At 50.3% G+C, this 135,804-nt stretch overlaps 2 protein-coding genes and 1 pseudogene across 3 annotated transcripts; 2 read left to right on the forward strand and 1 right to left on the reverse strand.

Annotated features, from left to right (window-relative positions):
- The first annotated feature begins 1,575 nt into the window (after positions 1-1,575).
- On the forward strand, positions 1,576-99,041 carry LOXL2 (lysyl oxidase like 2). Of its 2 annotated transcripts, XM_037028655.1 has the most exons (14): positions 1,576-1,732; positions 34,108-34,546; positions 43,384-43,559; positions 58,793-59,004; positions 67,051-67,273; positions 70,108-70,291; positions 75,511-75,662; positions 80,458-80,625; positions 82,797-82,959; positions 86,822-87,065; positions 91,435-91,550; positions 92,678-92,814; positions 95,846-95,957; positions 96,672-99,041. In XM_037028655.1, the coding sequence occupies exons 2-14, from the start codon at positions 34,171-34,173 to the stop codon at positions 96,749-96,751; spliced, it is 2,343 nt and encodes a 780-aa protein (XP_036884550.1). In that variant the 5' UTR covers positions 1,576-1,732; positions 34,108-34,170; the 3' UTR covers positions 96,752-99,041. The 2 variants fall into 2 exon arrangements, with proteins under 2 accessions (XP_036884550.1, XP_036884549.1); XM_037028654.1 differs by lacking the exons at positions 1,576-1,732; positions 34,108-34,546; positions 43,384-43,559 and having other exon boundaries at positions 58,855-59,004; positions 70,111-70,291.
- Positions 24,856-25,529, forward strand: LOC118975034 (SIN3-HDAC complex-associated factor-like; annotated as a pseudogene).
- Positions 99,042-99,941: 900 nt separating the features above from the next.
- R3HCC1 (R3H domain and coiled-coil containing 1) lies at positions 99,942-108,140 on the reverse strand. Its single transcript, XM_037028656.1, is given in 9 exon segments — positions 99,942-100,249; positions 101,186-101,281; positions 102,489-102,559; positions 103,810-103,982; positions 105,705-106,302; positions 106,945-107,082; positions 107,479-107,606; positions 108,017-108,097; positions 108,099-108,140. Coding segments are annotated over 9 exon segments (1,464 nt in total). The 3' UTR covers positions 99,942-100,112.
- Positions 108,141-135,804: the final 27,664 nt, after the last annotated feature.

Consider the following 135,804-nt stretch of genomic DNA (forward strand, 5'->3'; position numbering starts at 1 on the left):
TGTACCTGTGTGTACGTGCGTGTGTTAAGTTCTCTATAACTTTATCACCTGTGCAGGTTCTTTACCACCTGTGCACCCCCACCGCAGCTAAGACATTGAACAGTCCCAACTCCACAGGAACCTTCACAGACCCACCCACCCCCCTCCTGCCTGCCCCTCTACTGCCCACTGGTCCAGGGGATCGACTCAGTGAGCTGGCTACGCAGGGGGGCCCTGAGAAGACCCCATTTCTAGCTGGCAGACTTCACAGGCATTGGGGTGGGCTGTGAATTAGGTGCCACGTGTGGGGCTTGCTAGGTTAGCTGTGGCCATGAGAATGTCCAGAGGGCCAAGATGGTCCCAGTGGGTCTGCAAATCTAGGGTGAGGAGAAGTCTGAGCTGAGACCGTGATCGGAAATCCCAGGTGTGTGGGTTTGCTAGGGAGGGAGTGGAGTGAGGGCAGCGGGCTGAGGAAGGAGCGAGGGGAGGGTCCAGACCAAGCTGCTGACGGTCCACTTCTGGGTTCTGTCTGCACAGAGGCTCACAGCCTGGAGCCTTGCTTTAGAGCTGTCTCTCCCCCAAACAACCTCCACCACCAGTGGCTCTGACTGGTCCCAGGGATTGTGCCTCATTGGTCACTGTGGAGCCGGAGGGCAACTCCTGTTCTTCCCCTAAGCCACCCCAGGTAAGGAGGGAGGGAGGCTCAGACTCGGGTTCCCGCCCGTTGCCCTCTTCCTCTCATGCCTCCCTGGGCCTGGCAGAGGCAGTGGCCAGCTTCCTGAAACCAAAGCCTTTAACTCACAAAGGAGAGAGTGGGTCCTGGGGAGAGAGAGACTCGGCAAAGGCCAGAGATGTGACCTGCACGAAGGGAGGCTGCTGTTTCACGTTCGGAACCCACTTTCCCCCTTGAGGAGAAACCCAGGAGAGATGGATGAAAGTTTCTGAACTCCTTCATTTTACCAGTTTCTTAAAAGATTTTATTTATTTATTTTTAGAGACAGGGAAAGGGAGGGAGAAAGAGAGGGAAAGAAACATTGATTGGTTGCTTCTTGCACACCGACTCCCCCACCCCTACACACACACCACAAACACACACACAAAACCCAGGCATATGCCCCTACTGGGAAAAGAACCCACAACCTTTTGGGTTCAAGTGGGCATTCAATCCACCCAGCCTCACCTGCCAAGATCATTTATCCGTTTTTAATGAGTGTCTACTATGTGCCAGGCAGTGCTTGACTCTCTTGTCAGGATTAGTCTCCACCTTAATGTTGGTGAGAAGAACATCACAGGCTAAAATTCAGCAGCATGGAGGAGGTGAGGAGTAAAGGAATCTTCTAGAGAAAAGACCCGCCCCCCGCTCCTCACCGCCCACTCCCGCCTCCCCTGCCCAAACTTCTCAAGCTTCCGAAACCAGAGCGGGAAGAGCCTCCAGGCGCCGCACCACTAGCGCGCAGTCTCGGGACACAGCCTTCACCCGGAGTCACCGCTCTCGGATTACAACAGGCCCGGCCAATGCAGCGGCCGAGCTCGGGGAGGGGGTGTGCCCGGGGCGGGATTTGCTGTCCGACTCCAGTTAAAAGTACCGGGAAGAGAGTGAAGGAGGTACTGAAGCTCGCGGCTCCCAGATCTCCAACTTCGCTCTCTCCAACCGCCGCTCTGCTCGGGAAAGGGGCTCGGCGGCGTGGGCGCGGACAGGGGCCACCGTGCAAAACCTGGCCCCAGCCAAGCCAGGGCGGACCCCTTCTACCAAGTAAGAGCGATGCTCCCTGTTGCCTCCAGGGAGGGCAGCGGTTCGAGGGGAAGCTAGAGCGTCCTCGCGGGGTCTGCAGACTCCACTCCCCGCGAGGTAGTCTCTTCACCGTGCTTGGGGTTCCCGGGCCGGGACGGCGGCACACGCAGTGAAGGCTTTTCGCTCTGAGAGTTTCGGGGCATGCAGGCCCGCTGATGCCGCTTCCCACTCCGGCGGACCCACCCAGCCCCACCTCTCTGGAGCAGGGTCAGACGATGCCGATGGCGCACCCCAAGGAGTGGGGCGCTAGGTTCCTTGTCTGCCTGGGGCGCCTGCAACCAGGCAGGACAGTGCCAGTCCAGGCTTAGTGTGCAATAGGTGCCCAGGGGAGGCAGCGACGGGCCAGGGACACTGGGGCTGTGCTTGTGCCCGGAGCTCTGGCTCCGAGGGATGTAGAGACGGGGCTCGCACTGAGCCACAGGTCTGGAAATGTTCGGCCCACTAGACTGGAGCGGGGTGTGGGTGTGGGTCACTGGGGCTGAGCCTGGGAACTTCAGGGCCCAATGCATGGAATTGGGTTTTCTCCCCAGCCTTCCAGTAAGGTCTCGGTTGAGCGCCCGAACCCCCTGAGTTCTGTGGGTGGAGAGGTGCTCTTCGCACGCCAGGCGTGCACTCCCAAGTCACTTTGGCTAACCCAGGGACCTGGAAACCTCTCCTAACATTATGACAGAGAGGCCCTGAAGTAGGAAAGAGCCAGCACAAACAAACCCGTGGGTCAGGTCGTGCGTGCAGGATCGCTCCGAGGCAGAGCTAGTCCTAGTCTTGCGAGACACTCCTGCTGTCCTCAGTGACGGCAACTTTTACGCAGGCGCTTAGGTCACTGCGCTGGGGTTTAGCGGCTCGCCTGCGGTGTCGCTGTACAAAAGCGCGGCGCGGAATAGAAATGATTGGAAGAAACCAGCGGGATTGAGATTCCTTTCTCTCTATCATCCCCACCCCCGGTAAACGTCACCAAATACCAGCGAGGGCGAGGTGAGGGGACGCGGCGGCGGGACTCCGCAAGGGAAGGGGACTAACTACTGGTGTCTAGGGAACCTCAAGCCCTGATGAGAGGCGAGGCGTGCACGAGACCGGAAACATGCCCCAGATTAATTTCGTCCTCTAAAATCTCGAAACTGCGGAGACCAGTCCAATCGTTTCTTTTTGCGGAAGAGGACAAATGCTGGAGGTCAAGGCCACTGGGTTAGTCAGTGTGGGTCTCGAACTCCTATCTCTTACACCACCCCTAGCCTGTCTGTCCTGGAAGCCCCCAAGCCTATTTATCACTCTTAGTGGAATTATTTAGTATTATTTGTGGTCTATTGTGAACTTCATGGTCAGGGATGGCGTTTAGAAAGAAGATGAAATGTTCATTTTTCTCTGGTCAATTCCCAGATGAAATGACTGATGCACTGGCTGTTGACTTAGCTACTTAGTCATCTCCCCTACCCCCTTGTCCTATTCCCCTTCCTGGTCCCTAGTGTGTGTCCCTGGTGTGCCCATGAAACTCATGGCAAAATGCACACACGCACCCCACGCACCCCTGGGAATTGAGTCTCAATGGTATGTGTGCGAACGCGCATCTGAATCCCTAGGACTTTGTGTTAAAAAGTGACGTGGTGTAAGGCCACTTAGCCATAAATGGCAAAGCTGACTGTGAAACTGAGGTGTGGAGACAGAGCCTGCGCGTGCCCCTCTGCCTGCAGCACAGAGGAAAGCCCGGTGCGCCGCCTCGCCCTGTCTCCTTCGCAGCTGCGCTCCCCACCGGTCTCCTTCCTGCTTTCTCCCAAGGCCATCGATGGCCATCGGTGAAGCTTTGTGATGTTCTAGAAAATGCTGCATTGTTTATTTAAAATGTATTTTTCTGAAAAATTTCAAATATGCACAGTCGTGGAGAGAAGGCCCCAGTGCCAACAGCTAGTTTCCCACCCTCGCTTTGCCCATCCCTTTCTCTCTTTTTTCACTGAAGTATTTCAAAGCAAATTCCAGACATCAAATCATTACATCCCTATGTATTTCAGCGAGATCTCTAAAAATATAGTATTAAATAAACATTACGTGATTATTTTACTTAAGAAGATTGATTACCAGTCATTCTTTGAGATCATTTAATACCCTTCGCTTATGGGCTGTCTCTGTGGGGGTGGAATTTCTAGGTGAGACCACATCAGCAGCTTCAGAAGCTTCCTTCCTTCTCCAGTTTTGGGGCTGGAGTCTAGTCCCTCCCCGGGCCTGCGTGCTTTCAAAAGAACAGCTGGTAATCACTATCGCTCATTTCCCTGGGGGGAAAGACCTCTTGGTCAGTCTGCATGGCAGTGTCACATAGACCCACCGGTGCCTGGACCCTGGGCGGGCTTCGAGGGTCAGATGGCGTGGCTGGAGCCCGCCCTGCCCCAGGCCACTGGGCCAGCAGAACTGGCGAGTGGGCAGAAGAGGCAGAGCCGAGTGGATGTCCCTGAGACGGGCCTCAGCACTGCACTGCTCAGCCTCTAAGTCTCCAGCTGTGTCCAGGTTGAAGCAAGTTTTCAGACCTTGCCCTAGACATTCCTGCGGTACCTGCTGGCGAGCAGAGCACGGTGCAAGGGTGGCAAGGAACACACCTGACCAGGCGTGCCGGCTGGTCTTGCCCCACCACCTGTACCTTTACAGAGGCACCTGTACGGAAACCTCTATGTGTCAGGACCACCCTTGCAGAACAACCACTGTCCGAGGGCAGCATGACGGTGACAGTTCAGATAAGACTTCTGCTCAGAGTTTAAAAAATCCTTTGTGTTGCCCTCGGCAGAAACAAGCTGCCAAGGGCACGCTGTGTGTGGCAGGTACAGGTGTGGAGGGAGAACTAACTGGGTGGCTAAAGGCTGTGATCAGGGTCACAGCTAATAAGTTCTTGCCCATGGGTTTTTGGTCCCCTCCCCTTGGAATACCTTTAACATTATATTATCATTTTATATGTGGATGACGATTTGTTTTTGCTTTTCCATTGTTGAAACCCCTGTCAGACCAGCAGACACAGCTGGCTACATGGACATCCTGTGGCCACCATTCCCACATTGCTGCCTTGATGTGTCACCAACATACTACTAAGTGTCCTCTCAGGAGATCATGTCACTTGCCTGCAAAGCATGTGCTTTATGAGAAGATAACTTACATCGATGGCTTGTGAACAGCTTAATTTGCTCATCTCCTTTGTATTGCCCTTGAACTTGGATCCATGAACTCCCACCACCGCCAGCCTTGTCCCGGGGACGACTGATGTCCTGGCATAAGCAGCACAGCCTTGCAGAGCGCCTGCAGGGCTCAAGGGTCAAGACAGCTGCTCTCCTAAATCTCTTTCTAATGCTTTTATAAAACCAGTACAAATATAAATTTCAACAAAGTACATTTTTAAGGTAAACTCCAGCCCCCTGAGAGTGTGCATAGGTAAATGCCACCAGTCCCAAGCATATATCTAGACAGACCTTTGTTTTTATCCACGAAGAGAGAACAACTGTTCTCAGGTTACCTGGGCTTGCTCCAGCAGGCCTGTGAGGGTAATCTTTAAAATCCTTTTAAGCTGCCTTGAATCCAGGTGGTCTGTCTGAGAGCAACCTGCTAAACTTGATGTTTAGGTAGCATTTTAATGACTAAGAAGAAAAAACCCAAAATTTAGACATCAGTGCAGCCCTGTGGGGTCTTTAATCCTTTTCAGAGGTACTTTTGATTTTTCTTTCTTTTTTTTTAAAGATGTTATTTATTTATTTTAGAGAGATGGGGGAGGGAGGGAGAAAGAGAGGGAGAGAAACATCCATGTGTGGTTGCCTCTAGCACACCCCATCCTGGGGGTATGGCCTGCAACCCAGGCGTGTGCCCTGACTGGGAATCGAACTGGCGATGCTTTGGTTCTCAGGCCTGCGCTCAGTCCACTGAGCTGCACCAGCCAGGGCCATACTTTTGATTTTTCTTAAATTGATATTTTCCATGTGTTTTTCTTTTCTTTTTTTTTTCTGGCAGCTCTCAAAGCCGTGCCCACCTCCCTAGCTACGTGCCAACCCTCCGTCATCTGTCACCACAATGTCAGGCCCGTTCCCAGTGTTGTCCGTGGCAGCAGAGTGGCCACTTCCCTCACTGGGCTCCCTTCTCTTGGTCTCAACCCACATGAGACCGGCCTCAGTGATGTTCTAGAGCTGGGGTTGGTGGATTTCTTCTCTAAGCGCCAGACAGCACATGTTTTAGGTTTCACAGTTCATGCAGCCTGTGTCGAAGCTGGTCCACTCTGCTGTTCTGGTGAGCGAGTGGCCAGAGACAGCCAGCAAAGACGGGAGCTCGGATGTGTTCCGGTAAAACCGTATTTCCAAAACCTTCATTTCCAGATGTGGCCCACGGGCCACTCTCCTGCTCCTTTTTTATTGGCTCTATCTTCATTCCCAAAGGAAAACCTGAACATTTCTTAGCACGACAATCCCATTTCCTCAGTGTCCTCTGCTTGTTTTCCAACTGCACCTCCTCAACGTGCCCTCACTCCACCTACTCACCTAACATTTTCACTCTTCATCTTGCAATTCTGAACCCCCAAGGCTCCCAGAACACCCTGTTCTTCCCACCCTGCTCCCCACCTATCTGTCAGACTCAAACTTTCCCTCGAAACCTGCCCGGGTAGTGACTATCGAAAGCTTTCCCCGTTCCTCATCCCCAGTTACAGTCACTGCTTCCTAGTTCTACTTCCGTGCCTGTTTCTCGGCCGTCATTGCTCCTCTACATACACCATGAACTCCTTGGGAACCTCTGTTAGATTCATCTTTGATTTCCGCTGCCTCACACAGTGCTTGTCATGTATTCAGTGCTTAATAAATAGGTCCTGCTGAACTAAAGAGTGACTTACGTAGATTTTTAGTAGCTTAATTGAGATATAATGTGCATACCATACAATTCACCCATTTAGAGTGCTCAAGTCAGTGGGCTTTAGTGTACTCACAGGTATGTGCAGCCATGACCATGATCAGTTTTAGAACAATAAAATGGCAATAAATACATATCTACCCATATTGAATCTAGAAAACAAAATAAACAAGCAGAACATAGAATCATTGATACAGAGAATGTTTTGATGGAAGGGGAGTCAAGGGGATGGGCAAAAAAGGTGGCGGAATTAAGCAATACGAATCGGTAGTTACAGCATAGTTACAGGGATGTAGAGTACAGAATAGGGACTAGAGTAGCCGAAGAACCCATATGCGTGACCCATGGACGTGGTCTGTGGTGTTGGGATAGCGTCTGAAGGAGTGGGGCAGGGCTGGGTGGAGGGGCGCAAAGAGGGAAAAATTGGGACAACTGTAATAGCATAGTCAATAAAATATAATTAAAAAATTATAGCCATCCTAGTGGATGTGAAATGTTATTCTATTGTGGGTTTGATTTGCATCCTCCCTGCTGACTAATGGTATTGAGCAACTTTTATGTGCTTACTGGCTACTTGTATATCTTTGAGGAAATGTCTATTGAAGTCTTGCGTCCACTTTTAAATTATTTTTCCTTATTGACTTGTAAGAGTTTTTATGTTTTCTGAATACTAGTTTCTTATCAGGTATATGATTTACAAATATTTTCTCTCATTCTGTGGGTTGTCTTTTCTTTTTCTTAATAGTGTCTGTGTTCTTCCTCAGTTCACATCACATGTACTGCACATTTATTATCTGCTGGGCACAGGCATGAGATGTATGTGCCTCTGGGGGTTCAGGGTCTTCGGGGGAAGAAACAGCAACGGTACAATAAACCCTTGGTTAATATGCCCTTGTTCTCCCCAGCACTGCGGCCCTGGCTCAGAACCATTGCGGCAGTGCCTCTGATGCACTGAAGTTTTTGACTTTGATGGAATATATATATATATTCCATATGTGTGTGTGTGTGTATTCATTTTGTTGCCTGTGCTGTTGTTGTCTTATCTAAGAAGCCATTTCCAAATCCAAATCTAACAGTGGGGAATTGCAACCCACCCCACCAGTCCTTTGACATTGTTCCTGCAAGTGCTGACTTTGACTAATATGTGGATAGAGAGCATGTTTGTATGAGAATCCTCAGAACTAACGTTAAAAGATACATACTCCAACCTTCAGGCACCCCTGCTCTGGGAGATTTGCTGACCTCCAAGTGTAAAGCCGGGATGACTAAACCGGAATGATGCACACTGGCCCATCAGTTGCCTGATCAGAATGGACTGTGCTCGTCTGCACGTAGAGAACTTTGCAACCCCCTCCCTTGATCTCTTTGTTCTGTTCCCCTCTCCCTCCTTCGAAAAGACTCCATCTCCACTGAGAGGGGGAGATGGGCTTTGAGAGGTGAGTCCCCCATCTTTTCAGGGAGATGAGCTTGGAAACATGAGTCCTCCACCTCCCAGGTGGCCGGCACCTGAACAAAGCCTTTCCTTTACGTTGGCACCTGTCTCCCGACCACTGGCTTTTGGAGCGGCAGGCAGCTGGACCGCATTTGGTTACACAAAGTCGTGAGTTTACCCTTACGTTTTCTTCTGAGAGTTACTTCGAGAGTTTTAGGCTTTATATTTAGGTGTTTGAACCATATTGAATTAATTTTTGTAAATTTTGTGAGCTAAAGGTCCAACTTCTTTCTTTTACATGTGGCTACCCAGTTATTTCAGCACCCCCCCTTTTTTTTTGCAAAAACTATTCTTTCCCCCACTGAACGGTCTTTGTAGCTTTGTCCAAACGACTGGTCATAGATATCTGAGTTTGTCATTGGACTCGCAGTTCTATTCATCGGTCTCTCCGTCTCTCCTTGTGCCAGCACCACCGCACCGGTACCTGTTGCTTTGCTGCACCTGTTGAAATCGAGAAGTGTGAGTTCTCCCACTTCGTTATCCTTTCTCAGAATTGTCTTGGCTATTCTTGGTCCTGTGTGAATTTATAATCAGCTTGTTAATTTCCACAAAAAAGTCAGTTGGGAGTCTAATAAAGATAGTGGTAAAGATGTGGTTTAATTTCTTTTCTCATTTTAACAATATTAAGTCTTTCAAAAACAAATAGTATTGTCTTCCAATCCAGGAACGCAGTATGTTTTCCAATTTATTTAGAGCTTCTTTAGTTTATTTCAATAATGTTTTGTAGTTTTCTGAGTATAAATATTGCATCTCATTTGTTAAATTTATTTCTAAGTATTTTAGTTTTTATATAATCATAAATGGAATTATTTTCTTTTAGTTACATTCTTGAATTTTTTGAAAATATATAGAAACAGTTCATTTTTAAATATTGATCTTGCATACTATAACCTTACTGAATTCCTTTGTAAGTTCTCATAGTCTTTCAGTAGATTTCTTAGAATTTGTTATTTATTCATGAGTAGATGCTTGTTTTAAATTTTTTTAATTTTTAAATTAAGCTTATTGTGATGGCATTAGTTAATAAGATTATATAGGTTTCAAGTGTACATTTCTGTGATACATGATCTGTACATTGCATTGGGTACCTGCCATCCAAAGTCAAACCACCTTCCCTCACCCTATACTTGGCCCCCTTTATGACCTCTCACAACTTCCCTTTACTACTAAAAGGAAGTAATAATCCCTTTACTACTTCCTCCGGCAATTACCATACTACTGTCTGTGTCTATGAGTTTCAGTTTTATATCCCACATGTTAGTGAAATCATTTGGTTCTTAGCTTCTTCTGACTTATTTTGCTTAGCATGATATTCTCCTGGTCCATCCATGTTGTCGCAAGTGGCAGTATTTCATCTACTCTTAAGGCTGAAGAATAGTTTTGGCACTCGGGTCACTGAGGCGAGAGCTCAGTGTTGGGGGTTGAAGCCAGTGTATGTCATGCTAAAGACAACGGAGGCAAGTGGGAGCCATGCCACGCCATGCCATTCTAATAAGGATCTTAGAGTCATTCTTAGAAGGAGTCCAGAAAAGCCTAGTGATCAGTACGGGCAACATTGGTCAGGTCCAGCGGTAGCTGAGAGAATCTGCTTTCCCCAGCAAGAGCGGGAATGTACAGGGCTCCGTGTATCTGGCACTGCGCTCTGCATGCCATTGTCTCCCGGAGCGATCGCCAGGGACAGCGCACCAGCTGGCACTGTGCAGCCGAGTCCGGCCAGCTTTGGTGATGTGGCAGTTGGTGCTGCTGCTATTACTCACTGGGCTCCTGGGAAGNTTGGTCAGGTCCAGCGGTAGCTGAGAGAATCTGCTTTCCCCAGCAAGAGCGGGAATGTACAGGGCTCCGTGTATCTGGCACTGCGCTCTGCATGCCATTGTCTCCCGGAGCGATCGCCAGGGACAGCGCACCAGCTGGCACTGCGTAGCCGAGTCCGGCCAGCTTTGGTGATGTGGCAGTTGGTGCTGCTGCTATTACTCACTGGGCTCCTGGGAAGAAGACAGTGTTTCTATGGACAGCAGAGTCCCAGTTCATAGGCTCCTAACGTACTTTCGGACAGCCCCACTACCCTTCCCCTGTGTAGGCAAGCATTTCCAGACGAGTCAAAAGTGTGGCCTCTGTACCAACCGCTCCTTCCTTCTCTGGGTCCCGGATCTGGGCCTCATCTGAGAGGCTCAGGCCTGAACAAATGACTGTAAGACCAGGTCACATCATGTAGATGAGAATCTGAACTGGAAAGCTCCTGGAGCACAGCAGGTGTGCAAAGCCAAGGGCAAGTCCTGCTATCACTAATGGTGCCTGAGGCACGAGAAAGGACAGGAAAGGCTAAAGGAAACCATCACTTAAGAACTGGAAATACCATCTCTTAAAACAAACAAACAAACAAACAAATACATTTGTATGCTCCCTCCTGTCCCCTCCCACCCAGTATGCTCTTCTTGTTACCAAACCAATGTGGGGGTTTGTCTGCCCACCACTACCAACAAGCAAATTCTAAAGGTAGAGAATGGTGGGAAACAAAAGAGGTTTTTATCCAAATGTTGCATGATCTGGGAGAACGGCAGGCTCTTGTCTCGAAGCCCATCTCCTCCAGGAAACCCAGAGGAAAACCCAGCTGTCCCCATCCAGACCAAAACCAAAGGCGGGACTCAGAGTTCCTTCTCCCATTTAAAGTACCATCTTTGGGAACCACAGCCAGCCACTGAGTGGTCATCCAGGCAGCTCAGCGTTTCTCCTACCCACTGTCAGGCCTCAGGCTCCTTCCTGGAACTCACTTGTGAGGCTCGTGCTGCCATTGGCCACTGTGGCGTCCAGGGTCAGAAGGTCCTGTAAATGCACTAGCCAACACATTTGCAGGTTGGGTAAGAAGGCATCATTTCCTTCCCTTGGGTTTATATATAGTTTTGCATGTGGAAAGGGCCAGGTGCTTCCTCAAAAATATGCTCAATTAACTCCCCAAACTTCCGCACACTCCAGGGGTCCCCATCAATCAATTCCTTCTTTTTCCCAGACTAGACTGACAGGTCTCTTCGGTCCAGCATCTCCCACTGATGCCATTCTGATCTCTATGGCTGATCTCTATGGCGCAAGTGCCTGCCTTCTTTGGTCCCATCCCCAATCGGTTACTGAAAGCGGGTAGGAGGGCTTTTCCTCCGTCCAATTTGCTTGATAGCTTTGCACATGTTCAGTGCAATGCTTCCTCCTCCCACCATCTTGCCTAGGTGTGGGGAGTCTGCTGCTGAGAGTGGGATGCTATGCGTGAGGGGGTAGAGGGTTCGCTAGGCACCAGTTTGGTGACCAGACACCACAGCTCTGCCTGCTGCCTACATATCTCCTCCAGCGGCCCCTCCTGTTTCCTGCCCGCTGCCTTCTTCCAGTGGTCTGGCTGGGCGGTCTGTATCATTCTTACCCATACAGTTCAAGTGAGCCCCACCTTGCCACCTAGGTGTCTGCCTGGACAGACACATTCCCTTGGGGGAATTTGCACTCAAGGGAGCCCATGGCTAACTCTGCTTCCTCCCCGGAAACAATGATTGGATTGCTTGCCAGTTTCGCATACCATTCTGACCCTGCCTCCTGTTCCACTGCTGCTTTTATGGATTTTAATGTTTCCTTCAAAGTGGCACGGAAATTCACACCAGTTTGGCTTCTGATTGTTAACTCTGAGAAACCCTGTGTCTGGAGAGTTTGTGTGGGGGTGGGGGGCAGGAAAGGGTGATTAAAACCTGTTACCCAAGTGGTGTGTTAAGAGTGGTGGTTGGGCCCTGGCCAGCCGGCTCGGTTGGAGGGTCGTCCTTGTACACCAAAAGGCTGTGGGTTTGATTCCCTGTTGGAGTATGTTCGGGAGGCAACCAATCGATGTTTCTCTCTCTAAAATCAATAAATGTATCGTCCTGTGAGGATTATACATACAAGCATTTAAAAAAAAAGTGGTCAGTGGGTGAAACTCCTCCTGGAGTTTGTTCAGGTTTTTGCGGTTTTGTAATTTGAGCAGCTACCCCTCACGGAGCATTGCTGTGAGTCCGTCACTGCACTGGGCACTCGGGACTTCTTATGGAAGCGGTATCAGTGGGGCCCGAAGGCTCTTCTCCATTTGCAGAAGCCAGGTTTGAATCTGAGAACTTTCTCAGTGCTGGCATCGTGTTCTTTTAGTTATGATGTTATCCTATAGTCAAGCCATGTCTCCATTAAAAAAAATTATCTATCTTTAGAGAGAGAGGATGGGAGGGAGAAAGGGAGAGAGAATCATCGATGTGTGAGAGAGACACTGATTAGCTGCCCTTTTGCACACGGCCCAACCAGGGACCGGGCCCACATCCCTGGCATGTGCCCTGACTGGGAATAGAACTGGTGACCCTCTGCTTTGCAGAGTGATGCCCAACCAACTACGCCCCTCGAGTCAGGGGCATGTCTCCATTTTCTTAGGGGTTGGGGTTGGCTAATTTGAACCAAGGGACACCTCATCTCACTCAGTTTCCTCTGCCGCAGCCATAATATTATCTTTAAGCAGCGGCATCAATTTTGGATTTCCCCTGCCACTTCTTAACGGGCTGTGTGCTGTAGAGATGAGAAAATTGGCCGTTTCTCTGATCCAATCCAGGAGTCGCCAGCAGGCACGTTTGAAAGTGTTTGGAATTGTACCTCCAGCCTCGAAAGGAAACAGCCTGGTCAGGAGATTCCGCCCGGAGCTGGAGGTCCGTTGCGGGGAACCCCCATCAGTCTCAACAAATTATTCCTGACAAAGGCCGCTTTCTAGAAACTGAAAAAAGTTCAGCTTTGTAGGCCTGCCTTCTTACTTTTAAACTGTGCTCTGTGGCCAGAAAGAGATGAGACTGAGGCGGGATCTTGAGCCAGGTGACAAATGACCCAGCCCTGGCCAAGCATGGTGTCAAAGTAGATGATCTTTTCTGATGAGGTTCAGAAGGGCCCTCTTGTCTGCTACCAAATCCCCATTCTCTCAAGACAGCCTTCCTCCACAAAGGAGTGTGTGCCACGTGGGGTCAGAGAGCACCCGGACCATGTGGGGCCAGCTGGGGAAGGCCCTCTGCCCTGGGCTCTGAATGAGAGCCATTCATTGCTTCTGCTGGTGGAGCAGGAGTCCCTGGTGGCCTGAGGCGGGGAGAGTCTGATGGGGGAGACAGCTCCCACCCCACCTCCTGACCCCAGATCGGGATGCCTACGGCTGGCAGAGAGAGCTGAACCCTGCGCTCCACTGTTGAGTGAACTAAGCAAGCGTCCCTTGCATCGCAGGCCACTGCTCCCGACTGGGGGGTAGCATGGTTGCTTACATGTTGCGTCCCATTAGGATAGCAAGCCAGTTACTGGGTGCTGCAGAGCACAGGGTGCGTGGCAAGTGATGGGAGGAATGAATCATTTCCTGCCCAGCAGGGGCCTCAGAAGTAGCAGGGCTGCCACTCACATCTGGAGCTGGAGTCAGGCCTGCTTCAGGACAGTCCTGTGCCCCAGAGAATGAGATTGGTGGTCGTGGGAAGGGGAAGACTGCTTTTTGCCAAATGCATGAATGCACTGTGCATAAATAGTGTACAATTTTCATATACACTATTTCCCCCCTTATCTGAGTATGCCCTTATTGTTAACTGGGACTCAGTCATGTTGGGCTTTTATTTTTTTTAATCCTCACCCGAGGAGATTTTTTTCATTGCTTTTAGAGAGAGAGAAGAAAGGAGAGAGAAAGAGAATGAAAGAAACATTGATGTGAGAGAGAAACATCGATTGATTGCCTTCTTGTACACACCCAACCAGGGATTGAACCCACAACCTGGGTATGTGCCCTGACCGGGAATGGACTCCGCGACCTTTTGGTCTGTTGGATGACGCCCCAGCCAACAGAGCCATATCTGCCAAGTCACACTGGGTATTTTTTTTTGACTGGGCCACAGAGTAAGGTGTCAGTGGTAAGAGGCCAGTTAGTGATAGTGTTTAAGCATATTCTGGGGAAGTCTACAGTCATTTGATTTTCAGAAAGTTTTGTTAAGCAGACAGGTTCTACAACAGAGTGCCTTCTTCAGGGAGATGATGAGGTGACTCAAATAGGATTGCTTTTGGTAGGGAGAAAAACATTTGAGTAGCCCCAAAGATATCTTGAGACTCAGAGATATTTGGGGGAGCAGGCCTTTCACACCCATTCCTAGGTTGAATGATTCCGCCATCAAACCAGTAACTTAAGAAGAGGACCCCAGAAATAATAGCCATGGTACATGTTCGTCTTTTCCTTTTAGAAGCTTTTTGGGTCAAAATTAAAGGATTTTCAAATATTCATCCATGATCAGTACAATACCATTCCTGGAATCATAGAAATTATTATTTCTAGAATGTACTAGAAAGTTCCTGGAGTAACATATGCTTCAAAACTAAAGATGTCCTCCAACCAATGATCCTTATCAGACAATTGAAGTAGCACTGTTCATAATCAACTGAGAAATCTGAGCAAACTCCAGGTTTAGGACCTCTTTCTCCCTCTCAGCTCCAAGTCCTCGCAGGGCAAGGGAGAATGTGTTGACTTAAATCCTGCTTAAAAGTCTTATTTGCAGACACTGCAAATTCCTCCCATGGAACTCTTAGCACCTGCCTAGTTTATATAGCACAAGTAAAGACATCTCTTTATTTAAGTAATTAAGCTTTTCTCCAATATTATGTAATATTTGGACCAAATATTAATTTCAAGTTTTCAAGTATGCTGTTGCAAGTGATAGATCCAGGAGGAACTACCTAAGCTCATCTTTGGGAGTTTCAATGGATGGAACTGAATGTAAGAATGTCTTCAACTCTTTAGCCAAAGCCCCGTGAGAAAATACTGGCAGAGATCATTGACCACCTTCCAATAAGCCACAGTCACCCTCCTCTGGCACACGCTGGCTCTTACCCATGTCAGTCCCACACTGTACCCCCCGGGTGTGATGGCCCACTCCTGAGCGAATTGTGTGAATGCTTAAGACGTCTGCTGCCGGTCTTCACAGCTTACTCTCCCAGGTGGGCCTTTGTCCTGTGGATGGTTCCCCGGCATGCCTGCAGAGGTGGTGACACCGGAGCTTGGTCTGGTATGACTTCAGGAGTTACAGAAGTGTTGGCTGTGCCAGGGTTGAGGGTGGTCCTGGAATGGCCGTGATGGGTGGCAGTGCAATCTCAGTGGCTAGACTCTGCTTCCGTTGCCCGTGACCTTGGAGGTTTTCACAGGTAAATGTTGAGTATAGATCTTCCTGTTGTCTAAAACCTCTCCCAGCTGTGGTTTCCTCCAGGCTCTTTGATGTCGTTAGAGAAATACAGCAGTCTGAGCCAGGACTGACAGTAGGTGTGAAGAGGAGAGAGAAGGTGTCCCGCATCAATCCAGATGTCACCAGATGTTTAGCAGGGTTGAAGGTGCATCCACCTTATTTGTTTATTAGAGACATAGTACACTCCTGTTTGCTTTTCTTTCTTTTTTTAAATTTAAAATTGAAAACTTGTATGAGAGCTCTGTGTTCTGCTGTTTAATTTTATTTTTCAGTTACAGTTTACATTCAATACTATTTTGTATTAGTTTCAGGTGTACAGTGGGTAGGCAATCACACACTTTACAGAGTGTTCCCCCTGACATGTCCAGTACCCCCTGGCCCCCACACAGTTATTACAGTATTACTGACTGTATTCCCTGTACTGTAATTTACATCCATCCCTATGACTGTTCTATAACAACCAATGTGTACTTCTCAGTCCCGTCACCTTTTCATGCAGACCCCTCTGCCCTCCCTCTGGCAACCATCAGTCTGTCCACTCTGTTTGTAATAAATGCCTGACATGTACTAGGCCAGGGCCCACAGCAACCGCCCCCGCCCCTTGCTTCCCCGCAACTGCAGCAGAGAGAGAGCATCTTCAACCAGGAAATGGCTTGACCTCGCCTGTTTCGCAGGCGCCTGCCCTGGGCGCGGCTCCAGCACAGCTGGGGCTCTGGGGAAAAGCCAAGCACAACGTCACGGGCTTTTCCTGAGGGGGTGGGGAGGCTTGGTCACGTAAATCATGCGCCCTGCCGGGCTCACGTGTGCAGCTGCTGCCCCAGCCACAGGGCCCGAAGCTCCTATTATGGACAGGAGAGTGTGTCCGGCCCCAGCGCTCCGCAGTTGCACGTGACCTTGCCTCACCCATCTCTGCACTTGGCGTTGGGGCTCGGTTATAAATGCAATCCTCAGAGTCGCAGGCGGCCCGTGCTGCCAACACGCTGGTGAACCAGATGAGCGGCAGGGGTGAGACCACCCTGGACAGATTTCCTCCGGATCCCTCCAGCAGGGCTGAGGAGGGTCCGAACTCAAGCTCAAGCTCAGAACCGAAACTGGTGCTTGAGGGGAGTGGGCGAGGCCTCAGGTCTGCCGCGGTGGTAGAATGAAGGTCCCTCGTTGAAGGGCGCGGCCTGACACTTTGCTCTCCGTCTGCTGGAGCTCTGCTTTGGACGTTGGCTTCTACCTGCTGGTTTTTCCTTTCAGAGGGCTGCGTGAATTTGATAAAGTCGTAAGGGAAAGACGAACATTTAATAGCAAAAGGGGTAACACACATGGAGAGATAATTTCCCAACATAGCCATACAATCTACCAGGGAGCATGGGGAAATAAAAGCCCAACTAGTAACCAAAAAAAAAAAAAGCTATTTAAAACAAAACACCTTTTTCTGCTTATCAGTGGGGTTTGAAAATGTGGCCACAGGTAGAAGGTTGGAGGATGTGGGGAGCCCGTGTCCTGCTGTGACATGAGCACTGGCTGTCTGAAGGGCCGTTAACACAGTTTCACAAAAGTGTTCCTTTTTCACCAGCCCTCTGACCCAGCAATTTTACTATTAGGAATTTATCCCAGGATTATGGACAGTTTAGTTACAAAGATATTCATTTCAACCATCTTTATGGCAGTAAAAAAATTAGTAATAAGATGATAATGAAAATCTTGTAAAAGAACAATGAGGCATAATGTTTGCAGTGCACTGGGAGGTGTGACGAGTGTTTACAAAGCACTGTGTAAAGGATGCTTCTAATCTGAGAAAGCAAATACGTATGTACAGAGAGAAGGCCAGAGGGGCATACACTACAATGTTGCTAACAGCCATCTCTGAGAGTGGTGTTGCAAATTACTTTTACTTATGGCGTTCTCCATCTTCTTATCACCAGCTTGTATACCTTTGGCAATAAGAAGCAGCAACAACAAAGCGCCATAAAAAAGTTCCTTTCAGAAGAGCCGAGAAGCAGCTGGGTGTAATCATTTACAATTCCCCAGAGTGAGGGGTAGGAGAAGGCCCTACTAAAGAAGCAAAGTATCAGGATCACCTTCCTAGAAAGATTTAGGAGTTGGACACTGGCCATTCCCACTAATTGGAGACTCCCCCAAAGATGGGTGGAGCAGCCTATAGATATGCAAATCCAGAGATTAAGATTGTTGTTTAATGAAGAAACACTTTTGACAAATTTCTTTCTAAGATAAGAATAGATGACCCTGAGGCCTCTCAGCTCTCATGTGACAGAGACCATGGGCGGCAGCGTCACCAGGCTGAAGCGGGCTCAGCCGCCCACTGCTACCGAAGGGCAAACTCTAGGGGCAGAGGCTTGAGAAAAAGGAAAAGGGTTTTATTCAGACGCTGAAGGATCTGGGAGGACGAGGAAATTCCCGCCTCAAAGCTCATCTCCTCTACAAACCCAGGCACCCTCCACAAGACCCAAACAAAGGCCAGTGCCCAGAATTCGTGCTCCATTTTAAAGTCACCACCCTTTACAGCCTAAGGTGGTTTGCCAAGTGGCCATCCAGGTAGCTTAGCTTGCTTCTTGCTGCTGTCTGACTTCAGGCTCCCTCCTGAAGCCTGAAGTACGTGGTGCCAGCACTGCCGTTGGCCGTGTGGCCTCTTAAGGCTGTAAAGTTCCGTGCTCCAGGGCTGGAGAGTGTGCAAAGGCAACTCGAATGTCCCACCAGGTTAGCACACGTGAGAGAGATTTCCTCCTGGAGGCTGTGGGGCCACATGACTGCTGAGATTTCGTTGCCCACAGAGAGGACCTGCCAGTGCACCATCTGAGTGCAGGTCCCAAGAAGCCAGCAATGAGCAAGATGCGTCTCTTTGTTCCCTGGGTTTATATTAGTTTCGGGTGTGGGACAGACCAGGTACTTTCTCAGAATGACCAGTTGCCATATTTGTCCGGGTATCATGTGCTCTTTTTAGCCCAAATTTTTTTTGGAAAAAAATAAGGATGCGCATTATGCATGTGTAATTCTAATTCTGTATCTACATACTGTAAAATGAAATAATATTTTTCTGAAAGCTTGGGCAAAAAAATGTGGGTGTGCATTATACATGGGAATGTAAGACTTTCCCATGTTTTGGGTGGATCCACCTCCCAACCAATCCCTTCATTCCCCTGGCCAGAGTGACAGTCGGCCCCACAGCTCCCCCACCCCGCCCACCCCACTCCACCACCATTTTCGCTTCTACTGTGCATGTGCCTGCCTTTCCCTGGTCCCTTCCCCAGTCTGGTACTGGGAGAGAGTCAGAGGACTTTCCCTCTCTTATCTAATGATCTTTTAAAAAAATATATTTTATGGATTATGCTATTACAGTTGTCCCATTTCCCCCCTTTCTTTCCCCTCCACCCTGCACACCCTTTCCCAGCCACATTCCCCTCTTTACTTCATGTCCATGTGTTTTAAGTTCTTTAGATTCTTTATTTCCCATAGTATTCCTGCCCTCCCCCTGTCTATTTTCTACCTACCGTCTATGCTACTTATTCTCTGTACCTTTCCCCCACTCTTCCTCCCACTCCCCTGCTGATAACCCTCCATGTGATCTCCATTTCTATGGTTCTGCTGCTGATCTAGTTGTTTCCTTAGTTTGTTTTTATTTTAGGTGTGGTTGTTAATTGTGAGTTTGCTCTCATTTTACTATACATGTTTTTATTCTTCTTTTTCTTAGATAAGTCCCTTTAACATTTCATATAATAAGGGCATGGTGATGATGAACTCCTTTAACTTGACCTTATCTGAGAAGCACTTTATCTGCCCTTCCATTCTAAATGAAAGCTTTGCTGGATAGAGCAATCTTGGGTGTAGGTCCTTGACTTTCATGACTTGGAATACTTCTTTCCAGCCCCTTCTTGCCTGTAAGGTCTCTTTTGAGAAATCCGCTGACAGTCTGATGGGAACTCCTTTGTAGGTGACTGTCCCCTTATCTCTTGCTGCTTCTGGGATTTTCTCCTTCATTTTAACCTTGGGTAACTGAATGATGATGTGCCTTGGTGTGTTCCTCTTTGGGTCCATTTTCTTTGGGACTGAACTGTCTGAGCTTCTTGGACTTCCTGGAAGTCTATTTCCTTTGCCAGATTGGGACAGTTCTGTTTTATTATTTGTTCAAATAAGTTTTCCACTCGTGGCTGTTCCTCTTCCCCTTCTGGTACCCCTAAAATTCGGATGTTAGAGAGTTTAAAGATGTCCTGGAGGTTCCTAAGACTCTCCTCATTTTTTTGAATTCTTGTTTCTTCATTCTGTTCTGGTTGAATGTTTCTTTCTTCCTTCTGGTCCACTCCATTGATCTGAGTCCCAGTTTCTTTCCCATCACTGTTGGTTCTCTGTGCATTTCCCTTCATTTCACTTAGTGTAGCCTTCATTTGTTCATCTCATTTGTGACCAAATTCAACCAATTCTGTGAGCATCCTGATCACAAGTGTTTTGAACTGTGTATCTGATAGGCTGGCTATCTCTTGGTCGCTTAATTGTATTATTTCTGGAGCTCTGATCTGTTATTCCTTTTCGCCATTTTTTTTTGTCTTGTCGCACCTGTTACATGTGAGGGGCGGAGCCTTAGGTGTTCATGAAGGCGAGACAACCCAAGTCTCTGGGTTGTAATGCTATATGTGGGGCAGGGTCCAAGAGTGAACAGTGGCGCTTTGCTCCTCTCTCTGTTGTACCTCAGTCCCTTCCGCCACTTCCCCCAAACAAACTGGGCCTTTCTGGTGCTGGTTCTCAAGTGGATTGCCTTGTGTGTGTTCTAGGACCCTGTGGGTCTCTCCAACGAACTCTCCTGTGAGGCTGGGAGTCTCTCCCTGCACCTCAACCCCCACAGGTATTTTCAATCAGTGTTTTGAGGCTTTATTTTTCAGCGCTGGGAACCTGGGTTGCACGATCCATCTCACTCCCCAGTTATCTGCAAGTGAATGTGGGACCACTGCCCGGTCACCTCGTGGTTAGCCACCTCGTGGTTAGCCACATCACACACGGTGCCCTACTTCTCAGTCACTGCCTTGCTGGGTCTGCCCATTGCCACCCCACACCCAGGTGCCTTTCGTGTCCGGTGTCACTGCTTTCTGTGCCGTGACTCCTCTCCTCTCTGCCTCTCGACTCCGCCCCGCCTACCAGTCTGGATGAATGTGTCTATTTCAGCTCCTTGGCTGTCTGACTCCCATACAATTCAATTTTCTGTCAGTTCTGGTTGTTATTTTGTTTCTAAATTGTTGTTGTCCTTATTTTGGTTGTGCGAGGAGGCACAGTGTGTCTATCTATACCTCCGTCTCCGCCGAAAGTTCTTATCTCATTATCTTGCTAGCCTTGTGCATGCACAGAGTAAACACTTCCTATTGCCACCATCTTGCACAGGGGCAGAAGAGCACGTGCTTGGTTACCCAGGCAACATGGTCCCATCCACAGCGACCTGGCTTGCTTTCCCAGGACCCACAGGAGTTTGCATCCCCTGCCCGACCCTGGCCTCTGCCTTCCCTGCCCTCAGCACACTCCCAGGTCCAGACAGGGTGTTGGTGCCAGTAGGAGGCCTGGGCTGGACTGGGTGAAGCTGCCAGGGCAGTGGAGCGCGGTGGTCAAGGACAGCCCAGGTCAGCCCACTGGCCTCTCTCAGTTCCTGGTTTGCCACTTACCACCAGTGCAACCTTAGGCAACTTGCCCAACCTCTCTGTACCCCATTACCCTCCGGAGGATAATAATGGTGTTTATTAAGTGAATGAATGCAGTAATATTTCCCCTTTTATCTTGTTTCCAAATATTGGTGGGTTTTTTAGATATTCTTTTATTGTTGGTTCATAGCTTAATTCTACTACAGTCAGGCAACATATTCTGTGTGGTTTCATGGAATGTGGTGAGACTTGCTTTATGACCCAACTTAGGGTCCACTTGGGTCAGTCTTGCATGTAGACTGGAAGTCTGTCTTCAGTAGCTGTTGAATACAGTCAACAGAACCTTGTTGATTAGATCGTGTTTGTTGACCACATCATTCACATCCTCAGTGCTCGGATATTTTTGCCTGCTTCTATCAGTTACTGACAGAGATCTGTAGAACCTCCCACTGTGCTTACAGATTGCTCAGTTTTTTTCCTGTTAAATCTGTCAGTGTTTATTGCATACATATTGAGTCTATGTGTACAAATTAAGAAGAATTGCATCTTCTTGGTGGACTGACTCTTGCAGCATCACGAACTGTTCCTTTTGGTCTACAGTAATGTTTTTTGTCTTAAAGTCGACTTTATCTGACTTTGTAAAAGCCTTCTCTGCTTAACGTGTGCATAGTGTAACTTTTTCTGTCCTTTTACTTTAAACCTCTGTGCCTTCTGTAAGAAATAGAAAGTAATGTTATTTTATTAAATAATCTGACAATCTTTGTCTTTTTATTGGAGTATTTACTTCATCTAATTTAATTCTTGATGTATTTAGTTTTAAATTCACCATCCAGCTATTTTTTAATTGTGACAACTGTGCTGTGTTACTTTTTCTCTAGCTCATTACTTTAATTTGGGATTAATCGGTATTTTTTTTTTACAATTTCACTCCCCTCCCCTGTATTAACTTATTCATTCTTTTTAACTTCTTATGACGGTTACGTAACGATCACACCATGCACCTATTAGACTTTCTAAAGCACGATGGAAAATAGTACTTTTCCGATTCCAGACAGCGCAAGAACCGAGAAACAGTGCCCTAGTGCTGTTGGTGCTGATGATACATACACAGGGGTGGGCAAAAGCAGTTTTACAGTGGAGAGTTCCTGAAACGGAGTTTATCTCCTTTTTTATTGTTGGCGCTGTTACGGTTGTCCCCCCTCTCCCCTCCCTTTGCTTACCTCCACACAGCACCCCCTACCCTGGCCTTCCCCCATCGCTGTGTAGCCATTGGCTATGCATATACGTTCTTTGGCTCATCTCTTTCCCCCCTTTTACCGCCCCCACCCCCTTTCCTCTGAGATCTGTCAGTCTGTTCCATGTGTCCATGTCTCTGGCTCTGTTTATCGTTCTATGTTGTTCGTTACATTACACATGTAAGTGAAATCATATGGTATTTGTCTTTCTTTGATTGGCTTATTTTGCTTAGCATAAGAATCTCCAGGTCCATCGTTGTAAAAGGTAAATGTTCCCTCTTTTTTACAGCCACCTAGTACTCCACTGTGTAAGCTACCACAGCTTTTTATCCACTTATCCACTCACGGGCACTGGGGCTGCTTCCAGATCTTGGCCATCGTAAATAACAGTGGTATGAACATAGGGATGCATGTATTCTTTCTCATTGGTGTTTTGGAGTTCTTAGGGAATATTTCCGTAAGTGGGATTGCTGGGTCAAAAAGCAGTTTCATGTTTAATATTTCAAGGAAACTCCACACTATTTTCCACAGAGGCTGCCCCAGTCCGTGTTCCCACCAGCAGTGCACTAGGGTTCCCCTTTGTCCACATCCTCACCAGCACTTGTTGTTTGTTGATTTATTGATGGTGGCCATTCTGGCAGGTGGGAGATGATAACTCATTGTCATTTTAATTTGTGTGTCTCTGATGATTAGTGATTCAGGTTCTGTGGCCATTTTTTGATTGCATCGTTTGCCTTCCTGGTGTAGAGTTGTGTAAGTACTTTATATATTTTGGAAATTAACCCCTTATCAGATGTATCATTGGCAAATATGTTCTGCCATACTGTGGGTTCCCTTTTTATATTGTTGGTGGTCTCTTTTGCTGTGTAGAGCTTTTTAGTTTGATATAGTCCCATTTGTTTATTTTTTCCGTTGTTTCCCTAACCCGAAGAGATATATTGGTAAAAATGTTGCTATGGGAGATGTCTGAGATTGTACTGCCTATGTTTCCTTCTGGGATTTTTATGGCCTTGCAACTTACATTTAAGTCTTTTATCCATTTTGAGTTTATTCTTGTGTATAGTGTAAGCTGGTGGTCTATTTCATTTTTTTGTGTGCATGTTCAATTTTCCCAGCACCATTTATTTTTATAATTAATTTTTTTATCCTCACCTGAGGTCATTTTTTCATTGCTTTTAGAGAGATAGAAACATCAGTTGCCTCTCATATGTACCTCTTATATTCGACAGACCAGGGATCAAACCTGAAACCTAGGTATGTGGCCTGAATGGGAATCAAACCTTCAATCTGTTGGTTATGGGATGATGCTCTAACCACCTGAGCTACACTGGCCAGGGCCCCAACACCATTTACTGAACAGACTGATTTTACTCTATTGTATGCTCATGCCTCCTTTGGCCATACAGGTATGGGTTGATTTCTTGACTCTGTTCTGTTCCATTGATCAGTAGCTCTGCTTTAATGTCAGTACCATGCTGTTTTGATTACTATGGCATTGTAATATAGTTTTATATCAAGTTCTTATGCCACCTCCAACTTTGTTCTTCTTTCTCAAGATTGCTGAGGCTGTTCAAGATCTTTTTTGGCTCCATATAAATTTTTGGAATATTTATTCTAGATCTATGAAATATGCCAGTGGTATTTTAAAAGGAATTGCATTGAATCTATAGATTGTTTTTGCATAGTATGGACATTTTAATGATGTTAAATACATGAGCACAGTCTGTGCTTCTCCTTGTTTGTGTCTTCCTCTATTTCTTCAGTGTCCTAAGTTTTCAAGTGCAGGTCTTTTTACTTCCTTGGTTAAATTTATTCCTAGGTACCTTATTTTGTTGTTGTTGTTGTTGTTGCCATAGTAAATGGGATTGGTTTCTTAGTTTCTCTTTCTGATAGTAAATTATTTGCCTTCATTTCATTTAGCTCTTTTTCTGGAGAGTCCTCCTGCTCTTTAATTTGGGGCTTGTTTCTTTGTCTCCCCACTTTAGCTGTCTCTTTGTGTTTGTTTCTATGTGGTAGATGGACCTGCTCTGACTCCTCTTCTCCATGAGGTGGCCTTATGCAGTAGGCATCTCGTGGGACCCAGTGATGCGGTCTGCTTGGTCTCCGGAGCTGGATGCTCTAGGAATGTCTTTTGTGTGGATTGTGTGGGCCCTCCTGCTGTAATTGGGTCTTGCTTGCTGTTGGCTCCTTCATGGGTGGGATCAACCCTCAGGCTGGCTGACTGACAGGCTCAACCCTGACCACCACATCTTGCAGGCTGTTGTACAGGTGGTGACAGACCAAAACAAGACAAATGTAAACAAAACAAAATACCACAACAAAAACAACAGCAAGAAAAATGAATCGGAAAAGGAAAGAAAATAAAAGACAAAAGAAAAAACAATAAGAACAGGAAAAAGAAAAATTATGAAAGGAAAGAAGGGAGAAAAAATGAAGAATAGGAAAAGAAATATGGGGGAAATAGGAAAGAAAAAAATGAATAAAGAAGGGAAAGAGAAAAATAAGGTATATGAAAGGAAACAGAGAAGAAAAGAAAATAGCTTTCTAGACAAGACAGTTGAGGAGGAGGGAGTGACTAAAGGGGTATTGTCCTGGCGTACGCTCTGCACCCCAGGAATGTAATGCGTGTGGAAGGGCTGGCCCAGAAGAGAAGATGTTTGGTTTTCACAAGCCAAAGACGTATTGAAGTGTAGAAGGCTACTGTATGTGTAGAGCTGAGTTCTCACTGGCCGTGAACACGAAGAAAAGGACTTCCAGGGCTGTTCTGGGTTGCATGAGACTTGTTCAGGAGACATCTGCAATGCCTGGGTCCTGGTGTGAAAAGATGGAGGAAACTGCCAGCTGGTCCAAAACAAAACAAAACTGGAATCACGAGGTCCGTGCAAGGGCAGGACGCAGTCTAAAAACTACACTGAAACCAAAGAAGGTGAAAACTACACCTGAAACACCATAAGAAGCAACCTGATCAGCAAACAAACGGCAGAAAGAATTTAAATGTCACAATTCTGATGCTCACAGGGCCACCTCACGTGCCTCCCCTGCTCAGTCTCCCCATTCTAGTAACCAGTCAGATGTTGGCTTGGACAGAGACGGCTTTGGGCTCTCAGAGAACACCAATTTTTTTACCTTTTCAGATCTCACATACCAGAATAGACAGAAAGCGTGCTGCGGGATTGCCTCTGAAGGCTGTTTCGGGGAGGTCCTCACGGACACGAGTCTGTTCAGGCCTTCCTGCAGCAGTAAGAAGGCAGAGGCTGAGGAGCTGGGGGAGCAGGCACAGAGCCTCTGGCCCTCTCCACTCAGGAGCGGGGACTGAGGTTTATGTAGAAAGGGAAAACAAAACGATTTGCATTTTGGAAAAACATCACTGCAGTAAACTATCCGTCCTATGTTTAACTCGAATACCTGCTGTTCTGCCAGAAGACAATTTCTAGACTAGCTCTGAATGGGTTATTTTTCCTGCTCTTCCCCAAGTTCCCCAAACTCTGAAGCCAGTGTCTAGCTTCTCCAAAGAAAAAAAAGACGTGTACATAATATTTAAGATGCTGAGTATTTCATAGGAAAGCTGAATGCTGCTGTAAAGGGCTCTTCAGTCCTTGTCTTTTAAGTGCCCTTCTGATGAATGGAACCAGGGGAATTTCAGGGGACAGGGACAGGATTTGTTGGTGATAAACGTGTAGTTCTAGTCTTTCTGCATTGAGAAGCAGTGGTTGGGGCACCTTTAAAGGTGGCTGACCACACCTGTTTTCCTTCATGATAATGCATTTATCATCGCTTGTGAGCCTGGACTTGTCCCCAGAGGTAACTGTTAATAAATTTGAAATATTAAGGGCTTATGAAGGTTCTGATGTTCAAAACTACACTACTGAATAGTAGGCGGGAAAGACTAAGCTTGCTGGTGCAAATACCTTGACGGAGAGATTTCTGATAAATATACAAAGAGGTGAGTGGACATGTGTGTTATATCCTGTGTCGCCTCCTCATGTTGACGTTTGATGAAGATCTCAATTTACATGAAACTTCTACAGCAGAATCAAAGCTCCTCTTAGGGAAAAGTCAAGTTTCTAGGCTAAGCAATCTTACACGAATAGTACCAAAGCTTCACCACGTGGTAAGAGAACACACTCTATTAAAAATGTTAAATTATCTGAAAATTAAAATGTGCAAGCTGTCAAGAGGGCATAAAAAATAACAAAGGTTAATGCTTCTTGGGCACGTTTCTCAAAGGGCTCGCCGACTGTGTGAATGGTTGACTTTCGTTTGTGGGACTCGACTGGCTGGCGACTCCCTCGGAAAAGTGCGCCGTTGGGTTGTGGCTGCGGGTCACTTCCGCTGGCCCGTGTGAAGGCTCCATCAGGGAGGAGTGCTCGTTCACTGGGTTTTAGTGGATTTGTGTTTGGGGCTCTTCCACTACAGGGTCCAGCAGAAGTAACACCTGCTTCGGTGTGGTTGGTAGGGTACTAATATGGGTGTAATAATTTATAGTTTTAATTTGAACATTTCACCTAAAATGTCACATGGTGGGTGTACTTGAGTGTGCTATTGTTGTTACAGAATTACATGCTTATGATTGTGTAATAAAAAGGGGTGTTATCTGTGCTGCACCCTATGTATTAGAGTAAAACTCTAATAAAAGAGACGAGGTGTGTTAATGCTGAGCGGGCTGGTTTGGTTTGGCTTCTTTTAGTCGGGCTTTCTGAACGCCAGGACGTTACGTGATAAATCCTGAGCCTGGGGCCCTTCAACTCTAAAATCTCTGTGAAAAGCCAAACCAAAGTACTCTCATTGCCTCTTTTCTAAAAGTTCACGAAATATATTACCAGTTCACACTTTTCATAAAGAGGGAAGATTAGTTGCCTACTTTATAATAAAATAACTTCATTCTTATTTTTAAAGCTGTGTTTTGGATAGTATAAAGAACAGTAAGGAGAGCCACTTCTTACGGCACACTGTAGCTTTGTAGTTCTCAATCTAAACTTAAAATTGTACATTCTCTTTGGAAGAAACTACAAGCCACTGTGTGCGCAGACTCCACGGCTAGCTGGACGGCCCCCCACAGCCTTTACAGCACGTTGCGAGTCTCAGCCATTATCACCTTCCTCCTGAGTTATTCTGAAATGATTCTTTTTCGATACATTTTGGCTGCAGTGTTGTGGTAGGATAATACGGATCATCTCTACTTCTGTATTTTTTTATTTCTAGACCTCAGCCCTTTCCGCCTCTCTGTGAGATGTACTCTATGTAGTCATGTACCCTGTATTAATATATTAGAAATCTACAAATCTGTTTTGTATTTTTTATACTGTTAGATACTTATAATCAAAGCTTTTCCTGGGTGCCCAGCCAGTGTGGCTCAGTTGGTTGGAGCATCATCCCATGCACCGAAAGATCACGGGTTCAATTCCCGGCCAGGGAGTTGGCTCCCAGCACCAAACAGAGAGGGGGTCCTGCTGCCCACCACCCATAGGTGAATTCAGGAGGCACAGGTTTGGTGAAAAAGGAAAGGAATCTTTTATTCAAAAGCTATGCAATTTTGGAAGGATGGCAGGCTTCTGCCTCAGAGCCCATCCCCTCTAGAATGTCCAAAGAAAAACACCCTTGCCCTCTGCCAGACCAGTTCAAGGCTGTGCCTGGGGTTTCCTTCTCCCTTCCCTCTCTCTGGAATTTTATATATATATATAAGTTTATATATATATAATTTATATATAAATAAATATATATGTGCATATAAAAAAATATATATAAATATACAAACCCAAAAGTATGTTTATATATATTTATATGTGTATATACATACTTTCACTAGATTAGTGAATAAATTCAATCTTATTAGAAAAGAAAAAAGAAAAGAAAACAGAACAGAGTTCACCTCAGCAGTTGGTGCTGCTGGAGGCCCCTCTGGATGTGCGGCTGTGAAGCTGGCTGGTACTGCTCCGATGCTGTCCGCAGCTGGCCACTTGGTGAGCTTGTGCCCAGCCTCCTAGGAGATTCGCTGTCCACGTCTGGCCCTGGGCAACCTGTCTGAAGCTACGAGTGACCTGCAGTGTGTGGCTGCCTCTGCTGGGCCTAGCTGCACACGGGAAGGACCAAGCTGTGCTCCAAGGCAGCTTTTCCCAGAACAGGGCCCAGGGGCGGGTCAGCGCACATCCCAGGGCACCTCAGGATCCATATCTGCCTTCTCCTGCCTGCCAGTCCGCTGACAGGCTTAGTCACTGAACAGACTCAGGCTCCCGTTGAACTGGGAGGGTGGGGCCGCTGCATCTCCCATGAGGGGGAGGCGCCATTCAGAATTCAGGGAAGATGGGGGTTATGTTCCCACCCTACAGCCACACATCTGACTCTGTCCTGGACTTTTCTCCTGACCTTGGCAGGTGGAGGTGCCTCCAGGGCCCAGAGGATGAGCCTGCTTTGCATCTTTCGCTTTGAATGTCTCTGCTCTGGGCCACTCTCCCTTTCCCCATGGAGTTGCACTCGGCCATTCCAGGGCTTAGCAGGGCTGATTCAAACAGTCTCCCGTAGGGGTGCTATCCGTGACCTGTAGGAGGGAGCACACTGGCCTCTCCTTCCCAGACGATGCAGATCGAACTCGCTGGGGAGCTCAGATCTGCCCCTTCCCAGTGCAGCCACAGAGCCCAGCACTCACCCCTCTGGCTTCCAGACAGAAGCCTCTTCCGGAGAAACAGTCCCCAAAACCCAGTTTCACATGGCTCCCCAGCCCCCCGGGCCACCAAACCAAGCAGGAGTAGTGCCTGCTTGGTGCTCCGATGGGTCTCTCCATGTGGCTGGTCACTGCGGAGTGGGGCCAAAGTTCCCAGCTCTCCCCGGGGCTCTGAAGGGCCGGCCCAAAGTCTGGCTCCCCTGTGCCCTCAAACTGAGCAGGGCAGGGGGAACATCCCAGCCCTGCAGTGTTTGGCTGTGCCAGGAACCCAGCAGGATGGGGCAGACTCAGAGGTTCAGCAGGTGGCGGGGGAGGGCACTGCACTCTAGGTGGCCAGATGGACTCCCTTTCCCAAGCCACACAGTTTAGTCACCGACCGGCTGTCTGCCCAAAGCCCTTCCAGAGAATAGAGTGTTCCGTGAAGTCACTGCTGGGCGTAGTGAGCAGAGTCCATGCCCCAGCCCCCGCAAAACCTGAGCACAGATGTGTGACCTATCCAGCAGTCACAGTGCGACAGAACAGACTCAGTGCGGGAGGGGGGTGAACGATATACTATTAGCGAATGGACCCACCCTTGTGCTCCGGGGGTCCCCATCCGGTACTAGGTTCACCTTGCCTGCCACCAGGGAAAGACGTCTCTCAATGTCAGAAATTGGTGAAAAGGAAAGGGATTATTCATTTAAAGAGTTATACAAACCTAAGAGTAATAATGTCTTCATTGAGATCCCAAACTCCTTTAGAACACCCACAAATGCGAAACGCTTCCTTCCCCCTCTGCCCAGTCCCGGGTACCGTATCTCAAAAAACAAAGTAGAATTCCCTGGTTCTTCTCTGCCCAAGCCACATGGTCCCAAAAAATGCCACATGGCTGCCGTGCCTGGGTTCAAATCCCAGCACCAATCTCCCTCCACTGCTCCATTTCCAGCTCCTCCCACAATTGGCCACAGCTGGGGCATTCCCATATTTTTCCACGTTTACTGGGCTGCCATAGTAAGTCTGGGCAGGTGTGGCCCCGTGGTGTGTAGCCAATCATCTCCAAGCTCTCAGGCAGGCTCTGTAACCAGTGGGAGTTGCCTCCCAGTTACATTGTGGGTTGAAGTCACTCCCATCCCCCTGGCTCAAAGCACAGCTACAGCTGGGCTATAGCCATTTAACATATCTATGAAACCAGTTACAGGTTATTGATATGTTAAATGATCATTCTAGAGACTATCTACAAAACTGTTGCTATGCAAAACAACTCTCAATGGCCCTGCTCCATGCATCCCATCCCCCAGCTCAGATTGGTGGGGGTGAGGACATCCTATATATATTTTTTCTAATATTTCCCGGACACCCTGAGTTCTGGACCCCATTACAGATCCCTATTTGGGGTCCCCCTTGGCTGCAGCCTGTTACAATAGACCTGAGCAAACACCCCAGGCTGACGGTACAACAACAACTTACAGGAGCGCTGCCTCCCTGGGACTGTGGCCCTCTGCGTCTTCCAGGCAGACAGAATCCCCCCTGATTCCCGCTGCCCAGTGCTATGAGGACTCCCTTTCTTCCCGTCTCTGTTGCTCTGGGTTGGGGATCCCTGTGTGGGGCTGAGACCCCGCACTTCTAGGGGGAGGGACTTTGGCAGCCACGAAATCCTTCCAGCTTCTCGGCCGCCACGCCTACATGAAGGGGCGCACCCTCTCCACGTCTCTGCTCATCCCACGAGTCTCCTCCTGGCCTCTTCTGAGCATCTTGCTATAATATTTCAGATCAGGTACATTTCAAATGGTTTTTTTAAGTTGTTTGCTCTGTAGTTTAGCTGCAAGTCCAGCCCAGGGCTGGGAGCAAGTGTATGGAGCTCGCAGCTACTCTGCAGCCGTCTCGGACATCACAGCCCCCGCCCCTGCCCCCGCCAAGTTTATTCTTGTATTACTATTCTTTACTAATGATTGTATTATTTACTTGTATTATAGCTGAAACCTACTTTTGCCCACCCTGTATTTTAAAGCCCACAAGTCGTTCTAACCTCTTTCCTAAGGTTGATCTTCGTCCCTCGGTTCCTTCATTTCTCCTGCTCCTCCACTAACATCTTCGATCAGCTTTCCTTTGGCCCGAAGAACTTCTTTTGCTATTAACATCTTGTGGATCCTCTGATAACAAATTCTTTCCATCTCTTTGTTTGTCTGAAATGTCTTTTTCTCACCTTCATTCTCTCCAGCAGTTACAGGATTCTAGGTTGACTTCTACGTTTCCGTCCCTTTGAAACTGTCGTGTCCGTATCTTCCTTGTTCCCTTGTTTTCTGTTGAGAGCTCAGCTCGTGGTCTTACTGTTGCTCTTTTGAAGGCAATGCTCCTTTTGTACTCTGGCTGCTTTTAAGATCTCCTCTGCCTTAGATTTTCCACACCTCACAAGTGGTTTCTATGTAAACTGTACTGCTTGGATCGATCATCTGTCATCAGTTTATATACTTTTTGGCAATTATCTCATCAAACAGTTTTCTCCTGCATTCTTTTGTCTCCTCTCAGGGGAATTCTATGTGGATGTTAGAGCTTTCTAACAATAGAGCACAGCTCTGTGCTCTAACTTGAGGAAGGAACAGACTCCTTTCTGAAAGCCTGGGGATGATAAACAGGTCAGACCTCCTATGTTGGTTTTCCAGTCCTGGGGGCCTGCCAGGAGCTTTGAGCAATGACTTAGCTTCCCAGCCTGTGGGCCAATGCCTTGCGACTGACAAATGCTGGAGGGCAGGTATGCTTCCTGTCTCTCTGGATTCTTGGCCCCTGAGTCCTTTGCTGCCTCAGGAGCTCTCTGGTGTTTTCAAACATATGCTTTTAGAGTTTATCTGCCTTTTCCAGTTGTTCTTGGCAGGAAGGTCTATCTAATACAAGTCTGCGGAAGCCAGAGCCACGTGATGCTGGGTGTAAGTGACAAAGAGATGGCTGCTGCCCCCTGGGCTGCGTCTGGTAGAGCCCAGCCCAACAACGGTGCGAGGCCCAAGCACAGTGCTGTTTTCCAGGACTCGGANCAGGTCAGACCTCCTATGTTGGTTTTCCAGTCCTGGGGGCCTGCCAGGAGCTTTGAGCAATGACTTAGCTTCCCAGCCTGTGGGCCAATGCCTTGCGACTGACAAATGCTGGAGGGCAGGTATGCTTCCTCTCTCTCCGGATTCTTGGCCCCTGAGTCCTTTGCTGCCTCAGGAGCTCTCTGGTGTTTTCAGACGTATGCTTTTAGAGTTTATCTGCCTTTTCCAGTTGTTCTTGGCAGGAAGCTCTATCTTATACAAGTCTGCCGAAGCCAGAGCCACGTGATGCTGGGTGTAAGTGACAAAGAGATGGCTGCTGCCCCCTGGGCTGCGTCTGGTAGAGCCCAGCCCAACAACGGTGCGCGGCCCAAGCACAGTGCTGTTTTCCAGGACTCGGAGAAGGCGCTCATTCTGAACAGTAGACTCTGGGAAGGTGTCCTTGGGGAATGGGGAGGATCGTGACATTGGCTACTTTGACGGAGCGGGCGGGGTGGAAGGAGGCACCATTGGTCTGGGTGGAAAAAGTTAAACCAAACACAAGAGGATATGATGGGACAGGTGACGTGGGAGGGGCTGGAGTGGGGGCAAGGAGAGAAGTGTCCCTGGAGCTGAAGCTAGGAAACGCAGATCCATGCCAAAGGGAAAGGCGGCCCTGTCCCAGGTGGACTCTGGGTGTTTTTATATGTGATGGGGAGCTGCTGACGTTTCGGTCGCTTGGCAGTGCCCTGCTCCGGCTTCGTGTGCACTCACGGTGCAGCTCAGGTGAAGAACCCTGGCCTTCTCTGGTTCCTAATTTTCTGTTTTGCAAAATAAGAATTGTAATGGTACCTCTCCCATCACACCTCAGGTGGAGGGGTGCAGATGAGCTCATGCATGCAAATGTGCTCTGGTGGGAACCAAGTGTGGCCAGGGGACCATCGCAGGAACCCTGTGACTTTCAGGCCTTGTTTGTGAATCACAGGAGGATGGCCAGACGTTTAGTGAACCTGGAGAGCCTTCCAAAGTCCTCAGGCCTGACTGTCCCCTGAGCCCTGTCCTCTCCACCCCAGCACCCACCCTGGGGACTGGCACCAGGCACTGCCTGGCCTTCTCCCAGTTAGATCATTCCTCCCGGGAAGCTCTGGGCACTTATTCAGCCCTTCCTTGATGGTGCTGGGCCATGAACTGAGGTGTCGATTAGCCTAACTCCCCGGACCTGGTTGAAAGGACCTGTATTATGTCACCCTTTCGTTTCCACCTACCAGTCCTGCCTTTGCCTTGGGTGGGGGGCCCCACAGCCCTAGTCTATTTCCTTCTCCATGAGACACACCTGCAGTCCCTTTAAGAGAGTTTTCCTCTCTCTGAATTATGAAAGGGCCAAAACACACGAGCTAAATGCTTACCTCTTGATATGACCTGACTCCGGAACTCAGAATCAGGCTCTATCTGGGGGTGGTCCATGAACCTCTGATATTCACTCTGGAGGAGCCAGAGAAGAAAGCCTGACCCTAAGAAGTTTGTGACCCACTTGGGGACATGAAAGTATCTGGGAAGGGTGAGAAGAATGTCCAGGTAATAAGGCCACCTGGAGGCAGAGAACCCTGGAGGCTGCTTCAGCAGGGATGTTGCCTGAGGACGTGGGGTTTGAGCTGGGCCTGGAGAATGAGAAGGTGTAAGAGGCGAGGAGAAAGAGGCAGTGTGCTGGGTGCCCTGTGCCTGCCCTTTCGACCTGCTGCCCCCACCACCCGCTGCGTCCGGGCGCCACTCATAGACTCCCCCAGTGGCTTGGGTTTGCCCAGTAGGAAGCACCAGCAAGGGATGGGGGTGCTGGAGAAGAGTGAAGTCAGGTGTTTATTGCCCCTGCCTCTGTTGCTGTGGGGTGGCTCTGAAACTCTTCACTAAGGCCACAGTTCTAACCAGGTATCCCTCTGAGCTTGGCCCCTCCCTCCCCAGTTTCTCCAGCCTGGGGGTGGTAACAGCTCTCCTCTATGGCCAGATAGTCTCTTAAAACACTCTCCTCAAATTAACAAAGCAGTGTGCTTTATTTCCTCTGAGGAACCCTAGTGGGGGAGAGGCATTTTTGAGCTCAGGGAAGATGGGTAGGCAAAGAGGTGGGGCGCACAGGCCTTTCTGGCTGAAATGAAAGGTGGGAGACGAGAGGAGGTTGTAGTCTAGAATGTGAAGGGCTTTACATACTAAGCAAATGAGTAGGAAGTCCACAGACGTTGTGTAGATTTCTGTAACCTGCATGTCTCTTCTGTTCCAGGAGACTCCTGCCTGTGGCCCCACAGCACCCACTACCCACTCCACGAGGCCCTCCAGCCCGAGGATGAGTATGGTGATGTGGGGGGGCTCCTGCCTTTGGAGCTCTTTGGCTGTGTTCTCCTTCCTCTTCATCCACACTGTGGCACAGTACCAAGAGTACCTTGCGGGGAGCTGGCCCTACTACCCGGAGTACTTCCAGCAGCCCGCTCCTGAGTACCACCAGCCTCAGGTGCCCGCTGATGTCCCCAGGATCCAGCTGCGCCTGGCCGGGCAGAAGAGGAAGCACAGTGAGGGGCGGGTGGAGGTGTACTACCAAGGCGAGTGGGGCACCGTGTGTGATGATGACTTCTCCATCCACGCTGCCCACGTCGTCTGCCGGGAGCTGGGATACGTGGAGGCCAAGTCCTGGACCGCCAGCTCCTCTTATGGCAAGGGGGAAGGTAAATGCGCTGCACTTTAGAACTAGTGCTGGTTTCCCCCGGGAACCCCAGAATGGGCTTGCATGCAGTGAGTCTAGTGAAGGAATCTGCAATTACTGTCAAGTACGAATTACTGGTAATAGTCCACCTGGGCAGCCTGATGTGTTTGTGCAAGAAGGCAGGAGTGGAGGGGTGCCCGTGACCAACAATCCTGCTTTGCCCAGACCCTCCTGGATTTAGCCCACAGAGTCTGGTATCCAGGGCCCACCGGCCTGGCTGAGGACTTTCGACAGGGGCTGTAGTCAGTCTGTGCTCATCTCCCCCAGCACTGTGCCTGCCTGGGGGCTGAATCAATCTTGAGAGCCGTGCCTTTCTCCCTATCGCCTTCCAAGGGGCTCCTCTTGCTCTCTCTCCCAAAGGCAGCCCACAGGCCAGCCCTCTGGCTCCGCATGCCCTCCCGCTCCGTCCTTCAGCACACACAGGCCGTTTGAGCCTGGCCATTACAGGAACGGAGCTGCTTTGGGCCTTTCACTTTGGTTGCCTATTCTTCCCTCCCTGGTTGAGATATGAAGGCAGGTGTTAAGAGCCTAAAACCTTGGGCTCAGCCCTATTGCCGACCTAACTAACCTGTCCTTTGGAGGAAGCGCCTGTCCCCTTTGGCCTCCGTTTCCAGTGTGGAAGTTGGGCTCTCAAGAACTTTTGAAACTTTCTTCTCCCCTGTCTTTTTCCTTCCCTTCCCCTCTCTCTAAAAATAAGCAAATAAAAAAATCGAAGGAAGGAAGGAAGGGAGGAAGGAAGGAAGGAAGGAAGGAAGGAAGGAAGGACCGACCCCTGACTGGTGTGGCTCAGTTTGTTGGGAATCAACCCACAAGGCGAAAGGTCACTGATTCAATTCCCAGTCAGGACGCAGGCCTGGGTTGCGGGTTCAGACCCTGGGTAAGGCGTGAACGAGAGGCAGCCAATCGATGTCTCTCTCAGACACTGATGTTTCTCTCCCTCTCTTTCTCCCTCCCTTCCCCTCTCTCTAAAAATAAATACATAGAACACCTTTAAAAAAACAAAGGACTTTTAAAACTTTCATAATTTATCATCCTAAGTGAGAAAATAGACAAGTGTGAAGAGCATTATTGAAAAAAAACAAACAAAAAAGAAAAACACAACGGAAGCTGAGAGTTGCCCTCCCAGAGTTGGGGCAGCAGGTTGGCTGACGACAAAAGAGCTGCCCTGAGTCTCGCTCTGGGCTGATGGCGTAATGCCAGGCTGATGGCATAGGAGCCCCTGGGGGCCCTGACTCCGGGCACTCTGGGTTGGGGTTGGGCTAGGTCTGGGATTCACTGAGTTAGATCATTGTTATGCTCCCTTCCAATCCTGGCTTTCTGTTACTCTAGAAGTCATAGGAGAATGGAAATCTCATATCATACATGTCTAACTCTGTGCTATTGAATAAATCCTGTCGGCGCGACCGCACTTAAGGTGAAACGCTTTTTGACGCTGACTCTGGGTTCCTTAGCAGGGACGAGAGCTCATTCCTTAGCAAAAACTTGAGTTAGCAGCTGCTGGGCTTTTCAACCCATGGCCCATTTTCTTTGCAAAGAACTCCAGATGCTTCTCCATGTTCGCACATCTCTATTTATTCTGCTGGTTGAGTGATCGGGGGATAAGGTCAAATTCGTGCTTTCTGCTCCGGGCTGTCTAAACCTAAATATTTTATAACAAGTACTTTTCAATGACCACAGGTTTTTTTTCAGTGACAAGTTTATTTTATTTCTACCCAAACATTAAATTTACCTGTCATTAGACAAGATGGGTGTGGTTCCCCCCACCCTGCCCTGCGCTCACCTGCCGTGGAGTGGATGCAGGGTTGCTGGAGAGGTGGTGATCTGGCTCAGACCGTGCCATTCGGGGATGACAAAGGGAGAAAAGTTCACCGGAGCAGAGGGATTAAAATCATGATCCAGTCAATGTTGCTTTCTCACACAGATGTTTCTCTCTGTCTCCTGTTCCCTCCCTTTCCCTCTCTCTGAAATCAAAACTAAAAAAAAAAAGAAACAAATCAGGGCCCTTGGAAGGTACTGCACGGAGGAGCTGACGGACAGCGGCATTCTAGGACCAATGGATTGTGGGCCTCTGCTGAGCTTGCAACAGAGAAGGAGCATGCTAGGAAGATGGGGTAGGGACGTGGGTGCAGGGCGGGAAGGAACAAATGGAGATGGCGAGGGGTGTGATTATTGGTAATGCTAAGGTCTAAGCCATGGCCATGGGGTGGTGGCTGACATAGGGTGGAGGAAAATCATTGGAGAGAGGAGGACAAGTGAGGACGAGTCCGAGAGGACAGGGAGGGTTCTCTGTACGATGCTGAAACCGTCAAGACTTGGGAAAGAAGCATGAGAGAACGGAAGGGAGAAAGAGTTGCTAAAATACTTGTAACCGTCGTGTCTCCAGGACCCTGAGGATCATGCTATCTCCCAAAGTGGTACTTGGCTTCCATCATGAGAGCCCTTTTAAATACGAATGTATTTGAATTTCATCAGGATAGACTTTTTAGCACTGGGTTCATAGTAAGAACTCAGTAGTAAGACTGTACTTTCAGGGATCATTTCTATAATTTGTAAGAACTCAGTAAATATTAGCTGATTGATTTATGTTGATGTGGGAGAGTGTGAAGAACAGTTGGCAAATGGCACTTGGCATGGTGACCAGGGAACGTGACCAAAGCCCTGGAGTGTGCTCCCATGGGGCTCCACCCGAGAAGAGGGCTCTGATGAGCTGGGGGTGCTGCAGTGGCACCTGTCTGAGGCCACCTCCCAGGAGTGCTCGCTGTCACCTGCTCCTCTCAGGTTTAAGCTGTAAGCAGTGAAGGCAGGGAGAGTGCCCGCATCAGCCTGGCCTCTCGGTGGGTCTTCTCACCCAAGGTGTCTCTGAGCTCAGAAACGTCCTGAGCCCTGGCAGCAGGTTCTAGAGGCAACAGCTGCCCCACTTCTCACCCTCTGGGCGGGTCTCACAGCCACCTGAGCCTAAGACAGTGGCTTTCCTCTATCTGTCTTCAGATCTGAGATCAGATCTGATTCCTAATGCACCCCCACCCAAATTCTTCAGATCAGAGTGACAAAGCCAGCAGGTGACCGAGTGAGGCCCCGAAGGTTCTAACTTGTCTCCTTCCCCCTCCCTTTCCCTCTCTCTAAAATCGGAAGTAAAAACAACAATAATAAAATCCCTGGCTGGTGTGGCTCAGTTGGGCGTCATCCTTCCAAGACAAAGGTCGCCAGTTTGATTCCCAGTAGGCGGAATGCCCGGGTTGCCCAGTTGGGGCACATGTGTAAGGCAGCTAATCGATCTTTCTCTTTCTCTCCTTCTCCTTCCCTTTCCCTTTCTCTAAAATAAAAAATAAAATAAATAAAATAAAATCATGGTCCACGGAAGGTATCATCGCCCTGACAGAGCCCAGTGGAATGCTCTGGCATTCAAGTGGAAATTAATTTATAGTCTTTTTCTTCCAAATGGTCTGTTACTTTACATTTCCTATTAATCTCCTTTCCCCAGAAGCATTTCTTCTTTGTTTAAATATATTTTATGGATTATGCCATTACAGTCCCATTCCCCCCTTCACTCCCCTCCACCCTGCACACCCCTCCCCCACCATTCCCCCCCTTTCCTTCATGTCCATGTGTCACAAGTTCTTTAGATTCTGTATTTCCCACAGTATTCCTATGGGAATAGGAATACTATGGGAAATAGTATTCCTATAGAATAGCCCTCCCCCTGTCTATTTTCTACCTACCGTCTATGCTACTTATTCTCTGTACCTTCTCCCCCCTTCTCCTCCTCCCACTCCCCTGTTGCTAACCCTCCATGTGATCTCCATTTCTATGGTTCAGCTCCCAATCTAGCTGTCCTCTTGGTTTGCTTTTGTTTTAGGTGTGGTTGTTAATAACTATGAGTTTGCTGTCCTTTCACTGTTCATATTTTTTATCTTCTTTTTCTTAGATAAGTCCCTTCAACATTTCATATAATAAGGGCTTGGTGATGATGAACTCCTTGGATTTGACTTTATCTGAGAAGCACTTTATCTGTCCTTCCATTCTAAACGAAAGCTTTGTTGGATAGAGCAATCTTGGCTGTAGGTCTTTGGATTTCATGACTTGGAATACTTCTTTCCAGCCCCTTCTTGCCTGTAAGGTCTCTTTTGAGAAATCCGCTGACAGTCTGATGGGAAGACTTTTGTAGGTGACTGTCCCCTTATCTCTTGCTGCTTCTAGAATTCTCTCCTTCATTTTAATCTTGGCTAATGTAATTATGACGTGCCTTGGTGTGTTCCTTCTTGGGTTCAACTTCTTTGGGACTCTCTGAGCTTCCTGGATTTTCTGGAAGTCTATTTCCTTTGCCAGACTGGGGAAGTTCTCCTTTATTATTTGTTCAAATAACTTTTCCACCTGTGGCTGTTCCTCTTCTTCTTCTGGTACCCCTATAATTCAGATGTTGGAATGTTTAAAGATGTCCTGGAGGTTCCTAAGCCTTTCCCCATTTTTTTGAATTCTTGTTTCTTCATTCTTTTCTGTTTGGTTGTTTCTTTCTTCCTCCTGGTCCACTCCCTTGATTTGAGTCCCAGTTTCCCTTCCATCACTATTGGTTTCCTGTGCATTTCCCTTCATTTCAATCAGTTTAGCCTTCATATGTTCCTCTAATTTGTAGCTAAAATCAACCAATTCTGTGAGCATCCTGATCACCAGTGTTTTGAACTGTGCATCTCAAAGGCTGGCTATTTCTTGGTCACTTAGAATTATAGGCTCTGGGACTTTGAGCTGTTCTGGAGTCATAATGTCTGGTCCGTTTCACACCTGTTATGTTTGAGGGGCGGAGCCTTAGGTGTTCACCAGGCCCGGTGACCCAGTTGCTGGGTTGTGATGAGGTATGTGGGGGTGGGGTCAGAGAGGGGGAAAAATATTGCTTTGCTCCGCTCCGCTCTCTCTCAGATTTCTGTCCCCTCTGCGGCTTCCCACAAGCAAATTAGGCCCCTTTGGTGCTGGTTCCCAGGTGTGTGGGCCCGTGTACTCTCCAGGACCCTGTGGGTCTCTCCAATGAATTCTCTGTGAGCCTGGAAGCCTCTCCCAGCCCCTCGACCCCGAGAAAGTCTTTTCAGTTGGTGCTTTCAGGCTCTAATTCTCGTCCCTGGGGCCCTAGCCTGCAGGGTCTGTCTCACTGTTCGCTCCTTCGTTTGGTTTATCTGCGCTTGAATGTGTGACTGCAGTCAGCCAGCCGCCCTGCGCCCTCACTGGGTCCGCCCATCGCCACCCCATGCTTGGGATCCACCAACCACCTCCGCCTTCACTCCTGGGATGGTCAGTCGGACCAAACGATCTTTCCTGCCCGACCCTGCTCCACCACTGACTCCGCCCCTCTTACCAGTCTGACTGAGTGGTTCATTGTTGTTGGACTTTCGTACAATTCAATTTTCACTGTTTTGGCTGCACTTTTGTCTCTTAAAGTTAGCTGTCTTTAAATATAGTTGTGGGAGGGGTCACAGTGTTTCCACCTACGCCTCCATCTTGGCCAGAAGTCCCAGAAGCATTTCTTGAAGTGAATGAGTGGGAAGGATAAAATGAAGTATTGCTTCTTATTGACTGGCTTTTTTGGTCCAAGGTTGAAGCCCCAGATGCGTGCCAAGTGCCACTGCCCTAGCAGCTCTGAGATGGCTTCTGCGCCCTGTGCCCACAATCTCCCTGCCCCCAACGGGCAGGGCCAGCACTGGCTGCTTTGGGCCAGGGCAGCCTAGTGGATGGGTACTTGGCAGCCAGTGAAACACTGTCGTGAAATCAGGCTGTATCAGACTACCATGCATGGGGATGCAGTCTTGGACTAAGTAAAAATTTACATTCCCACCATCTAAGAACAAAATAACCAGTGAGAACATGTGGAGGGTAGAATGATTGGGGGTGAACTGAAGCTCCTTAAGAAAGCAGTCCTTTGGGGTCAGCTAGTTCCCATTTGCACTCCAGGGGCTAATTGCAAATGCTCCTTATGAGAAGTTAGGCAGACCTGGGGAATGTTTTTCAGCTCTTCAGGCTGCCTTTGGCCATGCTGTCTGGCTCCCATCCCCCTAGCACGGGTAGTTCTCTCATTGCAGATGGGAAGGGGCGCTTCTTCTCTGCACCACCTCTGGTACTGTGGCTACAGGATGTTCCAAGGAAGAGGCCGTTGTCACACACGGGAGGGTCTTTTCCGTTGCTGGTACTTAGCAAGACAAACACTGGTTTGTTGTTGAAACAGCCATCGGTTAGGGAGCATATGTTTCAGTGGAGCTTGATGGCTTGCAAACCGGGCCAAATTGAGAAACCAGTTGGAAAACCTCAGCCCAGATGTTTTCAATAAGCCCTTTGTTACCCTGGATGCATCCAAAGTGCTCCCTTATTGGGGCCCTGGACGGCCGTGGGTCACAGGGGACGCAGCGGGGGCTCGATGTCCATGTCCGGAGACTGGCCCTGCACCTTTCAGAGCCTCGGGGCATCCTTGGTTTCCTCATCTCTGTGGTGGGGGTAGTTTCATTCCCCTTGCTCCTTGCATTGTGGAAACAATGGTATTTCCATTGTTTTTCTGACTTACTGGGAAGAAGAAAGGAAAAGGGAGTTTGAACATATGCTAGGAACACAGATTATCTCACTGAATATCCATGGCAACCTGTTTGCTGGGTATCATTGTTTTCACTTTAGAAATGGGAAGCAGGCCTCTTGGGGTGGTTGACTGAGTCGTGTAGGCCCCAGGCCTGCGAGAGAACTCGACCCAGATTGTCTGCTCCCGTTATATTACAGAGTTCTGCACGGAGCCGTGAAAAAGTGACAGGTTAGATTTTGTTTCCTTTCATTTGGCAGCGGCACTTGTAAAAATCACTTTTTGAAAAACCTTGTAGCACTTTAACTTTTTTTACTTTGAATTCTGGTCAAATACACATACCATAAAGATGTGCTGTCTTTGCCGTTTTCCACCGCACAGTTTGATAGTGTTAAGCGCATTCACGCTATCGCCATCACCCTGCCACACCATCACCCTGCCACACCATCACCCTGCCACACCATCACACTGCCACACCATCACCCTGCCACACCATCACACTGCCACACCATCACACTGCCACACCATCACACTGCCACACCATCACCCTGCCACACCATCACCCTGCCACACCATCACACTGCCACACCATCACCCTGCCACACCATCACCCTGCCACACCATCACACTGCCACCATGGTGGCACACCCACCATCCAAAACACTTTTCGTTTTGCAAAACTGAAACGCTGTCCCCGTTAAGCGACCACTCTCCACCCCCGTCCCCCATCCCTGACCCCCCCTACTCTACTTCCTGTCGCTGTGAGTCTTTCTACTCTAGGAGCCTTGTGTAAGTGGAATCGGGCAGTATTTGGTTTTTTGGAATTGGCTCATTTCATTTAGTGTAATTAACTCAAGATTCACGCGTGCTGTGCGTGCATGAGTCAGAACTCCCTCCCTTTTCCAGGCTGAATGATATCGCACTGTATGGATGTACCACGTTAGGTCGATGGGTACTTGGGTTGCTCCCACTTCTTGGCTATTGTGAATAACGAATGCCGTAAGGCACACGGGTTTGCTAATATCCCTTTGCGCCCTGCTTTCCATTCTTTTGGGTAGATACTTAGAAGTGGAAATTGCTGTATTGTATGGCAATTCTATGTTTAATTTCTTGAGCAACTACCATGCTGTTTTTAATGGAGGTTGCACCATTTTACATTCCCAGCAACAGTGCATAGGGGGTCCAATTTCTCCACGTCCTCACCCACACTCATTATTTCCTGGCTCTTTGAAAGTAGCCATCCTGATGGTTGTGGGGAGGTGTCTCATTGTGATTAACCCTCTAACATTTTGCCCAGTGAATCCTCACCTTAGTGCAGAGGATTAGTGCAAACTGGATAAAGGCCAGGAGGGGAGCCCATTTGCACAAGGCCTCCCAGGCAGATGTGCTGCTGCAACCCAGCCGTACCTGCACCTGCCTTTGGAAACGTAGGGAGGTGGCCCTGTGGGTTAGTCTCTGAGTCAGTGCATGGAAACATCAGGAAGTGAGAACAGACCAGGGTACCAGGCTCTGGGGGTAGCCTTGCAGAGTAAGTCACCCTGTCTGAGCCAGAGCTCCATGTCTGTGAAGTGTGAATAGTGATGTTACCTCATCCTCTTCCCTGAGGGGTGGGGAGGTCAGGGGAGGGAACACGTGTGAAAATGCCTTTATGAAAAGCCTCAGCAGCAGGATAGCTTAGACTTTCCCTGGAGGGTCTAGTTCAGCCTCCGCTACAGACGGAAGGTGAGTCTGGCTCATGCCATAGTCAGTGTAGCTAAAACCGTCATCATCATCACTACCGTTTTTTTGGCAACCATAGGCTGACAATACACTAGGCATATACCATGCATTATCTCTAGTCTGCACACATTCCAGGACTCAAGTGTCATTATGATCGCCACTTTCCTGGTGAGATAAAAGGGCTTTGACCAAGGTTACATAGCTAGTAGTCAGAGGTCAGAAGTCTGAGCCAGAAGTCAAACTCAGCTTAGTGTGCAAAGTCCCTGCCCTTTCCCCTATGCCCCGTGACACCTGGGCTCAGCCTTGCTTTCTACCCTGATCACATTCAGTCAATGTACTAGGTCCGTCTGCCAAGGGGATCCAGATAGATGGTCTAGAACTCTCTGCAATATCTTGATATACCGAAAATCAATTGATGACCACACACAGCTGCCAAGATTAGAGAAAATCTCTTTCCACGTACAACATTGGTGTCCCCAAAGATCCAAACTTACTTTGACAGAGTGCTTGGTTTCTCTCTCCTCTGCTCCCTTCAGGGCCCATCTGGCTGGACAATGTCCACTGCACTGGCAAGGAGTCGACCCTTGCAGCCTGCTCCTCCAACGGCTGGGGTGTCACCGACTGCAAGCACACAGAAGACGTGGGTGTGGTGTGCAGTGAGAAAAGAATTCCCGGGTTCAAATTCGACAATTCACTGGTCAACCACATAGAGGCAAGTTATGTGCTCCCACTGACTCCTTCATGTGGATGTTTTCTTTTCTCCATGTAACTCGCTTTTCGCTTTCGGATTCCAAGAAGTGTGTGTGAGCACTAAGGAGGGGGCCCAAGCCCACGTGATCTGGTGGGGGGCGGTGTTGAGGGAGGATTTCTTGAGCAGGGGATGCCATCACTGGGGAAGGGCTTGGGCAAAGGCCCAGAGTCATGGAGCTGTGGACTGGGGATAAGCNAGACGTGGGTGTGGTGTGCAGTGAGAAAAGAATTCCCGGGTTCAAATTCGACAATTCACTGGTCAACCACATAGAGGCAAGTTATGTGCTCCCACTGACTCCTTCATGTGGATGTTTTCTTTTCTCCATGTAACTCGCTTTTCGCTTTCGGATTTCAAGAAGTGTGTGTGAGCACTAAGGAGGGGGTCCAAGCCCATGTGATCTGGTGGGGGGTAGTGTTGAGGGAGGATTTCTTGAGCAGGGGATGCCATCACTGGGGAACGGCTTGGGCAAAGGCCCAGAGTCATGGAGCTGTGGACTGGGGATAAGCAGGTCAGTGCTGCTGAAGAAGACGTGGATCCGGGGGTCGTGAAGTGCAGCTAGAAAAGAGGCATGAAAGGCCTTCTGTGCTTTGCTCAGGAGCCTGCCCTTTGGATCAGGAAAACGTATCAGTTATCAATTGCTGTGTAACAAGTTACCCACCCCCGACCCCCAGATTTTTCAGCTTCATTCAACAAACTGTTATTATCTCATACAGTTTCTAGAGTCAGGAGTCCAGGGGTGGCTTAGGTAGTTGATTCTGCTCAGAGTCTCTCAGTCTTGCAGGCAGGCTGTCGGCTGCGGCTGGGAGAGGCTCTCCCAGGTTGGCTCCTGCAGCTGTGGGCAGGCTGTGCTTGCTTTCTGGCTGTCAGCTGGAGCTCTCCAGTCCTCTCCACGCAGCCTCTCCACCGCTGTCTGAGTTTCCTTAAGACATGTAGTTGTCTTAGGACTTTCTCAAGAGTATGGGACTCAAAAGAGAAAGAGAAGGAGCAAAACATGGCAGCCACAGTCCTTCCTAAGCCGATCTCGGAAGGGCTGTCCCCTCAGTTCTGCTGTGTTCCACTGGCCCCACAAAACAACCACGTACAGTGTGGGAGGAGACTGCCCGAGGCCGCGAGGACAGGAGGTGGGGGTCACTGGGGGTCACTGGGGGGCTGTTGCAGAGGCTGGCCACCTCAGGAGAGTGGTTCCCAAGTCCAGCTGGGGGTCAGAACCCTTTGAAAATGCAGATTCTGGGTAATATTTATCATGTTGAAAGCTTATGACTCCAAGCTTCATATCTAAATTTTTAACTTAGTGTTATATATCTTGAAAATTTTATCATATTATCAAAGACTCGTCAAACCATTATTTTTATTAGTTGTCAAATATTCTATCTTATGAATCAGCTGTAATGTAGTTAAACTTTCTTGCTTATTGGACAGGTATGGATCAGTAAATACAGAATTATAACACATACCATTATTCATAATCTTTAAATGCATTTTTTATGATTATTTATTTATGTATTTTTAGAGGGGAAGGGAAGGAGAGAGAAGAGAGAAGTATCAATGTATGGTTGCCTCTTGTGCGTCCCCTGCTGGGAACTGGCCTGCAACCCAGGCATGTGCCTGGCTGGGAATTGAACCTCAATACTCTGGTTCGCAGGCCTGCGCTTAATCCACTGAGCTACACCAGCCAGGGCTTTGACTGCACTTCTGATGGCGTCAGTAGAATTTATGGCAAAAAGTGGAATTATGTAATCATGGTTTTAAATCGTATGTATATTTCGAAGTTTCTCGATATGGATAAACGACCAGAGGAAATGTTTTCTAAGACGCTCGTTCCCGTTGTGTGTAGAGGTGTGATTCAGTCTCTATGACGAGGCACGAGCTGGCGTCTAAAGCAGAGCCTCCTGCTGTGGGGCCGGCCTGTCCTCTAAGCCCCCTCACGCGGTTCCGACGTGGCCCCCTGATCCAGGGCAGCATCTGGGACGGCAAAGGGCTTCAGACCCTTCTTCTGCATTTATGGCTTCATTTCCGATTTATCTTTTTCAACGAGTTCTCCACTTAAACAATGAAATTAGCAAATATTGATGCTGATTGCACCATTCATGTGCAGGGAATGTGGGGCTTAGGGCCAGCGGGTAGGCAGCCAAGACTTCCTCCTGAAGGAACATGCTGGATGTCACCCCCGAGGGGCAGTGGGCGCTGCCAAGAGTCCAGGCCAGGGAGCTGTGCCCATGGGTTAGCCTCCAGCTGACCGTGAGTGACTTCATGTCGCCCTGTTTGGGCTCTGGAGGAAGCTCGACCCAGACTGGTCTTCATGTTTCCCTCCATGACTCACGCCATCCTGCTCTTTTTCATACGTTCCCAGGCCATGCTGGGACAGGATCTCCAGCCTTTTCTAGCTGGTGGGATGCAGCACTCTTCAAATGCTGCTATTTTATTAGGAATAACTGGGAGACACTGTTACAGAGTGGTTGTATTTTAGTTAGTGCTCCAGGTACTGATGACAACTTTGCTTTACCATGAAGTTTATGACTTGGGCTTTTCCAACCCGGTTTCACACTTTTCACTGTCACTCTTTATAACCTCATACAGAATAATCAGCACCCACATACGTGTTTCCCATTTTTCCAATGAGATTGGAAGCTCCCGAAGGGCAGGGGCTCTATCTATTTCCCCATTTTACCCAATAGAAATAATGCTTGGTACCTAATGGGAACAATATCTCCCACTCCCAGATTTTCTTCTTCCCAAGAATGCAGGTCAAAGGTCATTATCCCCTAAGGCGAAGAATCTCCCAAAGTAAAATATCAGACTAAACAGTGATGAGAGGTACATAGAAGCAAATTATTCCTTTATAGCATTGCCCTGTCTACTAGGACAATGAGCGTATTTATAGCATTTTTAATGGACCCCATTCAGCCTACAACCTCAGGATAATCCACTTTGACTGTCAAGTAGAGGTCCAGGCTTCCAGGTATAAGAAAGTCATTGATGATTTGAAGCAAAAGAAGGTGGCAAAACCCAACATGCCAGTGGGTTTCACCACTAAGAAAAAAGTGATTCTGGAGAAGGACTCTGTGGGCATCACTTCAATGGAGTTTTGGTGACTACCTCTACAGGTAGTTCTCATGCTGAGCATTTGAAGGCGAGATAAATGGGCGGGTTTTTTGTTTTGTTTTGTCTTAAGATTTTATTTTTTTTAAGATTTTATTTATTTATCTTTAGAGGGGAAGGGTAGGGAAGGAGAGAGGGAGAGAAATATCAATGTATGGTTGCCTCTCGTGGGTCCCCTGCCGGGAACTGGCCTTCAACTCAGGCATGTGCCCTGACTGGGAATCAAACCAAGGTTGTTTGGTTCGCAGGCCCGCGCTCAATCCACTAAGCTACACCAGCCAGGGCAAGATGGACGTTTTGAAAAGCAGAGCCTTAATCATGTAGCATAGGCAGAGGAATGACGGAAGGAATATGTCGAAGAGTACTTATTCTGGAAGGGCTGAGAGCCCATGATAGGAAAGCTCGGTGCCTGTCTGTCTTGGACACTTGCTGGGCATTCACTGCTTGCACATCACAGTCCAGGACGCCATCAGGGAAAGAAAATTTGGCCCTTGTCTTCCAGCCCTTATAATTTGAGAAGACAAGATACATGCCTTCGGAAAAACTGGAAGGTTATTTCAGAGCGCGGAGCCTAGTTCCTAAATGAATTTCCAGTAACCCAGAGAGGATGACCCGGGGGTGGTCATCTGAGTTGAAGGGGGGCCAATGACTTCCACAGTCTTCCAAACTCCACATTTTCCTGGAAGGTCCCCCCTCACCGTCACACAAATCTGACTGGTTCCCGTGGGCCAGCCTGGGGGCTCCTGGTTCAGTCCCCGACACTCAAGGGCTTTTCAGCTGCCGAACAGTTTTCAGGGCCTCTTTCCTGTGGCATGGGATGAAAGTAGGTCATGAAAGGGCCCGGATACCCGGACGTCTGAGGAGAGCCTTTGAGGGCTGCCAGAGGCTTCTTCTGTCCTGTGGCTAGAGCCTGTGCCCACCTCAGAGCTGGCCTGATGGCCAGGGAGCTGCCCAGCCCACCTATAGGGGATTTTTGTGGGATGCCGAGAAGCTTCCCTGAAATACCTCGTGTAAATAGCCCAGGTCAGTAGCTGAAGTCATGGAATCACTCCTCTTGACTAAGGAAACGTCTGTTATTAATGTAGTGCATGGAAGGACGAGGTGTAGGTTTGGTGGACGTGCCGTTGGGGGAGTCATGTGTACATGCTGATGGTACCCAGGACAACTGCTGAGCGGTCAGTGTGAACACAGTGCGTGGGCTCTTAGGCGTCTCCCAGTGCTCCGCTCCTGCCTCTCTGTCAAGTATCAGGAATTTGCATGGAGATTAAAATGAGTGCTGATCAGATTCTTAAGAGACAAAACTAGAAGGGATTGCTAGAATAGAACACTATGCAGAGAGATTCAGAAAAACCTCAGTAGGTTGAAGCAAGAGGCCCAAACTGTAACATATTAGGGATGAACAGAAGGTCCTACATCAAGGTTCATGGGGGGAAAGCCACAGAGCAAAAGCTGGGGAGAGTGACCGAAAACTGTCGCTATCCCCAGAGGCTGACTAACAGCTCAGCATAAGCTGCAGGTTGATGTGGCTGCTAAAAAGTGAACATAAATCAATGCATTGATTAAAGAGTAATTTTCCAAAAGTCTTTGCTCTTTGGACGAAGAAATAAGTGCAGGGGTCAGTTCTGGGACCATCTCTTAACTGCATCTCCCAGGGGAGGGACCAGCAGGATGGGGACAGGTCTGGAACCCACCTCATTTGAGGAAGTGAAAATGCCGTGTCAAGAAGAGCACCGTGTGGGGAGGGACATGGCAGGTCTCTCAGATGTTTGAAGTGCTGCCGTAGGGACAATGCTTGTGATTTGTATTGGTGCCCAGAATTAGGATGGGCTATCCATTTTAGCCCTGCGTAAAAACTCCGTCACACGGAGGACCGGCCCTTTGCGGTGCACAGGGTTGCCCCATTCACTAGGTCACTGGAGCAATCAAAACAGGAGTAGGATGGCTTCTGGCCAGGGCAGTCGCAGCCAGATTTCTGCACTGGGAAGGAAGCGGATTAAGGTGATCGCCAAGCTCTAAAACCCCTTGTAACTCTGTGTTTATGAAAATGCACCCAGCCCATACAGCAGGTGCCCACTGTGTTGGCAGTGTCTGCCACTGTGTGAATTGGTGTCTGTCTGTCTGTCTGTCTATCTCTCTCTCTCTTTCACACACACAGAAGGGATGCCAGTAGTACGTATGCTGTGTGCTCACCTATCTCCCTGCTTCTTCCCTGGCTACTTACAACCTTGGCCTTGAAAGCAAGCACAGACTTCTTACCCTCACTCTTCTATTAATACATCAGTGTGTGAGAGCCAAAGCCCTTTCTCGAGTTCCCCTAGTTTAGGGCTCATACATTCAAAAGTGGCCAAGAGTGGAGTGAGGTCACTGTGAAGGGTCAGTTAATGCTTTCTCTGTGTCTCAGGACCCCAGCGGTCAATGAATAGACTGGTTCAGTCTCGCAGGTGTGGCCCTTCTCAGGAGCACACTGGAATTTCTGAAGCCGAGAGTGGAAGAAAACTGTGCATCAGTCTAGACCAAGTTCATCCTACTCAGGGATGCCAGAAGCATGAGTCACTAAGCCCTGGGGCCTGACTGATGGAATTTCACTGAATGAACTCCCTGCTTCCAGTGAACTCCTTCTGCACCCTCCTGGGGCATCCTGGGGGCCCCTTGACACTTCCTAAATTCCCTTCTAAAGAAGGGAGAGAGCACCCTTTCTTTGTGTGAATGACCCCACCAAGGGAGAGTTCACAGGTGTGGACCCTGAGCTACCTGTTAGCCAGCAGCTAGGACACTGGGCAAGACCACTGTCATCTTTAAGGTGAGTGGGTTGAATTCAGACCCTTCTAGCTATGAAGGTCTGTCCAGAGTGGCAATGGCTTCTCCATCAGAATGGCACTGCACGCACTCATTATTTAGAAGGTGGTTTTAAATATTCTGCAGGGGAAAATCAGATGATTTCTGTAAAAGTACTTGCAGACTGTGCAGTTGTTCCTACCATTGCCCTACCAGCCTGGGTTCATTTCACCCAGTAAGTCAGCCAGGCAGAGTCTCAGTTCTCCCTTGTCTGGCCCGGGCTGCACCCTCACCTTATGCTGTGTGTTCTAAGGTTGAGACCCAGAGTTGCAGGCAGGACACCTGAGTTCCGGTCCAAGTGGAGCCTGAGACCTGCAGCCATCTGTCTGGAGTGACGGACCCTTCCAAGGGTTCTGGGCACCTCCCTGTCAGAAAGCATTCTTATAAGGACAGTGTGTCTCAAATCTTAAAACCACAAAACCTTACAGAGAGGCAAGCAGGAAAAAAATAAAATAAAATAGGAAATACCATAGGTTCCAAAGGGAGACATCTGTTTTAACCCTAGGAAACAGAGCTCCAACCAAACCTCCCAGGGTTTCGAGGTTCTTTCCTGGAGAGGCTTTGTTTCCTGTCTGTGGCGGGTAGACAAATCGGGAAAAGCATTAGATAAGGAGAGATGACAAACCCAGATACCCTCTAGGCAGAGCCCTTGGCTGTTTTGTGAATTGTACGTCATGTGCTCACAGAAATCCGTGTGTCTGAGGCCTGTGTGGTTACCTCAGGAGACAGTGGGGTCTTTTTTTTTTCCCCCACCTCTCCACCCCTCCTTCTTCCCCACCCACTTTAAAATTTTTTTTTTATTTTTTAAAAAGATTTTATTTATTTATTTTAGAGAGATGGGGAAGGGAGGAAGAAAGGGAGGGAGTGAAACATCCATGTGTGGTTGCCTGTTGCACACCCCATACTGGGCATATGGCCTTCAACTCAGGCATGTGCCCTGACTGGGAATCAAACCAGCGACTGGCCCACTTTTTCAAAGGCGCTTTTGCAAGTGCAGTTAGGTTACCAGAACTGATTGGCAGACCCTAGGCTGTGAGATTAAGGTGTGGCTTAGGCCCCAGGGGTCCCGCAGCTTCAGGGCCTCCCTTGGGCCAGCAGGCAGCCCAGGCAATCTGGAGGGTCCAACAGAGGCTGGCCAGGGCAGAGCAGGGAGAACCAAGTGGCCCTGTCCCCATGCCCTCACATCCTTCTGCAAGGGTGCTGAGACATGAAAATACTTTTTCTTTTCTCTCTCTCTTTTTTAATCCTTACCCAAGGATATGCTTATTGATTTTAGAGAGAGAAGAGGGGAGGGGGGAGAGGGACGAGAAGAAAGAGAGAGAGAGAGGAACTTTGATGTGAGAGAGAAACATTGATCAGTTGCCTCTCGTATGCACCCTGGCTGGGGACCCAACAGACAGCCCAGGTATGTGCCCTGACTGGGAATGGAACCTTCAGCCTTTGGTGTATGGACGACACACTCCAACCAATGGAGCCACCCAGCCAGGGCAAGCGTTTTCTTCTCTTAACCACAGGACTGAAGCTATTGGGAAAATTTTAAATTCTAGGATTCCAGGTTTTTATTAGTCACAGACAGCTGCTAAATGCTTCAAAGTTTTTTTCCCCCTCAGGAGCAACCTTATCTCACCAGCATCTGTGGCTTTTGTGGGTGGAGGCCCAGAGCCCAAAAGGAAATAACCATCACTACAGATGCCCCGCACCCCCAGCCAGGGGTTGGTCCCCCCACCAGTGCGGAGGTGCAGCAGGTCGCACTGGGTGGTTTAGGAGAGGAAGGGAGGCTGTGTTCAGCTCTGTGCCGTGTAGAAGGTGGTCCCTCCGAGCCTAAATACAGACCTGCTTCCACCCGGGGCCACAGGGCAGCTGGACAGTCTCCCTCTGTGGCAGGAGGAGAAATGGTCACAAGTGGGCAGTCTGTGCTGGACTCTTCAGCAAGGGAGTGAAGAGCTCCACCAGGAGCCCACAGCGGCTGAGCCCTGGCCCTGCCGAGCTGGCCAGCGGTGCCGGGCCCGGCAGAGCACGCATGACATCCTGTCTGGGGCTGACATTCCTGTTTACCAAGGGCCTCCCTGTGCTCAGGCTTGCCAGCCACCACAGCGGTTCTAAGGTGACCCACTTTCCCAACTAAAATGGGCCACAGTGTCTGAAAAGCAAAAGGGCATTTATGCAGCTAACACAACAAAATGGTGTGAAATGGTGTCCTTCCCAGCCAATCTGGGAGTTCAGCAAGGGCACATCTTTCCAAAGCATAAATCCCATCATCGCTGTTTGTGAGATGAGATAAATGATAAGTAGCACTGTCAATTGTTTCAGACGAAACGGATGTGTGAGCAGCATGTACCCACACTGGGAACAGTGTGGGTAGGTGGTAAACTGGGTGGCAGTTTGGAAAGGAAGGGGTCAATGGGGGAGAAAGTGTGAGGGGTGCTCTGTGGAGGGAGTGGGGCCGGGCTGGCCGGGCTCTCTGTCCTGGGGTCTGCGGCTGTGGCTGGGGCAGGCTGTGGTGTCCAGTCTGGCTCGGCAATGGGCCCCCGGGGCCCATTTGAGTCACCTCAGCCAGGCTGGAGGGGTCAGTGCCCAGGAGTCTACCTGCCCCATCCCCAGGAGGCCATTGCCAAGGCAGCTGGGTGCTGTGTCTGTTCGCTCCCTGTTCAACACAAGGGTCAGCTGGGCCCAGACCCTCCGCCAGGCCCTGGGAATGAGGGGGTTAAGGAAATGAATGGACAGTCTGGTCCTGAGGGAGCTTGCTGTCTAGTAACGGAGATGGACGATTTCACACATCACTCCTTTGTTACTGTGGTGATGACGGCTCTGAGAAGCATCCAATACCCCACCTGGGCGTGTGGTGGCCTGTCAGACCTGGTCCAAGTCTTGCCCTGTCTGTGGCCTCAGCAGCTGGGTCAGGGAGCCTGGTGACTGGAGCAGGTGTCCCGCCAGCTTCCTGCAGACAGCAGGGCCTGCCTGCTGCCCAAAGAAGCGGCCTCTGTTGCCTACCCAGCGTTTCAGGTTGGAAAATAAAACAGAGCACCCGATTTTCCAGCAGTGTTGCAAAGCTTTTGATTTATAGAAGGGCCCGCACAGAGTGCGCTTTTTCCTCTGGTGGCTTAGCACGACTGCCCCGCCCCGCCCCGCCCCCTCCGGCCCCACTGGCCTCCTTCAGTGAGCGGAGGAATAGGTGTGGTGGCCATGCCTTCCCTCTCCCCTGTCATCCTCCAACACAAGTCATGGNAGCGGCCTCTGTTGCCTACCCAGCGTTTCAGGTTGGAAAATAAAACAGAGCACCCGATTTTCCAGCAGTGTTGCAAAGCTTTTGATTTATAGAAGGGCCCGCACAGAGTGCGCTTTTTCCTCTGGTGGCTTAGCACGACTGCCCCGCCCCGCCCCGCCCTGCCCCCTCCGGCCCCACTGGCCTCCTTCAGTGAGCAGAGGAATAGGTGTGGTGGCCATGCCTTCCCTCTCCCCTGTCATCCTCCAACACAAGTCATGGGCGGGAGAATGTTACAGGCCATTCCTCCCGTGAATTCCCATTTTGATCATCAAAAGGGGGTAATTGCCGCGTAGCCAGAGTCTTCTAACACAACGTGCCTCTTACGCTTGACAAATGACACCCACGTAGCTGCTCGTCTAAATGTGGGCTGAGGTCAGACCTGCTGTGAATTCAGTTCAACAACTGTTTATTCACATCAGATTTGGTGGGGGAGGGGGGAGTGTTAAAAAGCTCCCGTGGCAGGAGAACGCCTGGGTGAAGGGCAGACATTCTCCTCGTCCATCCATAAGTTGCACGGGGCGGGGGCGGGGGAGGCGGGGGGCGCTGCGCTGCGAAGGAAGGCAAGCGCTGCCTCGCTGTTTATTTTGCATTAAACAGGAAATAAAGGGAGTCTTTATTGAATTTTTGGCTTGGGAGCCCAATGTTTCTAGCTAAGCTGAATTCCTGTCATTGGATTTTTAGAAATTATTATTGGTTCATTCCAGAAATATTTGAAGACACACTATGTGTCTGTAATACAGAAATGAAGGAGGCCCAGTCTGTCCTTGAAGGACTCACAGTCCCGTGAGGCAGCAAAAACCCACGCACAGGTAAAGAGCCGTGTAAGACAGTGTGGCCAAGGACTGAGTGAGTGGCTCAGAAAGCACGTGTTGGAGGGATAAAGGGGGAGTCAAACCTGCCTGAATGGGGTATCTGGCAGAGGGGCTACGGGGGGGTGGGGCTGCCTCCTCCCCCCTCCATCAGCAAGCCTTGCGGAATTGGTTACCTCATGCCTCAGGGCCTCCAAGAGTGGCAGGACGTCATTTTTTGCATGAATGAATGAAATGGTTCCTGGGGGTTGGTAGGATTCTGATAGGTAGAGAGGAGAGAAGTGCCAGAGTTCAAAGTGTGACTTTGGAAAGGCCGTTGGAGACCACTGGCTGGGAAAAGGGAAGGGAGGGAATGAGACAGAAGATCTGGGTGGCTGTTAACTGAGGCATAAGGCCTGGGGGGTCACAGGAAGGTTCTGAGCAAGACCCACAAAGTCACAATGGTCGGCGTGGATGAATGTGCCAGCGACCCCCACAGACTGAGGAGACACTCAGGGCCCTTGTGAAGTGACCGAATTATGGTACCCTTCTGCCCCCACGATCCACGTTACACCCCTGACTGGGGAACAGAAGTGGGGACAGGAAGGTGGTGGAAGGACAGAAAAGGCCTTGCTGGGCAGGACAGGCTCTTAGAGTGGGAACGGGCGACATGTGAAGGGCATGGGAGGCTTCTGGTCTGCCAGCTGGACGTGCCAGAGCCCCACCCAGTGAAAGCAGGGAGGGCCAGGGGCATCCTGGGTGTGTTCCGTCCGAGGTGCTGAGGCAGGTGCCACGCTGGCTGTTGGGAAAGTGGACCTCTATCTGGAAGGCAATTTTGTTTAAATAGCTGAATAAAGAAAGCTGCGGGCTTTGAGAGCAAGAGGCAGGAACCTGTCAGCAGCAGAGGGAAGGGGCTTGTTAAGGGAGCAGAGGTTGTGCAGTGCCCACGAGTCCCACATGCTGGTGGGATGGAGGAGGCCTGGCACATCTCCACCACGGCCTTCCCACCCCAGTACCGCTCCAGAAAGGATGACTCGGGAGGGCAGGCTGGGCTGGTGTTAAATTCTGACCCAGAGCAGAGGGAAGGAGGACCCTGGACAAAGACCTGGTCCTTGTGAACGTGCCTCCCAGAAGGTCCAAGGAGTGACATCAGTGTGGCAGTGGGAGGAGCCGGTTGGCTGGAAAAGGGGAGGAGAGGGAATGGGATGGGAAGATCAGGGAGGCTCTCGACCGGGAGCCTCGGGTCTGATAAGTCTTAGGAAGGTTTCGCATTGCGGGCTTGCTTGCCTTCTTGCTTTGCCTCCCTGTGTCTTTCTCTGATGCAATCTTCAACTGGACTTTCAAAACTAGTGGTTTTTCCTTATTGCCAACAGCCCTACACTGTCACGTTGTGGAATTTGCAAGTCATTCTCAGAAGCTGTGAAATATCGGTCAGGCACAGCACTGGGAATCCAAGCTCTTTACCAGCCCCTGGCGAGGGAGGCAGGGCCCGGCCTTGCTGTACCTTGCTTTTCCATTTTGGAAGCTGGTGACAGTCCCTTCCAGGATTCAGATCCTCCCTGGGGGTGTGATAAGCATGAACTAGGACAAATACAGAAGGTTCTGTGGATTCCCTGGAGGAAGGCCTTTTGGAGAGCTCAGTGAACTACTGTCTTCAGCAAGAGAGACCGCATTCAGAACTTATTTTTAATTTTAAGATGTGCCAAACACATTACCAGCTTCTGGGTAAAACTAGCAAGTCTAGTGAGCCCTTTGTTAGAAGGGGAAAATGTGTATATGTTCTAGTGTTTCAAATTGTTTTTTTCTATTTTGGAGTTAAACTTCCTGGGGAACAAAATCCAAACACTTGTGGTTGTGGAAGGGATTCCACAGCAGTGAAATAAGCAGGGAAGTGCTGTGAGTCTGCCTGTGTTTTCCGATACCGGGGTCCCTGACCAGCCCACGTGAGCTCGTTAACTAGCAGTGAGCGCTGAATCTGAGCCATGCAGGGTTTCCCTGCAGCCTCAGGCCTCAGTCAAGAGCAGCTGGGAGGCAGCCCTGCCCTCACTGCATGCACCCAGGTCTGACTCTCAGCTCCTCCGGGTGGGCGCAGGGTGGACTTTGAATGTGTACGTACTGGGCAGGCCCCTAAGAGACCACCCAGAGGCCTGAGCCCCAGGCCATGACCTGTGTGGGTGAACTCAACACCAGGCAGTAGACAGGGCTGGGTAGGGGCGAGGACCACTCAGAGGCCAGTAGTTAGGGGCTGAGAGCACAGGCTAGGAGTCAGACCTCGGTGCTCTCCCTCATTTACCTACTGATCAGCCGAGTGAACTTGGGGAAGTTGCAAAACCTTGCCAGATTTTCTTGTTTTCCCCCTGTGATGTGCTGTAGCATTAGCCTTCTCATGTTGTCTTGAGAATTGAGCAAGGGGATGGATGGGAAGCTCTGAGTTTGATAAATGAGGGACCTTGTGGTCATTATCATTCAGAGAGGCAGGCCTTGTGGTTGGGAGGAAGTCTGTCAGGGTCCATGAAGGGGAGAGAACGTATTTTGTTGAATGAGTGAATGAGTGAATGAATGAATGAATGAATGAGGTGGATTTGATCCCAACAGAACAGGAAGGAGCTGCTTCCATGGAGGGTGAAGAAAGACATTCCATTTTGGGGAGACAATGAAGATAAACCTGCCCCAACTGCTGTCCTACAGCTTGGAGGGAACAAGTCCCCCTGGGCCTGTCCACCACGTGGGTGTGCAAACACACACTCTACATGCACGGAGACCCACACACAGCAGGGACACACAGCCCTACACATCACATCGTCACGCTCACAGACACACACAAAGGCCCATCCCACAGAGGCCTGTGCAGATAACACGGACACACACAGACACACACGGTCACCCCATGTGCACACACGCAGCGAGCTGGTGGGTGAGCTGCACCTGTTCTAGCACTTTCGCTTCTCCCAGCCTTGCTTCCTCATCCGAGAACCCACCAGTTATACTCCCGCTGAGGGATGCTGTCCTGATCCAGGGCAGGTTACAGGGCTAGCTGGGCGCTCCCACTCCCGGGCCTTCCTTCTCCTGTCGTGGCAGGGATGCTGAGGTCCACCTTCCACATCTGCCCTTAGCCAGCCTGTGCTCTGCCCCACAGTAGGTGTAGGGGTGGGGTGAGAGGGGAGATCTGTGAATGTAATGAGTTTGCCTGCCCTGTGAAGAAGCTGCAGGGCTGATGTTACCGCAGTAACTTTCCTTCAGGGCATTACGCATTACACACTGGAATTCCAGCTGGCTTGTGGGATGGGAAGAGGCAGGAGGGGCTGGCCCCCAGGTTGGTTTAGACCTCAGCCCTTTCTCGGCGTGCCCCTGTCCACGTGTCTCGGTGGCATGGGTCCTGTGGCCTGGATGGAAGCTGTAAAGAATGCAGGATCCCAGCGGGCCAACATCAGCTTGCCACTGGCAGCTCTCCTTCCACGCTGTGTGGAAGGAACCAGGGCCAAATGCCATCACTGCTGGCCACATACTTTCCACCGTCCTGCAGGACTGGTGGAACAGGGCCCAGCTTTGCACCCTGAAGCCAGTGGCGAGGAGTCACGAGTCCCCAGGCACCCAAATAATTGTCCTGTTCAACTTCCAGTTCATTTACATCCTAGCTGGCATTTGGCTTGGGTCTCTGGGAGCCCCCTGCCAGCACCCGCACCTGGCCCCACCCCTTCCCCACTTGCCCAGCTCAGAGAGCTTCTTGCCATATACCTCAGGGGCCCCGCCCTGGCTGGGCCTCGGGAGACCTCTGGAATCAGCCAGCCCTCTCATCTGGGTAATGGGAGGGCAGTAGCTATAACGCCCCTTGATCTATTGTTTGAGGACTAAGGTAGAGAGAGCACTTCCAGCCTTACTGGGCACTCCACTCCACAGCTGTATTGCATTGCAGTTCATGGGATCTGAGTATCGACTGGCAGCTGGGGACACTGAGGGGGCTCCAAAGGGAGGTACACTTGGTCATGTCAGGCTGTGGGCCCACTGCTAAGTAATTGCTCCATAGGCGAGAGCAGAAAGTCACTGGACATGATTACAAAGAGCTTTCTGGTGGCCGGCCCTGTGGAGGAATGGAGGAGGGAGCCAGAGGCAGGGACTCACCTAGGGAGCCTTACAAGAGCTGGTGGCAGTCCCCTGGGGTAGGGGCAGGGGTGGGGGCTAGAAGTGAAAGATTCAGGAGGAAGCTTCCATGGTGTTTGAGGGCAGGTTGGGGAGCCTTGGAAAAGCATAAACCCCGGGGTAGCCCCTCATTTCTTTCCCCTAGCTTGGCCTCTTGGGGCCTTCCATTCTTCTACCAAACCCCTGGGACCTGGAGGAGGTATGGAGCAGGGACTTGCTACTCAGTGCGGGTGGGCAGGGAGGAGAGCCCACGCTGCAGTGAGCTCCTGCCCCCCAACCCCGCCTCTTCTTCCTCCAGCGGTGGGGTCCTGCCTCTCTCGATCACTGCCTCAGAAAGATCCACGGGGCTGCAGGTGAGGAGGGGGCTTTCCAAAGACCTCAAGGCATTTAGAATCTTTCCCTTCTTTGTCACAGTGGTGTGTCCCCAACCCCCTGGTCCCCAGGACGCGTCCCCCCTGGGTCTCTGCAGACACTGCTTCCCTACCTCATTCCTAAGAGAGCCCTACCCACCCCACTCTGGGGATGTTCTCACTCAGAAAGGCCGGCCCCAGGATCCTAAGTGGTGTGCGAGGTGGCACCACCAGCTGAGTCTCATCTGCCTGAACCCTCAGTCTCAGGAAAGATACGCACATACGCAGAGTCACTCCCATGCTCACATACATGCAGCACGCGCATGCTCAGGAGTAAAATACAAAATCTAGGTTAGTTTTTCTACAGAACATAAAAATTCAGAGAACACATTCTCTTTTCTGCTATAATTTTGAGACCCTTGCCAGGGGGCTAGGGCTGCTGCCCCCTGTTCTCCAGGCTTTTAGGGGGGACATGGCAGAGGCTGCTGGGGCCCTCTGAGTCTTCTGGTGGCCCCAGTCACCCCTGCTCCCTCTCCTGGGTGCCCACAGTCACACTCCCCACTGTGCACACTGCTTTATAATGGTGTCCTTGTGCTGTGTGCTCCTGGGGGTGCCCGTAGCCCCCTGCAGGGCCTGGGGATGGAGGCAGTCTGGCAAAGTTGCCTCTCCATGGCTAGACAGGAAAGTAACCAGTATCCTTCGGTGCCTCCTCCCGCCCAGAACCTGAATATCCAGGTGGAGGACATCCGGATCCGACCCATCCTCTCCACCTACCGCAAGCGCACCCCGGTGACGGAGGGCTACGTGGAGGTGAAGGAGGGCAAGGCCTGGAAGCAGATCTGTGACAAGCACTGGACAGCCAAGAATTCCCACGTGGTCTGCGGCATGTTCGGCTTCCCTGGGGAGAAGACATACAACACCAAGGTGTACAAGTAAGAGGCCTGCACGAGGCGCATTTTTCTGGGCTGGGGCAGCCGGCTTTCTGAAGAGCAAGTTCTGGTGGTGGGCACTGGGCAGAGGGCCCCTGCCGGCCGGCTGTCATGGGCAGGCCTCGCCCCCAAATTAGTCACACTCCTGTGGAGACAGACCCCACAAGGATGACAAGGCAGAATGAGGGGAGGGTGTGGGAGAGGGGCCGTGCAAGTAAAACCTCACCTCCCAGCTCTGACAGCCAGCTCAGTGATGAGGGCAGAGCCAGGACAGCGCCAACTTAAGAAGAAACGTTTCCTTGCCCTCAGTAACCAATTAGTCTGAAAAAACTGGGAATTCACAGAAACTGTTAAGAAATTCAGTCAGTTACACCAATCCCAATGAAATCTTATAATTTTGTTATGATTTCCAAATATAATACCTCCGGGGTGGCAGGGGGAGGGCGGGCAGAGGGAATAATAACGGGTCTCAGAGTCATTTGCCCAGAGGGGTATTCAGTGGAGGGTCTGCACGCAGCGACAAGCTGGCGGCTGGGGTGCACTGGCTGGTAGCGGGGCCTTCCTATCTCCTCTTAATAATGATAACCTGTGTCCTGAGTGCTTCCGCTGTGCCAGGCTCTGCCCTTGGTCATTCAGCCCTCACAGTGTTAGGAACTAGGGGTTGATTTTGGAGCTGAGGACACGAGTCAGAGAGGAAAGCGGCAGATCTAAGGAGCAAGCGCAGGTCTGCTGCCGTGGGGGTCACACCCCTACACGGTTGGGACCCCCAGCCCCTTCCTTCTCAGCCAGGGAGCCAGGGCACGTGGGATGCAGCCCCAGCTCTCCCTCCAGGTCCCTGGGGTCGAGGCAGACCGCAGGCCCTTGGGCTCGGCCTGCCTGTTTGGGGTAGGTCCCTAAGCCACCGTGAGGCTGAGTGCTGGTGACTGTGCTGCTCTCAGCTGGGCAGGCTCCCTATCCCCCCAGGGGTTACCTCAGTGGTGATCCCCACCCAGACACCCCCAGACATGGCCCAGACCTTCCTGTTTACCTTCCTGTTTACCCTGGGGTTCCCAACCTCTGAATACTTTGAAGAACACCTGCCCGCTGGCCAATTCCTTAACTTTCTCAGCTTCTACCATTGGAGCCAAGAAAAGCAACCACCCACCCGTCACCCCAACAAACTCCCGTCTGGCTGCCCTACAGTGCCCCAGCCTGGCAGCTGCTCTGGGCCTGGGAGAGCTGCCATCAGCCCTGTCCAGGGCGGGATGGGGCACCTGAGGCCGAGGGAGACTGGAAGCTTACAGGTGTGGATGAAAAGGGACCGCGTACGAAACCTGACAAGCTCAGGGGAGGCCTGCGTGTGGCTTTACAAACTCAGAGACCTAAAGTAACCACAGAGGATGGTGTGAAATGGAAACCTTCCAACTAAAAGCAGGGTATGGCGGGCAGTCCTGTCCTAGGTTGGGATCTTCCCTGATAAAAGCCAGTCTTCACCTTAAATGAGCCTGTCTGTTGTCTCTTTGCATCTAGGATAACATATACCTGATAAACATGCCTTTGCAAGAGCAAAGTAATTTCCCTTTTTCTGGATCCTTCATTGTTATTGTTGTCATGTTGACTGTTGACTATTAACTATCCTGCACTCACCCATGTAAAAGAAGTGTGTGTCGGAGCTTCTGTCGAGATGGAGGTGTAGGCGGACACCCCTCACCTCATTGCACAACCATAAGAAGGAACACAGCTAAATTATAATCACAAAACACCCAGAACTGTATGGAAGTGTGACAACCAAGGATTTAAAGAAGCTATATTCATCCAGATGGGTAGGAGGGATGGAGATGGGGAGTGGGGGCAGAGAGGACTTGGTGCGGCCGGCGAGCAAGGGGCAGGGAGGCAGAGAAGCAGCAAGGGGCCCAGCGGAACAGGCAGCCCCACGCTCACGTGTGGTGGATAAACATCGGGGAGACACCTGCGAGTGAGCCCAGCCCCAGGCCAGGTGTCGCAACGCAACCCAGGGCTCCAATGCTGGAAAAATAAAGCCTCGTAACTTCTAGGTATAAACCCAATGGAGGCTGGGGTGGGAGAAAAAACTGCCAGTACATATACACACTCACCCACCCTGGGAACCACAACCAGGGCAGCAGCTAGAGGGGTGCCAGTTGCATATGGGAAGTGGGTGAAGTGGCTGGAAAGAGGGCAAGGGCCACGCAAGCCCCCAGAAATCAGCCAGCAGCGGTATTGTCCCCTCTCTGACTCCTTCCCCACACACAGAGAGTTGCCCCACCCTGGCGAATACGCAAGGCTCCACCCCATTTGACTTAACAGGTGCACCAAAATGGAATCAGAGTGCCTCTACCTGGTACACAGACACAGGGAGGCTGCCAAAATCAGGAGACAAAGAAATAATGGCCCAAATGAAGGAACAGAACGGAACTCCAGAAAAAGAACTAAGTGATGCAGAGTTGAAAACACAGGTGGTCAGAATGCTCAGAGATCCCACTGAATACGGCAAAAGTGTGGGGGAAGAAATGCAGGCTCTGCCGAGGGAAATAAAGAAAAATCCGCAGGAAACCAACGGCGAAGGGAGGGAAGCCTGTATTAAAATCAATGATTTGTAGCATAAGGAAGAAGTAAACTTTCAATGAGACCAAATGAAGAAGACAAGAATTTAAAAAAAACGGGGAGTTTGAGAAGACTCCAGGATATCTCCAAAAGGGCCTACATCCGAATCATAGGGGTGCCAGAAGGAGAAAAGGAAGAACAAGAAATTGAAAACTTAATTGAAAAAATAATGAAAAAAAAACTTTCCTAATTTGGCAAAGGAAATAACCATGCAAGCCCAGGAAGCACACAGAGTCCCAAACAAGTTGGGTCCAAAGGGGTTCACACCAAGACACATCATAACTAAAATGCCAAAGGTTAAAGATAAAGAGAGAATCTTAAAAGCATCAAGAAAAAAGCAGAGAGTTACCTACGAAGGAGTGCCCGTAAGACTACCAACTGATTTCTCAAAAGAAACTTTGCAGGATAGAAGGGTCTGGCAAGAACTATACAAAGGGATGAAAAACAAGGACCTACATGCAAGATTACTCTGCAACACTATCACTTAGAATTAAAGAGCAGATAAACCACTTCCCAGACAAGGTAAAGTTAAAGGAGTGCATCGTCATCAAGCCCTTAGTATATGAAATGTTAAAGGGACTTATGTAAGAAAAAGAAGTTTAAAAATGTGAACAGTAAAATGACAACAAACTCAGAACTATCAACAACTGAACCTAAAAAACAAAAACTACGCAAACAACTAGAACAGGAACAGAATCACAGAAATGGAGGTCACATGGAGGGTCGTCAGTGGGGAGGCGGAGGGTGGAGAATGGGGGAAAAGCTACAGGGAATAAGAAGCATAGATGGTACGTACAAAATAAGGGGAGGTTAAGAATAGCATAGGCAATGGAGAAGCTAAAGAAATTATGTGTGTGACCCATGGACATGAACTAAAATGGGGGATTGCAGGAGAGAAGGGGGGAGCAGGGAAAAGGGGGCACGGGGGAACATTGGGACAACTGTAATAGCATAATCAATAAAACATACTTAAAAAAAGAAGTGTTTATCATTTTACTTTTTATCCAGTTCCAGAAGTTTCCCCGCTTTTTCCCGCCGCCCTAATCTATTACCAGTGGATTTCATGTAACCCCCCTTACACTTTCTCCCTCCATTATAATGTATAAAATAAGATGCAAAACTGCCGTTTTCCAGAGCATTTTCTCAGTCCCCTGAGATTTTGCTTCCCAGCAATTGTCGTCAGTTTGGCTCCAACAAACTCACAACGTTTCTGACAGGTTTGGATGTTTCTCACATTGGCAAAGTGGATTTGTCATTTGAGACTTATTGCCTCCCCTAGGAGGGCCTGGAGGGCACGCACTTCTCCAGACCTGAGGAGTAGCTCTGTGCGGGGAGCCCCCGTGGCCTCGAAGGGCTCTGACCGCACCTCTCTTCACGCCGCCGTACCTCACAGGGGGACCCCAGTCACTGAACTGGGCCACCGAAATGCTGTGGGGGTAATTGATCCCAAGGTGGCAGTGGCCAAATGGCAGCACAGAGCCACCAAAGGCGAGGTGGGCATGGCGATGGCGTGAACAGCAGGCTCACACAGCAATCAGGATAACCGACATGCGCAGACCCACGGCGCTGGTTGGCTGGTCGTGCTGTTCCTAGGAGAGAAGTATACAACAGTCGTGTGCTGCTTAGCAATGGGCACGCGTTCTGAGAAATGTCATTAGGTGTGAGCCTCATAGAGCACACGTACCCGACCTCGATGGCATGGCCTGCTGTGCACTTCGGCTGTGCAACACACCACCACCACATCTGCACTCATCACTGACTGCAAAGTCCTACGGGGGCACCCAAAACACCCCGGATTTATTGATGGAAAATTGTGTGTTTATTCTTACATGTTTAAACGTCCGTCACCTTCAAAGTACTCTCCATTTTTTAAAAATATTTTATTTATTTACATTGGGAGAGAGGGGAAGGGAGGGAGAAAGAGAGGGAGAGAAACATCAATGTGCAAGAAATACATTGATCGGTTGCCTCTCGCACGCCTCCAACTGGGGACCCAGCCCGAAACCCAGGCATGTGCCCTGCCTGACTTGGAATCGAACCAGCGACCTTTTGGTTTACAGGCCAGCACTCAGTCCACTGAGCCACACCAGCTGGGGCAAAGTACTCTCCTTTGATGCAATACAACTATTGAGGCATTTTTTCCACTGCTCAAAACAGTTTTTTCACTCAGTGATTTTGATGCCTTTTAGTGTTTCTGCCATTTTTTTCTTTCATCCCTTTGAGGATTTTTTATCTGGGGAAACAACAAAAGAAAGATCACTCGGGGTAAAATAAGGTGAATAGGGAGGGTGGGGCACATTTTTGGTCTCAAACTGCTGAACATTCAGTACAGTGTTGGCAGGTACACTCGTAAACCACTCTTCATGAAATGGGCAAATACGTTGGGAAAATCTTAAAAAAGAATTCACTGAAGCCGAACGCAGCCTCTCACAGTAACACCACCTGGTACACTGATACATATGGGTCCCTAGAATACTCACCTAGCCAAGCCTGTACCACAAGAGGCCTGCCCTTCAGAAAATAATTTTATTTTTTGAGGGGGTCCCCCTTGTGTGTGTGGGATGACTGTAGACAGAAAGCCTACTAACTTCTTTCTTGTTCTCTATGAGCAGAAAAGCTCTTGGTCAAGTGAACAAAGGTCTAACTTGAATCATAAGAACAGAGAGTCACAGCCCTCAGTCAGTGACCAGTCTGGAGCCGGTTTTCAGACCCAGAACCCACTGAGTGAAGAGAAGCTGCGTCCCCTTGAGGACGGACCCTGGTGCACTCACTGCCTGGAGTTCTCACTGTTTGTCTTCCTCCCAGCCTTCCACAGAAGGACCTTGGCTCTTTTACCAGGAAAACTGTGCATTGGGAGAGTGGAAACAGTCGGAACTTCGGGCTGTCCTGGACACTGGCTCTGAGCTGAAACACACTGGAGACCCACGTGTCACCGTGGCCCCCAGTCTGAGTAGGGGGTTGTGGGGGGCCAGACGATCACTGAGTTTTGGCTCACGTCTGTCTCACAGCGGGTCCCGGACCCCATCCTGTGTAATCTCCCTATGTCAATGTTAAGAAACATCCAAACCTGTAAGAATTTGTATGGATTTATTTGAGCCAAACTGACAACAATTACCAGGGGATCTGTGGTCTCTGCTGTGGTGGTGGTACCCTGAGGGATCTGGGGAAAAAAGGAAATGACCCTGACATTCCAAATGTTGGTTATTGTAGATTCAAAAAGACAGTGGACAAGCTCAGTCAAGGGGAAAACTGACCTTTGTTCAGGAAGATTCTAGCCTAGGACATGACTGCCCGCTATGACCTGCTTTTAGTTAGGAAGTTCTAGTTCCAGATCATCTATGTGGCTACTTTTACGTCTCTGAGTTTGTAGGGCCCACCATGCAGGCCTCCCCTGGCTTGTCAGCTTCAGTACGTGGCCTCTTTCTCGTCCACACCTGCTTCCACAATGCATACTTGGAGCAGACGTGCTCAGCAGCTGGCAGGCTTCCTGCAAAGGCAGGGCTCCCCTTGGCTCTGGGAGAGAGCCGGCAGGACTTGTTGTTTTTCATGAAATCTGCCCAGCCCTGTGTTCTTCTTGCTGCACAGCTTCAGGCCTGGACACCTCTTTCCCTAGCGGGCTCCCCATGCATGCCAATGGCCGTCCCTAACTCCGGTCTCCCTCCAATCACCAGGCCTGGAGTGGGCCACCCACCCATCCACCCCAGCCCTTGTCTGCAGGCCCTGGGGCCTGTCTGGTGTGGATCACCAAGCAGGGTGGGGGCGGGGGGTTCTGCGAGACAGAAGCCTGTGGGGGTCAGGGAGATTCCTATGAGGTGATGTAAGAGGACGGCAGGGCTGAGGGGCAGCAGCGGTCAGGACTCTGCTCCTGGCAGAGTCGCCGTTCTCTGAAAGCTAAAGGCTGAAGGATTCTCCAAGCCAGTGGGAGCTGACGCATTCTTGCACAGCTGGTAGCCCCCGCAGGCCCTCTGCCCTGATGTGGGTGTCATGGGGAACACCCTGGAGGTTGTGGATCCACATGGGGAGGGGCAGTGGTTCCTAGAATTATCCTCAGTCCCCTGATAGTGCTTCACTCCAGGCTGCAGCCCTGTGAGCACAGGTCCAGCATTTTCCAGGACAGGCCTCTTTCCAAAGATTCTGGGTCACTGTGCCCACAATTGTACTAGAACTATACGTCTCATTCTGGGTTACGGAAAGACGTTGGTGTGTCTGTGTTCACATCCCATTCACTTGCAAACAAAGCAGGAACTCACAGGTCTGCTGGGCCAGTGGGGTCAGGACCTTGCTTCTGTGTCCTGCAGGGCCCAGAGGGCCCTGGGAGCCCCCAACTGGGCAGCCAGCAACAGTGCTGCCTGGCTACCTCTGGCAGCTCAGGGGTCCTGCCAGGCTAGGGCAGGCACACAAACCTCAAAGAGCTGGGACAGCCTGGGATGAGAGGACAAGGTGTCCTCTGCAGTCATTCAAGGCTCAGGCTCAGTTCAAACCTTACTCTTCTGTAAAGTCATCCTTTGTCACCGCCACCACAGGGATCCCACCCTAATCTTAGATCTTCTTTTTCTCCTTTACCCAGTACGGTTTTATTTATTTATCTTACAAACATGGGCGTAGCCCTTCTTGTGTGCTGGACACAGCACTCCGTGCTCCACGGGTAGTGACTCATTTGACTTTCCCAGCAATCCTATTGAGTAGATCCTGATGCTGCTTTTACCTTGGAAATGGGGAAACTGAGGCACAGTAACCTTTCTGTTAACCAGCTCAGTACTCGTTGATTGATCGTTGTTTTAGAAAAAACTTTGGCTCACCTCAATCCTTTGGCTCACACTCTGCCTCTCATAGAAAGGGTGGTGACACAGGGCAGGAGCGTCCCGAGGACACGGTGTGGGGACAGAAGCAGCCTCGCTGACTCCTGCCGGGCGAAGATTTTCCCAGGGCAGTAGCTGAGCTTCGCCACCTTGGGATTTTTTCTTACCAAGCAAATGATTCTTTAATTCAGCAGAGGGGTCCCTTTAGATTGTTCTCTTCGCGTTTGCATCCCTGGCGACCCTGCGTATCCTCAGGAGAGAATTTAACAACGCAGCAGTACTGCTTGTTGACAGAGGGAAATAAAGGCAGGTGACAGCAACAGACGTTTTCTGAAGGGTCTGGGTGACCCCCCACTGTGGTTTGCCCAGCCAGTGCTAAGGGGTTTCCTGGGACCAGGGGTCCCGTCCCTTTCAGATCCCTTTTTGCATTTTGTATCAATGGGCCTTAGTATTATCTCACCACACTGAGTTAGTCCCGTCTCCTAGGATGTAAGCTGCCTGGGGGCAGGAGGCCACGAGTCCCGAGGGGCTCCAGGTGCATAGGCTGTGCCGCCTGGCTCCTGCAGCCATGCCCTGGAGCCTCGCTGTCAGAGGAGTGAGGGGCAGGTTCCAGGACACGCAGGTCACCTGTCCCTCCTGTCCTCTGCAGGATGTTCGCCGCGCGGAAAAAGCAGCGCTACTGGCGGTTCTCCATGGACTGCACAGGCTCGGAGGCCCACATCTCCAGCTGCAAGCTGGGCACGCAGGTGACGCGGGACCCCGTGAAGAACATCACCTGCGAGAACGGGCTGCCTGTGGTGGTGAGCTGCGTGCCTGGCCAGGTCTTCAGCCTGGATGGACCTTCAAGGTTCCGGAAAGCCTACAAGCCAGAGGTAAGGACAGGGCAGGAGTCTGGCCACTGGGCCCCTGGGTTGGGTGGTAGCAGCTAAGGGAACAGACAAGGCCCCCAGGAAAATGAGGGGAGCTGGCCCCCAATCAGACCGATTTTCTAGAGGACAGGAAAGTGCATGGCGCCTGTCAGGGCCAGTCTCACAAATAGATGCTACCTCTAGAGTGTGACAGGCAGCTGGCCCCCTGCCCCAAATCATAGCACCCCCTTCCACCATCACTGCTCCACGCTGAGACTGGGGTCCTCTCTGTGAGGGACAGATACCCCTGTAGGAGAGGAGAGCTCTTCAGTGTCGGCGTTTACTGTCTGCTGGATTGGAACAGCGGGGGTGGGGGGGCGGGGGACACCTTATGCTTCTGCACAATTCCTAGAGGACGGAGTGCCCTAGAGCTTTTGGAAATGCAATACAACTCTTAAAAGTACATGAGCTCAGCTGCAAAGGTTTGCAAGCTTGTTTTGGTTTATTCCATAGCAGAAAGGATTAACATTTTAAATAGCTTTCATAAAAATAAAAAATGGAAAGCTGCTATTACCATGTCATCTGTTCCCACGAGTCATGTTATATGTATGGGCACCAGCACCTGTGTGTGTGTGCATGGACGTGCATGTGTGTGCACAGGCATGCGTGTACTCCGGAGATGTCGGTGCACATCTGCTCGTGCAAATGAACGCCCCATTTCAGCAGGCTGATTTCCCAGCACAGGCAACCAGCCCAGCCAGGGCGGGCTTGCGCGTCTCGGACGGCAGCGTTCTGCTGCTCCTGAAAACCAGGAAGAAGCTTTCCGCTTTCCTGCTCTTTGTTTTTCATGTGTCCACCGAAGGGTCTCTGGGGTTTGCATGCCCTGGAAACTGCTAACATGAGGCCAGTAGGTGGGAATAGTGGGTGGCAAATAGCACATGGGTAACGAGAGGGAGGGGTAGGAAAGAGAGTTGAGCATTTCTTAGGGAACGATTCCCTGTGCCAGATAAAACCCCGGGACCTCGGGATCAGCCAGCTGGCAGGGGTGAGCTCCAAGTCAGCTCTGAGCCTGGCAAGGTAAGCGGAGGGGGAAAAGCCTCGGTGGCGGCGGCTGGGGAGGAGTGGCAGACCATCCCCAAGCCTGGAAGGTTTTGTCAGTGGAGGCAGCGCCCTTCTGTCTCCTTTCCTCTCCTCGCCTACCCTCCAGCCTTTCCCCTCTGCACTCCCCATGGCCTCTCCCCTGCACTCCCCATGGCCATCATCAATGACCTGCTTTTGGAAAGAGGTCAACAACACTCATCCGTCAAACCAGGACAGGAGACAGATAAACCACACTGGGGGTCCCTCCCAGACTGGGGTGGTGTATTTGGACAAAAGAGGAGGCCTTAAAGGCCAGGAGTGACGTGGCTGCTGTAGCCCAGCCAGCCCCACCGTGGAGCAGGGGGTGTGGGAACTGTTTGCAGTGCCTCGTCACCCAGATCCCAGGCCCTACTGTTTGGAAACCCCTCTTACTGTGCGGTTTAAAGCAAAGGAATCAAGCTCATACCACGCCAATTAGAAAAGGAAAAACGCAGGGGAGCCTGACATCATATTTTCCCTCACTGACTCTGCCTGGCCGCTGCAGGCTGCCGGAGGGGTTCTTGGACACTCCACTCCATGGGGAGGGGCTCGGGCATCTGGCTAGACCGCTTGGGTAGGGAGGTGGGGGAGGGAAATGGGTGGGGCCGGCAGTTTTACTTGTTTTGTAAAGCTAGAAGCAGGACTCTTGAAACCAGTGGGCCTTCTGCACCCACCCCTGTTTTCTTTTTTCTTCTCCCGCTAGTGCCAGGGTCAGAGGACTCCCTGTGATCAGTAAAACTGGGTGCTGCCACAGTTGGTGGGGGAGAGAGGTGTGGCTGAGGGGGAGCCTCAGCAGAGGACGGAGACACAGGGTCCCGTTGGGTCCCGTTTGATCCACAGCCCTCAAGGTGGCTGATACCGATGAATGTTTAAAGACACCGCCTCCAACCAGGCCTGCTTTGGCGGGACCATCGGTGGGGGTGGGGGTAGGGTAAAGGGCGTCCTGGGCTGAGGACTATACAGGCCAGTGTAGGACAGTGACTGGTCTGATGCAATGCACACTGAATGGCTGCACAGTCACCCCTTCATCCCTCTGTGTTGGATTAAATGACAATCAGCAGTAACTCAGAGCCTCGAAGGCTTTGAAGTCCCCTGCCCCAACATGCACCAAACTGATGCAGACCAGGGCATGTGGGCAGATGGAGTCCAGTGACCTGGGTCCCATCAAGACCGTGTGATCCAGTGCCGCGGGTGGAGAGCGGGTCTCATGCTGTGCAGTGGAGTAGAACCCATAGGAGATAAGGCTTCCAGACGGTCCATGAGCAGTTAGAATGTTTTAACGGGAACTGCTGACTCCGTCTGCATCTTCTGAAGACTGGGGCCAGTTTGGACTTGGAGTAGAGTCAGGGGTGATGGGAGCAGAGGGGTGGCCGGGCAGGAGCCCTGGTGTTACAGTGCTGCAATAAGCCAGGGAGAATGACGGTCCCGCTGGGCTCTGCCGACTTTCGGGGTTGGGAGCTTCTTTCTGTAGCTCTAAAGCCCGAGGCTCTGGATGAGGGGATGGAGGGAAGGGCTGGTGGTAAGGTCTTTGAGCCAGGCATGGGTTGGGGGGCCGAGCTGATGAAGCAGAGTCCCCTGACACATGCACGAATACACATGCGTGTCTAGTACAGTTCTAGCTCCTGGCCTGGGGGCCCTGGCTCGGAGTGGGGGCGGTTGGGGAGGGAGGATAGTGGGCCATGGCTGCCCGCTGATCGTGCCTCTGTGCCTACACTCAGCAGAACCATGTGTCTCTTCAGCAGCCCCTGGTGCGGCTGAGAGGCGGCGCCAACCTCGGAGAGGGCCGTGTGGAGGTGCTCAAGAACGGTGAATGGGGTACCATCTGTGATGACAAGTGGGACCTCGTGTCTGCCAGCGTGGTCTGCAGAGAGCTGGGCTTTGGGAGTGCCAAAGAGGCCCTCACTGGCTCCCGGCTGGGGCAAGGTAAGGAGTGGGAAGACATCCCATGGCCCGTCTTCGTGGGATCTGGCTGGCCTGGGGCTCTCCCTGCTCTTCCTGCTTCTCCTCCCACCTCCAGCAGGTGTTCCCCTTAGAGAACCTCAGGCCTCTGCAGTTGGAGCTGGAAGGGCCTTGGGGAATACTGCGTCCCCATTTCCCAGATCTGGAAACTGAGGCCCAAATAAGGGAGTAAATTACCAAGATGAGACAACATATTAGCATCCAGTGAACACTTCAATGGGGGTCTCCCAGCTGCCTCACTGAGAAACTGGATCTCTCAGGAAGGCGCCCCAGGAGAGCTCCTCAGGCTGTGGACCACCCTGGGTGCAAAGGAATTTCCATGTGCTCAAACTTTTCCCCTCTGGTGCCGCCCCACAAACATCCTCTCCCTGCCACCAGAGATTAGGAACACGGTGGCCTTCTCCAGCTAGTCATGAAATGCTCAGGAGAAGGGGCCTGGTTCTGATTAAATGTCTTGAAAAAATCTTCCCCTTGAGCAAAGAACCAAATATAGGACACTTTCAAGTGGGTCCCTGTGTTGAGAGCAATGTGGTGAACGTGACATGACAACAGCGTCCCCTCCCGCCGAGCCAGGGGACCACTGACCCACGAAAGCCCTGGGCCTTCAGGAGGAGGCTCTTCACCCCAGACAAACTGCAGCCCTGTGAGTGCCCAGCCCGCTCCTGGAGAACTGAGGGCCGAGCAGCGGAAACCGCCCCTCAGTGTTGACCAGCAGGGAGGCCGCGGTGGTCCAGGGCTGCCATGGTGGGGAGGGGGGCGGAGGAAGGAAAGAGCTGCGGGTGGGTTGTGCGGTGTCCTATCCGGCAGGCAGAGGTGTTTCCATTCTGTCAGACACGGGGCCGTTGCCCCACAGAAAGGAATGTGCTGAGGTCATAGATCACAGCCCAGAGGAGATAATAGCCCTGTGGGCTGGAGAGAGAGTCCCTGGCCGTCTGGTCTAAAAGATGAGGGATTTGACAACAAGCCTGAGGTCATCCCCACAGTGATGGCAGAGAAAGGCTGAAACCCCAGTCTTCTGACTGACTCTCTCCCCTTCGCACCCAGTCTGGCTCACACCCAGAACAAACACCTCTCTACCTTCACTCTCCAACCCCGCAAACCTCCTGGGTGTGCACAGAAGTTTGGGGTCTAGGGTGGACTTTAATGTCACAGCGTGCCCCTTGGCAGCCTGACAGTCCTCCCCCCCGGTCATGGCGAGCAATTCGCGCTTCCCTCAGACGTCGAACATTCCTACAGTTCATGTTCCTGATTGGCTGGCGTGATGGTTCGTGCTCTCCCTCGGCGGACAGGACAGCTCATTCCGAGGAATAAACAAGCTCTGGGTGGCATAAACATCCCCTGTCCCCTGGCTTTGTGCTCTTAGACCTAATTACTTCCCTGCCCAGCAGCTGCCAGGTCCCCGGGGCCTGCGGAACTCTGGGAGAGAGATGTCCTTGAAAGAACCGTTGGATGATTTACTGTCTGCTGTTGCACAGGGCGGACTCAACTCTGGTGGACGGGAAGAGAAAAGTCCACTTCAATGTCAAGTCACAGAGCAGATGGGGTCTGTCCCTCAGTCCTGGCTCTGGCTGGTGGACCAAGTGACCACACACAAGCAAGGGCAGCAAAAGGGCGATCACCGAGAGTCAGGACATCTGGGTCCCTGCCCCAGCCCCAGCCCTGTAGCTATTTGCACGGTGACTTTGAGTGACCTTCTGGGCCGCAGGATCTTGACCGGATTCATGATATTGGAGGTTCTGTCTGGCTGCAGCCTCTTGTGATTCTCTGAACCTTCCCCCCAGCAGTGAAGCTGTGTCAGAGTCCAGCTCTGCGCTTTGTGCCGCAAGGCCCCGCGCTCACTGGCATCACAACCGTCTGCCTATGCACCCACCAGCCCCCTGACCCAGCTGCGTCAGAAGGGCCTGTCTTTTATCTCTGTGTCTTTAGTGCTGAGTCTGTGCCCAGCTCGTGGGGCTCCAGGAACATTCATTTTATGAAGAGTGAATGAATAAACGAATGGATGGGTTGCAGTTGCATAAGCAAGGTCAGCCAAGTGAACACTTGGTAGTGTCCAGACTTGCGCTGTCCAACAGAAAGGCCATGCAAGCCACATGCACAGTATTAAATTTTCTAGACATAATTTTAAATTTTTTGAGTAGGTACATAGTAAGAAAGAAAGAGAGAGAGGAAGAAGTGAAATTAATTTTAATGATATATTTTCTTTACCCAGTAGATACGAAATATCTTGATTTCAACATGAAATCAATATAAATGCAGTTAATGAGATAGTTGACACGTTGTGCACTAACTCCTTGGAACCCAGGATGCTGTCTACACTCACAGCACGTCTCGGTCTGGACTGGCCACATTGCATGTGTGCAGTGTGCCCGGGGCTGCTGTGTCGGGCAGGGAAGTGCTAGAGCAGCCATTCGCACCTGGTGTGCCACCAGACGTTTTAACACATGCGACACCTGACTGTTTAGTCAGGGGCACGGACCTCTTTTCCCTTAGACTGTCAAATTAAAAAAATGACAACAGCCAATACAATCACAGCTGTCTGGTGCGAATGAATCAAAACAATACTGATTTTTTGACAGATCAGCCAAAATATATTTTCTGGTGTGCTGCAGAGCTTCGGGAATTAGCTTATGTGCGCCGTGAGATGGCAGGGGTTGGAAGTCACTGCTCTAGAGAACTGGCTTTCACCCCTTTGGCTTGCAACCCCCAGGGAGAGGTGCATGTGACGGCGCGTGCACACAGGTGCGGCTGAAATAAAACCGTGTGAGGCAATGCCTATCTCTGCAACACGCAAGGCACTCTGCTGTGTCCTGTTCTATTCTTCTGGCTCTTAAAACTCTGATTCTAACCTGCAGGATTGATTGTGGGTCCAGAGTCCATACCTTGTTCCAAGAGGTGGGGCGTGGCTTTGCCCCAGCACTCTTCTCCTGCCCCAGACTGCTGGTCATCTGGGGCCAGAGCTTGTACGAGGAGGAAGAGCAGGACCAAGGTGGAGCTGGGGAGCAATGCAAGGTCCAGTCAGAACCCAGGAGGAAGGGAATGCTTGGGGTCAGAATGCACATCAAACCCAAGTCAACAAAAGTGGCCAGGAGCCTGCAGAGCCCACTGGGTATGCTGCAGCTGGACACGCAGGCCAGGGCCCTCCACCGACGCCCCCAGTCCTGTCCAGCCTGGGGCGGTGTGGAAAAGAGGGTAGCAAACACTGGTTTTCCCATCTCTGTGCCCTGCCCCTCCGTCCCAGGAATATGCACACTCCAGGGAAGCCCAATAAATATTATATATCCTCATCAGCACCACCGTCATCATCCTCATCCTCACAGTCACCCAACAGGTTCTGTCTGATCTAAGTGGAGTCCACAGTTGCTGCCCATTTCTATGTTCACCTTAATTCACGAGCTGTGGCCTCTGCTTGCCCTGTTTGGGATCTGTACTGTGTCTCTGCTTCTCCAGCCTTTGGACACAACCAGCCGTAGTCAGCCATGTGCTTTTATTAATTTTGTAAAATTCCAAGGAACTAGAAGCTCCATCGTTTATGAATTTCCAAGGAACTGGAACTTGGCTCCTACCTTCCACCATGGGTGGCTCTTAGAATTTAATTTTTGGCCTCAGTGAGCCTAGATACTGGTGTCTCCAGAACCCTGTGACAGAGCCAGGGGCCCTCCCTTCAGGTTGAAAACAGAGGCAGTCACCTCCACCTTTGAGCACATCATATTACAAGTCTGTGCGTACCTGTCTGCCTCGCCCACGAACTGCCTATGGATTCTTTGTGGCAGGGCGTGCCTTCTTCATATGAGTCCCGACACCTGGCCCAGGGCTGACATACACCAGCTTCTCAGTGCAGTCTACCCATCCATTCGGACAATATTTGCCACGCTCTCTGTTTGCCGAGGTCTGGCTGGGGAGACAAAGGGAACGCAGACACGATGCCAGCCCTCAGGGGGCTTACCCGAGTGGGGAGGCAGGCAGACACTGAACGTGAAGCAGTGCTCAGTGGGAGGCTGCCCGAGAAGACCCAGCTTGGATGAGGTCAGGAAGGCTTTCCGTGGACATGGCATTGAAGCTGGGCACCCAAAACGTGGGCAGGAGTTAGCTGGTGAGGACTGGGAGGAAGTCAGTCCAGGCAGGGGGTCCATGTGGAGGGAAGCATGTGGCTCCGTGGAGCAGCTGAAAAAGACGACGTGGCCGAGGGTGAGGAGCTGGCAGGAGGCCAAGTGGAGGTCAGACCCGCAGGGCCTGCTGGCCACCCGGGGACTGAGAGTTTTGCCCTGAAGGACCGTGAGAAGCCATTGCAGGGACTTCAGACGAGAAAGGACATGATCTGATTTGCATTAAAAAATCCCTTGGGCTGTCGTGTATTCCAGTCTCTTGCTTATTCCTGCATGGTCGCTGCTGGTCATTTGCTGATTCTTTCATCTGCGCTCCCAGCTCCGCTGTCCACACGTGCCCATAAAACTGGGGGGCACACTTGGGTGTGGCCCACAGGGAGCCCTGGCAGCAGATTGGAGGGGTGCAGCAGAGAGAGGCCAGGTATTTCTTAGAAGGTCCCTGAAGGCCACCGTGTCCCTCACCGAGGGTGACAGCTCCCATCAGGTGCCTTTCCACACTGCTCTTGGATGTCGCCACCCTCCACTCACCTGCAGGCCCAGGGCTGCTCCCAGTGGCCCCGGGCTATTAGCCCCTGAGTTCAGGACTGCCCTTTATGATTGTGTGATTTCCCCACACTCTGTTCATATCTTTGTGTTAAAAATCTCTTCTACGTTTCTTCAGGTCATCCAGTTTGAGCATTCCCTCAGTTCCCTAAAGGGACCCACCCTGACTAGATGGGGGCAGCCACCCTTTTCTGATTCATAAAAGCCTGGAAGGTGAAAGTTGGGGAGGAAACCTGGGTGTCTTCTAGTCCATCTCCTTCATTGAGGGGAGAAAACAATATTCAGGAGACTGAGCAAGTAGGCCAAGGTCACACAAGTTGGTCCAACCCTCAGCAGCCCTTGTGGGAGAAGTGGATTCTGAGACCAGGGGCCGTTCTCTCCGGGGAGGAAAGGCGGGGCCATTGAGCTGACTGTGGGAGGCACTTGGGAGAGTTTTGAGGATGGGAGCGGCATGTTCTTATTACCTGGGATTTTCTTGCCAGTTCCAGAAACTTTCCTTTGGAAGCCTTCGTTGCCCACATTTGTTTTCTTCCCCAGGGATAGGCCCCATCCATCTCAGCGAGCTCGAGTGTGCCGGGAACGAGAAGTCCATCATAGACTGCAAGTTCAATGCTGAGTCACAGGGCTGCAACCACGAGGAAGACGCCGGAGTGAGGTGCAACATCCCCGCCATGGGCTTCCAGAAGAAGGTGAAGAGACGGACCACACAGAGGGACTGTGTCACCTTCAGGCCATTGAGGCCCCAGAGAGTAGAGACCAAGTGGCCTCACTCTCAAGGTTTCTAGTGGGTGGTATTAGGGGGCTCTGGTGATGAACCCAGGAGGGACTCAGTCTCTGCTGTCATCACCGTTAATGACAGGGCCACCAAGCACTTTGTGCGTGTGCCAAATGAGGAAACATCCATATAAGCGCTGCTGTCCTTGGTGGCAGATGTGCGTCCCCTGTGTGTCACATCCTGCACTCGGCGGGATGTGTGGTGGGGTTGCATTTCAGTTCTTTCTGTGAGGGATGCCCTTGGCGTGGGCCCTTCCAAGGACCCAGAGGGACCACAGTGATAGCAGGCCTGCAAATCACACAGGTGCGAGCACAATGCAGACAGTCTTTGGGGACGGAAGACTGCATTTTGGTAATCAGAGAGAGAGAAAGGGGAAACTTAATAGCATTACACCAGAGACACACCTTCTCATACTGAGATGGGGGTCTCGAAAAACCTACGCGGTGTCTCCTAGCTTGGATGACCTTGCCCATGAGAGTAGCCAACAGATGACTCCCTCTTTGCTGGGAGGTCTGTCCGATCTTACCACAAGGCCCAGTACATCTTATTTAATGTTCTTTATTATGCCATGAGTGTGGTCAGGTCTGTGCATCATTTGGTGAGTGGCACGGTGGAAGAGCTTCTTGAGTGCTTATTTTAAAGACGAGCAAATACAGACACATCAGAGTGCAGGATGGTTCCCTAGCTGGGGTCCTGCTTGGACAGTGATTCTCGACTTTGTCACCAGTATGCCAAAAGCACTACTGGATGGTTAACCACAATACATCATGGGCAACTCGTTGCCCCAAGGCCAAAAATGTGAACCCAATAATACTTGGCCAAATCATGCATTTGCTCATGGGTGAGCAGGGCTGTGGGTGAGCAGGGCTGTGGGTGAGCAGGTGTGTGGGTGAGCAGGCGTGTGGGTGAGCAGGCGTTGGGTGAGCAGGCGTGTGGGTGAGCAGGCGTGTGGGTGAGCAGGGCTGTGGGTGAGCAGGGCTGTGGGTGAGCAGGGCTGTGGGTGAGCAGGCGTGTGGGTGAGCATGGCTGTGGGCGAGCAGGCGTGTGGGCGAGCATGGCTGTGGGTGAGCAGGCGTGTGGGCGAGCAGGCGTGTGGGCGAGCAGGCGTGTGGGCGAGCAGGCGTGTGGGTGAGCGGGGCTGTGGGTGAGCAGGCGTGTGGGCCACAGCTCCACAGCAGCAGGAAGTCTGGCATCTGTGATTACCCAGTAGCATCTAGTAGGTATAACAAAGCTGTAAAAGCCACCGTTCTCTGAGCTGGCGTGTTGTGGCACCGTTCACTTCAGGCAGATTGGACTTGGGTGGAGTGGGGTTTTCGACCAAAATGACAGATCTGTGTTATGGTGGGAACTGCTGAGCCAGGCCCAGCGAGGCCAGCAGAGGCACCGAACTCCCAGCACAAACAGCCCTCACCCTCTCCCTGAACCCATTTCTCGGAGGGCCCCTGCTCTCAGCTGTGGAGCATGGGAGAGTATTGCCCTGAATCTGCTGGTTTGTCCCCTGGCAAGTCACCTCTGGAGGAAATCCCTGCACCAATCCTCACCAGAGCAGACAGTCAGGCTTCCGTGGGCCTGGGCTTGGGGCCCCAGAGGTACTGGCAACGGCACTGGGCAGAAGAATCGAGACTTCCGTGTTTTATCAATGTTAGTATGCTGGGCTAGCAGAACAAAACACCGCAGAGCTGGGTGGTTTAAACAGTAGAGATTTATCATCTCGTCGTTCTGGAGGCTGGAACTTCAAGATCAAGGTGCTGGCAGCGTTGGTTTCCCCTGAGGCCTCGCTCCTTGGCTGTCAGATTTCTCCCTGTGCCCTCTCACGGACTTCCCTCCGCGTTGTGCGTCCGGGTGTCTCCCCCTCTTCGAGTCGGAGCACCAGTCTGTTGGCTGAGGGCCCCACCCGTATGACCTCATCCAACCCAGTTAGCTCTTGAAAGGCTCTTTCTTCAGATACAGTCACATTGGGGATTAGTCTATGAATTTTGGGACACAAGCTGGTTTATAACAACCACTCACTAACGATTCCTTGATCTTTTTGAGGCTTCAGTTTGCCCCTCTAATAAAGGAGGTGAGAGAGGATCCCTAGAGAAACCATTTGACTTTTCCTTGAGTGGCTGATGCAGGCCACAGACCTGGAGTTGGTCTGGTCTATCCAGTCACAGCAAGGCCAGCAGCACTCAGGAAAGCCTGCATCCGCATCCTGAAGGCCAGGCCTCTTGCCTGTTCTGAGCCCTCCTATCTACTCTGAAGAGGGTCTCGTTTTCTGGTGGGAATCCCAGCTAATAACGGTCATTGCTATGATGGTGTCTAATATCTCACAAGCAACTCCGGGGTCCAAGCCTTGCCAAGCACTTTCCATGAACTGTTTCATTTTATCCATCTACTCAACAGCCCTGGGAGGTAGATAGAACATCACAGCTGCCCTTGCCTCGCCTGTTTGCCCGCTGACCTCATTGACCCCTGCAGCCCCTGAGTCCATAATAGGAATGAAGACGTGCCCCAAGGGTCATGCTGTTGCTAAGGGTTGGTCAGCTATTGTACTGTTGCTAAGGACGTTCACCAGACAGCTCTAGTGCTGAGGATTCCTGGAGCTGTCATGCCTTATGCCAAAGGCATGAACTGTTAGAAGCTCAAAGGGTAGCAAGGTGGGGTATCTGGGTTAAGGTCTGCAGTTTTAGAGCCCTTCCCCAAATTTCGGATCTCCCTGCTTGAGCCCATAGAAGTGGGTCCATGCTTTCACTTAGTGGGACTGATTATTTATTCATTCATTCCAGAAATAGTTGCGGCATACCCAGCATTCCTGGGATGCTGATACTGATCACACAGGAGAGCAGACAAACCCGGCACTGCCCCTTCGAGCTGATAGTCTAACAGAGGAGACAGATGTTAGACAAATTGAAAGGCCATGTAATTATAATAGTCCCAGATGCTAAGGAGACATACAGGTGTTCTGTGCTGGGCCCCTGTGGTTCTTGTGAAGATTGCAAGATGCCCTTCAGCGATAACCATCAGAGAACTTTGAAGACACAAAGATTTATTACTTACAGGACTGCAATGACACCGTGTGGGGGCCACACAGGGAGGTCCCGGGTGGAGAGAGAGCACCCAGGGCTGGGGTTCTGCTTTTATTGGGGTCAAGGGTGAGGACCCAGGGTTCTGTGGGCTCACTTTTTATTGCCGAATGTAAAACGTAAGAGGGAGAGGAAAAAAAGTGGCCCAAATGTCAGTTATCTAAATCAACCGAGGTCTCTGAAATAAAGGACCCTCAGGGGACGGAGGGGGCCGGCTCCTCATCCAGTTGAATGGCTGTGTTTACTTGAGATAGGCTCCTTGAAAGGGGCTGCCTGGTCATCAAAGCCTAGGGGAGGCACTGGCCTTACACAAAACAGAAAGCCACAATAGGGAGCTAAGGGGGGTAGGGGCGCTGGCCGCCAGCGGAGGGCACTGGCAGAGGGCATGAGACTAGAAGAGGAACAAGACGGGCCAGGACAGGGCCTTTGCATGTGCTGGGCTTCCATGTGAAATGTGTGACTTCCTGCGCGATGTGGTTGTGAGAGTCAGGGAGCCATGGAAACGGAAAGGAGGCCAAGTGCCTGGAGGTCAGGGTACAACAACGAGGGAGACACTCGGCAGGCATCAGAGGGGAGCAGTGGGGCCTCTGGGAGTGGAGTGGCAGGTCGGGTGCTTTTTAAAGATGCCTCTGCCTTCTGAGTCCAGAGAATGGGCTTCATCCCCTTTGAAGGGGACGAAGGCAAGAGTAGAGGCCAGAGACAGAGGTGCCTGGGAGAAGGGGAGGGAAGTGGGTGGGTTGGCGAGAGACTTGGGGGATAAAATCCACGAGGGTGTGGGCAGTGAGAGGGGGATGATGCTGAGGATGGCAGATTTCTGACTTGTATGTCAGAATCCAGCGGGCACGAGTTTGCAGGCCAAATCCATCCCTCTGCCTGTATTTGTAAATACAGTGTTATTGGGACACAGCCACGCCCAGTCATTGACATGTCATCTGTGACTGCTTGCACACTACATGGCAGAATTGAGTGCTTATGACAGGACACACAGCCCACAAAGCCTATGATATTTACCATCTGGCCTTTTATAAAACGTTGGCTGCCCTGGGGAGATGGTAATGACTTTAGCTGACACAGGGAACAAGTAGGAGAGACAACACAAGTTTGGGTGGAGAGAGAAGAGAGGACAAGTTCTGATTAGGGGTTTCAGAGGTGCCCAGTGTAGTTATCCAATAGGCAGTTGACAGCTCTGGGTGGAGAGGATGGCAGGGGCACTGCGGGAGGAGATGAGGTCAGGAGCTGGGACCAGCCAAGCAGAGAGTGTGGTGAGAAGAAGGCCCAGGAAGCAGTCTGTGGAATTCTGACATTTCAGAGGCCCTGGGCACATCCTACCAAGTGTCTGATTCTAAGAGCGGCCCCCCGCTGGAGACCTCATGGAGAGCAGAGGCAGATTCTGCTGTGGTACTCAGTGATGGTCTGTGGGTCTTCTGGCTATCTAGGCTCTAGGTCCCCAGGGTGCCAGCACCTGATATGTAAGAGCAGGCTGGGCACGATGCCGGCACACAATAGGCTGTCAGTGATGCTGTTGAATCTGGCCATGTCCCAGGCAGGACCTCGTGACTAGGGAGAACTGGGACTGATGGCAGTACAGTGGGAATGCTCCTCTCCATCCCCCCTTGGTGACCATGCCCACCTTTCTGTCCACAGCTGCGCCTGCATGGGGGCCGGAACCCTTACGAGGGCCGAGTGGAGGTGTTGGTGGAGAGGAACGGGTCCCTCGTATGGGGGACGGTGTGCAGCGAGAGTTGGGGCATCGTGGAGGCCATGGTGGTCTGCAGGCAGCTGGGCCTGGGGTTTGCCAGCAATGCCTTCCAGGTAAGAAGTCCCGGGCTCGGGCCCCTCCATCTAGTCTGCTCCTGACAACCTCTATTCAGCCACCCTCCACCTGCCGTCTTCCATGGACCTTCCCTAGCTGCCCAGGATGAGGAGAGCAAAGGGCTGGGGGCCTGGAGGCAGGAACTACATCCTGGCTTCATTTCTGTCCCTCACGACTCTGAGTCCTTGGGTGGGGGTTACACACACACACACCTCCCTGTCCCCTTGTTGCAGAATGAAGACCAGTCCACTCAGCTTTGTGCACTGGGATTCATCCTAGGACAAGGGCTAATCTTGGGGTGTCTTGATGTGTCCTTCCCAAAGGGAAGCAGCTCAGTCTCATGGGGCAGTAGAGACCACCCAGGCCAAGGCCCAACATGCTATAGGCCTCAGCTTGCTCCCTTGGAGGCCCCTCTGGCCAGATGTGTTCATAGTGGCAGGCCACACTCTTCATTCTCTCGCTGATCAGCTGCTGTATTTCTAAGCCCATCCAGAACCCTTGTCACAGCAGCTGCGCCCTCCTCGCCCAGGTCCGTTCCTCAAAGGCAGTGACGCAGCTGAGGGCAGCCAAGCTCCTGCCCCCACTGAAAGGCAGAAGAAAATCAAGTAGCGTTAGGCTTCAAAAATTAGTCTCTCTGCCCTGACCAGTGTGGCTCAGTTGGTTGGGCATCACCACATGAACCAAAGAGTCATGGGTTCAATTCCCAGTCAGAGCACAGGTGTGGGTTGTAGATTTGGGGTCGGGTGAAAGCACACAGAGGAGGTAACTGATCAATATTTCTCTCCCCTCTCTCTCCCTCCCTTCCCCTCTCTCTGGGATTGGTGGGCATGTCCTCAGGTGAGGACAAAACAATTATTCCCTCTGGCCCCTGGACTGTGTGGGAACAGACACTTGCAGGGTAGAACAGGGTCAGAAAGAGGCGGAGGAGGAGGGGGGAGGGGAGCAAGAGACAGAAGGCTCAGAACCTATGCCCAGCTGTGCTCCAAACGGCCCATGGCACAAGACCTGGGGCAAGGCAGCCACCTTTCCAGGCCTCAGTTTCCTCCCTGTGGCATGGACTGAATCCCAGGTCCACAGGACCCTGGCTCTAAACACCTTCCTCAGCTTCTCACAGAGCAGGAAAACGGCTGGAGCGCCTCTCCCCGACCCCCACCCAGGGCCTTGCTTTGCTAACCCTGCCTCCAGCTCCTGTTCCCTGGGCGGCCTTGCTTGGGAAGGGTTTCTAAGGGTGAGACCTGGAGGGACCCAGCAGTGCTGCTGGGCCTCAGTGCCTGCCAGGTGCACGGTAAGTAGCACATTCCGAGCAGATGCCGCCCAGTGGCTGCTGGCACTGCTGCCCATGGCCTCGGGAGCCAGGTGCCCAGCGTGCACACAGCGTCTCTGCTCATACTGCTTATGACAAGCCAGGGCCCTTTCCATTTCTCTCCAGAGAGCAGAAAAACAGTGCTCGCTGTAGCATATTGGCTGCCCAGCTGTTTTTGTTCCTTGTCAGCTCAATCCTAAGGAATCTGGGTCTCAGCCGGGACTGTGAGAAGGGCCTACAGCTGATATCTGTCACTGAGGACAAGGCCTGTCCCTTCTCTAGGCCCCTGTTTTCTGCTTAGAGGTAAGGAATGTATTGTCAGGTTCTCTAGGGAAACAACCAGTAGAATGTATGGATATCAAGTTAACTACTATCATACGTGAATAGGTTTCCTCTCTCGTGCCAATTCTGGTAACTTACTAGTGTCTTCCTGGAGCACTGTGTTGAGAAGGATTCTGAGGTCACAGGCTCAGAGGAGAAGTGCTGTGTTTGATTAGTAATGTCTGCTCTAGGCTCAGGATGAGTGAGCGGAAGTGTGGGTTGCAGGTGCCTGCCATTTCTGACCCACAACAATGAACAGCTGTTTGACCAGAGCAACCTTAGCAATGCTCTCCAGAGCAGCGGAGCAGGCGGGGGTCAGGTAGGCAATAGAACCCCAGTCTCACTGTCAGAAGACCTTGGTTCTCACTTGCTCTGCCACTAACAAACTGTACAATTTGGGTAAATGATTCTCTGTGCCTCAGCTGTCTCCACCTGCAACATGAGATCATAAAGCGTTGAGGCTTTTGTGAGGCTGAACATTTGTAGAATATGAGAAAGTGACCACTCGAGGTGACATGCTGACCATTTCTTTTGTCAATTCCCCAGGAGACCTGGTATTGGCACGAAAACAGCAATGCCAACAAAGTGGTCATGAGCGGAGTGAAGTGCTCTGGAACGGAGCTGTCCCTGGCACACTGTCGCCACGATGAGGATGTGGCCTGCCCCCAGGGCAGAATGCAATACGGGGCTGGAGTCGCCTGCTCAGAAAGTGAGAGTCCCTCCTCGCCAGGCTCCAGGAAGGGGCCAGAGCCCCCTGGTTATTCCTTCCTTGCAAGGCCCTGAGGCCTTTGCCATGAGCTGAGCAAAAGGGGAGAGCAAAGGTTAATTCTCCTTAAGTGAGAAGTTGGATGCAAACAGCAAAAGGGATACCCCCTCAACCCCAACCATGGTACCATGGGTGATAGTGGCTTGGGGGGGTGGGGATGGGAGAAAGCAGGAGAGGGACTGGGTGTCTGGGGGCCTTGGGTTCCACTCCCAGGGTTGCTGTAGATGACTTAGGCGACCTTGGGCAGGTTAGTGGCTGAGAACTCCTGTTCTTAGCAGTGAGTGGTGAGCAGAACACTTCCTTGGAGGATGGTTCCGAGGTGAGTGAGCCATGCGGCCGGTGCCTGGTGCCCGGTACACGCCAGCCTGCTTTCTTCCTACCGCTCTCCTCCAGCTCCTTTTCTGTTTCAGGCCCTCGAGGTGATTTAGCTTCCTGGTAACCCCCAGGCACTGTAGAGAGACCGAAAATACAGAAAGGGGAGCCTCACCAGGGTTCAGAATGGCCCGGCTGGTGAAGTTTCCCTTCCAGGCTGTGAGAGGACCAGGGGACAGCCTGTGGGCGTGCCGCTCTCCTGACCCGGAGCTCCAGTCCCCACCCCTGGCCATACAAAACCACTCCGGCATCAGGGAGGCATGAGAGCCCAGGCTCTGGCCCAGCACCCTGAGACCTGACCCTGCCCGCCACTTACTGCTGATCTCAGCAAAGCTAGTTAACCGCTGGGATCTGCAGTTATCATCGTTTTGTCTAGAAACTGGAAATTCAAGTACGACAATGAGTATCTGCAGGGGCTTGATAAATAGTGGTGCACTGTCATTCACCATCACGGAGAACTAGGGAGAAGATGAACCTCGAGCTCAGCCAGGTCGATTCTCCCGTCAGCCCCTTCTGGACTCGCACAGCACCTCCTAACCCCGTGAGGCAGGACTCTGGGTGCCAGCGCTGGCTGCTCGGGCAGACACCCCACACTACTGCGTCCTGTCTGAGGGGAGGGACAAGTCCCTCATCTTTACCAGCCCCCGGGAAAATACACCCAGGCACAGGGGACCACTCTCCCTGCTCTCAGGGACCTTTTCTTGGCAAAGGGGGAGATGGACCATTTATTTTCATTAATTTATTTATATTTGTAATGGACCGTTTTTCCCAAAAGGATATTTAGATGACATCAACCTAAATAAAATTCAAGGTAGCATAAAATAGAAGCAAGTGAAAAGAAAGTAGATATGAGCAAAAAGTTAGCGACTCCAAATGGATCCGAGAGAGTTGAATTAAAATGTGGACTGTAGAGTCCTGTACCTCTACCTACCGAGAGGTTGTAAATTTCACAATGAGCTTCCTAGCAGCCAAAGGAAGAGGAAAACTGTTCATTAATACAATTCACAGTATCCATGAGATAGAAGCAAACTCACGAGTCAAGAGGAGCTTGAAGGACATTTCCTTGCACCAACTCCTCCCGGCAGGCCCGGGGTGAGCTTCAAGGGACGTTGCTCAGAGAAACCCTCGGCCTAGGCTGATGGCGTCATTCGGAGTCTGCAGGGTCTGGGGAGGGGGCAGTAGCCATTTGGGCCAGAAACACTGGTGCGACTTAACGCTTTAGTCACAGAGACCAAGTCTGTTCTTTGGGCATCCCCTTGCAGTTAATTACCTTTCCTGACCCAGCCATTTCACATGCCCAGCCTGCGAGTCCTCCCCATCTCTCTCACTCCTTACTCCCATATTCACTCCATCTCGATTCCTGCCTTTCTGTGGTCTTTCAACTCCGTGTCCCACGCTGCCTCACTGCAGGCTCCTCACTGGGTCCCCAGTGACACATGCCCCCAGCTCCCTCCCCTCCCTGAGCCAGGGTTGGCGCCCACCCCCCACACACACTCAATTCTGTTCAAGCCCTGCCCAAACTCGCCCACAGCGCTCAGCAAGCCCAGCTCACAGCACCCAAACTCGTTCCAGGTGGCCTTCTACCCCCCACCCTCCTTAACTGTCCAGATCACTTCACACCTCAGGGACCTGCCCTGTGCTACTCATTGTGCCTGAAATGCTCTTCCTTACCCCCCCCCCCCCGACCTTNCTTCCCTTCCCCCCCCCCCCCCCGACCTTAGAGTTATTTCCTCTAGTCTCCACTCGTCCTCTGGGGAACAGCTGGAAGGGGACTGCCTCCAAGGGAGTCTCCCCTGACTTCCCCAGACTGGGTGCCCTCGTTATAACCCCCAACGTATCCCCTGTTTCTCCTCCAAGCTCTGGCCACAGTTGTGACCACTTGACGCTGCTTCTGTCCGTCTCCCCTGCGAGAGCGCGAGGTCTGCCTTGTTTAGCAGTTCTATGGTAACGCTTGGCAGGTGGGTGCATGAAGGTGTGCCTCTTGTGGGCTTCTGGTGACATCCCGGATCTAAAGGAGGCCAGGGCCCCGTCCCACGGCAGGTGCTGAGAGCACCACCCAGGGGCCAGCCAAGCGCAGGCCCTGCTATGTGAAGACTCTGAGCTGGAGGCAGAGCTGGGCTCCTCCCAGTAAGCAGAGGGCTGTTCATGGAGGGCTGACTAGTGTACAGACCATGAACGAGAGACTCTCAGCCCCTCTCTGAGAGTGCCCGGAACACCCAGCACCCCTCCTGGTGCGTGTCCTCCGAGAGGAAGGCGTTCCCAGCCCCGGGAGCCCCCAGTTCCTGTCTTCACTCCCAGCCCCACACCCACCTGTGTGACCTTCCACATGCTCTTCCAAAACTCAGAAGCAACTTGTTAGAAAATAAAGGATAGGTGGACCTTGTAAATAATTCATATATGATATTTTTTGTGAAATGGCTTGTACTAGAAATGTTCAATGGACTCTCCCTTATAAAGGGAAACTTACAGTCTTTTTGTAAAGAAGTGAATCCCAATACAGTTTTACAGTGAATATAGATTGTAGCCATCAGTAATTTTTTAAACACCTGCTATGTGCAATGTGCTAATTGAGTAAATCCATCCTGTTTAAAAGACGCCCTTTTAAAACTAAGCCCTAGAGCAAGTGTGAGTGGAAACCAGAAGAACCTGTTCAGGTAATCGTCAATAAAATGAGCATCAGAGCCTGGAAAATAGGCAGCTCTTCCTCTCAGCAGTTTCGCTGAAAGAAATACGCTCCAAAGAAATCATTCAAGTTACATGCACAGATTTACTGCAGGATGTTTATTGCAGCTTTATCTTTAACTGGGAAAAATTCCAAGCAAACAATGCATGGGCTAAGGTTATGAATTAAATATGATGTAGAGATGTAATCAGTGTTGCAATGGATATTTATTAACAAGGAAATACGTCAAGATATATTTGAAAGGGAAACAGTATGAGCAGACTACAAAACCTAGAGCATCACCCACATTGAAAAATAGATCTGCATCGCTCCCAGAAGAGTCAGCCCGAGGAATTAAGAGGATTCTCCTTCTGGGTGGAGAGAACAGTGTTATTATTTGCCGTTGTCCTTGTTATTGTTTGGTGTTTATTGTGGACAATCTCAAGCAACTCAGAAGTAGTGAAGATGATAGAGCGAATCCTCGTGTACTTGTCACCTGGATTTCACCGTTTCCAGAGTTTTGCCCTGATACCTGCCGAGGTGTTCAAGGGACACCCAGAGAAGGGGAAGAGGAATTTGGGGTGGCATCCCCAAGGGAAGGTGGCCTTGAGAGGGAGATCATGAGCCAATTCCAGAAGGCAGGGCTTATTCCAGTCAGGGACAGGGGGTGGAAGGAGGGAAGGTTGCCCCAGTTCAGCGATCAGAAGTCAAGGACTTGGGCGGGCGTGAGGGGCCTCGCATCTGGCCTTGAGCACCATGCGCCCTCCGCAGCCGCCCCCGACCTGGTCCTCAGCGCGGAGATCGTGCAGCAGACCACCTACCTGGAGGACCGGCCCATGTTCATGCTCCAGTGTGCCATGGAGGAGAGCTGCCTCTCGGCCTCGGCCGCCCAGACCGACCCCCGGACAGGCTACCGGCGGCTGCTGCGCTTTTCCTCCCAGATCCACAACAACGGCCAGTCCGACTTCCGGCCCAAGAATGGCCGTCATGCGTGGATCTGGCACGACTGCCACAGGTAAGGCCTCCCTTCCATCACCCCCAAGCTGTCCCAGCCCAGTGTTCTGCAGGGCCCAGATGGGACTGAGAATCACAGGGTCACTTACAGAGCCACATGGTCCAAGGGCAGGGTTTCCCTGAGCTGGAGGGAGTCTGTGAGCTGGCCCGCCCTTCTCCGCTGCAGCTGCCCTGGCCCCCTCTCCCTCCCTGAGCCCAGGCTCTCTCCTGCCCCGCATGCCTCTCACATTAGGGAACAAGCTTTGTCTGTGGTTTCCAAGTGTGTCCATAGGAAATTCGTGCTCTGTAAGGCACTTGGAAGTCCTATAGTGATTGGACTCTGAGGTCATTTAAAAATATACTTTAAGTACCAGGATGTATTTAAAGTATTTCTAGGAAGACAGTGGGTTTGGGGACAAGCATTCTAGCCCCTGGTCTCTCAAGTGCACTGTGCCTCTGAGCTGCTGAGTGACTCCAGGCAGCTGGGCCACATCACCCAGGACCTCTCATGTCCCTTCCAGGCCTCAGTTTGTGGGTCTGATCCCAGGGCTATAAATCCTGGGTGGGAACAGAATGGAATCCCAGAGCCAGCCCCAGCTGGAGCCAACAGAAGCTACCCCCTTCATCTCCAGCCTTCCCATTTGTTCTTTGCCTGGATTCCTACTGTAAATCTAGAACATGTGGCCCCTGCTTCTTCACCTTTTCCTGCCCAGACCTGAGTCAGAAACAGAAACGAGTGGACTCTTGCAAGGGAAGGGAGGGAGGCCCCTGCCATTGGACAGCCCCCCTAGGGTCCACGGAGCTGGCCCAGTGGGTGCTCCTCCCTGTGCTCAGACTCCCAGCTGCACATCAGAGCTTTTGCACCTGGTCCAGCTTCTCTAAGCAAAGCCGCCGGCTGGCGCACCTGCTGTCAGCTGGCACCCCAGGGCCCGGGGCCGACTTCATGTTAGAATCTGTGATTTAACAAGGTCACCAGGTACTTGTGTGACCATCACAGTCTGAGACACCCCTGTCTAGCTCATCTCTTGGCTTCCTCCCAGCTCAGAAATGTGGGGATCATTGTTAGGGGCACAAGAACGAACATTTCTTGATGCCCTCTGAGTCCCAGGCATGGGGCACCCTCACTCTCGCGGGTGAGGAACCCGACTCAGGCCTGTCTGAGCCCCAGACACGCACTCTTTCTGTCGCCTCCGCTGACCCTCTGTCAAATCTCTCCAGTTGCTTTATCATGGGACAGCCGATGGCCTCGACCCATTTGACTCAGTTTGGGGGTACACTTGTTCAACTCGTTTCAAAAGACAAGACCGTGGTAGAACTTCAGGGTGCTGGGTTTCCTTTATAGCACTCTCTGTGTGTTCGGAAGGTTCTCATTCGCCAAAAAATGTTTGCCCTCTGTGCGGAAGCACATTGATCTTCTGCAGGGTGGAAGTCGAGGGTAAAAGGGAAGTCGTGACCACAGTGGTGCCTGGCTTCCTGGGGAGTGCGTGGGGGCAGCCTGGGCGCGCGGGGGCTGCCACCGGCAGAGCGCCTATAAGTAGAAGGTAATTGCATCTCTGCCCCACACTAGGCGGTCCACCCAGACATGACTTAGTAGGAGCCTCTGTGTGACATATGCTTGCTCTCCCACGAATGGGCTGTCCTCTGAGAATACACATGGTGACATTGTGGAAGCGTCTTCTGATCATCCGCCCTGCTTTTCCTGTGGCCTATTTTATGTCTTGGCTTACAGATGTTCCAGTAAATGGTGTGGGAGGGCTGTGTGGGAAGGAATATGTGGCTTGCTGGTCTGTAACTGAGGACCTGTGACCCGAGCGTCCCAGGGAGCATGAGAGCCCCCATTCAGCCTCCAGAGCCCTGGGGACTCCTCCGGGCTCTGCGGGAGGACCTTCCAACATGACACCTGGCCCCGAAACTCTATTGGGTACCTTTGGGAGTCTGATGAAAGCTGGCCCTTCCTCCACACAAAAGAAAATTTTTTCTGGGATATTTAACATCTTGGTTCAGCAGATTCTGAGCCCATCTGTGAAGCCAAAGCTGAGAACCCTGGCTCGAATTAGTGCAAATGAGGAAAACTATCCCCCNGGGGGGGGGGGGGGAGGGGCGGTGAGAGGCATGGGATGGGGGCAGGTGTGAGAAAGATGGCGAGTGAAACGTCTCCTCTGCGAAGTGCACTGATTCTCTCACTGAAGTTCTGTTTGGGTCCCCAGTGACCTGGGCTAGGAAAGAATATACTCAAGCCTCTTGCCTTTCTCTGGTCTGGTTTTGTCTGTCATGGAGTGTGCGTCCCTCACTGTCTTCCTCCACGAGTACCATGTCCTCGTACGTGGGGCTCTGGAATCTTCCGGATGAAGTCCTTCCTTTGTCCAGATCACGGTGAATGACCTCCTTCAAGTGTCAGTCTCCTCAGTGCTCTGGCGTTTCTTCCCCATGGATCAGTCCCCCTCTTAAACTTCCAAAGGTCCAGACGCCACATCCTGGAGAGAGGAGCTGCACCCTCGTCACCAGGACATGCTTCCCACCTCCCCTGGGGTACAGAGGTGGCGTGGTTTGGGTGGGCGGTGGGCCCCTGGGCTGCAAGGCCAGCCGGCTGGGAGGGAGTTGCAGCACTGGGGGTGATGCCGCTAGCGAGAACTGGGAGGCTCCAACCAGCTGTTTTACTCCTGATGTTCGCAGGGGAAACTGAAGCGATGCGGCGATTCTTAAATTGAGTTTGCAGGAAGCAGAGGGAGCGGGAGGAGGTCAGTCTCACAGCAGTCTGTCTGTGGCCTCCGTCGGCGTTGTTTAGACAAGGGAACATAAGCCTATTTCTCCTCGGTCTCTCCAGCTGGTAAACATGGTAACAGAGGCTGTTCTCTGAAAGAAGCAGACATGGTTTGGGCGATGAGTCAGACCTCATGCCTCATCTTGCTCCTTCGAGAAACCAAGAGACTCTTTCAACACCGTCACTTCAGCTGCCACGAAACGTGTCCTTGTGAATGTTCTCGGTGGGCCCCTGGCTCAGCATCATTCTACCCGGAAACCTGAGTGAGCTGGAAAAAGCCCAGCGTAGAACTTACGACATTATTTTTAGCCAAGGCAAACATGGGAGGAAGAGGAAAAGAACCTCTAATTTCCTCTCTGAAAACCTACCCTTTTCATTCATTCGCCTCTTCCCTCCGTCCCACTGCGTATTCCAGCGGAGAGAGCCTGAGACAACCACGGGAGGCCTGGGAAGCAAGGGAGCTACGCTGGGCCTGGGGATAATCACAGGCATGGTAGTGGTGGTGGTAGCAATGAAATACTCCTATAGGGAGGATTAGTAGTAAGGGAACAGTGGACGGGTACCAAGGACCCCTCTGTCACAAGCCCTGTCGTCAGTATTTCTGCAGTTTCTCCTACCGCATCATTCCCTCTTCCCTGAGGCGACAACTCAGGTCACGCATAAGCAAAACAGGTAGTTCTGCTCCCATGCCAAGGTGCCCTGCCTTCCGTTTTCCCCATTTTCCAAATGTCCGCTGTAACAGGAGAGACAGGTGTGATCTGTAGGTGCAGGCCTGTGACACACGCGTGGCAGCTGAGGACGGCCCTCCAGTCCAGGGCCTTGGCAGCCCCACCACAGCAGCCAGGTGCTCCTGTGTATTCTGAGCCAAATGCATCGCTTTCCCAGGATCTGCTGGGTTCTCTCTGCCCCGCCCGGCACCGTGAAGAAACTGCCATCACGTAAACAGCCAGTCAGCCGGGCTGCACAACGCTCCGTCCGCTGCTTCACCCCTTCCCACAGGCCTCCAGAGCTGTCTCCCTGCCTTTCCCATCCGCTCCATCAAGGAGCACAGACTTCCTGCTGCTCATGCTGCCAGCTATGGCCGACACCCCTGCCCCCGTCTGTTCTCGCTTCCTGCCTGCCTGTCCCTGGGTCAGCCTGGTGCCTGCTCTTAGGCCTCTCCCCCTACTCCACAGACACTCCCTGTTCCCTTCTCTTTCCCTCTCTACGACATTCCCCCTTTAAAAAGTTTTCCAAAGACGACGTCGAGTGGGCTGTGAGAACCATCACAGCTCGCAGGAGGGTCCATGGAAGCACTCGGTACAGATATCATTACTTACAGAGCACACTGTGTGCCAGGCCCTGTGCCCATCCCGGCACCGCCCCCTTCCCCCCCCCGCCCAACCTTGCACACAGTGTTGTTCCCGAGTAGCCGCCCGGGGAGCCAAGGTCTCGGAAGGTGGGCTGCTGCTCTGCTCTGGAGCACGTAAGCACCTCAGTACCACCTCCTTCATCACCCCCCCTCTCCCACCGGTGGCCCCTTTGGACCACGTGACTCGAGGTGTCCCCAGAAGCCAGTTGCTACCCAGGCAGTGGCTTGCAAGCAGCAGCTGCTGCCCAGACTGACCCCCCGCCCTGCCTCTCGTTCCAGGCACTACCACAGCATGGAAGTGTTCACCTACTACGATCTCCTGAACCTCAATGGCACCAAGGTGGCAGAGGGCCACAAGGCCAGCTTCTGCTTGGAGGACACCGAGTGTGAAGGAGGTATCTTTGAGGGGAGTGCTGGGGGGCTGCAGAGGGACTCCAACGGCGGTGCCCACCCAGCCCAGAGCCCAGGTCTGATGCTGGATGCTGCCACTCTGGCCACTGCTGACTCTCCAGCATGACCTTTCTCTGTGGGAGCTCCCATGGCCACACCCAGGGCTGAGGGTGTGGGCAAGGCCTGGACCCCCCCAAGAGTTATGCTGATGGGGACCGGTCAGGCCATGCAGTCTCCCTGGTAAGGCCCAAACCCTTGGACCAGACACAGAGTCCCCTTCCTCTCTGGCTGCCACAGCCATTCTTTTTATGTCCCAAGGCCAAGTGCCCCTGCCCCTCAGGCTCTTACCCTTCAAGTTCAAGCTCAAGGAGCCTCTCTGCAGTTCCCAGACTCTCTCTGCTCCCCCAGGCAGAGGCAGAACTCTGCTCACAGTGTCCCACCTGTTCTTTGATCACCTGTGGGCACACCTGCCATCCTCACAAGACTGGAGTTCCTTGAGGGAAGACACAGGGTTTTTCTCAGGATGCCCAGTGCTTAGAGTAGACCCTGACACTGCTTAGAGTGGCAGCCTCTCAGTAAATGTGACGGCCACTGTATGCCATGAAACCGCATAGCAAATGAGTTTTGAGTACCTACTGTGTGCCATACAGATGGCTGGCCCAGTCAGGTCAGGCAGAGAAACCAGACCTGAGCCCATATCCAAGTGTTGATTGTCCAGAGAGAGAGAAGATAAATCCACATGAAGCTAAACAAATAATGCCAGAGCTTTCTCAGATAGGCGTGTACTTCATTCTCAGGCTAATGATTCCTCAGAGGGGCCAGGTAGGCCAGACTGGTCAAGGAAGGCTTCGTGGAGGAGGGGACCGTGGCTGGGTCTGAAGGGAGGGCTGGGATGTGGGTAGAAAACAGAGCAAGGGAGAGAGGATCAGAGACACCACACTATGCAGTAGCTGCTGGGCCCTGATCAAGCTGTGGGTGGGGGGCTTGGGGAAGGAAGAGAGGCGCTGAGGGTAGGTCTGGGGATGTCACCCACCAGCAGGGCTGTCTGGGGTCCTTTGTGGGAAGGGTGGCACAGAGGGCAGAGGTACCAGGTGTACGTGGTGACTGGGGCTTTCTCCACACCTGCCTGCAGACGTCCAGAAGAGTTACGAGTGTGCCAACTTTGGTGAGCAGGGCATCACCATGGGCTGCTGGGACGTGTACCGCCATGACATTGACTGCCAGTGGGTGGACATCACCGATGTGCCTCCGGGAGAATACCTTTTCCAGGTGAGGGGCGTGGGGAGGAGTTCCAGGCCCCTGCTGATGGGAGGAGGGGTGTCTTTCCCAGAGAGGGGGAGGCAGCCCCCTTTCTGTGGGTGCCCAAGCCCAGGACACGTATGGGAAGGCCAGGTTGTCTGAAGTGCGGGGGTCCCGCCCCAGAGGCCCATGTGGTCAGTCAGGCAGCCTGCGTGTGTGAGGCATGCAGGCCTGGGCAGGGGCAGGTGGACTGCAGACCTCCTGAGAGAGTGGCACTCAATGCACTTAAGCTCTGGTGCTCTCAGATCAAAGGCATCTGCAGCCACATTTGGTCCTCAGGCCAGGAGCTGGTCCCACAGACTGGAAGGCCACCTGCACCTTTTGCTTCCTTCAGAGCTGCGGCCTCACCACCTCCACTGAGTTTGCTGCCGCCACCCTCGCCCTGCCTTGGCCTGCGCTGTCAAGTCTGAAAGCGATCTCAGAAAAGGCGGTTGCTCACACGTGTCCGTGCCTTGCCTCTCCCCCAAATGTTCGCCTCATGTAAAAGAGCCTGCAGAGGGCTTACTTCTCAGTGCAGAGAAGTGGATCGATAGCAGTCGAATGGCTGGCGCCACCGGCCGCCTGTCCAGCAACAGTGTAGGGCACTGGCCAGGGCTTCCACACACTGTGTCTGGGTGGAAGGCCAGCCCTGGGGAGGGACCAGGGAGCCTCAGCCTCCCACTGTCCTGCAGATGGTCCCTGCCCGGTGGGGAAGACGGGGTCGCACAGGTGGACGTGCGCCTGCAGAGGTGTCCTCGCACCCTCTCATTTTTCTTACATCCCCTCCCGTCTTACTTTCCAGCCTGCCTCATGGGTGGCAAAGTAGGAGGCCAGGAATGTGTCATTGTGCCTTGAAAGGCTTCCCAAGGGGCCCTTCAGCCAGCTCAGGGCCTGGCCCACGGTCCCTACCCTATAGACAGCCCTGGGATGAACCGACACCTGCAAAAGGGCTTTAAAAGCTTCCCTGGGCAATTTCAGAGGCTAGAAATCAGACAGCCAAGCACTTTTCCACCCACAAGGGCAAAACCGCAGACTTGGAGAGGCCCAGCCAAAGGGCAGAGTGCTCTGCATTTCAAAGAATGGACATCTGTGCTGCTGTGCACGTACACCACGGAGGGCGGCTCCGTTTGAGGCTGGCAGTCACTTGGCTGGGCCAGTGTGTGTGGTCGTGCATTGTGTCCTGACAAATGCTACCTGTGGAGTAACTGTGGCTCATTGAGAACTGCTGGCAGGCCAGGCCCTGCGGAGCCCTGCACTGGCGCTATCTCATGTCGCCAGTGGTAGCCAGGCAAACCTAGGTCACACCACACATGAACTCATTATGGCCAAGTGAATGCCTCTGATTAATGAAAAAGAAAATGTCCCTCAGGGTAGGCACAGAACTGTAGTTGGGTGGGAGCCCCGGGCCTCTGTATTCCTACACGGACCTCCTGCAGACATCAGTAACGCTGTACCTGGCCAGGAAAGCCAGGCCGGGACCATGTGGCTGCAGGCAGAGGGCCCTGTGGGGCCAAGGCTCAGAGGCCGGAGCCACGAACCATAGGTCCTCGTGAGATTTAGAATCATAGAGTGAAAGTCAGATGGGATTGAGGAGGCCACACCTCTCAGCCCCCACCCCCATCCCCATGCTCGCTGAGCTGGCCCTGGTGGCCCTGGAGAGGAGCCCAAGCTGCACCTGCTCCCTGGGGGTGCAGCTGTGGGGGGTGTGGCGGGGAGCAGCACAGGCCTCAGTGCTTGGGGTCGTTTGCATGGTGCTCTGAGCCATGCACAGGCTGGGGGCAGGGGACAGGCACAGCAAAGGCTATTGGGTAGAAAAGAGATAAAAGAAATGGAAGGCCATTCCAAAGTAGGACAGTTGCCAGCCTTGGCAGAAGAGACAGGGTTGATAGTCCCCAAGGTCTGGTCTGGTCCCCAAAGACCCTTCCCCCCAGGAGGCACTGTCCTAGGCTATGTCTCAGAGTGTCCCAGAGTGGGACATAGCCTAGGGCAGGCGTGGCTGGCAGGGCCAGACTCTGCCCTGGAAGGTGGCACCAGGCTGCGGCTGTGCCAACTCTATCTCCCGCAGCATCTCTGGGAGGCCCGGCCAGCCCGCCAAAGGGTCATGCCTAAGCCCTCCTGGGGGGAAGGGTCTTTGGGGACCAGACCAGACCTTGGGGACTAGAACCTTACCTGGCAGGGTGCTGCTCCAGTGCATCACAGGCCCAAAGCAGCACGGCCCCCTCACACCCTGCCACACCCTCAAGGAAAAATCTGAGATCTGTCCCCCATATGCGCCCATAGCCCAGGTGCAGCTTCCTTCCCTTCTCCTTCCCCTCCTCTTTTGCTTTTTGCTGGGCTCCTCACCTCCAATCTTTCTTTTCTGTCCACCTACAGAAACCTTCTCTCAATGATGACCCTCCCTAGTCCTGCTCTTTTGGGCCCCGCCCCTTTAGCTGGGGAGATCAGAGGAAGGGGTGCAAGGGGGTACAGTCTCCAGGAGATCCCAGGCCCTTGGACTGGTGGAGCCAGGAGGGCTCAGGGGCAGCTCAGAGCAACACCAAGGCCCGGACAGCGGGAGGGACTGTTCCCAGTCACCCCACCAGGAGCAGCGTCCAGGCTTCGCCAGCGCTCAGGGCAGCCCTTCCCCAACTTCCCATAGCGCCTGTCCTCATCCCCTCCCTTTCTCTGCACATCCTGCTCCCCAGCTCCCTTCTGTTCCTTCCACAGTCTGTCCTGTGTGCCTCCCCCAGCCCCAGGCCCCAACTCCTGCCTCTCTACCAACTGCTGGCCTCCCAGGGCAGCCAGGAGAGGAGGGCCCTTCCTGAAGGCTGCCTCTGGTGGAGGTTGGGGTGAATTCCACTGAGACAGATAGCAGTGCATGGACGCCTCACTCCTCTGCCTCCCGGACCTCAGCTCTGGCCAGTCCTGTGCCCGCTTGCCTTGGAGCACTGGAGGCAGGACTGGGCCTGGCTGGGCCCTGGGCCTGGGGTGGCGGGTGGCAGAGGCGGGACCCGGCAGCCAGTCTGACCTGACTATCCCCCAGGTCGTCATCAACCCCAACTACGAGGTTGCGGAGTCTGACTACACCAACAACATCATGAAGTGCAGGACCCGCTATGACGGCCACCGCATCTGGATGTACAACTGCCACATAGGTAAGCCCCCCGGGCAAGCACAGCAGCCAGGGCGGACCCCAGGCCTGCCAGGGCCCCTTGCAGAGCACCGTGCAGGAGACAGGCAAGGGCCTCCCTCCTTTCTCAAGGGGCCAGAGCAGCTTCCTAGCTTGGGTCCAGAGCTTGGGGGACACAGCCAGCCCCATGTGCCCACGCGCAGGAAGGACGCCGCAGACACACAGACCTCAGTGCAGATTGGGCTTTCAGCCAGCTCTGGCCAAGGGGGGTGGGACAGAACTGGTGGCCCAGCACACACTCCAAAGCTATTTAAAGGTGGGAGCTGAGGCTACCACCGTGCACATGGCCTCAAAAATGTGGGCGTCAGCCATTTGTGGCTCTGTGCATCATTTTTCCTCTGTCGAGAGCTAGAGGCTGGTGAGCCAATGTGGCTTCTGATTACCAAAAAAGAAACTTCCTTGCGCTATGCAGCTGGGGGAAGGGGAAGCAGAGCTTTTCCTTCTGCAGGAAAAGCGATGGCCCTCACTCTTGGTGATTGTTCACTACTCCGCTTAACCGACAGAGTGCCTGAGCTCTGCCCAGCCCCAGGGGCTGCCCTGGTGGCCTCCCAAAGAGGCGGCCCCAGCAGGCCACCTGCTGAGGGTGGTGGCTCCAAGGCCCCTGAGGCCACTGCCACAGCCAGGGTGGGGCCTGAGCCTCTGGTGGCTAAACTCTGTCTCCCTGATGCCCACCCCTCAGGCGGTTCCTTCAGTGAAGAGACGGAAAAGAAGTTTGAACACTTCAGTGGACTTCTAAATAACCAGCTCTCCAGGCGGTAGGGCTGCCTCTGTGCCACCCCCCTGCTCCGGGCCACAGCGCGTCTTCCCCAGCTGCAGTCTGACCGAAGGACCACCACGCTCCGCCTCTCCCAGTCCAGCCCCAGCTCCACCCGGTCACTCTGCGGCCTCGGCCACACCCAGGGGGAGGGGCGCTCCCGACATCTGCAGGGGCTGCTGTACAGAGTGAGGCTTGTCCCCAGGGCCGTGGGAGAAGTGCCACCAGCCATCTCGTCCAGGGCCCCAGGTTGTCATCAACTTGTCCCATCCGAACCACAGCCCCCCGAGTCTGACGCCACACTGCTCACACTGCACCACTGATAATACGGGGCCATTGTCTCCTCAGGTGCCTCGTTGGCGATGCAGCTCACCACCCTGAGGTAGGCTGAACCCCACTTTCCCCCTTAGGTCACTTCCAGCCAACTCGAAAGCCCAGAACGCTCTTCCAATGAGTCAAACTGCCTCTGGGCCCCTCCATTCTGTTCACGAATAGAAATAATGCTGCCATGTGTTTTCTGAGTGGTGAGCTCAGAGTGGGTGCTTCTCCCCACGGACCTTTTGTGGTTCCGTATAAATTTTTGGAATATCTGGTCTAGTTCTGTGAAATATATCATTGGTATCTTGGTAGGAATTGCATTGAATCTGTAGATTGCTTTGGGTAGTATGAACATTTTAATGATGTTAATTCTTCCTGTCCATGACATGGTATGTATCTTCTTGTTAGAGATACCACTTACTTGTATCTCCTTCGATTTCTTTCTTCAGTGTCTTACAATTTTCCTAGTACAGGTCTTTTACACCCTTGGTTAAACTTATTCCTAGGTACCTCATTTTTTTTATTGCAATAGTAAATGGAATTGTTTTCCTAGTTTCACTTTCTGATAATTCACATTTGGTGTATAAAGCTGCCATCGAGCTTTCCATCTGGCCACAGCCATCAGGTAAACCAAGATGGGTGCTTACAAGTACATCCAGGGGCTGTGGAGGAAGAATCAGTTCAATGTGATGTGCTTTCTTCTCAGGGTGTGCTGCTGGCATGCCGCCAGTTCTCTGTGCTCCACAGGGCCCCCCGCCCCACTAGACCCCATAAAGCCCACAGGCCAAGCAAGGTTAGGTCACGTATCAGATTCATGCGCACCACGGTGGCTGCAAACGCTCTGTCTCTAAGGGTGCAACCTATAACAAGGCTGTCCACCGTGGTGTTTACCAGCTAACGTTTGCTCGGAGGCTTCAGGCTATTGAGGAGGAACAAGCTGGGCTCCACTGTGCAGCTCGGAGTCCTGAATTCTCACTGGGTTGGTGAAGATTCCACATACAGGTTCGTTGAGGTTATCCTCATTGATCCATTCTACAAGGCTATAGGAAGGAATCCCGACACCAAACTGGTCCACAAGCACAGGAAGACACAAGGGCTAATATCTGTGGACCTCAAGAGCCGCGGCCTTGGAAAGGGCCACAAGCCCCGCCACGATATTGGTGGTCCTCGCCGTGCAACCTGGAGAAGGCACAGTGCTCTCCAGCTCCACCATTACTGCTAATATAAGTAATGTTCGTAAAACCTTTACCTAATAAACAATTTGGGATAGTCAAAAAAAGTCATAAATTTCCAAGTGTTGATTTTGTATCCTGCTACTTTGCCAAATTCATTTATTAGGGTTAGTAGTTTTTTGGTTGCTGGAATCTTTACAGTGCTCTATGTACAGTATCATGTCATCTGCAAACAATGGCAGTTTTACTTCTTCCTTTTCAGTCAGATGCCTCCTATTTCTCTTTCTTGTCTGATTGCTGGGGCTAGAACTTCCAGTAGTACTATGTTGAATAAGAGAGGTGAGAGTGGACATCCCTGTCTTGTTCCCAATCTTAAGGGGAGCACTTGTAGTTTTTGCCCATTGAGTGTGATGAGGGCAGTGGGTTTGTCATATGTGGCCTTTATTTTGTTTAGGTATGTTCCCTCTACTCCCACTTTGCTGAGTTTTTATCATAAATGGGTGCTGGATTTTATCAAATGCTTTTTCTGCCTCTGTATGAGCATGTGGTTTCTACCCTCCTGTTATTTTCATGGACTTTGAAACAAATAGTAGTATTTATATTGCCAGTCTAGGCCTTTGAAAATATAACTCAAAAGGAAAACTCACCCACCTGTGTAAGTGACTCATGTTTCCGTTGTTGATTCTATGGGTACTGTTAACGGTGCTGTAACGGGGGCCCTGGGTGACAAGGACACTCACTGAACACCGTGTGTCATCGTGGATACTTACACATACTTGAAACTTGGAATAAAAGGTGTATGATACTCATCTGTGTTTCATTTGGACCGCTGCACCCGGCCCTGAGCAGCAGAGTTCCCGTCTTGTCGGCCTGCGGGAGCCTCAGCTGCGCAGGGCCACTTCTGCCAGCTGGGGTCGTGTGGCCACAGCGGGCCTCCTTCCATACACCCCCAGTGGGGCAACTCCTGCCCCTTGAGAGCAGTCTAAAGTCACAAAACTCAACAAAAATACAAGTCACAACCTTTCTGAAACTTGTCAGAAGACACAGCAGTTGCGTTAGGACCAGCAGGACAGAGCTTTAAACTGTCCCAGGGGATCCCCACAAGTCAGGGTTTCAGAGCCCTTCCCGCCCAGTGAGGGCAGGGAGCCAGGCCAGCCACTCTCACCCAGCCCCTGGCTCCCTGTGTCAGCACGTGCCAGCAAATCAGAGGCCCACAATGCCCTCGAAGCACCTCGGCACAACTCCATCCAAACCAGAAAAACGGGTGCACTGGGACCCAAGCTCACAAAGGAGCCTTGCATCTGTTCTTGTGACGGAGGCAAACTCTGTGGCCACTTCAGATCCCACCTCACCTCGTGGCTCTGCTCATGTTCATTTACCAAGGAGCCCTTCTGTAGCCCACTGACAGGAAATATCAGGACCTTCCCCAGGGGGCTGGGACCATCACCTCTGCCGTGGCTATAGCCGTGCTGCAGCTTCTGGTGGCAGGTACGACGCCTGACTCGTGAGGGGAGACACAACTGGTGTGACCTACTCCCCAAGCAGGGCAGGCTCTGTGCACAAACGCCTTGCAGGCCCAGCAGAATCCTCCAGGCCAATCTCCTGGAGCAACCACTTTCTTCAGTGTCCTCGGGTCTACAGTGGGAGTCAAACAGCACCCCCTAGTGTCCCACAGTAGACCATTATTTTGAAGCAATCACATTTAACCTTTAAGTTTTTATTTTTTTCTCAATTTCTGAAAGTAGACCAAACTGAAGCCCACTATGCCCCACGGTGATGCCCCACACTCGGCGGTAGTACAGGGCCAGTGTCTCTGTAGAGGCTCGTGGGGGCACCGGCTTGTCCTGGGGACGCTGAGGCAGGCTGGCTGGGCTGCTCAGGGCCTCGGGGAGGTAGGAGACTCAACAGCAGGCCGCTCTCTCTTTTTGGGTTGAAGCCCCAGGGCCTGGGCCACCAGCCTGCGGGCCACTGCTGTGCTCGTCTGTGGTCTCTCCTTCGCCAGACGCAGGAGCTCTAAAAGGAAAGCCCGAGCAGCAGGGGCTTGAATTCAAGGCCACGGCCACCTCTCCTCCCAGCGACACAGCAGCCTCAGAGGCCATCAGCGCCAACCCCGCTGTGCCCAAAGCATGGTCAGATGCCAATCAGAGGGGCCACCTCAGGTTTCCGGGTCCTAACGCTGCCACCTGTCTGTGCCCTCTGTTTCTTCACCTGCACCGGGGCATGCAGAAGGGTTGACCCCATACATCTCCCCGCTTTGCAGGGCCATTGGGGAGGGAAATCAAGGCAGGATAGGATACCTAGAGCTCTACGACCCACAGGATATTTACTATCCCCAAGAGGAATGTGACAAAGGCCACAGAATCCACAAGAGCGTGGGTGGTGTCAGTGGGTCTTTGGGGCCAGTTTTGCTGGCACCTGCTTTGCAGCCACAGGAAACTGGCCTCTAAGAGCCCCCATGATGCTTTCTGGAAGGAGAGGGGCTGTCATTGATTTGGTACCTCTGGGGTACCTCTTGCCTCCCCTGCAGAGTCTGCCGTGCTCTCTGATCTATGCCCCCAGCATACTCTGTACGATGGGCTTACTTTACAGAGAAGGAAACCAACTCACAGACATGAGGTGACTTGTTCAAGGTCAATTTAAATAACTGACAAACCCAGGATCCCATGCAGTGCAGACTCTTTTTACCCCACTGCAAAATATGGTTCCCACGGGCTTGCAGAAAAGACCATGCTTGTCCCTGAGCAGCACCCAGCAGTGGTGCAGACAGGAGGGCACACCATCCTCCCCGCTGGGCCTTGCCTCCCTAGGCGTCCCAGGCCCTTGGGGGTGGAAGGAGCACCACGAAGCCCGGGGACCCAAGCAGAGAGCTGAGCAAGGGGGCTTGAATGGCAGGAGAGCGCCCACATCTAACCACACACAGGCAGCCTCCCGTCACAGCTGCTCCCATACTTGGCCTCTGCAGAGCTTTCAGCTTTGACTGCTTGCTTCCCTGCGTGAGGGGCCGGATCTTGAGCCCTGAGAAGTCCTTGGTCAGGGCTTCAGCAGCTGTGTGAAGAAAACAGATCTGGAGCCCCCTCAGGGCCCAGGAACTGAAAACGAACCCAGCCCCTTCATGCACCCATTCAAAGCCCAGGGACAGGGCTGGCCAGATGCCATGGTGCCATGGTCCTGCCCCACCCCCGACCCCACCTGCCTGCCCAGGCCACCTGGATCTCAGAAGGAAAGCCTGCAGAGCCCAGCATCCACCCTCTGCCCTGAGCTGCTCAGTAGCCTCCTGCCTTCTAAAGTCCGGGAGCCTCAAATTCTACCCTTTCCCCGACACAGACCCCACCAGGGTGCATACCCTCACTGCTCTAAGTTGCACCTGAGCTACCTAAGAACACAGCACGTCAGAGCTGGAGGGGCTTCATTTCCAAGCCACCCTCACCACCTTTCAGGTGAGGAGACTGAGGCCGGGACGTGACGTGCTGGCGCCACACAGCTTGGCCGAGCGCAGAAGGCAGCAGCAGCGGGACACAGCCCGGGGCTTGTTCTTCTCACTGCGCCAGGCAGCCTCTTGGCCTTCCCTCCCTGACTCCTTCAGTCAGCCCTCTGTCTGGGGCTGGAGCCCCCACTGTGCCCTGGTTCCTCTGCTCCCTGAATACCACCCACTCCCTCCCTCCCAGGTTCTCCTGAGAGCTGAGCCCACACTAGCCATAGCCTCTCCCAGCTCCAGTGTCCAGAAGCCCTGCCAAGAGGGGTGGGGGGTTACTCTATGAATATACTCCAAGTGAGCAGTATGACAGGGACCACTTAGGAAAGTGGCCAAGAGGGAGAAGGAACCCTGGAGTTCCAGCCAGGAGGCTGGCTGATATCCCCTAACCTTGAACAGACCACTGACACTCTAGGGACCTCAGTCCCTGCACCTGTAAAAGAGAGGTGCCCCGCTTCTTGAGGCTGTATGAAACTGTAAAAATGCCTGTGTTTGAACCATAAAAAGTGGTCAGTATTTGAATGCTTTTGACCCATAAAAATAGCACTTTCATGTAGTTTCACTTAGTATGTGGAAGGACCTTGGGCCTGGCCTGTGACACATGCTCAGTGGGCCCTGAACCCTCATGTGAGCAGGAAAGGCTGTGTGCTGCTGGTGCGGAGCCCACCCTGCTCCCTGCACTGCTGAGCTCGGCGGGCTGGACATGCGCCCACCACCTGGACTGGATGGCCACACCAGGGAAACCAAGGGCCCCTCCATTGTACTGTGAAGCCACATTACCTGAAGCCACACAGGGGAAGACACCAAGTGCGTGCGTGTCGTCCACCCACTGAATCTTGAACTCCTTCTCTCTGAGACAGGGATGAGGAAATAGAATGACTATGAAAGCAAATGGGCCAAACCCATTCTGCTAAAGGAAGCCCCCCCCCATCTCCAACCCTCAAACACTGTGAGCCCAAGACATGTTCCCTCTCCTCTGAGAAGCAGACGACCACCTGCAGCCCACTTCTCTGAAGACCACATGGGTAGCTGCAGAGACACAAATACCACCCCGCTGATCAGGAGCCCGATCCCTAGATTGGAAGAAGCCAGGACTGAAAGGGCCCGCAGAGCACAACCAAGGGTGGGGAAGCTCCTCCTGGCACCGTCAGAGCTGGGCTGAGAGCATGGGGTGAGGCTGGAGACAAGAAGGTAAGTGTCTGGGACAAGGGACAGGACCTAAAACAGGAGTGTCAGTGCCACTGGTCCTGATCAACCTCCTTCCCACTGCTCAGGAAAACACCGCTGAGTCTGAAGGCACAAGAGGCCAAAGCAGGCCCTCCCAGCACCCGGCTCCTGTGCAGCAGCCCCAGGCTGGCCACACCTTCAGGGGTCAGGAGCAGGCGAGCCCCTCGAGCCCCACCACTGCCCCTGCCCCTTCCACTCTTCTCCAGCTTAGGCTCCAGAGGGCACGGAAGGGTGGCTGCAGGGCAGTCAGCAATGGGGCCACGAAGGCAGGGGCTGTTAAAAGCCTAAGCAGGGAAAGAGAATGGGGCTTGGAGAAAGGAAAATGAGCATTTAAAAAAAGAAAAAGGGAAAAGGAGAAAAGGCGAGTTGGATTTAAGGAATGTGGGGGAACAGGAAAATACTTTTCTCAGTATGTGCCTTTGGCTCCCATCACCACCCTGACTGTTCCCCAGACTCAGCTCTGCCCAGGAATGCTGCTGTGCAGAGGCAGGAGGCTCCCAGTCTGCTGATGGGCCGACTGGGAGGCTGGGATGTGGAGCAAGGGGGGGGGGGGGGGGGGGGGGGGGTGGCCTGGGGATGGGCTACCTTCATTCTGCCGAAGGGCAGGGCGGAGGAGCTGTGTGAGCCAGCAGGGCCAGGTCTGGGGGCCTCTGGAGCATCCCTACAACCAAAGCTCACTCTCTGCTTCCCTCTAGTTGTGGCCAGTAGGCTGAACTGCCCAGAAGTCTGGAGCCCCAAACAATGGCATCCACTTTCTGCCTTTCCTCCCAGATGGCTGGGCACCAGGGGAGGGGGCAGGCAAGTGGGCTCAACAACAGGGGGATGCCCTAGCTCCTCTCAAGAGTCTGCCTCCTGAAGCCTCGCCCACACTCACTGGAACTCGGAAAATGCTGCCAACAGGTCCTCAGTCTTGAGCGCTGGTTCGAAGTCGTAGATCTCCACCACGTGGGCAAAATCCTGCTCTCCAGGCAGCTCCTCTACAAAGGAGGATGTGTCCACGTGCACCTTCTCTACCTGAATCTCCTTCTCGGTCAGGTTGTCCATTATCTGGGGGGAGCATACCTGTTAGTGAGGGGGTGCAAACACAGGGCTGGACACGACTGCTTTCAAAACCACACACAGGCCTGCAGGCTTCTGGGTATGCAGGGGGGTGAGTGCTGGGGGGGGGGAGGCTTCCCACAGAAGCCACATGCGGCAGGAGCGTCAGAAAGGCAGCACGACAGCATCGTGGACTGGAAGATGGAGAAGGTGCATTCTGGGGGAGGGAACGGCATTATGGAGTCCTCACCGGGTGACTGGCCCTCACACATCGNCAACAGGTCCTCAGTCTTGAGCGCTGGTTCGAAGTCGTAGATCTCCACCACGTGGGCAAAATCCTGCTCTCCAGGCAGCTCCTCTACAAAGGAGGATGTGTCCACGTGCACCTTCTCTACCTGAATCTCCTTCTCGGTCAGGTTGTCCATTATCTGGGGGGAGCATACCTGTTAGTGAGGGGGTGCAGACACAGGGCTGCACACGACTGCTTTCAAAACCACACACAGGCCTGCAGGCTTCTGGGTATGCAGGGGGGCGAGTGCTGGGGGGGAGGCTTCCCACGGAAGCCACACGCGGCAGGAGCGTCAGAAAGGCAGCACGACAGCATCGTGGACTGGAAGATGGAGAGGGTGCATTCTGGGGGAGGGAACGGCATTATGGAGTCCCCACCGGGTGACTGGCCCTCACACATCGTTTCACAGAATCCTGAAAACTGTACTCTACACATCCGCTTTGCACATGGGGACACTGTCAGTCAGAGCTACATAATTCTGCCCAAAGTTGTGCAGTCAGTGAGAGACAGCGCAGGGCAAGTCCAGGACCAGTCCTTCCCTCCTTAATGATGTGACATTAAGCAAATCTTTCTGGTTGTCCTTCATCTATACAGTAGCAATAAAAGACTCCTGCCCCACCCCACCCCCCAACTGAACGCCACAGCCAGCCTCGGGGAGACACACAATCCAGGGAAACAAGATTTGCGAGACAAAGCTCCAGGCAGAAGAGCAATTTTCATGACCAACATCTATAGTCCCTTAAAAGTGAAGTAAGCCCATTGGTGAAAGACAAAAACCACATGACCTCACTTATAACTGGACTCTGATGAACAAAATAAACTAACGAGAAAAACAGAACCAGAGACACGGAAACATGGAACAGTCTGACAGCTGTGGGAGGGGAGGAGGGTGCGGGGGTGTGGTGGGAGGAAGAGGGCGGGGCTAGTCAAGGAGCAAATATGAATGACACATGGACACCAACAACTGAGAGGGGACTGACTTTGGAAACAAGGGGCTGGGTGAAGGAGGGCAAGAGGGGGAAAAATTGCAACAACTGTAATAAACACTAAACAAACAAACAAACACAAGTCCACATTCATCCTATCTGTGTTACCCTGTGAAGGGCGCACTATCATCTGCCTGTCAGGTGAGGAAACTGAGACTCAGAAAAGCAAAATGACTGGCCCACAGTCAAACAGCTCCTACATGGTTGAGCTGGGACCCAAATATACACCCCTGCCCCAGTGTCCTTGAACTTCCTCCCCTCCACTGTCAGTCCTGACTCTTGTGGGCAAGAACCCTGTGCACTCCCCCCATGTCTCCTAAGGGACCCCTGTCATCTAGCATGCAGCCCTGCTCAGCCAGTACATGCCCCACACACCATGACCCCAAGTCCCATCCACCCAGAACTGCACCCACCTCACTTCCGCCCTCCCTTTTCCGGGCTATAGAGCCTCATCACCTCCTGCAGCAGCTCACTGTAATCGTCCTCAGAGCAGCGGTCGGGCCCCTCCTTGTCCAGGTCTTCCTCCTCCTCCTCTGCCACCAGGTTCCTCTCCAGCTCACCCTCATTCCCCTCTCCCAAGTCTGGCTGTAGGGCAGACGAAAGCTGTGTGGCCTCCTCCAGGCTGTCCCCCGTCTCTGAGTGGCTCTCAGGCCCCAAGGACTGGGTGCCCACTGGGTCGAGCATCTGCTCGTTCTCACAGTGCTGGCCTGGGTCCTTTAGGTCCTCTGTTGCATGAGTCATCAACACAGGACACTCCTGATCAGAGCTGGGGTCCCCGGCACCAGCATCTGCAGACTCTTCCATGAGCCTGCCAGCTGAAGCATCAACCTGGAGACCCGGGGTAGCGGTGGGCATCCTTTCTTCTTGCCTGCGCAGTACCCGAGGCACATATAAAGGCTGGTCCGGCTTGCGCCCCCGATGCCCCCGGCCTGCCCGTGCCCCTCGGGGAGTAGCAGCCACTCCCTGGTTTGAGGTGGGCCAAGGACCTCGGTACTTGCTAGAGTGGGAGGCGGGAGGGCGGCAGGGGCCAGAGAGTCCATCTGAGCTGGGTAACCTGAAGCAGAAACAGAAAGGGACCAGAGCACGTGTGGGGCCCCACAGAAAATGACTTATTTGAGCTACCTGCTTTCAGGCACAAGGCCCTCAAGTCAGCATTAGGCAGAAATCAACGCCAAAATGACCCCTGAAAACCCCTTAAGAAGGCATCATAGTGGAGGCTGAATGCTATCTCTGAACAAGCCCAAAGCAGCCAAGCTCTCCCCGCAGTGTTTAAATTGAATGAGATGGCAGGATCTCCGAATATGTACCAGGTAAATACTTGCATTTAGGGACTATGTTACTAGAAAAATATTAAACATGGTTGGTTCTCAAATTTCAGCGCATACATATATACACACACATTAAACACAAGGCTCACAGTCATGCTAAGATCCTGTGAGACCCACACGGAGACACCCTCATTGACTAAACTGCTCTCTCTCTCCTGCTAAGTGAATCCCACAATCCACAGCTACTCCACTGCTGAAACAAAAGGCAGCGCTGACTTTAAGCAGCTGAGGCTGAAGACAGAGGCAGCAGCATGGGGGCTCCTCACCCTGAGTTCCCAACAAGCTCTCCCCTCCCAGGGGCTGACCGGGTCCCTCACCACCTGCCCACCAGGGGCCACGCAGGGCCCTCTAAGGCGCAGGATGCACACCTGATGTCCAGGTGACAGATGACTGTCCTCCTCTTCCAGCCCTCCCCAACAGAGAAGCTACTCAAAAGATCAAACTGCTCTGCTGTTCTGTGGATCAGGTACCGAAGGCGACTGGAGACTGGGGGGAAAAGCAGCACCCTGGGAACAGACAAAAGGAGTGCTGAGCAGGGGCTCCACAGGCAGCCTCTAGGGCCGAACCCCACCAGGTGCAGTCCCAGTTTAAAGGTGGCCTCACATTAGGCTCCCTCTGCCCCTCGAGTCCCAGGCTGACTGCAAAGGACCTGAGCATAAGGGTTGTCACAGGGAGCAACTGGTCCTGTTCCCCCATTCCTGTGCTGGGCCCTTGAGTCTGAATGACACAGGAGAAAATGTAGCTTGAAGAGGCCAGATCGTTAGACTGAAAGACCAAGGTCAGAGACAGCTGCAGGCCAGTTACCCTGCATGCACCACTGGGAAAGGGGCAGAGGGGGCTGGCTGCGCCCTGCCCTTCCTAGCAGTAGGGCAGGCCCCTCCAACACCCTCCCTCCAGCCTACTTGAACAGCTGCTTCTGCAGCAGGAAGCGGTCCAGCTCCTCCTGGACGCGGTGTACAAAATCATTCTCGGTCGGGGAGAGGAAGACGCCGTCCAAGCAGATAAGGGCCAGGGTGATAGGCGGGAGGGCCTGTGGAGCAGATTGCCAGCAGATCAGAGCACAGACCTTGAGCCATCCCAACCCCGCGTGTCGGTGCTGCAAGGGTCTAGGGGCATCGTGGTCCAGGTCTCTCCTCCGACAAGAGAAGTGGGGACGTGCCCACGGCCCCTGACACAACAGCAGCTGGGCACAGGTGGGGCTCCCCGCCCCGCTGGAGCACGCTGCCCTGAACACCCGCTGGGCCTTTGTGCCCGAGCTCAGTGTGGTGGTTCCGGGCTCCAGGGCTCTTGGGCCCAGGCGGGTGAGTCAGGAAGGCTGGGGCTGCCCTGGGCCTGCTCCACGGGCGAGGTCGGCCCTTCCCAGCACGGGAGCCAGAGGCTCGAAGGGCGCGGTCCCGCAGCTATCGAGGCGCTCACCCAAGGTCCTCCCGCCGCACTCACCGAAACCGCTCCACAAGCTGCCGCGGCCCTGAGGATACCCAGAAGCCTGCGCGCCTCTTCGTGCTGCTCCAAAGCCCGGGCCTTGGCGGAGGCACAGCACCACCATGCGACCTGGGGGAGGCATCGCAGAAGGGGCAGAGCGTGTAATTGATTTTTTTTTGCCCGGGAGCAGTCCTAGGATCAATTAAGTCCAGCCAACGCTTTTGAGTGGCACCTATATACTAGGTCGTGCAAGTACCAGATTTTTGTGCTTCACTGTCCTTCCTTGGCCCTTATTGATGGAACCTGCAAAGAGGTCCAATCCACATCAAAGGGTCATTTGCAAGGTGCACCAGCCTTATGGGTAACAAGCCAGGATAGCCACTCCCATTGGTGATTTGCAGGCCATCAAAATATACGACTTTGCTACATCCAGAAAAAGCCTCTGGCACCTACCTTAAATAGGGCTTGTAATTCTGTCTATAGGACAGGGCTCTAATGATCTAGGAGACCAAGGTTGAAATCCATCTGACTGTACCCTGAAAGGTACTGAACTGTAAATGCCTTGACCATCCTGAATTCAGAATCCCAGAGGCAAGCAGAGCCCCTAGCTACCAGCATAGAAGACCCAGATCTTAGGACGGGGGGGCGGGGGTGGGTCTGAGTGGGCTCTTCCTAGGATGTATGAGTAAGATCAGGGGAGAGTATACCTCTAAACACGGCAAGAAGAGGCCTGGGGACAGAAAAATGGAGAAAGACTAAGATACCTTTTGCCCTCTTGAAATTTTTCCCAGAGTATTTCTAAAAAAGTTGGTGCTATTATATCACATTTATGTAAACTGTCTTTCCAATAGTTTTTCCAGAATAAAATGGACCCTTGCTGGTGTGGTTCAGTGGGTTGGGCATCGTCCCACAAACCAAAAGGTTCACAGTTCAATTCCTAGGTCCTGGGTTGCTTGCTAGGTCCCTGACTGGTGGTATGCAAGAGGCAACTAATTGATGTTTCTCTCCCTCTCTTTCTCCCCGCCCCTTCCCCTCTCTCTAAAAATAAATAAATAAAATCATTTTTAAAAAAGAATGAAAAGGACCTAGACGAAAGACAAGACCACGTGCAAAGAGAGCTCAGGGACCCAAGACATGAGCCTCTGGGGAGCAGGGAGCATGACTATGAGAGGAGATTCCGAAGGCTTGACAGGTCCCCTGCCCCAGCCGGAGGGGCATGCAGCCCCTGGGGCGGCAGAGGGTGAGAGGGCAGCAGGAAGGAAAGGGGCAGCCCTTTGTGTTCTGACCCTGCCAGCCCCACCCACACTCCACGCTGGCTTAACTGAAGTGGGAGCAGACCCAAGAGAACTCTACGTGTCCGTACAATGACATTGCTTTGTCTGACCAGGCTTTCCTGACTGTCAGTGTGAGGCTGGGAGGCAAGTCCACCTGGCAACTGAGGACCAGACACGGCCTGGGGGAGATATGCAAGGTGACTTGAAAACAAAGGCCCAGCTTTCTCCACAAAGTCACTGTCTCTCCTCTAAACAGAGGGACAAACCCAAAACCCAGGAAACAAGCCACGCCTCCACCTCTTTAGAGCTGGTACAGGAGACAGGAGTTCAGAAACAAAATTTTGTTTTGAACAGAGGAAGGCTGTTCATGAATGCTGTTCCTACAGCAGCATCTTCTGAACAGAAAAGAAATGTTAGGCATGCAGGCCTCCATCGTGGGGTACCTAAATAAATGGGGCAGGGACCAAAGTTCATCTGCCATGCTATGTGGGGACAAATAGCAAGTGAGGATAGAATGATCCCCATTCAAAGGAAAGTAAACAGAAAAACAGCACAAAGGATATGCAGAATTTCTACAGCAAAAAATAAGCATGGCAGAAAAAAGAGAGAGGATAAGAGTGTATTGGAAGATTCTCTGGGGAGAAAAAAAAGGAAATTTCAGTTAGTAACTGCTTCACATTCCCGAGGAAATCAATGAAGCCTGATTTCCATGTCACAATGGATAAACCCACAGACTGAGATGAAAGAGAACTGTCAGAGCCATGGAAAGATGTAAAAGACGCAATCAGGTTTTTCATAGAAGCAGCAAAAACCCAAGCCCGTGATGCTGAAAACAAATCAGTGGCCCGAAGTAAAGGCTCAGGAAACAAAGATAACTGCTGGTTATGTAAAGCTTGCCACGTAAACTGCAAGTCCTTTAGCTTTGCAGCAGCCCCTTCAGCTGTAGATCATTTTCCTTACTGCAGGAGAATGACCTGAGGCCTCGCCAAGGGCACCCAGCTACTAAGGGCAGAGTTGGAACTCACTCAAACCCAGATCTAGCCTGCCTGCCACTCAACACCACAAAATTAAGATTTTTCCATCTTTAGAATGGCCTTAGAATTGCCTTAATGATGTGGCCAGGAGCCAGACACAGGAGCCAGACAGAAGTCAGGAATTCTATAAATTAGATAAATTTGGTCCGTTGGAGAAGCATGCTAGGTGTGTGCGGTAGATTGTGACCTGAAACAGAAAGTATAATTGAAAGATTATGAAAAGATTGAATGCAGGGCATGGATTGCAAACAGTCCTATCCAAAGGGAAGGACTTACAGCCATAGTAACCCCAGATCTTAGCCCAGTGCAGCTTTCCTTGCCACGGGTAGGGTCACTGTGGGCACCTGCAACTAGGGAGCCATTGTCCCAGTGTGTCATGTCTCCTCTAAGCCACCTCGACCTGCCTGAGATGGTAATACAGAGACTGAAGAGCCAACCTGCAACCGAACAAATGCAAGTCCGGCAGCCTGCTGCAACAAAAGCCAGACTCGTGAGGCAGGTGCTGGTGCAGGAGGAAAGAGGTTTCCTTCAGGTGCTGCGGGCCCTGGGAGGGTGGTGGGCCCCCGTCTCAGGGACCTTCTCAATCTCCCTCCTCAAACCCAGGTTCTTACAGGGAGGGGGAGGGGAGGGCTTTTTTCCTATGCAAACCTTTTTCACTTCTGATGCTCCTGGGGTCCTATTCATTTATCTCCCTAGCTTTTGGCACACTCAGTGTGAGAACCTCCCCCTGTTGCCATCTTGGCCAGTGGAGGAGAGTCACCGGTGTTCTGACTGTCACTAATATTGTAACAAACCCAGCAACTTCAGCTGGCTTGAGGTGATAAACTATTCTCTTCGTGTTTAAGGTTAAGTTTAAGACTTCCGGCCAAGATGGAGGCATAGGTAGATACACTTTGCCTCCTCGCACAACCAAAAGAAGGACAACAACAAATTTAAAAACAAAAATAACCAGAACTGCCAGAAAACCAAACTGTATGGAAATCCAACACCAAGGAGTGAAAGGAGAAACATTCATCCAGACTGGTAGGAGGGGCGGAGACCGGCAACTAGGTGGAGAGGACTCACAGCAAGGCGGCAGGTGGTGGAGCAGGTGGTCCCACATTTGCATGCAGATAAACAGGGAGGAATAACTGCAGAGAGAGACAGATCGAGCAACCCAGGGTTCTAGAGAAGAAATAAAGCCTCAAAACCTCTGACTGAAAAAACCTGTGAGGGTTAAGCCAGCAGGAGAAATGCACAGCCTCACAGGAGAGTTCATTGGAGAGACCCACAGGGTCCTAGACTGTACACAAACCCACCCACCTGGGAATCAGTACCAGAAGGGCCCAATTTGCTTGTGGGTAGTGGAGAAGTGACTGAAAGCCAGCTGAGAGCCAAATAAGCAGCACTGTTCCCCTATCAGACCCCTTCCAAATATACAGCACCACAACGCAGCTATGTGAGTTGCCCCGCCCTGGCAAATAACTAAGGCTCCACCCCTTCCTATGCAACAGGTGAGCTGAGACAAAAAAAAATACAGCCCAAATGAAAGAACATATCAAAGCTTTAGAAGAAATACAACTAAGCAGTGAAGAGATAGCCAACCTATCAGATGCAGAGTTCAAAATACTGGTAGTCAGGATGCTCACAGAATTGGTTGAATGTGGTTGCAAAATAGAGGAAAAGGTGAAGCCTGTGAAAAGTAGAATAAGGAAAATGTAGAGAGAACCAACGTCGAAGGAAAGGAAACTGGGACTCAAATCAATGGTTTGGACCAGAAGGAAGAAAGAAACATTTAACCAGAACAGACTGAAGAAATAAGAATTCAGAAAAGGAGGAGAGTCTTAGGAACCTACGGGACAACTTTAAATGTTCCAACATCCAAATTATAGGGGTGCCAGAAAGAGAAGAGGAAAAGCAAGTAATTGAAAACTTATTTGAAAACATAATGAAGGAGAACCTCCCTAATCTGGCAAAAGAAATAAACATCTAGGAAGTCCAGGAAACTCTGAAAGTTCAAAAAAAGTCAGACCCAAGGAAGCACACACCAAGTCACATCATAATTACATTACTCAATATTAAAGATAAGGAGAGAATCTTCAGAGCAACAAGACAAAAGGAGACAGTTACCTACAAAGGAGTTCCCATAAGACTACCAGCTGATTTCTCAAGAGAAACCTTGGAGGCGGAAGAGGTCTGGAAAGAAGTATTTGAAGTTCTGAAAGGCAAGGACCTACATCTAAGATTACTCTATCCGGCAAAGGTATTGTTTAGAATGGGAGGGCAGATAAAGTGTTTTCCAGATAAGGTCAAGTTAAAGGAGTTCAACATCACTAAGCCCTTATTATATGAAATGTTAAAGGGACTCATCTAAGAAAAAGAAGAAGATCAAAAGTACAAATAGTAAAATGACAACAAACTCACAACTATCAATAACCAAACCTTAAAAGAAAAACGAACTAAGCACACAACTAGAACAGGAACAGATTCACAGAAATAGAGGTCACATGGAGAGTTATCAGTGGAGAGAGGGAGGGAGAGAGTGGGAGGAAAGTACAGGGAATAAGAAGTATAAATGGTAGGTACAAAATAGACAGGGGGAGGTTAAGAATTGTATGGGGAATGGAGAAGCCGAAGAACTTACATGTGTGACCCATGGACGTGAACCAAGGTGGGGGAATGCTGGTGGGAGGGGTGCACAGAGAGGAGGGGGATAAAGGGGAGAAAACATGGGACATCTGTAATAACATAATCAATAGAATATATTTTAAAAAATAAATGAGAAAGGTGGTGTAAAAAAATATCCAGTGTATGTTTGTTATTAAGGGTCCTTGTAATGTTAACATAGTTTTTGCATCGTACATAATCTCACGTATCAGGTGGCAATTCTAATTGAAAAAGTAAAATAGATCTGTGACTTACAAGTATAAGTATGCAGATGTAGGGGTTTGTAAACAATATTACAATATTAGAGAGAACTGGATTCACATTGTTTTAAGAACAACAAGAGTTGTTTAGACACGGCACATAGGAAGGTTTGCTTCAGAGCCTGCGGGGTCATCCACTTGGTATGTCTAAGAAGAAGATCGTGAGTTCTGGGAAGATGGAGTAACATAAATTTTCCTGTTTCTTTCACTAAATACATCTACACACCCTAGACATTGTATATAAGTCAACATAAGGAGACTCTGAAAACTGGAGAGAAGAAGGCAGACCAGCCAGGGACCTTGGGTTATAAGGAGTAACAACGTGCTGAGTCTCCTGGGTGTTCTTTGTGCCTCAAACTTCCAGACACAGATCTGGAGGAAGCCAGCAACCCAGAGATGCCAATGGACACAAGCCCAACAAAAGCCTCTTTTTCCTTTAGCCAAAGGTGCGAGCCAGCGTGACGGAACACTTCAAGACAATAACTGCTCTACCACAGCCAAACACCTTCCCTGTCACACCTGCAAAGGCCAAGTAGGGACACAGACTCTCACCCTCACCAGGCTGGATGAGGAGCCACAACCTTCCCCCAGGACGATGTCAGAGCTAGGACTTCCATGCACACCAAGCAGCAACAAGCCCGAACCCTGCCCACAGTGTCAGCAGAGACCTCGGGAGAACCTGACTTCTACGCCCACCCAACAAGAACAAGGCGCCCTCCCCTCACTCTCCCCACTAGAGTGTTCTCAGAGGAGGCCTTCTGGACAGTAGGGTTTTTGCCACGACCGGTATATCAAGTGGTCACCCCCACACCCATGGTATCAGTGGAGGCCACACTGGGGACAGCGGCAAGGCACTTCTACCCCTCCCACTAAGGGAGGTACCCACAAAGGCCTCGCAAAAAAAGCCAGAACTCCTGCTTCACCCAGCAGATGAAGAGCCCCCACTTGAGGCAGGGAACCTAAACTTTAGCCTCCTCCTGGTGATAACAAGGCAATGGCCCCATTCCCCTGCAGGAGTGGGGGCAGGGAAAGAGAGCTAAACCGGGTGTATGAATAAGATCCAGAACCTCACTAACAGAACACCCAAGGTGTCCAGGATTCAACCCAAAATAACTTGTGATACCAAGAAGTAGGAAGATCTCAGTATCAATTTACAAAGCCAGTCAATACATGTAAACGACAAGATGCCAGACATGTTCAATTATCTGACACACATTTCGGAGTAACCATGATAAATATACTTCAACAAGCAATTATAAACACACTTGAAATAAATGGAAAAATAGTCTCGCCCTGGCTGGTGTGACTCAGTTGCTTAGAGTGTCATCCTGGAACCAAAAGATTGCTGGTTTGATTCCCAGTCAGGACACATACCTGTGTTATGGGTATGGGTTGTGGATTCAATCCCTGGTCTGGGCACCTATGATCCCAGGTCCACGTGTATATTCTCTTGCCTCAGAGAGTTTCTCTCTCTCTCCCTTTCTTTCTCCCTTCCTCTCTCTAAAAAGAGTGAAAAAAATGTCCTCAGGTAAGGATTAAAAAAAATATTCTCAGCAAAGGCACAGAAAATACAAAAAATAAAATTTTAGAACTGAAAAAATACAATTACTAAAATAAAAAGCTCAGTGGCAGAATGGAAGGGGGAAGGAAAGAACCTGTGAACTGAGACAATAGAACTCACACAAACTGAACAGCAAAAGAGAAAATAGACTGAAAACAAAAATGAACAGAGACTAGGGGGTCTGTGGAACTAAAGCAAACAAAACAGCTAACATTTGTGTCATCAAAGTCCCAGAAAAGGAGAAAGAAGGTGAACCTGAAAAAGTATTTGAAGAAATGAGGGCCGAAAACTTCCCAAATTTGAAAAGCAACATAAACCAAGAGAGTCAAGAAGAAAAGAAGACAGACTTCTGCCAAGATGGAGGCGTAGGTGGAAACACTGTGCCTTCTCCCACAACCAAGTTTGAATACAACAAAGGTTTAGTAAACAAAGACGCAGTCAAAGAACAGAAAATTGAACTACACAGAAGTCCAACAACGAACTGTTCATCAAGGACCAGTAAGAGGGGTGGAGCCAGCAGCAGAGCAGGGTCGGGCAGGAAAGATCCCCCGACCCAGGCGCTCAGGCAGCTGGGATAGCAGCGCGGACCCAGTGAGGGTTCGGGGCAGGCTGAGCGTAGTCACATATTCGCACGCAGATAAACCAGCAGAGGAGTGAGCCGTGAGATGGACTGCGCAGGTCCCAGCGGGCAAACCCAGTGAGTGCACAAGGCGGCGGGCTGACCGCAGTTGCACATTCGCACACAGAGGGACGAACCGAGCGACCCCAGTGGCAGGAGGTGGCAGAGGGAACGGCCATTGCTTTCCTTTGACCCCCACCCCCATGTACAGCATCACAACCCAGCAACTGAGTTGCCCCGCCCTGGTGAACACCCAGGGCTCCACTCCTCATATGTAACAGGCACAAACAGTCCAAAATATGGTTCAAGAAGAACTCAAAGCCCCAGAGCCAATAACTCTAAGTGAAAAAGAAATAGCGAACCTCTCAGATGCACCGTTCAAAATACTGGTGATCAGGATGCTCACAGAACTGGTTGATTATAATCACATATTAGAGGAACATATGAAGGCTAAACTAATTGAAATGAGGGGAAATGCACAGGACACCAATAGTGATGGAAAGGAAACTGGGACTCAGATCAATGGGGTGGACCAGAAAGAAGAACAAAACATCCAACCAGAAAGGAATGAAGAAATGAGAATTCAAAAAAAATGAGGAGAGGCTTAGGAACCTCCAGGACATCTTTCAACGTTCCAACATCCGGATTATAGGGGTACCAGAAGGGGAAAAGAAACAGCCACGAGTGGAACACTTATTTGAACAAATAATAAAGCAGAACTTCCCCAGTCTGGCAAAGGAAATAGACTTCCAGGAAATCCAGAAAGCTCAGAGTCTCAAAGAAGTTGGACCCAAGAAGTAACACACCAAGGCACATCATAACTGCATTAGCCAAGATTAATATGGAAAAAATCCTAGAAGCAGCAAGAGATAAGGGGACAGTCACCTACAAAGGAGTTCCCATCAGACTGTCAGCAGATTTCTCAAAAGAGACCTTACAGGCAAAAAGGGGCTGGAAAGNAGAACACATGGAGGCTTAGCAACAGGGGAGTGGGGGGAGGAGGAGAAGGGGGGAGAAGGTACAGAAAATAGCATAGACAGTAGGAAGAAAATAGATAGGGGGGTGGGCAAGAATAGCAGGGGAAATATAGAATCTAAAGAACTTGAGACACGTGGTCATAAACTAAAGGGGGGAATGGTGGGGAAGGGGGTGTGCAGGGTGGAGGGGAATGAAGGGAGGAATAGAACAACTGTAATGGTATAATCAATAATATATATAAGAAAAGAAGACCAAACAAAACCATGGAAATCCAAATTAAGACATATCATTGTTAAATTGCTGAAAACTAGAAGAAAATTTTGAGGCAGCCAGAAAAAAAATCTTACCTTACCTACAGGGGAAAAACTATTTGAATGACAGTGGATTTCTCATCCGAATCTGAAAGGACAGGGAACAAGCGGCACATCTTTCTTCAACTGTTGAAGGAAAAGTATTGTGAACCCAGGATCCCTATCTTGTGAAGACAGACTTCAGAAATGAAGAAGGAAGACTTCGCTACTAGGATACCTAGCCTAAAAGAATAGCTAAATAAAGTTCTCCACATAGAAAAGAAACAGTAACAGAAATAATCTTGGAACATTAGAAAAGAAGGAAGAACACAAGAAATAAAGATATCAGTAACACAATAGACTTTTTTTTAATTTTTATATGTTGCTTTTAGAGAGGGAACAGAAAAGAGAGAGAGAGAGACTGATTTGTTGCTCCGCTTGTTTGTGCATTCGTTGGTTGTTCCTTGCATGGGCCCTGACCACGATCGAACCTGCAGCCTGGCTACTGGAGCAACACTCTAACCACCCGACCTCCCTACCAGGCCCAACACAGTAGACGTTCCTTCTTCTCCTGAGTATGCTAAATTGTGTGTGATGGTTGAAGCCAAAACTGCAACAGGGTGGTTCTAAATGTATGTGGAGAAAATGTTGAATATGATAATATTATACATGGAAGAGGGTAAAAGGACATAAAGGGAGGTAAGTTTTCTATACTTCATGCAAACTGGTAAAATGACATCAAAAGGCTGTGATAAGCTGTGTAATACCTAGAGCGACCAAAAAAAAAAAAACCCCTAAATAAAAAGATATTAAAAGTACAGATAAATCAAAATAAAATTATAAGAATAATTCAGGTAACCACAGCAAAGCATGAAAAAGAAAACAAAGAACTGGAAAACAGAGAGAACAAATAGAAAACAAAATATGAACAAAAGACTCAGCCCAGACCAGTGTGGTCAGTTTATTGAAGCGTTGTCCTATAAACCAGGTCTCATGTTTGATTCCAGGTCTCCTGGTTTGATTCCTGGGTTGCAGGTTCAGTCCCCAGTCAGGGCGTGTATGGGAGGCAACCGATCAATGTTTCTCTCACATTGATAATTCTCTCTCTCGCCCCTCACCCCTTCCTCTCTCCCTGGAATAATAATTTTTTAAAAAGACTAGACCATAACATATCAATAACTACACCAAATGTAAATATTCTAAATACCTCAATTAAAAGACAAAGATGTCAATTAAAAAACATGACTCAATTACATTCAGTCTTCAAGAAGCTTACTTTAAATATAAAAATATAAGCAGGTTGAAAATTAAAAGATTAAAAAAGATATTATGTAAACATTAATTAAAGGAAAGCAAGTGTAGTTGCTGTATTAACTTCAGATAAGTAGGCTTCAGAACAAAGAAAATTACCTGAGGCAAAGAAGGACATTACATAATGATAAAAAGCTATAATGATAAAAGATTCAATCCACTAAGAATACATAGCAATCCTAAGTGTGTACACACAAAATGAACTGCAAAATATGTAGAGCAAAAACTCATAGAACTGGAAAGAGAAATAAATCCACAATTACAGGTAGAAAGTTTGACACCTCTCTCTCTTTCTCTCCCTCTCTCCACTCACCCCCGCCCCCGCATCAGTAAAACTTGACAGAAAATCATCAAGGATATAGAACTCAACAACACCATTGATCAATAGGATCTAATTGGCGTGTGTAGAACATTCTACCCAACAGTAGCAGAACACACCTTCTTTTTTTTAATTATTTTTATTTAATTCTTGTTCAAGTACAGTCTTCTGTCTTGTATTCCCAGCCCTGCCCGCCCCCCGTGTTCCCCACCTCCCTCCCATCTCCACCCCCCTCCCTTAGTTATAGTCCATGTGTCCTTTATACTTGTTCATTTCAGTCCTTCCCCTTTTCCCCTGCGATTCTCTCCCCTCTCCCCTCTGGACCCTGTCAGCACGTTCTGCATTTTAGTGTCTTTGGTTACATTTTGCTTGCTTGTTTGTTTTGTTGTTTAGATTCCTGTTGACGGTGATATCATATGGTATTTGTCTTTCACTGTCTGGCTTATTTCGCTCAACATAAAGTTCTCCAGTTCCATCCATGATGTTGCAAAAGCTAGGAGCTCCTTCTTCCTTTCTGCAGCATAGAATTCCATTGTGTAAATGTACCATAGCTTTTTGATCCAGTCATTTACTGATGGGCATCTAGGTTGCCTCCAACTCCTGGCTATTGTGAATTGTGCTGCTATGAACATTGGGGTGCATAGGTTCTTTTGGATTGGTGCTTCAGGGTTCTTAGGATATACTCCTAATAGTGGAATTGCTGGGTCAAAAGGCATGTCCATTTTTAGTTTTCTTAGAAAATTCCATACTGTTTTCCATAGTGGCTGTCCCAGTCTGCAATCCAACCAACAGTGAACTAGAGTTCCCTTTCCCCCACAACCTCTCCAACATTTGTTGTTTGTTTCTTTGTTTATGGTAGCCATTCTGACTGGTGTTAGGTGGTATCTCATTGTGGTTTTGATTTGCATCTCTCTGATAGCTAGCAATATCGGGCATCTTTTCATGTGTCTCTGGATCCTTCGTATGTCCTCCTTGGCGAAGTGTCTGTTCAAGTCCTTTGCCCATTTTTTAATTGGGTTGCTCATCTTCTTTGAGTGGAGTCGTGTGAGTTCTTTGTATATTTTGGAGATTAAACCTTTGTCTGAAGTGTCATTGGCAAATATGTTTTCCCAAACTGTTGCTTCTCTTTTTATCTTGATACTGTTTTCCTTAGCCATGCAGAAGCTTTTAAGTCTGATGAGATCCCATTTTGTTTATTCTTTCCTTTATGTCCCTTGCTCTAGGGGACGTATCAGTAAAAATATTGCTGCGTGGAATATCTGAGATTTTCCTGCCAATGCTCTCCTCTAGGGCTTTAATGGTTTCCCAGCTTATATTTAAGTCTTTTATCCACCTTGAATTTATTTTGCTGTATGGTGTAAGTTGGTGCTCGAGTTTCATTTTTTTGCATGTAGCTGTCCAGTTCTCCCAACACCATTTGTTGAAGAGGCTATCTTTACTCCATTTTATGTTACTGCCCCCTTTGTTGCATATTAATTGACTTTAGAGATTTGGGTTTATTTCTGGGCTCTCTGTTCTATTCCATTGGTCTATGTGCCTGTTTTTGTGCCAGTACCAGGCTGCTTTGATTACAGTGGCCCTGTAATACAGTTTGATATCAGGTATTGTAATCCCTTCTACTTTGTTCTTCTTTCTCAAAATTGCAGTTGTTATTTGGGGTCTTTTATGGTTCCATATAAATTTTTGAAGAGAACGCACCTTCTTTGTAAATACCAGTGGAACACAGTCATATCCTAGACCCTACAACAAGCCTGAACAAGCTTAAAAGAATTGAAATCACTCAGTATGTTGTTCTCTAACCACAGTGGAATGAAACTGGGGATAAATTACCAAAAAGTTAACAGGAAAGTCCCCAACCATTTGGAAACTAAACATACACTTCTACATAATTCATGAGTTAAAGAGGAAATCCTGAAGGAAATGGAAAAAATACAATGAATGGAATAAAAATTGATAGAACATATCAAAATTTGTGGGACACAGGTACCCAGTGCTGAGAAAGAAGTTTATAGCACAAGATGGGTACATTAGGAAAAACAGAAAAGTCTCAAACCAAAAGAAACAGTAAAATAAACCCCAAACAAAGGAAGAAAATATAAAACAAGAGTAGAAATCAAGGAAATTGAGAACAAAATAAGAGGAAATCTTTTCACAAAGAACTGGTACTTTGAAGATGTCAATAAATTGTTAAGCATCTAACAAAATGATATGGAAAAGAAGAGAGAGAAGACATAAATTACCAGGATCAGGAGTGAAACAAGGTTATCACTACAGACCTTACAGACACCAAAAGTGTAACTAGGAAATTCAGTGAACAATTTTGCACACATACATTTGGCAACTTAATGAAAAAATCCAATCCTAAAAAGTCCCTTTGTCTTTCATTTATGTACGTTTTTGTAAAGATAGACTTTTAGAAACAGAGACTAGATTAGTGGTTGAGGCAGACAGGAACAGGAAGGGAGGAGGGAGGGGAGAGGAACTGGAAGAGACAGAGGTGTAACTAAAAAAAGGTGAGAGGAATCCTTGTGTTCTATATCCTGACTGGTATTGGATACAGGAATTACGTATGTAATAAGGTGACATAGAGCTGCACACATGGGTATAAGTGAAACGGAGAAAATCAGAGTAAGGTTGGTCGATGGCCAACGTCATGTCGTGGTTGTGACACTGCACTACAGCTGGCAACCCATCGCCACTGGGTGAAACTTGGTAAAGTGTACATGAGACTTCTCTGTATTATTTCTTATCACTGCATGTGACTCCACAATGTGCTCAATAAAAATTTGCAATTAATAAAAAAGGGAATCAAATATTTTAATTTATAAATGCAGATTAAATGTCTAATAATAAAAGTATGAGTAAAACCAAAACTCAATGTTGAACGGAAATAAATTTGTTCTGTCATTTTCAGGTCATCAAAGTTGTTTTATTTTTACAAAGCATATTATATATGTAAATAAAATTACCATATCTACAAATTGAAATTTAAAACAATGAAAACTGGATAGCAAATGCAATTTCATAAAGTAATATAATTTAAATCTAAATAATTGTAAGAAATCTTTTGTGAGCAAAAAGCCACTGTCAGATGTGTAAAACTCCGAAATTTGAAGGAAAAACCAAAGAGGTTAGAGCAGTTAAAGAAAATACAAATATGAATGCCTGCACTGCAGATCTCAGAGAAATAATTAGTTGTACCCAAGGAAGAAAACAAAACTACTGGAACATAAAAAGAGATTAAAATGCAACAATACTTTGTTGAACTAAAGAAAAATGTGAATCTACAGATTAAAATGGTTTACTGTTTCAGAAATAGAATGATGGTAGATAGATAGATGATAGATAGATAAATAGATAGATAGATAGATAGATAGATAGATAGATAAAGAAATGGCTAATACAGATCATGGTACAATTATTTTCCCTGGACATTGAATAAAAACCCTATAATTGTAACAGTGGGGGATTGTAACCCAGCCCACTACGCTTTTGACATTGTTTCTGTAAATGCTGACTCTACAATGTAGCTTGTAGGTGAACAGCACATTTATATCAGAATCCTAGGAACTAACTTCAAGGGAGACAGACTCTGGCCTTCGGAAGGTCCAGCTGCAGGAGAGTTGCTGACCTTCAATCAGTCACCTGAACCAACTGTGTTGGCTCACACATCGTCCTCTCAACAGAGAATTCTCAGCTCCCTCCCTGGAGCTCTTTCCTCTGCTTTCCCCTCTCCCTCCTTACAAAAACCTCTGCCTGTACTGAGATGGGCAGATGGCCTTTGGGACAAAGAGTCCCCCATCTTCTCAGGTGGCTGACACTTGAATAAACTGCTTTCCTTTCCACCAGCCCCTGTCTCAGGAGTTTGGCTTTCACTGTGGCAGGCAGCCAAATCGGAGTTTGAGTACATAATGCTTTAGGCATAATGCAAAGGAAAAAAGCAAATGTTTCGTAGGTTTCCCTAGCTACTCCTATGCCAGAAGAAAAGGGAAAAATACCTGTGGAATTTTAAAGGGAAAAATCTTATGACTAGAAAATTCTATAAACTGCGATGGCAACAGAAAGCTGTTCTCAAACCTGCTGTGACTGTGGAAGTCTATTGCAGTCTATCACAGAGATTCTGCTGAGGGAAATGGGACGAGCCTGGACGAGCCTGCCAGCCTGCGGTCCGGAAGCCAGAAGGACACCGGCAGGCAGTGTTTACAGACAGCCTGTCACACATCTGGCACAGCTTCCATCTCCAAGCTTTTTTGAAAATCCACAATTAACTGGAATTGTTTTCTCTAATGACCTAGTCCATCTATTCCGGAATAGATTGCCCAGACTGGTGTCTTTGACAGTGTCCAGCTAATCACAAAACAAAATTCCCTCTTCCTACACTGGCATCTCCCCCCACCTCCTTCCTCTCTCCCCATTTTCTCATACAAATCCTTCCCTCCATCCCCCCCCTTTTTACTTTGTTCATTGATGTACTTCAGAGTCAGTTATAGAACTCACTAAATGGCTCTACATTATGTTTTGACATTCTCCCTGGGAAGCTACTAGAAAACGTAATCCAGACAACCCAGAGATGAATCAGACTAAATGACTCACAGCCGGGGTGTCATGAAAGAAAAGGTTTCGCGATAAAGAATTCATTTGCTTAAGCGTTCAATGAACTGAAACAATCAGGGCACCAAAATGGTATACAGATACATTTCTTGAAAGGAGGGCTACAGAGAGTAAAAGCAAAAGCATTTCTCAAGAAATAACAATAGAGTAGGATAGGAACCAGAACGCATTGTGAAGTGTGGAGGAAAGAGGAAGGGGAGGTGGGTTAACAAAGAAACACCCACAGGGAAAAACATTCCACGGGGAAAAGGAGAGCCTAAAAAACAGAGAAGAAGTGATAGAAGTAAATTAAAAAACCTTTTGTGACAAAATCATGAATGGGATAGATTTGATTGTATTACAGCCATTAAAACAGATTCAAAAAGGAAAGCGTCAGTAGTCTTTACCAACCTCACACCTGGAACAACTCCATGCAAATGAACCACCACCGCACAAAGCTTTGGTAGGAGAGCATCAGAGGCTAGAGGTTCCACATTAATTCCAGGACTAGACTGAGATATCTACTAACCCTCTATTATTTACCAATTTTTAGTGGCACTAGGAAAAACAATTCTGAAAAAAAAAAGAAATGCTTTGTAAATTTGATGAGAACAAATTACCACTGTTTGTAGAATATTTTATTTTTTTCCACCTAAAAATCCAAGACAAATCAACTAAGAAACTCCTATAAGCAAGAACTGTCTCCAGAAATGAAGACCATCTGCTGCAGAGGATATTGGGCTACAACAAACAAGGCTGAGACCGGAAGGGATTCGGAAAGCCGTAGAGAAAGGTGGGACTAAGAAAGCGCAGGGGAGACAGGGCTGGGAGAGGCGAAGGGGCCAGAGGACGAAGGAATGAGAGATCCACCCCCAGTCCCTTCTCTACCTGACGGGCCTCTGGCGTGCCACCAGCTGCTGAGGAGGGTCTCCTTACCCCACTCCACCCCCTATCTCTAGTGTGTTTATGGTCCCTCCGTTCCCAGGAGACCACTGCATCAGGATTGCACACGGTTCCAGCTTCCTTAAAGGGCCAGAGTAAGGGCGCCCAGATTGGGTATGGGGGAAGGGAGGGTCTCCCAGGTGGACTCCCAGGTGGATGCAGGCTTGTCCTCATCTCAGCCTCTGATCTCCTGCGGGGACTCCTCACAGAGACATGACTTTGCACGTGTTTGCTCACCCACCTCCAAACCCAGACCCATTCTCCCCAGTTCGAGTGCCACCTCAAGTCAGAGCCTGCTGCTGCAGTGGATCTAAGGGGCACGAGGAGAGATGAGTACTAAGACTTTGTGAGGCTTAGGAAATGCCTGTGTCTGAAGAGTTCACAGGGGAAAATTGATCTCTTCTAGTTAAAGAAAGACAACAGAAACATTTATTGGAAGAATACACACAAAACTGTGGCCAGTGGTTGTCTCCAAGTGGTTTTATTATGAGTTGTTTTCTTCCTTAGACTTCTGGACTTCTGACACAAATTTTCTACAGTATATGTGTAGAATATGTGTAGTTCTGTAATATGAGTTTGAATGTATGTTATTTTTATAAGCAGAGATAATACACCTATTTTTCAATTTTCCCACATCATTCAAAGTAGTACTGCGTGCAAATTCAGCAAAACCTCTTAAACTGAATAGCTCAGCAAACATTTTTAAAATGAGCCTCCCTAATTGCAAACTCTACAAGCTTCCAGCCTTCCCCACTGGGGCAGGATTTAATTTACATGAACTAAGGCAGTGTTTAATCAGCGTGAGGGCCTGGGGAATCCGGGCTCAGCATCTTCATGTATTGGCTTCCTGCTACGGGCCTGGCCCTTTCCCCACATCTCCATGTTGTTCCTAGTGCAATCCCTTCAAGTGGGGGTTTTCAAACATAAACTTTAGCTCCTCTCATTCAGTAGATGGTAGGTTGATCTGCTACTAAACAGCAGAAAAGACACGGGGGAATGATCTCAAATCATGTGCTCTGGTGTCTGTTCCAGTAATTTTTCAACAGGACTTATCTGTGGAACCCTTGGTTCAAAGAAATGCCACCGTAATGTATAGTTTGCTGGGGCTGCCATAATACAGTACCCAGGCTGGGCAGCTCAAACAACAGAAGCTGAGTCTCCCAGCTCTGGAGGCTGGAAGTCCAAGATCCAGGTGCTGGCAGCCTTGGTTTCCTGTGAGGCTCTCGCCTTGGCCTGCACATGGCCCCCCTCTTGCTGCCTCTTCACATGGCTGTCTGTCTGTGCACAGGCACCCCTCTTATCTCTTTGTATGTCTAGATTTGCTTTTCTTATAAGAACACCAGCCACCCTTTGTATGTTGGATTAGGGTCCACCCTACTGGCCTCATTTTAATCAATCACCACGTTAAAATCTCCATATCCAAATACTGAGGTGCTGAGGGTTAAGGCTTCAACATACACCTTTGAGGAGACACAACTTGGCCCGTGACAGGTGGACTGTAAGGTGTACATGTGGCCTGCACGTGCACGGAGCCCAACTCTCCAGCTCATTCCCTTGGACTTCCCAAACTCCCTTCGTGGACTTGAGGGCGGAGTACTAGGAAATCACTGCTTTTTATGGCTTTCAAAAAAGAGAAGATACTCAAGGAAATTCAGTATAATAAAACACCACAAGCTCATTTCTATGAAAATGCAGATGGAGCTCATTTCTGTGAAAATGCAGATGGAGCCATGAGTGGATTTAATGTAAAGACTGCCATACGTCGCCCTGGCTGGTGTAGCCCAGTGGATTGAGCGCGGGCCTGTGAACCACAGGATCGAGGTTCGATTCCCAGTCAGGGCACATGCCTGGGTTGCGGGCCAGTTCCCAGCAGAGGACTCACGAGAGGCAACCATACATTAATGTTTCTCTCCTTCTCTCCTTCCTTTCCTCTCTAAAGATAAATAAATAAAATCTTTAAAAAAAAAAGACTGCCACATGTCGCCTGACATTTTCGTCAGTCTGGCACCCAACGTTCCTCTTCCCGGGCCAGAAGGAGCTGTGACTTTTCTTTCCTTTTTAAGTTCTCCCACTGGAAGGCTAGCGACCACACCAGGAGATAGTAAGCTTTGTCCCTACATACTTATATTCGAAGATGGCATATGGAGTATTTAGTGTCATACTAGCTTATTTGACACTTGGGGAGTGTCTTATTTTTCAGCATCTTTCTTCTCTATACAACAAAATTATTTTTGGAAATAGTCACAGAGTAGTCAGTGCTAATCATTATTATTGCTTTGATTTGTTCTTTGGCTTAACAAAAATTTACACTTTTAAAAAAGAATACATTTCAGTTTAAAGATATTTAAATTCAGTAAATTATTGCACCCATGAACTAAATTTGCACTTACCAAGCCAAAATACTGTACCATATACTTTGTAACTTTCACTGTTTTAAATTTTAAACAGAAGTAAAACTCCAGTCGGTCATATGGGGTGACTTAATTACTGTAACTCATGCTGTTTCTTCTGTATTTACAATTATGATGCTATCTCGACTGATTTTAAATTTTTTTTATTTTAATTGTTGTTCAAGTACAGCTCCCCACCTCCCTCCCCACCTCCCTCCCATTTTCACCCCCTCATCTTGGCTGGTTTTGAACCAATTGTCTAGGGCTGGAGAATGAGCTGCACCTAAATGAACTTTAAGGATGCCTAACCGTTAATAACTTGCCTTCAAAACAAGTGTGTGGCGGCCCCTGTATCACAGAGCTCCCTGAATGAACTTCCAAGTACAGGCCTATTAAAAAGAGAAGTTAGAAAAATGTGCCATTTGAAACTTACATAAGCGCATAATTATTTGGAACTTAGGCCAACAAATTATTTTTTTATAATATGCTTTATTGATCATGCCATTACAGTTGTCCCATTTCCCCCCTTTCATTCCCCTCCACCCAGCACACTCCCTCCGACCCACACCCCCCCTTTAGTTCATGTCCACGTGTCATAAGTTCTTTAGCTTCTACATTTCCCACACTACTCTTGCCCTCCCCCTGTCTATTTTCTCCCCACCATCTATGCTACTTATTCTCTGTAACTTCTCCCCCCTTCTCCTGCTCCCACTCCCCTGTTGCTAACCCTCCATGTGATCATTTCTGTGGCTCTGCTCCTGTTTTAGCTGTCCGCTTAGTTTGCTTTTGTTTTAGGTGTGGTTGTTAATAACCATGAGTTTGCTGTCCTTTCACTGTTCATATTTTTCATCTTCTTTTTCTTAGATAAGTCCCTTTAACATTTCATATATTAAGGGCTTGGTGATCATGAACTCCTCAAACTTGACCTTATCTGAGAAGCACTTTATCTGCCCTTCCATTCTAAATGAAAGCTTTGCTGGATAGAACAATCCTGGATGTAGGTCCTTGCCTTTCATGACTTGGAATACTTCTTTCCAGCCCCTTCTTGCCTGGAAGGTCTCTTTGGAGAAATCAGCTGACAGTCTGATGAGAGCTCCTTTGTAGTTGACTATCCCCTTATCTCTTGCTGCTTCTAGGATTCTCTCCTTCATTTTAATCTTGGCCAATGTAATTATGATGTGCCTTGGTGTGTTTCTCCTTGGGTCCAACTTCTTTGGGACTCTCTGAGCTTCCTGGACTTCCTGGAAGTCTATTTCCTTTGCCAGATTGGGGAAGTTCTCCTTTATTATTTGTTCAAATAAGTTTTCCACTTGTTTCCCTTCCTTTTCTCTTTCTGGTGCCCCTATAATTTGAATGTTGGAACGTTGAAAGATGTCCTGGAGGTTCCTAAGCCTCTCTTCATTTTTTTGAATTCTTGTTTCTTCATTCTTTTCTGTTTGGTTGTTTCTTCCCTCTAGTCCACTTCATTGATTTGAATCCCAGTTTTCTTTCCATCACTATTGGTTCCGTATGCATTTTCCCTCATTTCACTTAGTGTAGCCTTCATTTTTTCATCTAATTTGTGACCAAAATCATGCAATCTGTGAGCATCCTGATCACCAGTGTTTTCCACTGTGCATCTGATAGGTTGGCTATCTCTTGTTCGTTTAATAGTATTGGCTCTGGGGCTTTGATTTGTTCTTCCATTTGAGCCATACTTTTTTGGTCAGGTCAAGCCTATTGAGGAGCAGAGCCTTAGGTGTTCACCAGGGCAGGGCAATCAAGTGTCTGGGTTGTGACACTGTATATGGGGGTGGGGTCAGGTAGGGAACAATGACGCTTGTTCCTCTCACTCTCGAATTCCAGTCCCCTTTCCCACTTCCCCCAAGCAAATTGGGCCCTCCTGAAGCTGGTTCCTGGGTGGGCGGGTTTGTGTATGTTCTAGGACCCTGTGAGTCTCTCCTATGAACTCTCCTGTGAGGCTAGGAGTCACTCCTGGCACCTTTTCAATCAGTGCTTTTAGGCTTTATTTCCCATTGCTGGGGCCCTGGTTTGCTCGGTCTGTCTCACTGCCTGTTTTTGCCTGGTTTATCTGCACGTGAATATGTGACCACAATCAGCCAACAGCCTCGCATGCCTCACTGGGTCTGCTTGTTTCCTTCCCATGCCCCGGGTCTGCTAGCCCCAAGCCACCTGCACACCTGGGTCTGGCAACCACTGCCTTTTCCTGCTGTGACCCCTCTCTGCCGGCCGCTGACTCCACCCCTCTTATGGGTCTGGATGAATGGTTGTCGGACTTCTGTACAGTTCACTTTTCTGTCTGTTCTGGTTGTGTTCTTGTTTCTAAATCTTTGTTGTCCTTAATTTGTTTGTGCAAGGAGGCACAGTATTTCCACTTATGCCTCCATCTTGGCCGGAAGTCCAAATTATTTTTTTGGAGAGAGCTTTTTATTACCCACATTGTGTAGCATTGTCAGCACACGTGATCATGAAAAACACACTGAGTTGTGCTGTTGGTTTTACATCATCTTCCAACAAAAACTTTCTTTGTGCGGCAAAGAAACCCCTGTGAGAGGGGGTTTCCTCCCCTGGGGCTCACTGGAGTGGGATCAGAGAGAGGGACCAGTTCAGACTTGGAATCAGACGAGTTTGAGAGCTAGGAGGACGTAGAATCAACAGAACTTTATGCCGGCTGTCCTCTCCCACTTTCCAAGACACGACATGTTTCCGGCTCCCTCTAACCTCACTAGCCACTTTCAGTTTTATTTGGGCTCCACTGCCCCTCATTAATCTCTAAGGCCTGAAAGGTCTCAGGCTCCATCCTAGGTCGGACTTCCGGTTTACTCTTCCCCTGGTTTTCAGCCTCCCAGTAAGTGGCAGTAGCATCTACCTGCTTGTCCAAGGCCACCATGTATTGGTCATCTTTTCATTTTTTTAAAGATTACATTTATTTATTTGTAGAGAGAGGGGAAGGGAGGGAGAGAGAGAGAGGAACATTGACATGTGAGAAAACATTGATGGTTGCTTTTCACACGTGTCCAACTGGGGACGTGGCCCGAAACTCAGGCAAGTGCCCTAACAGGGAATCAAATTGCAAACTTTCAGTTTGCGAGATGACAACTGACCCCCTGAACCACACCAGTCAGGGCTGCATTGGTCAGCTTCTATTCTTTCCTTTCCTTCCAATCTATCCTAAGCTTTTGGGAACTTCTGGGTTCCTTCTCCAATGCAAATCTGGAAAGTGGCCCCTTCTGACAACCCCTCCTGCTGGTAGGTATAGCAAACCCTGTTTCGGGCTGAGTTATCCCTTTAAACTCACATGCTGAAGCTCTAATCCCCAGAACTTAGAATGTGACTATATTGGAACATGCAGCCTTTAAAGGTGATTGAGATAAAATGAGGTAAGTAGGGTGGGCCCTAATTTAATATGAGTGGTGTCCTACGAAGAGGAAATTTGGACACATATGCACACTTTGTTGGGTTAAGAAAAATTTCTTCTAGTCTTCTATTAGTTTTTAAGTTGTATTAGCTTATTAGTTTTATTAAGTCAAGAATGAGTGCTGAATCTCATCACATGCCTCTTCTGCATGTGTGGTGGACTTTGTAAAATAATCTAGTTTGACCCGTTAATGTGGGCAGCGCTATCGGTAGCCCGTCTGATACCTTTGTGTGAATGAGGAAAAGGTGCTCCTTCCTCCAGGGGCCACAGCTCCACGCCAGCAAAGCTTAAACGGAATTTCAGCCCCATTCAACCCTTCAGCGAGATGCCCACATGTTAACTGTACCCCGAGAGGCGTCTGACTTCGGGCCGAAACCCTGTGTGAGATCCTTCTGACCTGACCATGAGCAGTTACAAAGACTTTGCTTGGCAGCCCTCATTGTGGGGGAGGGGGTTTGGGGGGAAGGGGCGGACAGGGGAAGCTGCCCTCCACACAGGAGACTTGGTACCCAACCATGCTCTGCCGTCTGGTCCCCCTCTTTGTCAAGACCGGCCATGCTCTCTTATGTATATCTGCAATTTCTGCATTCCCAGCATAGACACCTTCACTGCGAAGGAGGGGTCAGCTGAGACACTGCTCAGTCGCCTCTGCATCTAGCCCTTCCCCCTTCCCCCTATCCCCCAGGCCCACACAACAGCAAGAGCCTTTTGTTCAGGCTCCCTGGGCGGAGAGACAATTCTCTGCCACATCTCACTGATTCTTCTGCCCCTCACCCAGTGCCATTTCCAGAGGGGAAGTGGAGTTTTGGGGAGCCGGCATCCCTTCTCATGAAGCCTCTGGTTTATACTACTGCAGTAAGTTGGGCTCTTCTTTATAATTAACCACCTTGACACCTGGCAACTCCACCCGGTGACAACCTGGGTACCCGTGTCTGGTGGCTTGGTGGTAAATGATGTATGGAGATTTTCTGATACGAAACTACTGTTGGAAAAGCACAGCAAACTTGGGGATGCAGGTATTTTTTAAGAAAATACTTTGCTATAATTTTTAAAGGCTTGTTGATTTTCAGTCTCTTTTTTCCCTCTTCTTTTCACTTTTCAGTGATAGCAGCTAAGGTCATAAATCCCCCCCTAAGTATCTCTTTAGTTCCATCGTATGATTTTGAATGTGTCGAGAAGGCAGCAGGGATGTGGGCGCTGACATGGGACATTCCTGGGGAATGGGGGCCAGCGAGGGCTTCTGTGGCTACATCGCTTCTAATTGCCAGTATCATTTAGCCTCTGCCCCATGAACTGTTTACAGTTGTTTGATAATGTACGTTCTGTTTAATGACCCCACTGCTGTAGGGTTCTAGCTTAACTGCCTCATGGTCAGCGAATATGGGCAATGTCAAACGATTTTTAGGGTTTGTTGAGACTTGCTTTGTGCCCTAGCACATGACCAACTTTTGTAAATACTCTATGGGTACTTCAAAAAACAAATAGTCTCTGACAGATGTAGAGCTGCATATATTTCTATTTAGATCAAATGTTAATAGTGTGCTTGAAATCCTCCATATCCTTCTAATTTTGGTATACTTGATCTATGAGTCAATCTTATGCTATCAGATTATAATGTGTAAAAATTTACTACTATGTTATTTGTCGATTTCTCTTTATAACTTCATCTTTAATTTATGTGCTGTGAAGCTATTTTACTGGGTGCATAAAATGTAGAAAAGATATGTTTTCCTGGTAAGTTGTTCCTATTATTATTGGATAACAACTCTCTTTAACCTAAAAAAATGCGTTTTTGCCCTTGAGTCTATTTTGTCTGTTATTAAAATAATAACACATCAAGTTTTTCTTTTAATTTTACATTTTTGTGTGACCTTATGTTTTAAGTGTAATACCCTTTGCAAGCAGCTCAGAAGTAGATTTTACTATTCTTTAAAAATCTGACAATAACTGTCTTTTATCTGACAAAGTCAATTCATCTACTATTATTGTTGTTTACTGACGTTCATACTTACCATCTAATTTTGTACTTTCTATTAACCACGATTTTGGGGCTTCTGTTTTTTTTTCATATTTTCTATTGGATTAAGTTTTCCTTATTACCCTTTTATATTCTAATGGTTTAGAAGTTATTCATTCAATGTCTATTCTTTTAGTTACCTGCTTTTTAAGAAATTGAGTGATAACATGCACATAGAAAGGTGTGTCCTCCTGCTTTATCCTTCTTCAAGTCTGTCTTGGTTACTCTTGATCCTTTACATTTTCATATACATTTTAGAATTTACTTTTTAACTGGTGTTCAAACAAACACACTTTGCTGGGATTTTGATTTGGTTTTTATTGAATTTGGAAGAATGGATTGGACATCTTTACAATATTAAGTCTTCTGATCTATGAACATGGCCTTTTTTATTTAAATATTTAATTTTTTCTCTATACTACTTTATGGTTTTTGGCATAGAGCGGTGGTTCTTAATTAGGGGTACTCCTACACACGCTTTGCCACCTCCCTCTCTACCCCCACCCATGGGCAATGCCTGGAGACACTTTGGTTGTCACCGTGGGGGATGGGGATTGGTGAAGGAATCTAAAGCATGGAGGTCAGGGGTACTTCTAAACATCCTATGTACAGTCCTCCTGTTATGGACTCCGTGTTTGTGTCCTCCAAAATTTATATGTTGAAGTCCTAACCCCCAGTGTGACCGCATTTGGAGATAGGGCCTGTGAGTAGGTGATAAAAGTTAAATGATGTCATAAGGGTGGGGCCCTAACCTGATAAGACTGGTGTCCTTATAAGAAAAGGAGGAGACACCAGACCTTGCTCTTTCCTGCCATGTGAGCACACACTGAAAGGGAGTCATCCACAAACCAGGAGGAGAACTCTCACTAGGAACCGGATTGGTCAGCACCTACCTGGTCTTGGACTCCCAGTCTCCAGAACTGTGAGAAACAAATTTCTGTCATTCAAGCCACCCTGTCTGTTGCTTTTTCAAAAAACAGCCCCCCCCCAAATAATTATCCACTCCAAAATATGAGTAGGGCCAAGGGTGGGAAACTGGTGAAAGGCTATTCAACACCTTTCATGATACCTTTTTCCCTGGAATTTGATACTTTGGGGCCTACTATAGACAACAAGTATCAAGACACCTTTACTGCTCCCATCACTTGGGAAATCCCAAGGGTTTTAGGAGCTCTTTGCCAGAAATGAGGAAGAGGACCAAATAGATCTTTCTTGCTATAAATCACAATACTACAATTACCCATTGGTAACCATGGACAAATTATGTACCATTTCTAAGCCTCCATTAACTTATTTGAGAAATAATAGTAAACACGTCATTAGAAAGATTAAGTACATTCAAAGAGCTTATTAGGAGTCATGGAGATGCAGTGGCCAGGCCTCCCTTCAAGGGTTCACTGCCAGCCTGCAGACAGGGTGGTCAGCAGCCAGCCAGCCAGCTGCCAGCTCCTTCAAGGGCTGCCTCAGCCACAGAGGGCTACCCCAGCTGAAATCACTCCAGGGGTACCTGACAACTGAGGGAGAAGGGTGGAAATAGATAAAGCCCGGCATTTCTGCCTGACATGGGACACTGATGGATGATACTTGTGCTAGAATTCCCCACCAGGGGGGCCAAGAGTCTTGGGGGCCTGCATTCCAGATGGACTCCTTCCCCTCTCCAGTCCTGCTTTGCCCCCTTTCCTCTCCCAGGTGGTGATCTCTAACACCTCGTTTATCTTCAGGTCTGCTTCTGGGAACCCACCCTACAGCACAGTGACCAGCAGACAGTAAGTAGTCAATAGATGTTAGCTATTGTTCTTTGTTGTTGTTATTGCATTAAAATCAGAGCCAGAGTCCAAGATTGGGCATTTTGTTCCTGACTCATCCAGCCCCTGCTGTGCAAATGTCAGTGCTGTGCTAATCCATTATTACACTAATATCTTTTTTTCTTTTTTTAAGAAAGGGAAAGAAAAATGATGAGTGAGAGAAACAGCAATCAGTTGCTTCTCTCATGCCCCCAACTGGGGACCTGGCCTGCAATGCAGACATCTGTCCTGACTGGGAATCAAACTGGCAGCCTTTAGGTGATCAGGCCAGTACTCAATCCACTGAGCTACAGCAGCCAGGAACTAACATCTTGGAAGTACCCTTTGTCATGATCTGAAACTTTGCATTATCCTGTACCCCATCCACCAGATTTCTATGTTGAAATCCTAACCCCCAATATAATGGTGTCAAGAGGTGAGACCTTTGGGAGGTAGTCAAGCCATAAGGGAGAAGAAACCTCCATGAATAAGATTAGTCTCCTTATAAAAGAGGCTCCAGGCATCTCTCTTGCCCTCTTTCCACCATGCAAGGATATGAGGTAGGGGCCATCTGCAACCCAAAAGAGGGCTAGCCCTCACCAGAACCAGACCATGCTTGCTCTCTGATCTTGAACTTCCAAGTTGTTTAAAGCCACCCAGTCTCTGGTGTTTTGTTGTAGCAGCCCCAATTGACTAACCCACCCTTCCTCTGACTTTGAGGTCCTGGAGGGCAGGGACTGTGCCTTAAACTTCCTCCTTTCCTCTACTGATTTGTTAGCTCACACATGATGGGCACAATGTTTGGATTTGTTCATTTTTAACTTTCCTGGTATAAGACATCCAGCATAAAATTTTGAATAAATAGCTGAATTATCTTCCAAATTGTATAATCTAAGTACATTTCTATTATCCTGGGCTAACTCCTTATATGATATTCCAGTAAGCCAGCCTACATTCATTATACCTCGCAGAGGGCTAGAAATCCATTAGCTGTGGTTTGATCCCCACTGCACTTCATGACATGCTTTTGGGGGGTACCATGTCACCTCATCACAGCATTGGTTACCTCCTGAGGGGCCTAAGTCTGGCTCTTTCAGGGAGTGCTGCGCAGCCCACAGCTGCATTTTTTTCTTGTACAATCGATGTGCTTGTTACAAAATTTAAATCAGAATAGTTACCTTCATTGTGCATATGAAGGAACAGAGTGCATTGTACATAGGAAGGAACCGCAAAGGAACAGGGTGCCCTTGGCTTCCCTAAAAATTGGAAACTGGCCAGCTACTTGGGAGGCAATTTTTGATCCAGAGTGAGGTATCTTCCAACTCAAAGAAGTGACACCGACCAGCACCAGTCACTGACCACCAACTACAGGAAGTACTTTTGGAGTAGTGTGGTTTTTGAAGGTCTGTATTAAGAGAAGCCAGGGGTGGCAGGTCCTCTTAAAGGGCCTGTGCACAGACATACTTGGACTCACTCCCTCTGAGCTCCAGCTCTGGGGCCGCAGCTCCAAGGTCCCCAGGGATATACAGGGAGGAACTAAACTTTCTGGCATGAGGGTGAGAGTTGAAGGGGCAGCTGGCAGAGATGCTGGCAGAGGACACTGTTCTTTTTCTGAGCTCTTCCTGGACAGGGCACCATATCTGAGTCTCCATCAGCCTGATCATCACTGTCCTCTCTGCCAGCCCTGGTGACTCCTTGAGACCCAGCCCCACCAACTTGCAGACCCAGCTAAGCTGTTTCCAAGTGGCTTTTTCATATGAATGGCCTGTCTTGACTCATACTTTGGATCTTCCTAAAATCTCTCAAATAAGCAGCTTCTGGCCTCTGTGTACCCTGTACCTCTCACTAAGTGGCCCCAGGCCTGACACTAGCAGCTCCCAGCCTTGGTTCACAGCTTGGCTTCTCCTGTGCACCCCCATGCCCAGCACAAGTGGCAGCCGTCTGCAGACTGCTTTGTAGCTCATGTTGGGTGGTTCCGGGTAGAATACAGGTGGTGGCTGACCTTGGCCTGCACCTCCAGGGAGGCTCCAGAGCTAGTGCAACTGGTGGTCAGCTTCAGATCGCATCACAGCACCCAACTACATCCGCTAACAACACACACAAGGGGCAAACTCAGCAGACACCAGAACCCAGCTGAAGTAAGTCCTGCTCTGTGGGGTGGTCCCCTGTACAGGTGATCCTCTACAGTAGTTGTAGCCAACCTTTGCTGCTGACTGGCCTGGGTAAATCCCTCTCGTTGATATGCTAACAGCTATCAAGGCTCAACTACAATAGGAGGGTGCAAATGGCCCACAGTGGGGGTCAGGGGGAACATGGAGTGTCCAGCTCAAGTGATTTGGGAGCCCATGCCACTGGACCCTACAGGACACCTAC

Source organism: Sturnira hondurensis, unplaced genomic scaffold (genome assembly GCF_014824575.4).
Source record: "Sturnira hondurensis isolate 20B ecotype Veracruz unplaced genomic scaffold, ASM1482457v3 Scaffold0020119, whole genome shotgun sequence".
NCBI classification, from domain to species: domain Eukaryota; kingdom Metazoa; phylum Chordata; class Mammalia; order Chiroptera; family Phyllostomidae; genus Sturnira; species Sturnira hondurensis.

What these genes read in the sequence shown, in the direction of transcription:
- LOXL2 (XM_037028655.1), top strand. Translation starts at nt 34,171, where the DNA reads ATGAGTATGGTGATGTGGGGGGGCTCCTGCCTTTGGAGCTCTTTGGCT. An exon ending in GGAAAGCCTACAAGCCAGAG is followed by an intron (nt 67,274 to 70,107) that starts GTAAGGACAGGG and finishes GTGTCTCTTCAG; the next exon opens with CAGCCCCTGGTGCGGCTGAG. An exon ending in GGACACCGAGTGTGAAGGAG is followed by an intron (nt 91,551 to 92,677) that starts GTATCTTTGAGG and finishes ACCTGCCTGCAG; the next exon opens with ACGTCCAGAAGAGTTACGAG.